The 119,878-nt window shown below is 47.3% G+C and overlaps 2 protein-coding genes and 1 long non-coding RNA gene across 7 annotated transcripts; all 3 read right to left on the reverse strand.

Annotated features, from left to right (window-relative positions):
• Positions 1-4,382: 4,382 nt before the first annotated feature.
• On the reverse strand, positions 4,383-30,265 carry Cttn (cortactin). Of its 5 annotated transcripts, XM_051193479.1 has the most exons (15): positions 30,172-30,265; positions 29,727-29,800; positions 27,800-27,929; positions 24,350-24,460; positions 23,054-23,108; positions 21,839-21,949; positions 19,119-19,229; positions 18,543-18,653; positions 16,313-16,368; positions 13,240-13,309; positions 10,496-10,644; positions 8,836-8,925; positions 7,590-7,767; positions 5,860-5,931; positions 4,384-5,002 (listed from the first exon to the last, which is right to left on the reverse strand). In XM_051193479.1, the coding sequence occupies exons 1-15, from the start codon at positions 30,256-30,258 to the stop codon at positions 4,866-4,868; spliced, it is 1,542 nt and encodes a 513-aa protein (XP_051049436.1). In that variant the 5' UTR covers positions 30,259-30,265; the 3' UTR covers positions 4,384-4,865. The 5 variants fall into 5 exon arrangements, with proteins under 5 accessions (XP_051049438.1, XP_051049439.1, XP_051049437.1 ...); XM_051193481.1 differs by lacking the exon at positions 21,839-21,949 and having other exon boundaries at positions 4,383-5,002; XM_051193482.1 differs by lacking the exon at positions 19,119-19,229 and having other exon boundaries at positions 4,383-5,002.
• Positions 30,266-32,032: 1,767 nt separating this feature from the next.
• LOC127228594 (uncharacterized) lies at positions 32,033-36,423 on the reverse strand. The gene is made up of 2 exons (XR_007835037.1): positions 36,324-36,423; positions 32,033-32,111 (listed from the first exon to the last, which is right to left on the reverse strand). It is a non-coding gene; the product is annotated as an uncharacterized LOC127228594 (long non-coding RNA).
• A 5,940-nt stretch (positions 36,424-42,363) lies between these two features.
• Positions 42,364-119,312, reverse strand: Ppfia1 (PTPRF interacting protein alpha 1). Its single transcript, XM_051193485.1, has 31 exons — positions 119,161-119,312; positions 117,891-118,154; positions 86,146-86,247; positions 85,789-85,953; positions 85,229-85,303; positions 84,805-84,906; positions 84,416-84,634; positions 82,852-82,998; positions 82,143-82,277; positions 80,813-80,896; positions 78,879-79,010; positions 75,708-75,770; positions 75,075-75,154; positions 72,599-72,734; positions 70,544-70,767; positions 69,299-69,530; positions 67,148-67,177; positions 64,499-64,650; positions 62,901-63,073; positions 62,289-62,382; positions 57,120-57,201; positions 56,830-57,030; positions 54,780-54,842; positions 54,291-54,317; positions 50,299-50,474; positions 50,083-50,180; positions 48,438-48,613; positions 47,588-47,656; positions 46,336-46,502; positions 44,494-44,560; positions 42,364-43,626 (listed from the first exon to the last, which is right to left on the reverse strand). The coding sequence occupies exons 2-30, from the start codon at positions 118,152-118,154 to the stop codon at positions 44,506-44,508; spliced, it is 3,723 nt and encodes a 1,240-aa protein (XP_051049442.1). The 5' UTR covers positions 119,161-119,312; the 3' UTR covers positions 42,364-43,626; positions 44,494-44,505.
• Between the last annotated feature and the right edge of the window lie 566 nt (positions 119,313-119,878).

The raw sequence follows: 119,878 nt of genomic DNA on the forward strand, positions 1-119,878 counted from the left end.
TCCACCCTGCCTGCACCTGTTGCAATGACCATGCTCACTGGGGTGTGGACGTGACCTGTGGGAGGCTAAGTCTGGGGCCCCAGACCCCAGTTCTTTCTCTTGCTCCCAATCGGGTCATAGAAGGCAGCTGGCATGGATCCTTGGAGCAGGGACTTGCAGCAGTCATCAGCATTGTTGTGTACGTGACTTCTTCCCGAATAAAATTATACTAATCTATATTTGAACCAGTCCCATGAATCTTGTGCCATAAACCAGTTATCTACTTCAGATGGATTCAGTTTGAGTACTTTTGTATTCATGTTCATGAGGGGAATTGGTCTGTAATTCTCTTTCTTAGTTGTGTCTTTGTGTGGTTTGGGTATCAGAGTAATTGTAGCCTCGTAAAAAGTTTGGCAGGTTCCTTCTGTTTCTATTATGTGGAACAATTTGAGGAGTATTGGTATTAGCTCTCCTTTGATGGGTATAGTAGTTTGGGCTGGCATCCGTGGTCTCTTAGTATCTGTATAACACCTGAACAGGACCTTCTCGCTTTGTTTCTACTGAGAAGTCAGGTGTAATTCCGATAGGTCTGCCTTTATGTTAGTTGGCCTTTTGCAGCTCTTAATATTCTTCTTTACTCTGTATGTTTAGTGTTTTGAGAATTATGTGGCAAGGGGTCTTTTTTTTTTTTTCTTGTCTATCTGGTGTTCTGTGGGCTTCTTGTACTTTCACAGCCATGTCCTTCTTTAGGTTGGGAAAATTTTCTTCTATGATTTTGTTGAATATATTTTCTGTGCCTTTGAGCTGTACATTTCCTTATAATTCTTAGGTTTGGTCTTGTCATGGTGTCCTAGATTTCCTAGATATTTTGTGTTAAGAATTTGTTGGATTTAACATTTTCTTTGACTGATGAATCTATTTCCTTTTCTCTTCCTTCTCTTGTATTCTATTGTTTATGCTTGCATCTGTTGATCCTAATTATTGACTACAGATTTTCCATTTCTAGAGTTCCCTCAGTTTTCTTTATTTCCTCTATTTCAATGCAAGTCTTGAACCATTTCCTTCACCTGTTTGATTGCTTTTTCTTGGTTTTCTTTAAGGGATTTGTTGATTTCTTCCAATTTTTTGTCTTTTCCTCCATTTCTTTAAGGGAATTTTTCATTTCCTCTTTAAGAGCCGAAATCATCTTCATAAAGCTATTTTTAAGGTAATTTTGTTCTGCTTCATCTGTAATTGGGATGTTCAGGTCTTGCTGTTGTGGAACCACTACTAGTTTCTGGTGGTGCCATATTGCTCTTTATGTTGCTGATGGTATTCTTGCACCGTTGTCTGCCCATTTCTTCCTCCAATTAGTATAGGCTCCGATGACCACTCCTTCAGGTGCAGACAGGGCAGAGCCTCCCATGACAGATCCTCCAGGTAGGGCTGAGGCTCTGGTGGTAGCTGATGTAGCAGGGTACTGAGTATAGAGAATGGCACTGGATGCTGGCTGGAGCACAGGTGCTCTTTACCAGAGCAACTTCTTACGATAGCTTCTGGGAGCTGCTACTGTCAATGCTTCCGGTTGCTCGTTCACCTCTGCCATTCCTGGGCTGGGATGCTTGCCTCTAACCAGAGCTTGTCTCTTAAAGAGACCTTTTGTGGCTGTGTAGAGCCAGGGTACTGCTTGCCACTGCTTGCCAAGTACACAGGGGTGATGCACTCTACCAGGTCCCCAGTGGGCAGGGTCAAGATGTGTCTGGATGCTAACATAGAGGGCTTGGGGAAAGAAAGGAAAAGTCAGCCAGCAGCGTGGTGAATGCAGCTCTAGCAGCTGTCAGTGGATGCAAAGCCAGAAATAAGCTACTATCTCGTGAATTTGTGCCCTAAGTTGAACACCAGGTGATGTGTTTAACTAATTATTCTTTACCAATAAAAAATCAGGAGTCAAATATTGGAGTAAGAACCTGAATGATCAGAAAAGCTGTGGACAAGGCACCAATCACCTCCTACCTCTTCCATTCCTTCCTCCAAAAGGGCTAAGATCTTCTCTCAGCCCTTACTATCCTGTCTCCTATCTGTCCACAGGCCTCCAAACCTCTATGGTTAATTTTTGTAAACAAGTGACTAGTTCTGTCCTGTGACTCAAAGCAAGCTTTGTTATCAGAATGAAATAAAAATATTACACAAGGCTGGCTGACCAATGAACCTTAGGGATCTTCAGACTCTACCTCCTCAGAGCTGGGATTACAAGGCAAGTCCTATTGCACCTGGCTTTTTAAAAAGATTTTGTTGTTGTTTTGCTTTACTCATATTTATGGAGCTGGGTGGTGGTGATGCATACCTTTAATCCTAGCACTCAGAAGGCAGAGGCAGGCCGATCTCTGCAGTCAAGGCCAGCCTGGTCTACAAAGCAAGTTCCAGGGCTACAAGGCCTGTCTGGAAAATAAATTATGTGTATGAATATAGGTTTGTGTGTGGGTATGCCCATGTGTGTGCAGATGCAGTTCAAAAACCAGATGCATAGGATCGACTGGATCTGAGGCAGGTAGCTATGTTTGGCCCAACATGGGTGAAGAGGAAGGAACTCATGAACTCTTAACCATTGAGATATCTCTCCAATTCTGCATGGACTTTTTTTTTTTTTTTTTTTTTTTTTTTTTTTTTTAATACTCTCTCACCATGTGTCCTGAACTCAGAGATCAACCTGCCTGGGATTAAAAGTAGCAGCACTACACCTTTCTGCACCTGGCTTTTTAAATTAAGTGCTAGTGTACTTGTGGAGCAGGATGCTTTCAGTGTGACAGGACATAGATTCACTGGAAATACAAGCTTCTGGCCATGCCTGTGGGAGATTATTTGATTATGTTAACTGACATGGGAAGACGTTTAACTGGGCAGGAGTGCCTTCTGGATGTGATGTGACCAACTGCCACCGGGTGTTGTGGGATAATCTTTTTATACACTGTAAAGATGTGCCTCAGCCTAAGGCCCCTTCTGATTGGTTTAATAAAAAGTTGAATAGCCAATAGCAAGACAGGAGGGGATAGGCAGGACTTCAGGAAGAGAGGAATTGGGAGGAGGAATCTAGGTGTGTGACTAGGAGACTAGGAGCAGCAGACTAGGAGCAAGTTGGACGCGCCATACTGAGGGACTGTGAAGAGCCACGTGGCAGAACAGAGATTAAAAATTACGGGTTAATTAAGTTATAAGAATTAATTAGAAGCAAGGCTAAGTTAAAGACCAAACTTTCATAATAAATATAAGTCTCTATGTGATTATTTGTGGGCCAACAGTCCCACAAAGCAAAGTCTGACTTCAGCCATGCCTTCTCTGCCACGATGGATTGTACCCTCAAACTGTGGCCAAAATAAGCCCTTGCTCCCTAAAGTTTCTTTTGTCACAGTAACAAAACCTAAGACATGGAGCAAGCACTTAGACAACTGGGCCATCTGCCTGCTCAGATCAGATCCTTGATGGAGAAACTGGTGGCCTGAGAGTCCACCTCAGCCGAAAGCAGCTGCCAAGGAATGTGGCCCTTTCAAGGCTCCAGGGCTGCCCAGCTGTCCTGGCAAGGGACAGCGCACCCTTGACAAAGGCTATCTGAGCTGGGCACCTGGGAACCCAGCCCCAATGCCACCTCAAACAGCAGAACTGAGACCAAGCACTACAGGAGACCACACAGCAAATGGATCAAAAAAAGTTTTATTCTGAGTCTTTTAATTTAAAAAAATCCATACCTAATGAGGTGTACTACAGAATTCCAGATGATAATTCATATAGAAAACCCAACCTAACAATAGAAAGGCAAGGATTCTGCAGGAAAGCACATGGAGATGGCCATCAATTCTCATGTGTCCCAAAAGTGGAGACTTGTCTACAAGGACATGCTATCCGCCTGAATGTGAACAACCAGCATGGCCCAGCCTCCTGTTGTCTCAGAGACTTGAAAGCATCTTAGGGACAGTTGTTCAAGGAGGCTGTGGCAGGCACCCAAGTGAGAGCCGCAGCTCCCTCACAGTCCTGTTTTCAGCCCCATCAATCAATCAATCAATCAACTGTAATTGAACATGATATTTGGCAAAAAGAACACCGCTCCCCCGCAGGGAGAGTGCTTCTGGAAGCTTGCAGGGGAAAGGTATCTATCTGCCTGGCCAGCCATGTGACTGGCCACACACAACACATTCCACCTTCCCACACTGCAGGCCAAGCCCAGGATAGCTGCCAGCATCTCACTAAGATATGCCTTGTGCTATGGGCCTTGAATGCAGACAGGAGAAGGTAACACTTCAAGGCAAGGCAGGAGATGAGGTTCAACCTGGGCCGAGGTATGGAGGAGGTAAAGAGGCGAGATGAGGAGGCAAGGGACCCTGGCTCACACTGTCAGTACTGACAAGAGAGGAGTTCCCAAGCAGTGTCAATGCTCCGGGACTCCCACCATCCCCGCTACCACCACCTCACTTTCCCTTGGTCCCCTTTCCTGTCTTCCAAACACTGGACCCCAGAGAGCATCCTCACCGGGCACCCACTCCAGGAGCAGTCTCCATCCTGGGGGACCCCAACAGCCATGGGGGGGTGGGGGCCACAAGGCCACATATACCACCAGCCTCAGGAGAAGCAGAGACCCTGAAGTGGCTACATACCACAGTCAACTTGGCAGAAAAGAAAACACCTGGGATGGCTCAAAGTAATCACCCCAAGTTCTCTGTGAACATGATTATCGGGTATTAGCAAATTCTGTGGCAAGACATGCCTGAAGCATCAGCAGAAGTATTAAATATAAAGGCAATATGTATATTCCCCTCCCCCACCTTCGGAAGAAAAAAACCCAGAAACCAACTCAAATGCTCGCAGATAGTCTGTAGTGTGAACCCTGTGCTGGTGCTGGTGGGCACTGGGTGGCTGCCCTACTGCCGCAGTTCCACGTAGTTGGCCGGGAAGAGCCCGTATCTGCCCTTGCACACCCCACGCCACCAGCCATCGTCAATCATTTCTATGTTGGTGATGATGTCATCAGGGTCAAAAGAGATCTCATCATCGCCAGCTAGGGAGAGAGAAGAGAGGGACTCAGAAGAGGTCACCTGACCAGGCAGAAGGACATTACAGCTGAGACCAAGATGCCCACCCATCAGGGGAAAGGGTGTAGAGAGGGCCTTATGGTTATACACATGACAAGGACAGCAAGGGAGAGGGATACTGGAGAACTGCCGAGGTTATGCACAAAAGTCTAGACTCTAGAGAGATGTGAGGTGATGGCCAAAGTTACAGAACCCATGTGTGTACAGGAAATGCATGCCAGGTCTCTGTTGTGAAAGATCTCAGCCTGGGGGCCTAAGGACTTGAGGGAAACCAGACATGTATCCCAAAAATCAACTAGGGCCTCTTCCTGTGTCCTATCAGCACACCCAATCCACCTGAGCTAATGGAACTAGGTCATGTGGGATGGGTGTGCTGGCATGACACAGGGAAGATCTCCTGACCATCAGAGCAAGGTAGTCCCTGGGCCATGTGTGTGGGGTATGTTCACATGGAACCCTCTCCCCAGCCATGACTAAGGTGGCTCTGCAGCCTCAGATCCCCAGGGTTCAGACGAAGACGAGAGACAAAGGAATGGGGCACAGACATGGGCATCCAGATAACTGTTCTAAAGTTACTTCCAGATGAACTACAGAAACTCAGCTCAGTAATGCGCACCTAATGTGTCAGCCACTGGGAAGACTGAGACAGGAAGACTGTTTAAGCCTGAGAGTTCAAGGTCAGACTGGGTAACACAAACCCTGATCAAAAGCAAATATAAAACAGCTTTGCATTCCTGCCCTGCATTGGTCTCAGGAAGGGAGTGGCGGGGAACTTGACCCAGGGCAGGAACATTTGTGCCCCAGCCCACATTTAGTGCCTCACCAGCTTGGTAGTCATATAGGGCGATGGCTGTAATGCCCAGGTCACTTTCATATCCATCGTAGGTGTCGTCTTCTGGAAGTAAAGCAGAGCTGCTGAGCAACCCGCCAACCACCCCAGACACACTTCCCAAGAACAGACGGAGAGCTTGCTAGAAAAGACCTCACAGCTGGGTTCCTACGTGGCAGGTGCTGGGATGGAGGAGTAAGATACCACCTAGAAACAAAAGGACTTGTCCTGGCTAGTTTATGCCAACTTGACACAGTTACAGTCATCTGAAAGAAGGGAACCTCCATTAAGAAAATGCCTCCATAAAATCTGACTGTAAGGCATTTTCTTAGTTAGGGACTGATGAGGGAGGGTCCAGCCCACTGTGGGTGGTTGTCCTGGGTTCTATAAGAAGGCAGACTGAGCTTGTTCCATGAGGAACAAGCCAGGAAGCAGCACTCCTCCAAGGCCTCTGCATCAGCTCCCACCTCCAGGTTGTAGCCCTGTTTGAGTTCCTGTCCTAGTTTCCTTCGGCAATGAACAGCGATGTGGAAGTGTAAGCTGAACAAATGGTTTCCCCCCAACTTGATTTGGTCACGGTGTTTCATCACAGCAGTAGAAACCCTAAGACAGGACTCTTGCTTTCAACAGCAAAGCTCAGACACTGAGCTCTGACACATACAGGGAAGCATGGCCACATGGATAAGTTAACAAGTACCAAGACCCTTTTCCAAACCTAGCAAGATGGCGGCTGCAATCCTAGCACCTGTGGGGCAGAGGCAGGAGGATCACCCCACATTCAAGGCCAGTTGGAGCTACAGTGAACTCTAGGCCAGCCAGGGCTACTGACTGAATGAGACTGTGGTGGTTGAGTAAGAATGGCCCCCACAGAATCGTATATTTGAATGCTTAGTCACCAGGGAGTGGCGCTATTTGAAAGGATTAGAAGGACTAGGAGGTGCGACCTTATTGGAGGAAGTGTGTCACTGGGGGTGGGCTTTGAGGTTTCAAAAGCCCAAGCCAGGCCCCAGTGTTGCACCCCTGACCCTCTGCCTGCAGATCAGGGCTCTCAACTACTTCTCCAGCACCGTGCCTGCCATGGTTCCTGCCATGGTAATGATGGAGTAAACTGCTGGGAACTGTAAGCAAGGCCCCAATTAAATATCTTCTTTTATAAAAACTGCTTTGGTCATAGTATCTCTTCCCAGCAAAAGAACACTAACTAAGACAGACACTGGAAAAAAAAATAAATAAATAAAAAGTCTGATGCCACTAAAGCAAGAGGCCAGAGTAATTGAGGCTTGGCACCAAAGGCTGCCCTGGGACAGTGAGGCTGACAGCAGCTAAGGCCCTGCCCCTGTCTAGTGTCTCACTGGAACTTCATTTTCAAAGTAAACGAGTCAGCCTCACTGTCAGCTGAAGCACTGGTTCACCTTCAAAGCATGGGGAGGTGGCTGGACAATAGGCAGAGCCCTCAAGGGGAGGACTCGTCAGGCCAGTAGATCCCTCCCCACTGCAGCCTTAACCATCCACACAGCACAGCAGGAACCTTCCCAGGACCACACGATAGGAGCACTGCCCTACTAGGGAACACTGTATCTAACCTTTCCCAATCCAGGGATGACACAGAACTCACATTCCTAGGCAATCAGCTAGCAAGCCAACCCTTTCTGAGGAGCGTAACAGAGGAAAGGACTTCTCAGGTACCCTCATCCCCTGGACATAGCTATGGTGGGGTCCAGTACCTGCTTGGTAGTGGCCAGGGACCTCTGTGGTCTCGTAGACAGGTTCCGAGGTGTAGGCTAAGTTTTGCTGACTGCTGTCCTCAGGGACACCTGCAGCCTCAGTGCTGTACACAGGCTCAGGCTCATTCCCGCCAACAGGACTTCGGTAGCTGGGCTCTGCCTTGAACGGCACTGCATCCTGAGGAGACAAGCAGACGTTTCTCATGCTGTCATCAGAGACAGAAGAGGTCCGCTCACAAGTGGCCTCCATAAGTTACACAAACTTTATACACAGGGAGTGGGGACAGGAAGCTTCCTGTGGAGGGTGACCATATAGGACAAGCTGCCACAGGCCAAGGAGATCACTCAGGTCTAAGACTGGTCCCATTTGGCAAGATGATGGTAGCCAGAGGAGACTAAAAGGCTAACAGCCAGTTCCTGGTATGGTGGCTCCACACTGAGCCCTGTCCCAACTTCTCATCACAGCATCTCAGGTACTTCCCTCAGTTCTGGTCCCAGCTGAGCTGCCAATCACAAGGCCTGTCCATGTCCAAGAACAGCACTGTCACCAGCCTCATCAAAGGACCAGTGCTTCAGCACCTGGCCCAGCAGGAGGGATGGCTATGTGGGAATGCCTCATGGCCACTCTGTCGGGTCACATCTACCAAGAAGTCTTGCATGGAAAGGCTGCCTGCCATGCAGGGCAAGTAACAATGGTGTCAAGGAGAGGGAATCCTGGTGGTAAAGAGGTCATGGCCCCCTAAGTCCCAGTCCCAGTTTGTGTCCAAGCTCTCCCAAAACTCATGAGCAATGTTACCTACATAATGGAAGGGCAGCATGTGAGGACTGATTGGACCCATGGGATGTGGCTGTGGGCAGGGGGGCTTACTTCAGTGAGGGAGCCCTGAGTCCAGGCAGAATGTGGGAGATGCTAGGCAGGGATGAGGCAAGGACTCCCCAGACTTTTGTGTGAGGAGGGCATAGGGACCAGAGAACAAGATGCTCCAAGGGCCAAGAGAATACTATCTCAGAGCCAAAGGATGGTAGGTTCCAGAGGGAGCATAGTTGGTGTGACAAACACACTAAGCATGTGACCTCTACTGACCTCCCAGAAGTTTCAGGGAGAGGAAGACCATGGTGCCATAGGCTGCCCAAAGGCGAAGACATCCAACCTGGGGGGGAACACTTTGTTCCAGGGAAACAGAAGGAGAGGGTGACACACGTCTGCAGGAGTCTAGGGCAGCCAACTGGTCAAGGGACTACCCACCTCGTAGATGGGGCTGGAGGGTGGTCTGTCCTCAGCTGGCTGAGGACTAGGAGATGCAGGGGGCGTTTGCGTCTTGGCTCTGGCTTGTTCCTAAGATAGAAGGACAGCAAATGCATGGTTACTCAGTCAGCCAGGAAGTCACATCTGACACTTTGTAAGGGGGTGGTGCCCAGGTGGGAAGCTTGGAGCCCACAGGGAGAGTAGAAAGCACTGATCACAGGGTCAGGTGGCTTTGAAATGAAAGCTATAGTCTGGCCTTCTCAGGAACTCTGGCCTCTGGCCCTCCTGTGTCATCACACTTAGATGTGCAGTGGACAGGGACACTGGACAGAAGTGTAATCGAGCAGCCACTCCATTTTGTCATCAGCTCATTTCCCAACTTGGGGCTCTGAGCCAATGCTACCAAGGGCCAAAAGTTTCAGGGACCTTTTAATGGGTAGGTATTTTCTGCACATGGAGCAGACATGACCCCAGGGGACTGATAGGTGGGCTCCTCTCCACAGACCATGTCCCAACAAGGCAAAATCCTGGTCCCAAGGACTGCAACAGAACACCAAGACAACAGGAACCATTCCAGGCTGTCAGCAGGCCCGTGTCACCTGGAAGTCCTGACAAGAGGGAGGTAAGAGAGAGAGATAGCTGGGAGTGGGGGCTAATGAGGAATGCAGGCGACAGGTGAGGGAGGTGGCCACGAGCCAAAGAGCCAAGAAGCCTAGAGATGTTCACCAGGATCTGGCCAAAGCCTCCAGGGCCACAGCTAGGCAACATCCCTCAGGATGCCTGGACTTGAGGGCTGTGGCATCAGGTATGGGGCATTCTAACCACTTGGAGAGCAAGCTCAGATGGCAGCATGGAAAATTTGCTGAAACCCACATGTCCCCACAGGAGATGTTTAGGGTTGCAGTCAGGCCCCAGAGACACGCCTGGAACTCACCCATCCACTCCACACCCTCTCACTCTACTGTCTAGGGGCACAATGGTCACACTGTGTGCTCTTGAGAGAAACACGTAAAGACTAACAGTCTCTGCATCCATGGAGCTGCCTACTCTGTACCCCCAGGGTAGCCATGGCAATCACCAAAGATGAACATCCCAGGCATTGGTGGTCCTGTGCACCTGAGGGCAAGAACCATCTGTGTGGCTCGAGCCTACAGCACAATCAGGAGGCCAGGCTGTTGAGTCAGTCCAATTGCAGCTGTGGGCTGTGGGGCTCTCCCAGCCCTCCCTACAACCAGCCAGGTGCCAAGAAGAGCCCTCACTGTCAACTGGTCTTGTCAACTCAAAACTGACAGAAGATGGTACGTCAGAGTCTCATCTCATGGGGAGAAGAAATGGGGTGGGTAGGACATAAAAAGACCACATGACAGAGGAATTAACACCAAGAGAATCTGAGACCAGACTCATAAAACACCTCCGTATGACTTGTTGACGATTCTATTTCCCAATCATTCTGGAGGGCCATAAGGGCTGAAGATGCCCAGGTAGTGGGTGATCAAGTTACTCTAGTTTGCTGTGTAAACGAGCCTTCCTACCAGCTCCTCCTGAATATAGCTGGGAGCAAAGAAACCCCTCTCAGTGGCAAGCGAGCATACCACAGAGGCTTCAGGAAGGAGCCCTTCCCCCATACCCACTTCCTCTACTCTTCAGTATCTTTACTTACTTCCAGCTTCCTTCGAGCCTCCTCCTGCTCCTGCTTCTCCTTGGCCATCCGCTGAGCTCTCTCTGCTTCTGCCTTCCGCCTGTCTTCCTGCTCTCTCTCCTTCGCCAGGTTTTCAAAGTTAGCTCGGATATCACTGGTTTTGCTGGTCACTAGAGGAGAGAGAGAGAGCACATCTGTCTCAGAACACCTCACCAGAACAAAAACCATACCAAGGTGACCTTGGAGAAAGATCCATGGAATACAGTCAACTCACCTTAGGCCAGCCACACACCAAGCCCAAGGGAGACTAATGGGATCAGAAGCTCTGGGTCTGGGTCACAGGTAAGCCAGATACGATCATAGTCAAGCACTACATGCTCAGGCTGAATGGAGCAATAGTTAAGCTCTCTGACCATGAAGGCTGGGCTGGGATGTAGCTCAGCAGGAGAAAAAGACCTAGAGTGCCCTAATGAGGGACTGTGGTGTGGCTCAGTGATAGAGCCGCTGCCTGGCATACATAAGGCCCTTGGTTCCATCCACAGCACCACAGAAAAGGGGGGGGATGGTTTTAGAACAGCAAAAGGGCATCCGTTTTCAATGCACATGGACCCTTGAATATACTTCCCCTCCACTGTGTGACGCAAATGGGGGGGGGGGCATCAGTCAGACATCTGTTTCAGAACAGACTTCCTGTACTACTGAGCTCACAAGTGAACAGGTTTGTTCACGGAACACCATTTTCCCCAGACACAACAAGAAGCAGCCACACAAGAGTGTCTGGCAGGCGTTTCCTCCAAAGTGAGCCTGCCCAGTAAAGAAAATGTAATAGCTGAGCCAAGTGTGGTGGTCACACCGGTCATCCTGGCACCACACAGCCTGAGGCAGGAGGACCAGATGTTCTAGGCGAGCCTGGGCTACATGACACTGTCTCAAAACAAAACAGAATAAAAAAAAAAAAAAAAAAAAAAAAAAAAAAAAAAAAAACAGGAGGGAAGAAAGATATTGCTGCTTGTCAATATGAAAGTGAAGTTTTCAAGCGAAACTCCTGGGTTGGCCAGGTCATAACACATGCCTGGGACCTCAGCACTTGGGAGACTGTGGCAGCAGGCTATGTTACATACAAAGCCATCCTTAGCACATCAGTGAGCTCAAGGCTGGCCTAGGAAATACTGTGGAACCCTGTCTACAAAGGCAAACAAATAAAAAGCAAACAAATCTGAGTTGTTGGACATTTGTAGCTGCTACCAAGGTGTGCTGGCTAGTTTTATATCAACCTGACCCAAACAGGAGTCATTGGAGAGGAGGGAGTCTCAATGAGAAAATGCCTTTATTAGGTCAAGCTGCATGCAAGCCTGTTGGGCATTTTCTTAATCAGTGATTGATGTAAGAGGGCTCAGTACATGGGTGATGCCAGCCCTGGGCTGGTGGTCCTGGTTCTATAAGAAAGCAGGCTGAGCAAGCCATGGAGACCAAACTAGTAAGCAGCACCCCTCCAGAGCCTCCTGCATCCAGGTTCCTGCCCTCCTTGAGTTCCTTCCTGTCCTGACTTCCTTCAATGATGGACAGTGATGTGGACACATAAGCCAAATAACACCCCCACAAGTTGCTTTTGGTCATGGAGTTTCATCACAGCAACAGAAACCCTAACTAATACGATGTGAATGACAACTGTCACTTAAAGGTTATAATGAGATGGGAGACAGGTATGACCTCCCAGATTGTTTGTAAGGGCTCTGCAGTCGGGTAACAGGCCTAATCTGGAGATCTGCTATCTGAAAATAACAAAGTACAAGTAATAGACCACAGGGTGAGCAAAACTCCGGAAATACTCAGAGACCACAGCCCAGGGGAATCCCCGGCCCTGGGGAAACCACAGCCCACTGTGTAGGGGCCTTGGGCTCCCACAGCTTCCCTGAGAGCATCCTCTTCCCCTGCCTAGAACAGTCATTCCTGTTCCCTTGTAAGGCCCCGGCAGGCAGGAGAAGCCCGTGGTCCTGTTACAATGCCACCCTATTTACCCAGTCTGACACTGGAGCTAACTTCCATGTCTCTATGTAAGTACCTCATAGTTTTGTTGTTTTAAAAACAATTCATTTACCCCTTCTCCCCACTTCTTATTTTGAGACAGGGTCTCACTGTATTGTCCAGGCTGGCCCAAGCCTCAATAGGTAACCCAAGCTGGTGTTGACCTTGTGACAAGCCAACTGCCTCAGTTTTCCAAGTGCTGAGATTCTAGACATATGCCACCATGCCTGGACCCTTCTAATCTGACATATAATAGATATCAATAAACACAAATGGTGCCTGCAGAGGTCTTTGCAAAAGGTCCCAATGGTATCAAAATGGCCCAAGAACTGAGCCGTGTGTCTGCCAGTGGTCATTCTACCTACTGATGTGAGCTGGGGATGTCTATCTTATATGCAAAGGGAACTCTCTGGACGTGTCGCATGCTCACGTACCCTGGAAGCACCTGAAAGGACATGTTTCTGAGCCACTGGCAAAGCTAGTGGGGGAGAGACTGAGACCCCTCTGCGTCTCTTCAAAAAACCATGACATTTTATGAGCCTCAGGCCACAGCGGGACCGTGAGAGAAGTGGGCTCCAGGGATGTACGTAGGCTGCTCCCAGAACCTGGTCACCAGCAGCAGCTCTCACTAACACCCCACACGGTGATGCTCCTCCCTCAGCCATGCCTAGGGGGCCATGGGGCGGGCACCAATAGTGTACCCCAGGCCCGCACGGTACTTTTGGACTGCCAGGACTCACCAGCCTCAATGGGGACAGTCTTCTGGTATGCAGAGGGCACCTGGGCCACATCTTCAAAGGTGGATGCATTCTGCAGAGACAGAGAGGAGTCAGGGGGTAGTGTCCTTGTTCCTTCCCAGCCAGGACAGCTGTCACTAGGGAATGTGAGGGGACTTTCCTAGCTTTCAAAACACCTCCACAAAACTGAGCTGTGGCCCCCATCCTGCACTCTACAGTCACCTGGGTGCGGCTCCCCTTCCACAGACTCACTGATTAACACGCAGGAACACGTTCCTGCACTTACAGCACAAAACACTGTGAGGCTCTGTAGGTCACAGGGTCACCTGGTCAGGCCCCCTCCTTGCCCCCTGACATCACACACCTCAGCCACATGTACAGTCTCCAGCATTACTCTGGCAGGGGTCACGGAAGCCAGTGGCTGACCTAGACACGGGCTGGCAGAGCACTGACAACAGTGACAGTCCCCAGCCATGTGGCTTCTAACAGATGTTCAGGGTTTAGAGCATTCACTGCCCCAACACCCTGCCTGATCTCCCTATGGAGCCATTCCCGGCTGAAAGCCATCGTCGGATCAGAGCTGTGCTCACCTTAGCACCATCGCCATCCCTCTCCCAAGTCCCAGACTCCCTGCTCCTAAGCCCAACCTCATCCTGCTCCTCCAGAACATCCTTCAGCTCACTGTCCAGGAGGCCCCCGTCTGGTCTGCAATCTCAGGATGCTCTGCCCTCACCTGGGGAAACCCGATCCATCTCTATATACCCATTCCTTTCAATCATTCACCAATGCCCCACCTTCCAAATCACAGCACCCCCTTTTTCCTAAGCATGCTGGGGTGACACCTAGGGCCTCTCCAACCTTAAGTCAGTCTCACCACTGAAGCATACCTAGCCCCTGCCTTGCGTCTTGACCCCAGCCTCCTATCTCTCCCATCCCCATTACGTGGGTCTCCCCCTCCTCAGATCCTATCCCATGTTGGCCCTCAATCCAACAGGAGCCCAGTGGAGCCCAACAGGGTGGCCACTCTTGCCCTTGGGTCACTCATAACTGCCCAAAGCCACAATGGAGGAATACTTTTCCTCTCTAGGAAGGGACAGGCTGGCATCAGGCTCACCACCTCATCTCAATTACTATGGGAATGAACTACTGTTGTTAGGCTAGCCTCATGGCACAGCCTGGGTCTTGATCCCACCCCACAGTCCCCTGGGCAGGAAGGACCCTGGGCTCTCTCAGGGCAACAGACAGAGAAAACGGCCATGTCTGGCTGGCAGGGGAAGAAGAGACTTCTAACCACATCATTTCCTGACTCCAATTGCACAATGTCAGCAGTCGCCATCTTTACCATCACCACCAACCACAGACACCACAACTTCCTCAATGCCAGCCTCTGAATAACTCACTCATTTCCTCAAGTCTTCTGCCACAGGGCCCTCAGCCACCACACACCTGGTCTCCTGCCACCCCATCTAGTCTCCCTGCTCAGTCTCTGCTGACTGGCAGGTAAAGCCGTGGGGGTGCCCCTCAGCACAGTGCAGGTCCCTCACACCCTCCCACTGGGACAGCCCTGCAGCACCCTGGCTGCCTAAAGCCTTATTAGCCTCATCTTCTCTACCCAAGTTCTCTGACTCTGCAAGGCTCCACCACTGCCTAGAGTCAGATCAACCCTCCTGCTCTGTCAAGTGCTACAGTTACAGGTGTATGCAACTGTGCCTGGACTCAGGTTCCTTCAGTAAAGGACATGCTGCATTTTCTATAGGCTTCCCAGGTCCCTTCCCTCAGCAGGAAATGATGCAGTTAGAACTGTCTCCTCTTACTCTTCCACATTTGCAATGACCTCATTCCTAAACCAGGCTCCTGATGGCACCCTCTGCATCATTGTCCCTGATCCCATTTTTGCAGACAAGCTTCAGTCCGTCCTCAGAACTTGGCCCACGGACCATTGAGAGTATTCACTGGGCAAAGGCGCTTGCCTCCAAGCCCAGTGACCTGAATTCAATCCCTGGGACCCACGTGGTAGAAACCAACTCATACAAGTTGTAATTTGACCGCCACATGTACTCTGTGGCACATATATGTGCATGTACATACATATAAACCTACATATAGACATGCATACACATCATTTTTACACTCAGTTCATCTGGCTTTCTCAGGGACATTTTGCCCAAGCAATTCCTGAGAAGCCCTGGCATCTTGGCAGAAGCCAAGACATGGCAGATGTCTCGGGTGATGCCAACCACAGTGAGCTGCAAGCCTAATGGAAGAACAAATCTGTGGAACAAACATCTGCATTTATGCAGATGAGAAGATGCAGCTACCTCAAGTAGAGGAAAGCAGTGCCTGCCAGGCCGTTTGAGAACCTGCAGAGCTGTCTAGCAGCCCCCAATGCTTTCCCCACGAGTAGCCAACACACCAGGAGAACAATTCTTTCGCTGTCTCACAGCTGACCCTGCAGGGCCCCCAAACTGATCAAAAGCAGCAACAGGCAGATGGGGGAATCTGGGGAGAAGAAACAAACTGTTTCCACAGGAACGTGCTTTAATTGTAAGAGATAAAGCGAGACAAAATGGGACCTAGCACCAGTACCCAACTATGGAAACTGAGGCAGAAGAATCACAGCCAGCCTGGGAAGCAGAACAAGACTCCATCTGAAGGAAAGAGTGAGAAAGAACAGACCAGAGACCTGTGTGTCCCACCTGTTGGCCATGTGCAACAAGACTAACGGTCTAGCTCCTGCTGTCTGTGATGATAGCCAGTGATTAGATGTGATCACTAAACACTTCCAAAGTGCCAGCCAAGATCTGGTTCTTACCTGGCCTACTGATAACAAAAGTTCAAACAGTCACATGTCCCTAAGACCCTCTCATCAGGTCCCTGGGTTGCATCCCACTACTCACTGTGATGCTGTGACCAGCACTTGACTTGCTTGCCTCAGCTCCAAATGTGAAACAGAATGGACCCACAGTGTGCTACATGAAGTATGCAAGGTTCCTAGGACCATGTTTCAGGACAGACCTCCAGTGCTGTGAGCCAAGGGTCCTTGGAAGAACACCCCACAATATTTCGCTGGTCTTACCTTGTCCATCCGGTCCTTCTGTACCCCATACTTCCCGCCGAATCCTTTGGCATAGTCTGAAAGGTGTTACAGGCAAGACTTCTGTAAGGCTGAGAATGGGCGAGCAATGGCAGGCACATGCATAGGGGTCCACAAAACAGCCCAGGGACACAAACCAGAGCAGAGGGATGTGAAAGCTGCCCGAGGACGGGCTCTCCTGGCAAAGCCAGCTGTCTAATCACAGTGCCCAGTGCAGGGAGGGAGCAGGTGAGGTGTGGGCATGCTTCCAGGAAGGGGGATAGGGAGGGGATGGGCAGCAGGCCAGTGGGAAGGAAGCCAGAGAGGAAGGGCACAGGACAGGCCTTTGCAGTGCACACTTCTATAGCACAGTCTTCACACCAGCCAGGGCCTTATTCTCATCTGCTTCCTGGGCGCCTGCTCTACTGGGGACTAAATAAGAGGCCCCACTGTAGTTTGTTCTCTTGCTTTTTAAAAGAAAAAAAAAAAAAAAAAAAAAAAACCTCCGTGTCGAAATGCCACCAGACAAATATGTCTGTCACTGCCACACACACGAACACATGAAAGTGACAGTCATGCAGCCTCGACACCACAGGAACCAATGGCCACCTCCACACAGTCTGCTAGGCCAGTACTAAGTACATCCACCCCAGGCCCTTTGGCATCTGTGAGCCTACACTCCACCCTGATTCAGGGCGTCACATGCCTCTGCCTGGACACCAGGTCTAATCTCTCAAGGAGAAAAAAGTTGCAATAGATACTGAGATTACCAGGGCATGCCTCTACCTGCCTGCATCAGCCATGCACACAGTGTGCACATACAGTGTGGCTCTGGGTGGAGACGCTACACACAGATGGTGTGGCCAACCCCCCCTCCAAAAAACAAAACAAAACAAAACAAAACAAAAAACCTCCAAACACAAAAAACAAAAAGAAAAACTCTACAAACAAAGACACAGAGACCACAAGAAACACACCTGTCTTTCCTATGACCCCAGTGTCTAGTTAACATCAGGTCTGGGAGAGCAAACCCACCTCCCTGTGGATCAGAGGCAATGAGGAGGGGCTCAGAGATTCATCGCTGGTGGTCAACAGCAATGAGGCCAGAGGTGTCCACTGCAGAAACTGTACTGACCTGGCCTGCAGAGTGCCTCCTAACGTGAACTCTAAAGGTCAGAGGGAGAAAGGAGGAAAGGGACAGAGCTCCAGGATGTCGCTCTAGTATTAAACTAGGTGGGGACATCTCTGGCAGCTGGAGGCGCTGCGGTGAACCCTGAAGTCTATGCTGCAAGTCGGCTGCACTGCAAGGCCTGGTGGGAGGAGGGAGGGGCAACTGTGCCTTGTTGGGACTCGTGCTTGGCCAATCTCTCCTTGTAATCAAACCCCACAGCGGAGGAGTCCTGCCTCTCGGACTGAACACCAAATTTGCCTCCGAACCCAGTCTTATAGTCTGGAGATCCACGCAAGACAGTGGGGAGCATGACCGGAAGAGGAAACAGCCAGATTAGAGTCACGTGAGCATGTGCAATGGTCAAATATATCACGTTCGGATAGCAAGAGTGCTGATCCAGGCCAGAGGGTCTAACGCTCACCAAAGGGTTAAGGAACAAACAGAGCTGGATGGTAAATAGTTTAGTTAAAGCTTCTCCACACTTTGAGGTTTGTCTGCAGGGTCCTTCCAGGCTACCCACAGGAAAGGGACAACAGAGGGGCTACCAGCCCCACTCCCTGTGCTGGAGGGACAGCTGGGGACAACTACAAGTGTTTTACCCCATTCAAACCAGCTTTTCCTGGGACAAAGTTCCCACTGTGACAAGAAAACACTCCCAGTTACAAAGGATTTGAGGGGGAGGCTCAGAGGTAGAGAGAGAATCTGTCCAGCATAGACCAGGCTGTAGGTTCCATCCCCAGCACCGCAGAAAGAAGTGTGCCCTCCACAAGCCACAGCCCACCTTAAAGAGGAGAACCCTGGGAACCCAGAGGGCCAAAGGGCCCTATGGGTGCTACAGGACCCAGGCTCCCAGCTGCCGCAGCACTGGCAAAGGGGGTGTAATGGGACCAAATCACTCTATCCCCTTGCCCCTGGCATTGGAGGAGACACAGAAAACTTCACACCATGAAAATGAAATTCAGACAGAAACACAGCTGACATGAGGCACACGACTGACTGAGGGATGGACACAAGTTTCCCAAAGGCCCTTGAGGGAAGCTGGGAGTAGGGTAGAGGAGGTACCTTTTTGGGACTCATGCAGCTGCAGCTTCTCCTGATGGTCCCAGCCAAGGGCACACTTGTCTTGTCTGTCTGTCTGCACACCAAATTTTCCTCCAAACCCTTTCACATAGTCTACATGCACAACAGAAAGCCATAACCTGGCATTACTGCGCAGCCCAGAACAGGGGGAGGAAGCAGGTTTCAGATGCAAGGAGGCACGCTTCACTGGACCCGAGCTTCCCCCAGGGAGCAGCTGGGATGAGAGCCCGGCTGACACCCATCAGAGGCCCTCCTCAAGATAACGGTGTCTTAGGAGTATGGTTAAACAGGCTAAGCCAACACATGCAGCCCTCAAGGCAACGAGGTCTCGTCACTCACAGACAGACGTGCGTGACAGGGACATTGCTACAAACAACACCAGGGCTTAGAGTCAAGGATGAGGCCAATGCCCGAGTTCTTATATAACTACAGGCTGGGACTAGCTATCTTAGGTTGACCATTTAAAAAACTGCAGGTGACAACAGTTTTTCTCTTCTGTCCTGGCCACACCTGTCACCCTGCAAGGGGCTGGCTAAAGGAAGAGAAGGTGGCAGGTACCTTTCTGGGATTCATGCTTCTCTGTTTTGCCTTGATACTCAAAGCCCACAGCACTTTTGTCCACCTTGTCCTTGTCGATTCCATATTTGCCACCAAAACCTTTGGAATAATCTGAAACAAGAACAGCACTGTACTTAAAAAAAATCAGCAATGGACATGGTCAGAAGGCTAAGGGGTGCCTGCTGCCAAGTTTGAAAGCCTGAGTTCAATTCCTGGGACCCACATGGTACAAGGAGACAACCAAGTCCTATAAGTGGTCCTCTGACCCACACACGTGAATATCCATACATATATACAAAATGAATAAATATAAAAATATTGAACCAGCAACAGAGTCAATGGGCATGTTATATGGTCTTTAAGAAGGTAAAGCATGAGCTTTCAAGACTGCTCAGCAGGTAAAGATACTTGCCACTAACTATGATGACCTGGGCTCAATCCCTGGAACCCTCATGATGAGAGGACAGAGCCCAAGTGTGTGGCTTATGCCTGTGTACTCAGGAGGTTGAGGAGGGAGGATTGCTGGGAATTTGAAGCCAACTTCCAATACACAGTGAGTTCAAAGCCAGCCAGGGGTATAAAGTGAGCCCTTGTCAGGAAATAAAAGAAAAAGAAACAAAAGAAACAAATAAAAAGAAAAACAGAAGGGACTGGAGAGATGGTTCAGCAGTTAAAAACACTGGATATTCTTGAAGAAGAGTTCAGTTCCCAGCACCTACATGGTGGCTCACAACCATCTGTAACTCCAGTTCCTGGGGATCTGATGTCCTCTTTTGGGATCTGAACGCACCTGTACTCCACATGTCATAAACACACATACCCATACACATGTAGAAAGAAAGAGGAAAGGAGGAAGGGAGGGGGGAATGGAGAGAAGGAGGGAGGAAGGAAGGAAGGGGAAGAAAGTCAGTCAGTCTTTGGGGCTGGCTCAGCAATTAAGAACACAGACTGTTCTTCCAAAGGATCTCAGTTTGATTCCCAGTACCCATGTGGTGGCTCAAACCCATCCATAACACTAGTTCCAGGGGATCCAACACCCTCTTCTGGCTTCCACGGGTACCAGACACACATGTGGTGATCATTAGACATATATGCAGGCAAAACACTCATATACATAAAAAAATATATATTTTCTAAAACCTTTAAAGAAAAAAAACAGAACACATGTAGAGAACATTCTAGAAATGCAAGCTCTACTCTAACAAGGTCACGTGACACGTCACTCTTACACTGTCATAACATGACTTACTACAGGTACTTAGACTCTTAATGAAAAGCCCTAGGCAACCTATGGGCCTATGTGCCACAGCCATGGAGAAGTACACTCATCAGCCTCTGCTTGGAGCCAGGACTGGATGGCCCAGAATGCTCAGCACACACCACCTGAGTTAAGTCTGGCCCCAGGGAAGACAAAAAGTCACAGCTGCGCAGTACCCCAGGCAAAAGCCTAAGGAAAGCAGCAGGCCCCAGGTGACTGGCCCTTCCCAAGGGGCAGGGCCAAGCCAGCATGACCAGAAGTTTTGGTGCCTCTGGGGTGGGAGTGGTGTGCGTGACCATGTGGAGATGTGGAGAACAGAAGACAATCTTGGGTCTTCACCTTCCACCTTGAGACAAGGTCTCTTTCCTGATTTTCTACTGAGTATGTCAGGCTTGCTGGCCCATGAGCGTCAAGATTCTCCTGCGTGTCTCCCATCTCCCAACAGATAAACAGGGAACACAGAAGAATTTTTCTATGTGCCAAGCCCAGTTTTCATATGAATTCTGGGAATCAAACTCAGGTCCTCACACTTGCACAGCAAGCACTTGTACCTGCTGAACTGAGTCCCAGAGCGTCTCCTGGGATTTCCTGTTGTTTTGTTTTGTTTGTTTTTAGAGAAACTCAAGGGCTTCTTCTCAACACAGGCTCTTAGTTTTCTTTTTTGTTTATTTGTTTTGTTTTTTAAGACAAGATTTCTCTGTGTACCCCTAGCTGTCTCTGTAGACTAGGCTGGCCTAGAATCAGAGACCCACCTGCCTCAAACTCCCGAGTGCCGAGATTAAAGGTGTGCACCACCACCAAGCGGTTGCTCTTGATTTTCAAATACTGGCAAACAGTAAAAAGAACTGACGCACGTGGGCACAAAAAACAAACAGCACAAGGAAGACAGGCTATGGCTGCAACCTCTATCAACATGTAAAAACACCTTTACCCTGCATGGAAGACTACAGCAGTGGCTCTCAACCTCGCTAACGCTGCAAGCTTTTAACACAATTTCTCATGTTGTGGTGGCCCCTGACCATAAAATTATTTCATTGCTACCTCATAACTATAGTTTTGCTAGCTATGAATTACAATATTTATGTACAGGATATCGGGCATATGACCCCTGTGCAAGGGCCATTTAACCCCCAAAAGGGTCAAGCCCCACAAGTTGAGAACCACTGTATTGGAGAGAAGTTGAGTGGTTAAGAGCACTGGCTGCTCTCCCAGAGGACCTTGTTTAGACTCCTAACACTCACAAGGCTGCACATAACCATCTATAGTTGTAGTTTCATGGGATCTGCACAAAGGGCATATACATACATAAAGGCAAAACACCCATCTACAGCCATACACGTCAAATAAAAATAAATACATTTGAGAAAAGAAATCAAAAGATGGAAAGATTAAAGGAACACAGGAACAAAAAATAAAAATAAGAGCACTCTTATCCATAAAGGAACGCAAGATCCAGCCGCACCTTTCTGGGATTCATGCTTCTCTGTCTTGCCCTGGTAGTCAAAGCCTACGGCACTCTTGTCCACACGGTCAGCTTGCACACCGTATTTGCCACCGAAGCCACTAGAGTAGTCTGAAGAGATAAGATGGCAGCCAGCAAGGTTAAGACTCCAGAGAGATGCGACGCCCATTTAAATGTAAGGGTTACATCCCATAGATGGCACTGGACACCCTCAAACTTTGTGCAGTGTCAGATCACTTCCCACCATTATGTGAAATTATTTTGAACTAATAGAAAGAACTGGCCATAGTAGTTTACACCAGGAATTGTCAGCCTGGGCTACAATGTGAGATCCTGTTTCAAGAACCAAAGTAAGGGGCCCCTGGGTAAGCCTGATGATGTCCTGAGTTCCCTCCCCAGGATTCACGTGTCAGAAGGGGATGATGGACCCCTGTGAGTTTGTCTCCCCTGCATTTCAGATACATACAAAGTAAATTAAAATGTATAAGTAAATAAGGGGAGGGAATATAAAGAAATGATGGTGTTCACTCTAGTCTTACTGGCCACACAGTCAGGCATGGTCTATACAGCTATGGCCTCAGTACTAGGGAACTGAAGCAGAATACTACCAGGAGGGAGAAGCCAACCTGGACTTCACGATGAGGCCTAGGCCAGCCTGGGCTACAGAATGAGCCTGTCTCAAAATTAAACAAGAAACAACAACAAAAATGACAATTCACAGTCAGGTGAAGTGCCAACACCTGCCATCCCAGTACTCATGAGGCTGAGGCAGGAGAATTACAGAGTTCAAAGCCAGGTTTCGATACCATGACATTATCTTAAAAGAAACAAAACCAAAAAACCAAAAAAAAAAAAACCAAAAAAACAAAAATCACTGGGTACTACAAGAAAAGAGGTTCTAGTTCATGTGATATCACGAAAACCAATCAAAACTCTCTTTTCCATGTTTTAGGGCACAGTTCTGAAATTACAGGCCCACATTTGCTGTTCACTCATCCACGGTGCCAGAGAGCTGGCACTGAGCTGTTCTGCTCAGGTAGAGAGAAGCAGCTTCCACTGGAGACAGTGGACATGTGACAGCAGATACAGGGCTCTGTGTGTGCCACCAACAGGGAGGCCACACACCTGTAACAGTCAAATGGCCCCAGAGCCCAGAACAGAGAGCGAGGCCTCCTTGCCTTCCCCGCCACCTGGCTGCTTCAGCACTCCCCTTACCTTTCTGGGAAGCGTGCTTCTCTGTCTTCCCCTGGTATTCGAAGCCTACAGCAGACTTTGGGACAAAAACATAAGGAAGAGACATTTGAAAATTGCCACCGAGATGACTCATCTGAACTCACAACACACAGAAAACAAAGATTTTGATAATGTTGGTTTTTGGGAAGGTGCGTGTACTCATGCATGTCCAAAGGCCACAGGAAGATGTCCAGTGTTCTGCTCTACCTTTGAAATAGGGTCTCTCACTGAACCCAGAGCTAGGCTGGTGGCCCACAAGCTCCAGCCATCCTCCTATCTCCTCCCAACTCCCTACCCCTAACACTGAGCCTGGCTTATGTGGATGCTGTGATCCAAACACAGGTCCTCATGCTTGCACAGTGACATCTAAACCATCTCCCCAGCCTCATGTGTTGAGTTTTTTGTTTATTAATATGGGGTCTCACTCTGGCCCAGGCTGTTTCTGAACTCATGGCAATTCTCCTGCCTTCAGCACTCAGGTGCTGGGAAATAAAGGTGTGAGCCAGGCTTGAACAATGTTAATTTTTGACTTTTGGTTTCCTAGGCAAAGTACAGATCCAATCATCACTGCCCAAGTCTGTGTGTGCCGATCCCCCTTCCATCCCCCGCAGGCTCCCAGCACCAGCTTGGCTGACTTATTCCAGGCACAGCATGCTGATCTGGAATTAATTCCCCTGCCACACAGGCTTTATTGAGAACATTAGCAAGATGGCAGGCCTGCATGGGACCTCACCTCATGGTGGCCTGTCCCCAACATGATCCGGAGCTGGGACTCTGCATCTCCCCCACTTCAGACAGACAGACAGACCTTGCTACTACACCACATAGCCAGGACACACACTGAAAGTGGTGTGCTTCCAACCCACTGCCAGCCCTAGGCTGGGAGAATCGGAACAGCCTCAGACTTATGACAAAGCCTCTGGACACTGAGACTCCAGCTTAGCAAACTCCTCTCTGAGGGAGGGCTCTGCCTATCAATCACATCCATCCAGGGGAGGCAATGACAAAGGTCCCTAGTGGCATAGTGTAATTGAGTCAGGGACTAGACAAGCATACCAAGGCCTGCCTTCCATGTCACTGCCTGTTCCCCATTGGACAGTCTGCACCCCTCACACAGGCCAGCATCAGAGAGGCTTGTGAGTTCTTATCTGGACACCCTTCCTGCAGTTCCACGGGGTCAGCGGGCACCTGTGAACTGCTGCACTGGCCCAAAAGGGCAGCCGCAACAGCAGCCTGTAGCTGTGGCAGGGGGCCTGCAGCCCTGGCCCTGTCACTCACCTGATCCACCCTGTCCATCTGGACACCAAACTTGCCTCCGAAGCCCCGGACTGAGTCTACTTGTGAGCAATGCTTGGAAAGTTTTGACTGGTACTCATGGCCAACGGCTGACTGGAACAAAGAACAAAGATGTGACATTATGCACCCAAGCCCAGTGTGGCACAGCAACCCTACTCCCCCACTTTGCTGACACCACTACTCTGGGCTAAAAGAAGGTTACCCCCATCAGTGAGGTGGACTTTTGCTCTCAGAGGCCCTGAGTCCCAGGATATAGCCCTGCACTGGCTGAGCCCTGGTGCAGTCTACTGTGCACCCAAACTTAAGAGATCCTCCAGACCAGCCCCTGACTGCAGACAGGACCTTCGGACAGGACCAGGTATGAACAAAGGACAGAGCCTGCAGCACACAACAGAAAGACCCATTTACATCAGTCACTCTCTGAGTGTGATGTTTTCACTTTGTGACTGTTTTGAGGCAGACACGCGTTCTTCAGTGACGATGCAGATGTACACTCCATACCTCCCAGACATGCAGGACACACAGCAGGAGACAAGTGCTGTCATCTCACGCCATCCCCCACCAAAGGATACAGGACCCCACAACAGGTAATGAAGGGGGCATCAACCCGAAGCCTGCTAGCAGACCCTCACCCCAGCCCCTTCCAAATACAGTGCTCTAATATCTGCGCTGTCACCAGCTGCCGGGGATGCCACCATCCAGCGCAGCATCCTGTGGTCTTTCCTCATGGTAGACAGTGCCTCTGTGCCTCTGAGCCTGTCTTCTTGGCCCTCCTAGCAATACAGAACCCCGACTCTGACCACCCTACAGGGAGAGTCAGCCCTGTGTACCACAGTCCTAACTTGGTTGGCTAACTGCTCAGCTTGGCCTTGCACTTGAGATATGTCCTGCATATCACTGACTTCAATGCCCCTCTTTACAAAGGTCACTGAGGTTGGTGATACACAGAACATAGTCTACAAAGAAAGCCTTGGATGAATGACTCTCTCTTTCCCAGGCTTAGCTGTGGTCAGCAGCCGATGGCAGACCACAAGCCAGTCTGTGAAACCCCGTGCGGTACGACGGCCGCCTGCAGCCTCCAGGCTCACACACAGAAACCGTCTTTAAAAGATCAAAAAGAGGCAGCCATGCCAAAGAGATTTCCCCGCAGAAAGAAGTTAAAGAGAAAAAGGGGCTGAAGTGACAGCTGGCCCTGGTTCCAGCCTGCTGACTGAATGCGTGCTCAGTGGCTTTTGGTCTCGTACTGGCAGAAGCACATCTGTTATTAACCTTGACATGCAGTATGCAGGGAAGGCAGGAAGCCCCCTTAGCTGGCCACAGTCACCTGATCCCTAAAGGAACCTAATGGCTCCAGGCCTGGCTCCTCACAGGTGCGTGCTGCCCTGGATGAACCTGGCTGAGGAAGTCTGTGGGCCTCATCTCTCCTTCCATTTCTGGAAAGGACAGGCTATGAAAGCTCAGCCATTCTTCTTCAGGTTCTTAACAATAAGTTACTCTCAAGGGTTCACATGAGCCAAGGGCTAACCTCTCCTCAATGCACAGAGCCTAGGGGCCCTAATAAGAGGGAACACCAGCACCCAGTGCTAATGTCACCAATGCTTGAGAGCTACTGGTCAGCATGCAGCCAAGAAAGTGAACTGAAGATTCTAGCAGTCTGGGGTCACCTGGGTACTGACAACAGTCAGCCACAGAAGTGTGGCAGTGCACACTTACAACATAGCATACTCAGCATAGAAGACCAGTTCAGACACAAGATGAGGGCAGTGAGTTCTAGGGGAAGCCCAGAAGGGTGTATATCCCTACAATGACAGCACAGAAGAGCAACGAGAAGCCATCGAGGGAAACAGAAGACAGGATGGGTAGGAACAAAGGATGAAGGAAGGACTAGGCTTGATGAAGCATAAGCCACAGGCTTGATGATGAGATTTGAGGCAAAGGAGGCCCAGAACTCACGCAGAGAAGCCAGAGAGCAACATTCCTGGCATTAAGCTCACCCTTGATAAACTAAGATTCTCCCCCAAACTATCACTCTAGGTCTCTTCGCTGTGGTTCTCTGCATCTGACTGAGCCTGAACAGCAGGATCTCCACGCTGCCCATGCCAGGACCAGCACATCCATCTCTGTGCCAGCAATGCAACAACACAGCCAAACAACCACATCTCCTTCCCACAGAAGGCATCTTGTCAGAATGTTGCTCCAGAATATTCCTGGCTGTGGAGGTTTGATAAGAATGGCCCCCATCCTTATATTTGAATGCTTAGGGAGTGGCACTGGGAGGTGTGGCCTTGTTAGAGAGGAAGTGTGTCACTGGGTGTGGGTCTTGAGGTCTCAAATGATCCTGCCAGGCCCAGTGTCACTCTCTCTGCCTACTGCCTATGAATTGGGACCTAGAAGTCTCAGCTACTCTCCAGCACCATATCTGCCTGAGTGTCATCAGGTTCCCCACCCTCACGATAATAGACTAAACCTCCCAACTGTCAGTCAGCCCCAATTAATGTTTTCCTTTATAAGAGTCGCCATGATGCCTCTTCACAACAATAAAACCCTAAGCCACTGGCCATGGTTGGGGTGCCCTCAGGCTGACCCGTCCACTCCTCTAGTGGACAGTGATGTCTCACTGAGATGTGGCCATGGCCTTATATGCCTAGAATAGTGGAATATAATCCTCACGTGAGGGAGTCACCCATCAGGACCGGCAGCCTCTCTTCCACATCTATCCAATGGCAGCACTATCTGCCCATCAGAACCACCCCACACTGCTCACTCAAGAGTGTAAAGGTCTGCATTCTTGGAGACATGCCCACATGATGCAGCCTTCTCTCTGGGAAAACCAGCCAGCCTAGAGTAAGCCCTAGAGCAGGCCCCACTCCCTCCTCTTGGGGCAAGAACCCAGCTACCACCCCAAACTGATGGCTTAGACAGCAGCTGCCCATGGTATCTGCTCATCAGTCAGAACCCATCAATGCCATTGCCAGGGGCTCAGCCAGAGCTTAGAGACAGTGTGTACATCCTCCCCAGCCTGGCTGTGGAGTGGTCCACAAATGCAGATAGACAAAAGCTAGGCGTCAGTGAACTCCACGGATGTGACGTGAGCAAAGGGCCTTCAGAGCTGACCCCACCCTGTGGACTGGCTCATCTCAACCACTAGCAGTGGTGACCATGACATGGGTGGGCTGGATGTTTCTGGGGTCTTTCCTGCTCACAAAGCTGGTCATGGCGCTGATCTACCCCAGAGAGCCCTCTACACATAGCCACTGGTAAGGGGCTCTGACAAATTGAAAAGGGGCTTCTAGAAACACAGAAGAGCTTCATGGCCTCAGAGCAGCTCTCACACTCAGCAACCCCACTCCGCACTGCGACTCAGAAAAGTGTGACTGCTACCCACGTCACATACCCATGCAGGCCATCAGCCCTGCCTGGGCAACCACTTACTTTGTCCATCCTATCCTGCTCCACACCAAACTTCCCGCCATAGCCATGGGAAGCCTTGGGTCCTGTTTCCAGCTCCTTCTCCTTAAGTGTCTGGTGCTCTTGAAAGACGTTCTCTCGCAGCTTGTGAATACTGGAAGGGGCGGAAGCAGGACTGCTGTCAGGGCACAGGCTTGCACCTTCCCCGCCAGCAGGACAAGCAAAAGGTAGTGATATCCTTTTGAGTCTGCAGGGTTTTCTCATTGGGCTGCTATCCTCTGTTCAACATGCCTACCTCCATGGCTCTGTCACAGCTTGCATGGCAGAGGAATGCAGATCTAAATCCACACAGGACCATGCAGCTGGCCCTAGAGACAGGGATGCTGAATCTGAGCTTTGAGCTCTAAAACTGCCACCCACAGAGTCCCTTCTCCAAACCCCAAGGTCATCAGAAGAAGCTGGCTATGCTGGCTAGCATTTTGGCAACTTGACACAAGTGCTTGAATCATCTCAGCAGAGGGAACCTCAACTGAGAAAATGCCCCCATCGGACTGACCTGTGTGGCATTTCCTTGATTGAGGACTGAGGTGGCAGGGCCCAGCCCACTGAGTGTAGTGCTACCCCTGAACCAGTCAGTGGTCCTGGGTGCTATAGGAAAGCAGCTAAGCAAGCCACGAGGAGCAAGTCAATAAGGAGCCTTTCTCCATGGCCTCTGCTTCAGTCCCTGACCTGAGTTCTCACAGTGACAAACTCAGGAGCTGTAAGGTGAAGTAAACCCTTTCCTCCCCAGGTTACATTTGATCATGGTGTTATCACAGCAGTGTATAACAAACTAAGACAAGCAACAATGGTAGAGCAGATCAGAAGGCAGTCAGGACCTGGCTGCCCGAAAGCAGCAGAGGCCTTGCTAACCAGCAGACACGAAGCCAAGCTCTGCACGTGAACAAGCCCAAGAGTATGGACAGAATACACACCAGGCCTGGACCTACCTGCCAACCCCCAATGAGCAGCAAGAGAGAAATACCACCAACAACCTGAGAAGGACCATGGGATGCCCACACAGCCACTCTTAATCCATCCAGAGAGCCTCACGGGTCTTCCCATCCACCCTCCCCATGTTCTAGAACCATGGGGATAGACTCTCACAGGTATGGTGGTCCAGATCCCTGCTCACCTCTCATATCCATCCCCTCTCCTAATGGACCACAGGCCCTTTGTACCTACCACCCGTGACAACTACTACACTATGGAAAATCTTTGGATGTGGGCTTCCCTACACTCAGATCCAGAAAGCCACTATGAGCCTCGGGGGTGAGACCAAGACAGGGAAACTCGGCAGCATTCTATCTCAAGGAGATAGATTAAAATGAACAAAAATCCTCCTACAAACCACTGCACAGACAGTCCTCTGCTGAGCACCTGACCCAATGCTCTGAGTCAAAATTGCAGTAGCCAAAATACCAAAGAGAATGTATTCTGAACCCTGTGGGGCCTAAAACAGCATTTGGTGTCTGCAGAGGGCCTGTCCACCCTTCCTGGCAAGGATGCAAGTTGCTGTAGGTTTGGGATCAGGCTCCATGGCAATGGACATTCCACACTCTTATCTCAGCCTCTTCAACACGTGGAGCTAGGCAAATTTCATAATACATGACAACTTGTAGACAATGATCCAAAAGAAGGAGATGGTTGGGGCCCAAGTTACTCAAAGCCATCTCCCGCCCTCCAAGGCTGCCATTTACACCAAACAGCTCCCTCTGTGTTCTGTGCTGGAAAACATGGTTTATACAAACTAGGCCTCACGTCCGTCATCTGTGCACACCTGAGAGCTGAGGCCCACAGACACACAAGCCCCTGTAGCGATCATCACTTGGAGCAGCAGGTCAAGGCCACTCTCATCTCCTCACCCTACAGAGCGGGCATGTGGAAGAGTGGGGGTGCCCCAGGTACTTACTTGATGTGTTCCTGGTGCCCCGATCCCTGCACGGTTTTGGCACCCCATCTTTGCTCCTTTTCACTCACATCATTCTGCAAAGAGAAGTAACTAGCACATCCCATGCCCTAACTAACACACCCTGTATCCTAACTAGTATAACCCCACCCTGGGAAGAAGTACACCCCATGCCCTAACTTTAGCATATCCCATATTCTAACGAGTATATCCCCACCCTGGAGAAGTAGCACATCCCATGCCCTAACTAGTATGCCTTGAGACCTAATACACCCAGCACCCTAGTTCATTTATCCTGTGCCCTAATTAGCATGTCCCATACCCTAACCAGTACACCAAGGCCTAACTTGTAAACCCTCACCCTGGAGGAAATTAACCAGCTTAGTGTGGGGCCAGGCTGGGAACCTCAGAGGCAAATACCCAGGAAGGCAGAGCTGGCGACTCCTACCACAAAATCGGGGTCAGTCTCCCAGTCGTCGGCACCCCCATCATCCTGGGTGATAGACACAGCATGGCCTGCGGAAGCTTTCCACATCTGAAAGAGCAGCAAATAGTCACCTGAGAGGGTGACCCAGGACCCCAGAGAAGCCTTGACCTTCAGGTCACCTCCCCCAGAGGGCAGTCACTGAACTCAAGGACACCTGAAGGAATCAAAGCGTTGTATTAAGAGCCCTCAGGGTGGGGGGCTGGGTAGACAGTTCCATCCAATGCTTCCATTGGCATCCATATTAAAAAAAAAAATCTGGCTGTGATGGGGTAACCCCGTGCTGGGGAGATGGAAACAGGAGGGCCCATGGGGCTCACTACTTACTGAGTAGGCTAGTCTACTTACTGAGTTCCAGACCAATAAGAACCCTGACTCAAAAAAAAGAACAAGTTTGGGAATGGAGAGCACTTGTTCTTCCTGAAATCAAGGTTCAGTCCCAGCACCCACATGGCAGCTCCCAACTGTCTGTACTTCCAGCCCCAGGGGATCTGACTCCTTTTATCTGTCCTTACAGGCAATGCACACATGTGGCATTGCGTACACACACAACACACACACACACAGGCAAAATACCTAAAATAAACAGATGAAAGAGGAGTATGATGGCTCACACCTATAATCTGAGCACTAGATAGGCTGGGGCAGAAGGGTTGCTATAAATTTAAAGCCAGACCAGGATGGGCCACTGAGTGAGGCCCTATTTCAAATCAACAAAGTGGAGTGTACACATTCTCCATCAATGAGGACCTCACCATGATCAGCCTTCAGGGTGGCTACAATTCAGAGGCAGCATCACCAGAGACCACGCAACTCTGGTAGGCCCTAAGTGTCACTTGTGGCAAATGTCATGCAGTATTTATTTTATCACAATTTAAACTTCAAGCAATTCCTGGAACTATGATGGCTGTCTTAATCTAGACAGACAATCCAATAACTGCCTCCAGCAGCTTAGCAGAGGGCAGATTTGCCATCTACTGGGAAGCACATCTTCCTCACAGCAGAGGTTGTTAGTAGAACATCAAACCCTGTGGGCAAGAATGTTCCAAACATGACCTACTTTTGACAATTTTTTTTCATTTTCCATCTTTTTTTTGTGAGTACATATATCTGCATGTGTGCAGTCACACACATGTTTACCCATGTGTGTCCTTCATCACTCTGTCACCTTATTCACTGAGTCAGGGGCTCTCACCAATAAGGCTCATCTCAGCAGCCGGTTTGCTCTGGGGATCTCCTACCTCTGCCTTCCTGTACTTACACAGGGTTCTAGGGAGCCTCGCATTTGTGTGGTGAATGCTTTAACCACTGAGCCACCTTCCTGGCCTTGATAGGATCTTAAAGAACATCAAGAGCCATGATACAGCACATGTGGTTCTCTCCCTCTCCCTATAGGTCCCAAGGGTTGTATTTAAGCTATCAGGCTTGGCAGCAAGTGCTTACCCACTGAGCCAATTCGCAGGCCCTCCCCCTCATTTTTGGGACAGTGTCTCTTCAGTGAACCCAGAGCTAGCCAACTAGCTAGGCTAACTGGCCAGCAAACTCCAGGGATCTGCCTGTTGTTTCCCCCAGCCCTTTGCAGATGTGTGCCCTGTGCCCGGCTTTTACTTGGGTGCTGGGGATTCAAGCTCACATCCTTACGCTTGCATGGCAAGCATGTTACCCACTGAGCCACCTTTCCAGTCCCTGGCATGAGATTTCTTTGAAAAGGTTTTGTCTCCCCAGGAACTCCCATCCCAAGTCTCTTTCTGCATGGCCAGGAAGAAAGCCCTATCCACACCTGACCCAAGAGAAAGCACACTGGAGCCTTCACAAGACACAAACCTTTTTGCTGGGAGAGGCAGCTCACAGTCTATCTGAATCCAAGGAGAAATGTGTGGGCATCTGCGATGATCAGTGAACACCTGTGAAGAGAAGACTGCGGTTCAGAATGTCTGTCTGTGCCAGACTCTTCAGGCAATACCCTCCTGCGAGACACTTTTAGAGAACCTTGGAGTCCCCAGCACAGGGTGCACATGGCATCAGCAGACAGGAAGACTGGCCTCTCAGTAATCAGAGGTCTCAGGCCACAGGAACCAGAGGACACAGCAGATTTAAAGACTTAATGTCCCCGCATCCAACCGGAGACTGCAGCCTCTGTGGCCAGCATGAGCCCTGCTCCATGTAAAGCTGAGATGTTTCATTTCTTGTCCACTCTAACTTATGAAGGTAGAAGGCAATGAAACTCTGTCACTGTTTACAAACAGTAACAGATGCCCGGCATGGCAGCACATGCCTGTGACCCCCACCTATGGCAGAAAGCCAGTCTAAACCACAGGAGAGCTTGTTTCAAAAAGCCAAAACAAAGGAGCACAGATGTGATCCCTGGGCTACATGAGACCCTAACACACACACACACACACACACACACACACACACACACACACACACACAGTCATGGCTCAGCAGATAAAACTGCTTGCTGCACAGGCCTGATGACTTGAGTTTGAGCCCAGAACCAATGTGCAAAGCCAGGTACGCAGTCAGTGAGAGGCAATACCGAGGTAGAGCCCACTCACTCACTCACTCACTCACTCACTCACTCACTCACACTCAACAGTCTGCCACCAAGCTATGTCCCCAGCCACACAGTCAGTGTTCTCAATTTCATTGCCATTAAAAACAACTGATTGAAAAATAAACTTGTACGATTTTTGGATCTAAGTAAGGCCTCTGTGCCCCACCTCAAACACATGAAACCACTGAAATGAAGGTGACCATTCTGACGGGGACTTGCTGACAACTTCTCAGGTGTTCCAACAAGAACACAAGGAAGACATAACAATAAAACACATACACTGGGTAGAACCCTGTGCGTCTGTATGTGTGTGGAGAAAGACGTGCCATGGCATGCTTATGAAAGGAAGATAACCTGAATCTCTCCTGGATCCCAGGGATTGAACTCAGATTGTCAGGCTCAGTGGCAAGCGCTGTTTACCCACTGAGCCTTCTTTAAAAAAAAAAAAAAAAAAACAAACACAAGAGTTTATATGGAAGCATACAACTTGGACCCAGCACTCAGGGAGCTGAGGCAGAAAAATGGAGAGTTTGAGGTTAACCAGGCTACAGAATGAGACCGGCCAAGAAACAAACAAGAGACAAGATGACCCATGGAAGAAGAAAGTGATTTTCAAACAATGGTATATATATATATATATATATATATATATATATATATATATATGTATACACACACACACACACACATATAACATATATATATTAGTAAAGGGTGTATATATCCTTTACTAATCAATAGGGGAAAAAAAGCAGCTGACCTGTTTAACAACAAAGACACAAGGCTTGGTTGCGGGGGTGGAGATGACACTTAAACCCAGAAGTTCAACAGAAAGACCTCATTTCAAAACAATGAACCAAGGAAGAGAAAGGCAGGGATGGAATACGAGCTTTGTGTGTTCAAGGCCCTGTACTTGATCCCAGAAATGGGGTGAGGGGAGAAGGGCTGGAAGAGAGTAAAGCGGGGGCTGGGAGGAGGGCTAGGGGTAGGAAGTACGGCTAAGGTATCCAGTTTCTTTCTTTTCTAAAAGACAGACTGGAGCAGCCCAGCATGGTAGTGTGTCCCACGGCCCATAATCCCAACACTCAAGAGGCAGAGGCAGGAGGATGGCTGCAAGTCTAAGGCCAGGATGATCTATATAGTGAGTTCCAGGCTAGTCAAAGTTATAAAGATCTGTCTCAAAAATATCCAAACTACCACCAAAAAGAGAGTGGGAGGGAGGGGCAGATGGAGGCAGGTATGGACAGACAGACAGACTCTAGCTTTTTCTGTTTGTTGCCCAGGCTGGCCAGAACTCCTTGGGCTCAAGGCCCTTCTGTCCCAGCATCCCCAGCCACTGGAACCACAGGCATGCCCATTCTCTGTATCTCTCTGAGAAGACCAGAATTGTTTGTGGTGATGGATGCACAACTCTGAATATACCAATAACCACTGAACCCTTTAAATGGGTGACCACATGTGGGGTAAACTACAGTTCAAAAAAGCAGACACACACACGCACACACACACACACACACACACACACACACACACACACACACAAAAGCTCAAACAAAAGACAAACTCACTGCAAACGCCAAGCACAGCTCGACCAGAGAGGACCCAGTCACAGGATGAAGGGATCCACCATCCTGAGCCCCTGAACCTCATGATACCTACAGCACGGCAAAGCAAAGGTAACAGGAAGGTAGCCAGGGCCAGGAGTAGTTGTGGAGAAGTGACCACCCATCACCAATGCCTACCAAGGCCTGCAAAGGCAGTGCACACAGAGAGAGTGCACTGCCACACCCAGGACAAAGAAAGGGGACACAAGGAGGTAAGGGCCTGATGATGCTGAGTTACACCAAGTGCTTTCCCAACTAACAGGCCAAAGATCTGAAGGGCCATTAACAGTCCCTGGAATTTACAAGGTGTTAGAGGTACCACTTCACAATGCCTCAATTAAAGGTCAGCTCTAGGGCTGGGGCTGGAGCTGGGTAGAGAAGTTGTCTCCCAAGGCCAGGGTTCAATGCCAACAGAGCGGAAGCGTCAGGGAAAAGGCTCTATGGGGGAAGGTGCTCTAGTGGAGGGTCCATTTCTAGTCCCTGGGGAGCTAACACTAGAATCAGTTCTTCAACCCCAGCTCTGTATTCTCCTATGTCTGAAGCTGCTTCCCCCTCCTTCAAATTTCTGCTGAAAACCTTCTCAGCCAAATAAAGGAGCAGTGTTGACTCAGGGCCTGAACTGGTGACTCACTCTAGGCAAGCCACGGGTCCTAAGGCGGGTGCTCAGATCCACAGTGGCCAGGCCCCCGGTGGACAGGAAGGCTGTTTGCACTGACGGTGGGGCCTACTGGATGGTGAGGACCTGCTGGACCCAGCTACTAACAAGGCCTAGGGCAGCCAGGTCAAACAACTAGGAAGGGCTGAAGCCTCACTTCACTGGGTACAAAATGGAATTCCTTCTCTCTGGCTGGAGGACCCCACCCCTCACACAGACCAAGAGAAACCAGAACAGACCAGGCCCAAGCACCTCTGCAGTAACTGGGCACACACCAAGGAGGAGGGGCAGCTGGATTCCAGGCTCCCTAACTCCAGGATGCAAGCTAGAAGCTTGGATTTCCACTGATCCCATTGCAAACTTCTCTCAAGTGTCCAGGCCAGTTCCCTGAAACTGGCCTCACAGCCCAGTCCAGAGGGCTGGACCCCAATCCTCCTAGGTTCTGAAACACTAGCTGCCCAGCCTGCCAACTTCCTATAAGTACTCATAATTTCACTGGGTTCTGGTATTCCAGGATCCTTGGGCCCAACAACTTCCCCCAGGCCCTCACCATTCCACTAGATTCTAGAACCAAAATCTCCCCACCCCCACCAGCTTCTTGCCCTCAGGTCCATTCCTTCCTTAGGTCCTGGTTGGTACTCTGACTACCTCAGACCCCTTGCCCTGGAAACCCACCCCTTCCTTTATGCCCAGGAATCCTAGAGCCAGCGTCCTGGCCCCGCCCCCTCAGAGCCCAGACCGATCAGCACCCTGGCTACTCCATGGACGGCCGGACAGCCCAGCACCGGAGTCCGAAACCCGCGATCCCCACCCCATACCTGGGGCCCCGATGCCCCCCATCCAGACCCTACAACCCGGGACTTCTAGCTTCCAATCCTGGCCCTGCACCCCGACCCCCAGATGCCAGCACCGCACCCCAGCCCCCGATTCTGGCTCCACGCCGGGACACCCTGATCTTGGTTTTGAACCCCAATCCTCGATCCTAGCTCTGCACCCCGGAGCCCCGAACCCCAATCCCATCCCCGAAACCAAAGCCACAGCGCGAACCCCTCGTCCTGGCCCTGAAACCTGGCTTCCAGATCCCAGCCCTACACCTTGAGGCCCCGATCACTGGATCCTGGCCCTGCAGCCCTGGGCCCCAGTCCCTGCCCCACACCCCGATTACCCCGGGTTCCCGGCCCCGACCCCAGTCCTGGCCCCACACCCCGACAACCTGTCCAGACCCTGCACCCTGACAACCCATCCCAACCCCCTTTCGCCCCTTCAGCTGCTCTCTCTAGGACGCCCATCCCCCGCTCACCGCGCCAGCCAGGTCCGCCAGGATCCCGCCGCGCCCCACCGCTCCCAGCGCCCGCTCACTTCCGGTTCCGCGGGGGCGGGGCTGCATCCGGGGCCACGAGAGACCCCGCCCCGTCCCAGGCAGGCCCCGCCCCATGTTGCTATCCTTGTTCCCAGATCCTGCAGGCAGGCCTCAGAGAGGCGCATGGGGCTCCAGTCAGCTGCTGGGAGCTGACTTAGAAACACCTGCCATCCCCTGTCCAACACATTCATCCTCCATCCACCTCTCAGCCATGCATCCATCCATCCACCACCGTGCAGTTCTCCAACCATGCACGCATCTGCACAGCATCATCCACTCACCTGTCAAACACCTACCATCCACCAATCTGTCCTTCTGCCCATCTACCCATCTAACCACTCCACTCATCTACCATCCATCTGTTAATCCATCCTTCCATCTATTCACACCTTAGTTAGGGTTCCTATTGATGTGACTTAGAAAAGCAAAAATAAACAAATAAAATACAAGAGAAACTTGGAGAGGAAGAAGGCTTATTTAACTCAAACTATAGTCCTTCACTGAGGGAAGTCAGGGCAGGAACTCAGGCAGGGCAGGAACTAAAGCAGGCTTCTTACTGGCCTGCTTAGTCTGCTTTCATATGCATCCCAGGACCACCTGCTCAGGAGTGGCACCCCCATACAGTGGGCTGGGTGCTTCCACATCAATCACTAACCAACATGCCCCCACAGACTTGCCGACAGTCAATCTGATAGAAGTGATTCATCAACCGAGGTTCCCTCTTCCCAGGTGACTTTAGTTTGTGTCAAGTGGACAAAAACAACCAGCATGCCACCTATACACCCACCTGTCAACCATCCATCTACCTGCCTGTCCATCCACTCATCCATCTGTCCTAATTGGCATTAACTGTCAACTTGACATATCATAGAATCACCTTTTTAAAAAGTCTCAAATGAGTACTTGTCTTACTCATGTTCTTCTGTTGACATGATTGCCTTAATTGACACAGGAGGGCTAGCCCACTGTGGCTGGCTCTGTCCCTAGGCAGGTGCTCCTGGGCTGTATAACAAAACTAGCTAATAAGGCTGGGCTGCTGGATCTCTATCATTTAGAGGCTAGTGTGATACAGGAACTGATTCCCCCCCATCCTCTCTCTCCCTCTCCCATCCTCTCTCCTTCAGAAGGAAGAGGAGTGAGGAGGTTAGGGATGTAATTCAGTGGTAGAGTGTATATACAAAGACCTGGTACCAACACTGGCACTACAAGGGAGAAAAAAAAAGCTAATCCGTCAAATTTGAGGGTACACCAGGGAGGAAAAAGAGATGTCAGGTGTCAGAGAATCCATTTGCATAGGTGTGCATACAGAGGTCAAAGGACAACTTCTGGCATTTTCCTCAGGATAGTCACCCACTGTTTTTGAGACAGGGTCTCTCCCTGGCCTTCAGATTGCCCATTAAGCTAAGTGAGCTGGCCAGCAAGCCCCAGGAATCCTTCTGCCTCTGTCTGGTGCTGGAATTATAGGTGTACACCACTACACCCACAATTTTCACCTTGGTCCTGAGGATCACACTCAGGTTCTTATGCCTGCATAGCAAACACTGACCAAAACAACTCCCCAGCATCTGGTATTTGGTTTTAAAATAAAAGCATGATCTCATACATTTTGTTAAATAAAAACTACAGGGCAGCATTTATACTAAATACCTGAACTGTGCCCAACAGGTGGGGCTAAAACTTAAACTAGACTCTCTCAAGCTAAGTTTCATGTTCCCAAGCTGAAAAACCAAGCTTTGTGGTGGGTGCCCGAATGCCTGTGTTGGGGTAGCTGAGACAGGAAGATGGCTTGAGCTTGGGCACCATGATGAGAACCCACTTCAAAACCAGATACTTATTCTCTTTTCTAAAAAGAAATAAATATAAAAGTAACAGCCAAATATAGGTCACTTCCAAGTCCTGTAAAGAACCCCTCTTGCTTTCATCGTCACAAAGGAGCAGCTCAGACTCAGGTGTGCAGCTCAGTTAGATGGTTCAGTGAGCAAAGGTGCCTGAAAATGCCCAGGAGGACTCACATGCTAGTAAAATAAGTGGTTTGAAGTGTGTCCTGGTTTCTTCTCTGACTGGGGTGCAGCACCTCAAAACTACCACCAAACAGGCAAACAACAGCCTTTTCCTACTCTGCCCCAAAGAACTTTCCTCGTGACAGAGTGAAGTGTCCCTGTGTTCTAGACTCACAAAACAAAGCCAATTAAGATTTGTCAGCTAGTTCTTAAATTGCCCCTTTTTATAATTCCTAAAAGCCTGAGGTCAAAAGAACTAGTGAAGTGTCTTCTGGACTTGACAGAATTGCTGTACTTACAAGGTCACAACAGCTGTGGTTGCCTGAACAAGTTAAGCCAGTCAGCATTCCAGAATGGAGTAGGGACAGGCTCCCATCATCAAATAAGGAGCTATCAGCAGTCCATGGCTGCTAGAGGCAGGAGACTTTTCTTTGTCAGTGTGGTACCTGGTAGGTCAAAGAAGACCACACCCATCAGTCCACCCAACCAGCCATGCATCCACCTATGCGGCCAACAGTTCATCTCTTTACCTCTCCGGTGTTGGGATTCCCAGTATGCACCACCATTCAGCTTGTGTGAGTGCTGGGGATTGAACTCCAGCCTTCCAGCATGCCCTGTAATCACCACTGGCAGAGGATCTCCCAGCCACATTGACCTTACTTGACTCAATAATGAATAGTAAGAATTTCAACTTTTCAAAGGAGAAGTGGAAGCAATGCAGATTTGCAGGTCTGCATCTGTCTGCCTTTGGGGCACAGCCCCAGCGAAACCAGATTCCAGGAAGGAATCAGGAGTTCTGGAATGCAGGAGAACAAGGAAAGGCAGTGCACAGAAGTTTCTGAGCCTCTGAAGGAGTCAGCACTGAAGATACCTGGCCTTTAGTCTAGTGCCACTGATGTCAGCGCCTGGACCAATTGTCCTCTGAAGGTGTTAAACCAGGCTTGGCGGAGCAGGTCTGTGACTCTAGCCTTAGAGGCAGGAAGATGACAGTTCTAGGCTAGTGGGCAAAATAGCCAGTCCTGATTCAAAAAACCAAAACACGGGCTTGTGGTAATTAATATTTTGTTTGTGATCTAACAAATAAAGCTTGCCTGAAGATCAGAGTGCAGAACTAGCCACACTAGTTAGCCATAGATGCCAGGCAGTGGTGGCACACACCTTTAATCCCAGCACACAGGAGGCAGAGGCAAGTGGATCTCTGTGTCAAGGCCACCCTGGGCTACATGAGATTGATCCAATCTAAAAAAAAAGAAACAGCCAGGCAGGGGTAGCTCACACCTTTAATACCAGTACTAGGGAGGTGGAGACAGGAGTGATATGGGTGGGCAGAGAGGAATATGAGGCAGGAACAGAAGCTCATGGCATTCAGTCTGAAGATTCCTAGGGACAAGACTGCCCCTTTGGTCTGAGGACTCAGTAGAAGTAAAGAGTCTCTCTAGTGAGCTGGGCAGTGATGGTACACTCCTTTAATCCCAGCAATTGGAGGCAGAGGCAGGAGGATCTGTGAGTTTGAAGCCAGCCTGGTCTACAGAGTGAGTACCAGGACAGGTCCCAAAGCTACAGAGAAACCCTGTCTCAAACAAACAAACAAACAAACAAGGAAAACCCTTGCTGGAGAGATGGCTCAGTGATTAAGAATATTAACTAGTCTTCCAAAGGTCCTGAGTTCAATTCCCAGAAACCACAAAGATGGCTCACACCATCTATAATGTGATCTGGTGCTCTTATGGTCTGCAGGGACACATGCAAATAGAACACTGTATACCTAAATTCTGGGCCAGTTGGGTTTACATAGATGTCTCAAAAACAAACAAAACAAAAATATTGTGGAATACTATTTTAAGATGTGTTATATCTATTTATGCTATGGAATATTTAATGATGCAAAGATGTGTTGCATTCCTTTCTAAGAATTTATTTTTATTTTTTGTGCACTGATGCTCTGCCTGCATGTATGTCTGTGTGAGAAGTCAGATCCCCTGGAATTGGTTACAGCAAATACTTTTAAGCCCAGCACTCAGGAGGCAGAGGCAGAGGCAGAAAGATCTGAGTTTGAGGCCAGCCTGGTCTAAAGAATGAGTACTAGGAGAGCCAGAGAGTATAGAGAGACATTCTCAAAAAAAAAAAAAAAAAAAAAAAAACTGGGGCGGGGATCCAAACCCACAATTAACTTGAAAGTATATGCTGGGAAACAGGCTAAGAAAGCTGTGGGTAGTTTCACCCCAGCATTGCCTGTATTTTTTGTTTACTCCTGTATGTTTGGATGTGGTGCATGTGTGCTGGTGCCCTCAGAGGCCAGTTGAGGGTGTCGGATCCCTCAAGCTGGAGTTACAGATGGTTGTAAGCTTTCTGACATGGGTGCTGGGAACCAAATTTGGGTCCTGTTCACCACTAAGCCTGCTCTCCAGCCCCTAGAAAAGATATTTTCTATCTTTGTGTGGTCTTTTTCTGTTCTCTATGGCATATGCCAGACCTCCTGGGCTCTTAAGATTGCAGGGAGCCCTGTGTCCCATCAATGTATACTAACGTATCTGGCTAGGTCCATACTTTTGCCCACTGAATCTCCTCAGTTCTATTTATTTAATTTTTGAGGCAGTTTCTATTGTGGCTCAGGCTAGCCATAAGCCTGCAATTCCTCTCAGCTTCCCTGGTCCTGGGATTACAGGTGGCTCAAAAGGTGGTTCAGTAATGGAAGGGGTCACAGGTGTGGCACCATCAGAATTAGACCAGGGATGCTTGCTGTCCCCATTCTCAACAAGAGTGATACAGAGCAAGGCAGCACCAAGCAGTGTTCTTGGAAAGGAAATTGCTATGATGGCTAGTTTTATTTCTCAAACATTTCTTAACTATCACTGCCAATAAAACCAAGGAGCCCAGAAACCTTTTTTAAAGCGAGAATGTTTTGCCTGCATGCAAGTCTGTGTATTATTTTATGTATCTTGCTGGAGGGGGAGGCATCAGAATCCCTGGAACTAGAGTTGGATGGTTGTGGGCTACCATGTGGGTGCTGGATATTGAACCCAGGTCCTCTGGAAGAGAAGTAAATGCTCAATTGCTGAGGTACCTCTCCAGATGGTGTTACCTGGGGGTTCTGAAGCGGTTATAAAGCTTTGAGATACCCAAGCCCCAGGAAATCTACCGGTCTCCATCTCCCTAGTGCTGGGATTACACACAAACACACCACCACGGTCTGCTTTTTATGTGGAGTCTGGGAACCTAAAGTCAGGTCCATGTGCTAGCAAGGCAAGCACTTTATCCACTATGCCATCTCCCTGGCCCCTACAGTCGCCTCTACTAATAAGGTTTTGTAAGCCCGTGGCACAGGTCAGCAGAAGGTTGTAAACACAAGTGCAGCTGTGCTGGGGAGTGGCAGGAAGATCCTAATCTACACTGTGTAGACAAGCCCCAGGAAGGAAGTTTGTCTTGAAGGGACACAACTTTCAGAAGAAAAAAAAATCAGGTGGGCAACGGCCGTAGAATGAGGTGAATCTGGTGGGGAATGGCTCTGAGGCTGCCTGGTGTGGCCACCGTGAGGCTAGCCCCTCATTACTGCCACCCCTTCTTCTCAGGTATCCACTTCTAGCCCTAAGCACCTTGCAGGGATGGGCAGCTCTAACTGCCTAAAGCCTCTGGGCCTGTCCTTTCCCTCTCTCCCTTTGTCCCTTGGGCCGAAGCTATCAGTCAAGTCTCCTCAGCCAGAAGGGACAAATCCCCACTGACAACACAGAGGGGCAGGAGGACAGAGCCATATCAGAAAGGTAGCAGAGCTGAGGGCTAGTGGAGGAGCAGCCCACAATGGCATGTTTGTGCCTTGGCTACCAAATGGGGCCCTAGACGGAGGGCCCCTCCAGTCTTAGATGGCTTAAGGGACCCCTCTCCTGCCTCACTCTGAAGCCTCCACCCCTGTCCTGGGGTTCCCCAGACCATTCCAGCCCTGTGCCATCTCCCATTCTCCATCTTCAGAAGAGCATAAGGCAGTCGACGCTTGCTCACCGCATTAACTGGCAGTGGAAAATGCTGGGGACTTTATTGAAAAAAGCAATAAATAACACTGTGATAAAAACAGTTCAGAAGGTGACTGCACAGACTTTGTTATGTAATCGGAAGGATCACAACGATTAACAGAAAAACAGAACAACCAATTGTCCGGATGAATTAAAAGCAGAAAGCAAATATAAAAGCCTCTCCCACATCAGCTACACAATAAATATGCACATGTCTGCCTGTGCCCTGTGGCTTAACTCACCAGAGTCAGTCAGGAGGCTGACAAGACAGCTATGAGTGTACACCTAGGTCCACTCTTAAGACATTTACAAATAAATGTAAAAAGACAGTTTACACAAGAAAAATAAGGCCTTTATTGGAGTTGCAGGCTGCCCACTCTGCTGAGGTGTCTTGCTTTCACCTGCTCTGCCCCAGTCAGAAAATGAGCACCTGCCCGGTGATTGGTCCTTGAAGAGTGGAGGAAGGCAGCTGCAAGGCTTTATCAGCTGCTCAGTCCGCTGGTGATGAGCCACCCTGCCCCTGTAGAGTGTTGCTCCCAGCTCAAGGCCCTGCTCAGCCTCTGAAGATAACCAACCCATGTCCAGAGCAGGGCCAGGGATATGGCCAGGGGTAAGGGCTGTTCACAGAGTCCTGACCGTCTGTCCCAAGCCTAATGGAAGCTGAGATTTCATGTTGAAAAAGTACAGTTAAGGTCAGTCATTAAAACACGACAGAAAGACATCTGGAAATAAAGTCCGCTTGTTTCATAGTGATTGTTGCAGAGCTGGGTAGAAGAGAACACACATGGCTTGTATCATAATGACTTTACAAACGTAGCAAAATCCTTTCCTCTGTCGGGTTCATCATTAAAAAAATTAAACAGGAATAATTACAGTGAATGCATAATTTACAAAAGCCCTATATTTGCTCAGATTTACACATAAGCATTACAGTACATTCATTTAAAAGACTAAAATTAGGTATAAGAACATGAATTGACTCAAAAGGATATTTATAGCCTGGATATACATGAAAGAGTAAGTAACTATATAAATGAAGTGTAAGTTTACATAAATATAAGAAACAGTCAATTCTAAAATATTTCCTCTATGGTATTTGTGATTTTTCCCCCCACAAGTTTAAAAACTCTGTAATAAAATATCTTGGGTCCATATAGCAAGTGTTGCCAGATGGGGCTCCACTGAGCTCTGCACCGTCTCTGCCGTGGCGTCGTCATCTGTAGAAGTAGTGCGGGTAAACTGGAAGCAAGCACAGATACTTCCTCTCAGCACACAAAGCCCACACAGGGCCACCCCATAGACACCTGTCACTTATGCTCAGTCCCCAAGCATAAGTTTCATGATACTAACTAAAAACAGAAGCCAACGACAACCGCAAAACTAGTCTCAGATCCCAGTAGGATACCATTCCTGAAAAGAGGGGGCTCAGGAGCAGAGAGAAATGAGGGAGACCTGGGCCTAGGAGGTGCCCACCCTTAAGAGTGGCTCTGGAACACTGAACACAGGTGGCCACCACTACAGCTGAGCTCAGCGATGCCACTGTGTGGCTCAACAGCAGCTCTCTAGACCAAGCCACAGCATCACGCCATCAGCCACCTGATGACTAAACAGCACAGTAGATGCCACACATGGCGTGCTACATTTGAGCAGCTGAAAGAGTCACATCAGTGTAGAGGACTGTTCTCTCCCCTACCCGCTCCATGACTTCAGCTGACACCTAGCTAGAGAGATAGTTCAACAGTTAAGAAACTGACTGCTCCTGCAGAGGAACTGAGTTCTGTTCCCAACACCCACATCAAGCTGCTCACAACTGTCTCTAAATCCAGCTCTAGGGGATCTGATATCCTCTTTTGGACTCTAATGGCACCTGTAGCATTCACACATGCATAGACAGGGAGGGAGGGAGGGAGGGAGGGAGGGTCTCACTTTCTGTGGCCACTGTTTACCACAGCACCTGTGTAGTGCCAAGTGCCAGGAGCTGTATTCTTTCAGTTCCCAAACAACTGAGGTTGGCTCTCACGGTCCAAAGCTGCCAAAGCCAGGTGGACATGAAGTGTCCCTCCTGCGCTGAACTGGGGACATCTGGGAGCAGTGACTTCTACTCACCAGCAGGAGGCTCTAGCAGGAGTAAGTCCTGACTGTGGCAGAGTCCAGCCTCTGTGCTCCGGACACACTCCCTGTTTCCATAGCCATGGGAAGAAGCGTGCAAACACAGCATGCAGTTAGTGTTAAACATCACACGAGGGGACAAAAAGACATTCCACATCTGACAAGACTTCCCAAATGATAGATAGGAGGATAGTCTGCTGTGGGGAAGGGTCAGTCAAGAACACCAAGGTGGTGGTCCAGAGGCTCCCCTCTGAGGGCCCAGGAACTGGCAGCTAACTCAGAAACAGCAATGGGCAAGCAACACAAACACAACATCAGTTGTCCATGTACATGAGTGACAACTATGAAAGAGACTGCCATATTTCTTGAGACTATACCACAGATCTTCTGCCAAAATACCACACCTCCAAGAACCCAGAGGTGAACTCAGTCCCAAGAAACTCCTAAGGCAAAGGGCTCATGGAAAGAGAAGGGTGACCAAGACAGTGGCTTCTCTTAGGAAAAGAATGCCCAGACTAAGTTTCCATCAGAAACCATAGAAACTGAGCTGCTAGTTGTTATTTAACAAATAGCCAGCATGGCTTAAGGTGGGCTGTGCACAGAGTGGAGGCTAAGTGCTCAGAGCCGCACCCTCGGAGCCACCGGGATGCTTGCCATGTGCCCTGCATCTATCTCACCTCTCCTCCCTCAGCAGACCTCAGCACAGCTGGTGGCCAGTAGATGCCTTCTCACACGTGAGAGGAGAGAAAACCAGGTCCACACCCTAGACTGCTACACCTCTATCCAGGCTGCTTTTTCTCTAAGCTCCCATTCTTCAAGCATTAGTGCTTGACCAAGAAGTACGGTTTAGAACAAGGACAACCTGTATGTGCTCATTTAGCCGGAGCTAGGCTGGCACACTGGCTCTTATGAAGTTGCGGTGAGTAGAAAAGACTGGACCTTCCCCTGTAAGCACAATACTGAACCATGGCCAAACCAGCCAGAGTTTTCTACCTTGTGTACTTTCCAGGAGTCCAGCTCAGTGAAGCTTTGCTCATCCCTGTCTCTGGTTTGTGCAATGAGGACAAGAATTCCAGCAGACCAGCAGCTAACCCACCACCTGCATCAGCAGAGGTTCAGCCCCGCCTGACAGGGCTCAGGTTTGGCTGCTTCAACTATGTAATTATTGATTACCAAAACTTCCTCAGGAACACATGGCACAGCCTGAGGACTTGCTCAAGGTCATGTGCCCTCTAGCAGCAAAGTCCTAGGCAGAAGCTTTGGGTCCACTCTGTCAGCTGTGTCTGCCATTTCTGACTGGAACATTTAAAGTACATCTACCTAGTTCTAGACCTTTTTCCCTGTCCTATAACAGGGGCATATGTGGCTAACAAATAGCAGAAAGAGATGGAAACTGCACTATTTACAATTTTACTTGGGACAGATGTTGTGGCTTATGTCTCTAATTCCAGCATTCAAGAAGCTGAGGCAGACCGCTTACTGTGAATCTGAAGATGGCCTATGCTACTGCAGTAAGACCCTGTCTCAGGAGCAGGCTCTGTGGTCAGGGCTTTGGCACTGTGACACACAGCAAGTGCACCTGTGCTGCCTGGTGAGTCTGATCTCACAGTATGGGCTCTACCCTGTCCCCAAAACAGACAGTAGTAAGCCTTATGGAAAACAGTTAAAGATTCAATCAAATGAGGATTTTCTTAGTTCCTATTACTTTGGTTAATCTTGAGCAACCAACATCAGGGTTAACCGAACAATAAATACACCTGAGCATGCAGCCTCACTCCAATATCCCAGGTGCAGACAGTGCTCAGACTCCCTACACATGGTCGTTGTAGGGCCCACCACATACCATCCATTTGAACCTTCTTTGGCTGCATAGAGGGAGATGACATAGAGGTGACCCGGAAGTTGGCAGGCAATGTCTCTGCAGAGCCAGAGGCCAGGCCTCGGATGTCCTTTGGTCTGAACTTCTTCCTCCATGAAGGTGCTCTCCTGAAGCTTTTGTCATCGTCCTGGCAAACCAAGGAGACAAGTGCCAACTGACAGTAAAAGTGGCACCCAGCCAGGTCTGTGCTCTTCAGATGTTGTTGTACTCTGGCTTGTGTGAGGCTAACCTTCCTGTGACAGCACAACTGCCTGCCTAGTCCATATCTACAGCAGAAAAGGACTGTAGAGACACTCCTCTGGCCACAGTTGGAGAACTGATGCCAGTCCTGGGCTGTGGCCCTTCTTGTGCCTCACATGTCATTCAAAAACCACCTCACAAGTAGGATGTCCAGACTAGGACCCAGTCAACAAGCCCTCTTCAGAGACAGCTTCTGTTCTCTTTATCAAACTAGAATTCTGTTCAAGGCCCAACGACAACAATCCTTACATGTGATTCGTGAGTTTTGAAAGGGAAGAAATAACAGTTTTGAACAACATAATTCTCAGATACATCTTTCCCCAAGACACAGAGACTCTAGGCTGGGACAGAACGACCAATGCTTCCCAGAACACAAGATACAGACACTGCTTCTGGGCTTCATCCAGTTTTATGACTTGACAACCATTTGTGAGATATCAAAACCAACAGTAAGCTGCCTAGGCATATTCGGTACACTTGGCAAAGGCATGATGCTGCAAGTTCAAGGCTACCTTGAGCTACACAGTAAGAGCCTTTCTTAAAACAAACAAAACCCTCTAAGTTTTAATAAAACCATTCTTGCTGGATGGTGATGATGTACATCTTTAATCCCAACACTCAGGAGGCAGAGGTAGGTGAATCCCTATGAATCTGAGTGCAGCAAAGGCTACCCAGAAAAAAAAACTATCTTGAGAAACGGATCCATTCTTTTCTGGGATGAGCATGCCCAATGGTAGACAGTGTCAATGTAGTCAACATGCTTATGCTTAGCTCTCTTAACACTAGCATGCGCACGCGCGCATGCGTGTGTGTGTGTGCGCGCACACACACACTCCTTAAGTAGCTTTTCCACATGGTTCTAATTATGTATGATGGAACAGGGCCCACTGAACACAAATGTGGGCCAGGCTGGGTTGGTGGTAGATTTCCAGCCCAAACTAAATGGAGAACAAGAATAGGCTGATTACTCACCTCATCAAACCTCCGATCAGTCCCTGTAACCAAAAGGTTGTTGAACTCTCTTTCCAAGACAGCTCGAGCCTGCAACAGTGAAAGAGCCAACAAAGGCTTCATTAATCACTAGGAAGGACAGTGGCATAGTCCACTGCTGGGGACACCCTGTCCCACAATTGCATCTAATGGGTGGACTTGAGGGGAAAGCCATAGTAAGTGCTATGCAGATGGCTAGGAGTGTGGGCTGTAGTTGGTGTTCTGTAGAGGAATGGAAATTCCACATTTTCAAATATGCCCAGGAAGCTAAGAGAATTACATAAAACAATTACCACAGAAGCAAAATTAATAAAACTTAAAGTGGCATGCTTAAAAATAAAAACATGAGCCAGGAAGTGGTGGTGCACACCTTTGATCCCAGCACTTGGGAAGCAGAGGCAGGTGGATCTCTTTGAGTTCGAGGATAGTGTGGTCTACAGAATGAGTTCCAGGACAGCCAAGAATGTTACACAGACAAACCATCTCAAAAAAACAAACAAACAACAACAACAATAACAAAAACCCCAACAACCCCCAAAAGTATTAAAAAGTAAGCACATGTATGACCCTCACTCTTAAAAATATACACTGGAACAGAGGTTCTCCTTATTTTATTCTAAGTCCCTCAGGCTTGAAACACAGAACACAAAGATGAGAGTATAAGGCTAAGCCTCTATTGACTTTGGACATTCTCTCATTAACAAACTATAAAGCGCCTTCACTATCCATCCAATGTTAAGCTTTCCCTGAACTCAAGGGGACAAGTGAGCATGTGTAATCACAACTTCTGGAACACTGTGACAGGGTACAGGCCTGACAGCTCTGTGGTCACCTGTGTATTCTGCGTTGGAATCTGTAACAACAGTGCCAGGGCGCTGAAATCAAAAGTCTCATCCAAGGCTAGAAGCGCTCCGTGAACACCACTCTCTATTAGATTGTTGGCATACTCTTTAAGGCCAATCGACAGGATCCAGCGAATCACCCGGTCATTGCTCCAAACAAGTACATCTGCAAGAGAATAAAGTGTATGATAGCCTCAGAAATGCTCTGCTCACAACACCCTGCAGCACTGGAGAAAGGCTCTTGCTACAAATCCTGACCTTGTGCTCCTGAAACAGATCCAAGACCCAGGGGCCAGCATCACAGATAGCACAGCCCTCACATAGGAATCCTATCCACACCACTCTAAGAACTCACCAGAACTGTACCAGGGAATCCAGGAGAAAGACAGACAGAACTCACTGCACTTCCAGGAACAGAATAGAATGACAGTCTACAAACTCAAGGATCAAAGGAGATTCTACCTATCACAGACAGAGCCATCTCCATAGAGATGTTAGACATCCCCACCTCTCTCCTCCACAAGGAACGTACAATGACCTAGGGAACTGGGGCAGTGCTGAGGAGGCTCCCACCACCCATCCAGCCTTAGTCTTCTAGGGTGTATTCTGTGTAGATACATATCTTGCATTCAAACTTTTGTTCAGGTTAAACATTTTTTCATTTAATTCATGATGTGTCTTAGGGTTACTATTGTTGTGATGAAACACCATGACCATAGCAACTTAGTGAGGACAGGGTTTATTTGGTTTATGCTTCCACATCACTGTTCATCACTGAAGGAAGTCAGGACAGGAACTCAAGCAGGGCAGGAACCCGGAGGCAGGAGCTGATGCAGAGGCCATGGAGGAGTGATGCTTACTGGCTTGCTTGCCTATAAAACCCTGTACTACCATAATGGGTTGGGCCCTCCCACATCAATCCTAATTGAGAAAATGCCCTTCAGGCTTAATTACAGCTAGATCTTATGAAACATTTTTCTCAATTGAGGCTCCCTCTTCTCCAATGACTCTAGATTGTATCAAGTTAACATAAAATGCTAGCCAGCACATGACACAAATATCTTCAATGTCTTTCCCATTTTATTTAAGATACATTATTAAGAGACATGGTCTCACTATGGAGCTTTAACTGGCCTTGAACTAACATGGTCCTTATGCTTTAGCTTCCTGAATGTGTGTGTGTGGGGGGGGGGGGGTCACAAACATGTATCACCAAGCCCTGTACTCAAAAACAGATGAACTGAAAGACATTCTCCAAGGGCTGACTGAGGGCAGCCTTGGGGCCTCCTGCCTTTCCTCTGGGATTAAGACCCTTGACTACTCCACAGCCCTGCATTTCAGACTTATCCCAGTGAGTATGCATCAGACTCAGCTCTGTTCTGTATTTTTAAGTGTCAACACAGGACACCATATGACCAAAGGACATCTCTTAATGTCATAGAAAAAACACCAGCACTGCAGATTGTGTATAGGCAAACTCTTGATCATTCCTTTTCCTCCATTCTCATGTTAGGTCCAGTGCCTTCCCTAAAGCCTTCCAAAAATGCTCTTGATGCTGCCTAACAGATGCTCTACCCATTGGGGCTGGAATACTGGCTGCAGAAGCTAGCACCACTGCCCAGGCAGGGAGCTCACCTCTTGTCTCATTCTGACTCTCTTCTCTTTTTCTTTCCAGTTCTTTTCGGTCATAATTCAACCTTCTCAGGCACATAATTCCACACTGGAAACTGTTTCTGTTTACAGAGACAAAAAAAAAAAAAAAAAAAAAAAAAAAAAAAAAAAGAGTTTATGTGGAGCCAACAACAGGGCAAGCCTTGGAGCACAGAGAGGGTGTAGCAAGTGCCCACTCACCTGTGGAAGCTGTCGACCATCTTCAGTTGCCCTCGTAGGTCTTTCTTGGTCAGGTGGTCCAGCATCCGGGCATCTACAAGGCACTCCATGAAGTAGCTGCGGTACTGCGGCAGGCCCAGGCTGGGCAGCCACTCGTTGCCAATCCACTCGTGGTTCATGTCCCCATATGCTAGCGTCTGCTTTTATAAGTGGGTCATGTTAGTTATGGACTTTGCATCTATGAAGACTGAACTAATGACAATACAATACTAGTCTTGGTAATGTCTAGGTGATTGATCTCCAATCCCCATCGTTTAAACTTTAGTGAGACTGCATACAAAAGGAGTCATTAGAAATCTATGACTCACTGCTGAGTTAACCTATCTAACAACCCACAAGGAAATCACAGCTAACTGTAGAGCCTCTTCTGAAACAGCTGTTAACGCAGCAATGAAGAATGACCACGACTCATGAACAAGTTTGAAGAATGGGTTCAATGGGTTTTGATTCATTAAAATTCTTCCTGGTTGTTCTGACTTTGGTTTTTAACACTTTTTTTCTTAATTGAAATCTTTATGTTAAAAAAAAAAAATCAGCAAAAGTTGATTAGAGAAAAAATTTTTTAAAGAGACAAATGGGATTAAATGAAGAAAAAGAAATATACAATTATAAAGAAGACTTAAACAATCCTTCCAAACAAAAACAGAAAGGGGGTAATGTGTTTAAAAAAAAAAAAAAAACTACAGGAAAAGCAGCTTTTCCTTGAAAAGACTCAGCACAGTGAAGACTAAAGCAGCAGAATCAATCAACTTGACCTACTTATGTTTTCTAGAATTCTCCACCTGATACTAGAACACTTCCCTTCTTTTCCTTGAGAGGGCACTACCATACTCCAAAGACAAGATGCAGAGCCTCACACTCCATCCCACCAGCCCATGTGGTCCTAGGAAGCCACCATCCTGAAGCATGGAACATGGATCAACTTTCTAGGCTGAAGTGATCCTCCTGCTCAGCCTCCTAAGTAGTGAGCAGCAGATACACAGCCCCAAAACCTCCTTCAGAATGTGCTTGGCTTGATGTGGTACTGAGACTGAACCTGGCCTCATACACACTAAGCACAGCTCCACCACGGAGCAACACCCCAGCTCAAGGTGCTTAGAAGTTAAGTCACACAGTATTTTCTACCCCAGAAAAAAAAATGAATTAGAATCTGTAATTCCAGTACTTACAAGGCAGGAGGACTGTTACAAGTTGGAGGTCAGCCTGAGCTATAAGGAAAGACCCAGTTGTAAGGATAAGCAGAAAGAAGGGGGAGAAAGAGGAGAACCAGCAATTAGCCAAGTATGGGGACATACTCCCATAGCTCCACCAACTCAACAGACCAAGATGAGATGAAGTTTGTTTCAAGTTGAAAATTAGATGATAGCCTTAGCAACACAGCAAGATTTTGTCTCAATGGGATATTTAATAATGGCTAAAACATTCAAATATCCTCCAAATATTTGTAAATTAACATAGTTTCAAAACAACAGTGCAAGAGTTTGTAATGCCAGCAAGCCATCAACACATACTAAAGTAAGACCTGACATGGAAAGGTTTATTGTCATAGGAACATAGACTGGAACAACATTTGGGGAAAAGAATGGAGAAAAGAATAGACCTAGAAACACCATGTGAAAGGCGTCCTGCTTCAGTATGGAGCATTCAACACTCTGGGAATGGAGTGAATCTGCCTGCATACAGTACAGAGCATCTAAGAAGGGGAAGAATGAATGCTTGTCCACGAGAAGTGCAGAAACCTCTAGACTAACTTCCAGCATTGGGCTACCAGCACAATGCAAGAAGATACACAAAGCTTTTGAGCAGGGAAGGAAGACAGTCGGGCCTTTCATTCACAGAGGATAGGACCAACTGAAACAGAGCAGTTACTCAACAGCCCCTGGGCTAAGACACAGGTTGTGCTGGACATCAAGAACAGGGACCCATTCCTACAGATTAACCACCATCTGGAAACATCATTTCTGGGCTGGAGGGATGGCTCAGCAATTAAGAGCATTGGCTCCTCTACCAGAGGTCCTGAGTTCAATTCCCAGCAACCACACAGTGGTTCACAACTACCTATATGATGCCCTCTTCTGGCATAAAGTTGCACATGCAGATAGAACACTTATACACATAAAACATGCAAATCTTAAAAAAAAAGAAAAACATTTCTAACGTCATTAAACCCCATAAAAATGCTGGCTAAACAGTTCTGTGTCATGGAAATGAACACACTGCAGGCACAGAGATCAGGGGAATGAAGACAGCTCCCTACACCTGTTCACCTGCTCCAGCCAAAAGATGAATCAAACCCAATAAGGACACTGATGCTCTATTAGAAGAATCATTCTGCTACTGTCCTTAAATACTCTGGGCCATCACAAGATCTCACTGTCTACCAGCATAGGGACCCTTAGCTATTTTCTGGCCTGCTGGCTCTGCCTTCTTTCACAGGCATAATGAAGAAGAGCCTATAAAGAAAGGGCCCAATGAGGCAGCATCATCCCATCTCTGAGTGCTTCCCATGCAAGCCTATCACTCCTTTGTGGTGGCAGCTGCAGTGAGGGCTCAGTCCAGGGAGCCCTCCTCTTCTCCTCTTTCTCCCAGGATGCTGCTAGAACCTAGGAAAGGGAGCACACAGACAGGTGGTCTTGGAGAAAAGAAAACCCTGAACAATGGTAACACAACCTAGACTAGAGCACAGTGAAACTGGGGCTACAAAGAAGCAGGGCCGTAGCCACACTGCTGGCTGGTGGTTCTACAGTGTCCATGGGGCTGACTGTCTTATGTTGGGGCAGGCTGATATCTCTGCCCTGACAGCTCAGCTTGGAAAAGGATTGTGAGGGAGTGATGTGAGCTCCCTTATCACACCCCACTGCAAAGCATGCTGTTCACAGGAGACTGTTTACACAAAGAACTGGAATCACTCTGCCTGGAGATATGAGATGGACTGCAATCATCAGAGATTTCCCTGTTGACCACATTGACTGCCCATCCTGTAAAGGTGCTGCTAGCCAGAATTAATAATGAATGAGTTGATTGCCAAGGTGAATCAGAGCCCACAGCAAGACCAGACCAGAACCCATGTTCTTTCTCCTGCACCACTGGAGACACTCTAATATAGTGGGAGGCCGCTGCCTTATGGCTGGGAAAACGAAGAACAGCACTGAATGCTGCTAGGACCCAAGGAAGGAACAATGGTCATTCACCAAACTGCCTGAATGTAGAGATAGCAAAGCACTCAGAAAGAGCTCCTGGGGTGATGAAGAACTGGGGGAGTGAGAATGTGAACACAGGGAGAAGGCTCAGCGAGTAAAGGCACTTGCCACCAAGCCTGAAAACAGAGTTTCATCTTTGGAACATACACTGGGGAAGGAGAAAAGTGACTTCCCCAAGTTGTTCTCTGACCTCTCTATGACATATGCACACAGACACACAGATAAACACAAATAAATAAATGTAATAAAAAACTTTAGCAAGAAAATGAAATACCCATGACACAAGGAACCTCACCCCTGAGAATCCTCCTAAGAAGATCTTTAAATGCACTCAGAATTAGGGCAGCACTCAGTAAGATACCAACACAGAGACACGGGTAAAGGCATCATCATGCCTTTCAAGTTTGCAAATTATTTCACAATTTTCCAACCAGTTTTATGTTGAAACTAAAGTCACTCCAGCAGAGAGTTATGTGCACAACCTTCTAAGGTGTGGACCCTAGTGTGAGGGACCCCACATAATAGAGTCTTTGCTCATGAAGAGCCACTGCCAGGGCTCCTGTGAGAATATTCAAAGTTGTCCATGAGGCGCTGACAAGCCTCCTCTGGGCTTCTTTCTCTAAAGCTTTCAAATCATTAACCACACAGAGCAGACTGAGATGCTATGACATCCAGAAAGACAAGTCACACGCTTCCCCACCCCAGATACTTTCTGTTGCCACACAGTGAAGGTAGGTAGAGAAATATGCCAACCTGAGCCCAGCTTCCCTCCTCGTCTTCCTGATGTTAAATGGTTAGGAATGCAAAAGAAAAAAAACTGTTAGTGTTTGTAAGCTATGGTAAGGCAAGCAAACAAACAAAGACAGCTAGGGTCACAGCAGCATGCAGTCTGTGCAGAACCAGCAGCCTGGGGGTTTCATGCAAGGAACACACCCCTTCCATGCTAGCATATCAGTAAGAGGGAAAAGCTGGGTTCCACTGTCATAGTGGGATACTACACTGAGCTCTTTTCACAGGGTGAATCAGTTCTATCTAAATGAGCATGTCTGCAACCTTAAGATTCTGGGGGAAGGGGGATATAAAATAAAAACAAACTCTAGTTTGCACACTTAGCTGATAACCTAAGGGGACACATCTCTTGAAACAACTGAACATTAACACTTTCATTCCCAACAGAAAGGCCAAAGCCCAAGCTGGTCTGACACAGTATGTGCCCTGCAAATGCAGGCTGCAGTGACTAACCGTTTGTGGCGTGACTGTGAGCGTTTCCATTTCTTCATGTGTCAACCAGACATTTCCTGTGGTCTAAGGTACCCAGTGCACCAGCCACATCCCAGGCCAGGAAAGCATGACAAAGAGGAGAGGGCACACACATAAACTTCAGGCATAGGAGCCTGAGGCAAAGGCCACTCTTCACAGAAAATGACAAAAAGCCACAGCAGCCCAGCCCTCCTGCCAGCAACTGGTCAACAAAGAAGAACTCACAGCTACCAGAGCTGGCCTGCTGTGCCCATCCCTGAGGTATATTAATAAAGAAAGCCCACCTTAAGACTTACAGAAACATCTGCTCTCTCAGTCCTCCACACTTACTATCCTAAAACAGTCTCATTGGACTGGGCATGGGGCTGAGTGGCAGAGCTACCTAGTAGGTGCAAGGCCCTGGATTTGATCTCTACCACTTCCAAAAAGCCTCTTCCACAAGCAGCATCTCTTCCACTGGCAGGTACACCAGGTGACCAGGCCAGACAGGCCAAAATTAACCACACTGTGTCCCCACTGTACCCCTGTCATAGCCACATACAAGACCAAAATCCATATGTTTGTTGATGTAAGCTCAAGGGAGAAATCTACTCCTATGCCTGACAGTGTAGAGGGAACAAGTCCAAGCTAGCTGAAATGGTGGGAGCTCCCTGTCAGAACACAGCTGAAGAAGACTTTGGAGGGGCCACAATGAATATGCCTTTCTGACATGAACCCCCCTCCCCCAGGGAACAGAAGGGAATGTGGCAATAAAAGCCATTCTCTGGGGGAAAAGCCTCTGAGCCACTATAGCTGAAGCCCAGTGTTCACTCCACAGAGAATAGAAAAATCCCAACACTTTAACTTTGAGCCCCGGCTCAGCCTTAGGCTACTGTAGAAAGTGCTTCAAAGAGTTTCTCCAGAGTCACCCAAGCTAAGTCCAGAGTAAGCCATGTTGGCTTTCCTCTTTGGTTTTTGCATGGAAAAGAAGAAAGTGAATTCTCTAGTGACCAGGATGCTGGGGGACAGCAGCTATTCTTCTAGTGCCAGCATTTGTATTCAGCAGGTGCCCCCAAGGTGCTCTACAGGGCTACAACTCCACAGAAAATGTAAGTAGCTCACTCCTCATATATTGACTCCAAGTCCATGCCAGGGCAGAGTTCACGAGGAGGAGGAGAGGGGCTGGATTTTAATTCAGCTGCACAAGTCTGCTATTTTCCTTTGTTCTACTTTCCCACACACCTGTGCCACAACAAAAGGCAGGGAGGGAGCTGCCCTTCCTGTCCACATCCTACCTAGAGGCAGTGCTGCAGATGAAGAGGATACAATCCCAGCTCTGTGACAGGCTAGCCACAGGCCCAGGCCAACAGCTGCCCCTGGGGAATCAGAGACCCTTAATCCCTACAGTTGCACTGTGGGGAGAAAAAAAAAAAATCATAGGCATTGGACTGTGTGACCTGCTCAGCAAGTAGCACATCTGTGTGTGAATGCAAACACCAACTCTGTGTGGTCAGGGGTCATCAGACATGAAAGTCAAAAGGCAGGAAGTGCTACTATAGAGTGGCAACTTCCTAAACTCCTGCCCAGAAGTCCTCAGGATGATGGGTACAATAATGCAAGTAAGGTTTGTAAGAATCAATTTCCACCTTTAAATCTCTTCTTTTTGAAGTGTTTCTAGTCAAGCTTTCATTTTTAACTTGAGTGGGGTCTCAATATATTGTCCCTGTGGGATTCAGAGCTCTGATCTTCAGACTCCCATGTAGCTGAGATCACAGTGGGTCTCACACTCAGCTTCAGATAAGCTTTCATGAAAGCCTTTGTCCAGTGCTGAGGATGAGCCCAGGACCTTTCACATGCTAGGCAAGTATTCTAGCCCCAAAGTCTTGCTGTTCTTGGAGCATCTAATTCACATAAGCAATAGTTTTAAGGCATCTGCAGCCATGTTTTAAATGAGAATTGCTGGGCGTTGCAAAGACCCAAGAAAGCAGGTTGACTGGTCCAGCCTATCAGGAGACAGTTCTTCCTCCCAGAGCATAGGAGCATGTGGACTTACCGTCCTGGATGTGGGCGGGGCAGAAGGGCTGGTCAGTGACATGATCTCCTGGATGGCCAGCCGCAGCTTTAGCCTGTGCAGGGGGTTGCTAATGCCAATCTCTCGCTGGATCTCGGTGTCTGACAGAGCTGACATGATGGCACCACTCTTGACGTTTGCTCGGCAAGCAGCCACATACCAGGCAGGCATCCCAACCCAGAGCTAGACATGGGAATGAGAAGGCCAGAACATCAGGCAAATGTGAGAAGCCTTAGTGACTTCCCATAATGCAGCATGTGTAGAGGACGTACCTCCAGCCATACCACCACTGTGGGCCCGTCCCACTGTGCAAATGGTAAACCTTGCCTGCGGGCCTCCTCCAACAGCTCATGCCTATGAGGGAAAATATAATCAAAATAACCAGTTAAGTAGGCATCACTGACAGGTTTCCAAAGCACAGCAGATGCTCACCATTTCCCTTGAGCTTCAAGATGCTGGCACCATCTACAGCACACTAGCTGAGCCCTGACTCCCACAGAATCCCACCTCTTCTGAAAGACTGACCAGCAGCTTGAGGAGCATCCAGCAGTCCTCATAACTAAGTTCATATGGTTCACCCTTTATACACTGTCCAGAAAGAGAGCACATGCAGGTTGGCAGATGGACACCTAAGTCATTAAACATATAAGGACTGTGCAAAAAAATCAGATGGAGTAGTACACAACTTTAATCCCAGCACTTGGAAGGCAGAGGCAGGTGAATCTCTGTGAATTCAAGGCTAGCCTGGCCTACACAATGAGTTCTCAGACATCCTGAGCTACATACTGAGATCCTATCTCAAAAAACAGCAACAGAACAACAAAAAACAAAACACAATGGTTCAAAGCCATGGTGAAACAGTGCACTGGGCAAACTGCACTACAGTACACACCAGGCATGGGTTCTATCCCCACACACAGGTCCTTTCTTGCAAATTACATTTCTCCATGTTTGCACGTGTTGCAGGCAGAGATTCTGGAATCTTTTATTTCTAAAGTGACATCCAGCTCTGTAATACCAAAACCAAACCCCCAAATCCTAGCTCTACAATAACTGCCCAGAGCAGGGCATTCCCTCCAGTCACAATGTTACAGATAGCTTCAAGCTTGACTTCTTCAATCATTCTTGGCTGCTACAGTCAATGGCTGCCTTCCATCACTGGCTAGCAGCAAATTCCCCAGAGCAGCAGCACTATTTGGTGTCTTAGGCAGAGTCAAAATAGCACTACTCATAAACTAGAAAAGAGAGAGACAAGTGTGCTCATGTGGAGCTAAGGTAGTGAGGGTCTGCAGGATGGGTACCAGCCCTGGCTAGAGGAGGGGAGCTGATGTCTTAGGGCACCAACTAGTGACTGGAGGACTTTCTGCTTCCTCCAGACAAACTCTCCTCAAATACAGTTGGTATGACTTACCAACAAAGGCAAAGAAGCCACAGGAAGCAGCTCGGTCACTCCTTGAGACCAAATAAAGATGGAAACTCAGAGGACACAGGGCAGTGCCCATCCTAGGTATGTAGCCTAGCCATCAAGGTTTCTAAGCTAAGATCACACTGAGTGGACTAAGTCCTCTAACTGGGCAGTCTTCTAAGATGTCTGTTATCCAGTAGTAATAGATCATTCACAAAACAGACAGCTAAGCAAGCACACTGCAGCCCTCAGTGGCTACCTGGAGTCTGCTGCACACTCCTAGCACTGGAAACAGCCTTTGCTGGCTCTTAGAGCCCAGGCTACTTGCTGCAGCAGGAACAGTATAGAGGTAGGACATGAATTAGGAACCTGTGAAGAGGACATCGAGGACAATCAGTTATAGGAAGCAGGACCTGGAAAGGTGGCTTTCCTCTGCCTCCTTGAGCCTTCCCTATTGGGCATTTTGTAACTTTATAGCCCAAACACAGCGATGACAAGGCTGGCACAGTTTTCTCGAGGAGGCACATCTCTCACCAATCATGTGTCATGGGATGAAATATCATTGACTACAGATACCCAAGGTTAGCTGGCTCAAACCTGAGACGTCTTACGACAGCAATACTAACTACTTCCCTTCTCTTCACTTCACTTCGCCTGGGAATGGGGCTGACCCCTTGATCTTCACAATATTCTCCCAATTCAGTCAGTTTTTCCATGTGGAACTTTTGTATACTCACCTAACTACCAATAGTCCCTTTCTAGCTAGAGAGCCACTTAGCCTTTCCACTCCATACAACTGTCAAAATAAATGTGGTAAAAGCATTGTGACCACTCACGCTCATTGTTTCAATACTTGGGAGGCTGAGGCAGGAGTGCCATGAGGTAGAAGCCAGCCTGAACTATATAACAAGAGCCAGTCACACAAAGCACATTTAACCCTCACCAACATTTACTTTCCTACTAATCAATTTTCCAGGTAATAAAAACTCTTTTAGCCACTGGACCCAAAGTATCCAAAGTGACCAAATTAACAAAAACCTTTTAAAAAAATCTTTTTGGATGTATGTGTATGTATAGCATACATACTCACTTTGTAGACCAGGCTGGCCTCAGATTTGCCTGCTCTGCCTCCCAAGTGCTGGGATTAAAGGTGTGCAAACCCACTGCTCGGCTTCCACCTTACTTTTTTGAGACAGCTCTCTTACTAAACCTGAAGCTCACTGATTAGCTAGACTGTCTGGTCACTGAGCTCCAGGGACTCCCCTGTCTCTGAGCCCCCAGCACTGAGCTACAAGTGCAGACCACCCACACCCAGGTTTGACATGAGTGCTAGAGATCCAAACTCAAGACTTTGTGCTTACATGGCAGCACTTTACTGACTATACCACCTCCACAGCCCAAGGAAATGTCTTCTAAAAGGCCCACGTTCTGTACCTCAGGCCTAAGCCCAAGAGTATCTGACCGTTCAGAAGCATGACAGTGACACGCTGCTGACCTGGGACCACAAGTACTGCTTTTAGTCTCCTTCAATTGCATAATCCCGGACATGGCACCAGGGCAGTAGAGCATCTGCTACATCTTCTCTTCCTGGGCTGTTAGATGTCTCATCTCAGTGCGAATCTGTAATCCTCCTCTCTGCCTCCCTAACACTGGGATTGTGGGCATGAGCCATCATGCCCAGCTCCCAAGGCTAATGTGTAAATGGCTGCTCTAACACAAACTCATGCAGCAGAAGTGTTCCTTTACAATCAGAACTGGAGGGCTGAAGGGTATGGTTCTGCTGCACAGTGGTGGCAGCACATTCAGAGAACTCTGGCCTTCATCCTCAGCACCTCAAAGGCAAAGCAAGGAAATGATAACAGGAAACTGGTAGTTTTAGAAATACACTCGTCTATGAGGAATAGTCCATGTATAAAAGACAGGCCCCATGATTAGATGGAACTGTGATCACCTACCTCATGACACCAACAAGCACAGTAGCTCTTTAAACCCCACACCCAACTGTGTTTTCATTATGTCAGTACCGTCCCACTGAGGTCCTGAATGAAGGCCAAAGGGCCTTTCTTCTCTGACATAAGCCATGGCAAGTGTCTACATCAAGTGAACAAGCTAGGAGTCTTAAGCACATAGGTGATACCACTCTGACAGGGAAAGGACCGATCCTGTTTTGCAAAGATCCTCTCAAAAGCATGGCATTGAGGGTAAGCCTGATGTCCTTAGAAGCATCCTATAGCATGGTTCTCCATGCAGTCCAATTCCCTGCCTGTGAGCACATCCAGCCAAAACATGGCTGTCCTGGAACTAGCTTTGTAGACCAGACTGGCCTTGAACTCAGAGATCAGCCTGCACCGACCCCCTCCTTCAGTGCTGGGATTAAAGGTGTGCACCACCACTGCCTGAAGAAGCTGTATTTTAATATCAACTTTCACACGGCCAAATGGCAAATCCCAAGGTATCTCAAAATATTTTTACTCAGTTCAAAGATAGCAATATTCCAAATCAAGTCTGGATATTAAGAGGCTTCTACAAATTTTCATTTGCTGAGTCCTGTAGGTAAGGGAGTCTACAGCACTGCTAATGGAGCCTGGTACTGACCAGTTATCAGATAACACATGAGGAAGAGATTATGACTGGCAGCCCCATATTAAGGCCAGCACCATTCTGGGTGTGGTACACTGTCTTCAGAGCACTTGGGAACCTTTGCAGGACCATCCGATCCATCTTGACTCAAGGCCTACTTCCCCTTGTAAGTTCAGCTCTCATGTCTGGTCTAAACCCTTTGCCTGTTCTTTGATGCATTGTCTCATCCTGTCTGCTTGTCTCCCTCATTGGATCTAGACGCAGCTAAGCTTCTAGACATTGTTCTATGCAGAGTAAACCCACATACACATCACTGCTCTGGGCCCTGATTGATAGCCATCCCAAAGAATACTACTTATTTTCAGGACAGAGATTTTCTTTACTGACTTTTTATCCTCTTTGCAAAGCCAGAGCCTCAGCATGCTATGCATTTCTTTTACCCAGAGCCACACTTCCAGTCTTCCAAGACTTAGTGCAAAACTGAAATTTAACAGGTTACAAATTCTTAAATCTATCTGTGATAAGACAGTCTACCAAGAGAAAACACTGTAGCAATTACTTCCAGAGGGTCATTCACATGGACCCAAACAGTCACTGTGGCTGTCTATAAAGCTCAGTTGTTAGGACTATCTGCAGGATTTAGAGCTACTTATATGAAACAGAGTCTCATGTATCTCAGCCTGGCCCTAAACTTACTATGTAGCAGATGATGACCTTGAACCTCTCATCCTCCTGCCCCGTGTCATTATGCCAAGTTTATACAGTGCTGGTGAGGGGCCATGGCCTTATGCATTCTAGGCTAGCACTCTGTAAGCTGAGCCATATCCTAGCCCTGTTATCACTCTTCAAGATAGCCACCATCCCATTTAATACTCAAAAAAAGTCATTCAGGGTGAGTTGCTGTGACTCTCATCTTACAGATGAGGAAAATAAACACAAGGGGCTACATGACTCCCCAGATTCCAAAGATGAGTTCTGTAGCACACCACCTAAGCAAGACACTTTCCACAGGGCAGGAATCCAGGAAAACACCTTCCATGTGTCATAAATGCTCCCTCCTTTAGGAAGTGTGGGTTAAAAAAAAAAGGCTGTAGTTACACATGTGTGTGCTGGAGGGGTATGCATGTGTACCTGTTCACATATGTGGGTACATTCCAGATACATGCAGAGGCCAGAGGAAGATACCTCAACACCAGGCATCTTCTCTATTGATTTCTACACTACTTTCTGAGGCAGGGTCTCTCACTGAACCTGGAGCTTATTCATTTTGGCTAGACTGACTGGCTAGCAAGCTCAAGGGTTCTTCCTGTCTCCACTCCCCCTCCCCTCAGCATGGAGTTACTTTTCCAAAAGCCTGTGCATACACACAGCTGTGCACAGAATTTGATACCAGCTGAAACCTCAACATCATTTACCCTAAGAACTGCCTCCGATGGACACACAATGAGAAGCTTACTTTTTCTGAAGTTTACGATTTTTTTCAGCTTGTCCTCCTAGTTTGCTGAGTCCCAAGGCATCTTGAGATGAATTTTCTGTCTCTGAAACACCAACTACAAGGAAGCACAGACCCCAGACTTAAGTGAATCAACATGGCAGAGCAAAGTTCAAGTCTGTTCTCTACAGGTAGTAGCTCACATTAAAAGTTCTTTCTGACCAAACAGCCTAGAAAATTGCTTAAAACAAGACACTGGGTATATCTGAACTACTAGCCATTGCTCTTTGGGCCGTATCTGTACCACCTCCCAGGGCCCTGACTCACTAGAGCAGCATGGTGGCATGTGGAGAATGGACAGACACAGCTGGCACCCAAGAACACCCCACACCTTTGTTAAGATGCTTACTGCAGGGGCTGGAGAGATGCTCAGTGGTTAAGAGCACTGGCTGCTCTGCCAGAGGTCCTAGGCACAATTCTTAGCACCCACATGACATCTTACAACTGTCTGTAACTCCAGTTCTAGAGGATCCAACACCATCACACAGACATACATGCAGGTAAACCACCAAGGCACATGAAATAAAAATTGAAAAATTGAAAAAAAAAAAATATGCTTACTGCAAACCTACCAACCTTGTCCTGGTGACTCCTTGCCCAGAGGTCCAGGCCGGCCCTTTTCCTTCTTGCCAAACAAGCGGCCAATGGAGGACTTGATGCCTTTCTTCTTTGGGGCTTTGTGGAGGGAGTCCTGGCTACTATTACTGCTGCTAGGATTACTCACTGGACCATCCTGGGAGCCTGTGGAGCTTCAAGGGGGAAAAAAATGGACTTTTATCAGAGCTGTATCACCACATGGGAGTCCATGCACAGGCACTATAATACTTTGCTGGGTTGTTTTTGAGACAGGCTCTCAATCTAGCCTAGGCAAATCTAGAGTTAATGACAACCCTGCCTCAGCCTTGAAAACACTAGGCCTATAAAGAAAGACATGAGTCACCACACCCAAGCCAGGCACTCTACATTTTTGACAACTGCTATTCATCGTTCCTATGATCCACCAAGTTTCTCCCAGTATGCTGTTCAGTGACAAAGGCTGCCAAAGATGCTCAGAAGGAAGCCTGGTTCTGAAAGTCCAGCTTCTCTAGAACTTGAAGTTCCTCTTTGAAGCCTGGACACCAACTTGCTGGCAAGAGAAGCCTGCTTGCAGGCCAGGGAGTGAGGTAGCAGCAGAAAGGAGATGACCATGGGGACCAGAGAAATTAACTCCTGGTCAAGTACAATGCTTACTATCTGCAGAGCTGGGTGAGGACTACTATTCAAGCACCCTTCCCCACATGCTCAGGACAGCACAGAAACTCCTCTGCCAATGGTCATGACTATCACAGCAACCAAACAGGCTCTTGGTTTCCTGACAGGAAGCATTAAAAACACAAACTGCCCAGCAACTTGGAGACCCAAGAAGGAAAGAGAATATGAGAAGCCAGGCTGTTAGTGAAAGGCCTCTGGCCAGCTCAGGTGTGGTGAGTATGACTCTGGCAGGCCTTGCCCTTCTCTACTATTCCCTCTGCCTTGCTAAAACCATTAGATTACATTCTCAAAGTCCTTCTTGCTCCTGAGATTGACTACCAAAGTTAACCTCAATATTATCAAAGTATTAAAGTCAATACTAACAAAGTATTAAAGTCCAGCTATCAAAACCCCTCTTTGGTTCACCTAATTAACATGCCCAATTAAAATAAACACCTTATCCTAACATGAGGTTTCCCCTTTGTACCTTTATAAACTACCATTTTCCTGTGCATCACAGTTCTTTGCCTGCACTCTGGGACAAAAAGCCCTGGCCCCCCTTTCCCTTGTTTTCTTCTTTCCCTTCTTCCGTGTCCTCTGTCTCCTGTCCATCCGGAGCAAATAAATGTCCTTTAGGCAGAGAACTTGGTCTCGGGGGTCCTGAGTTGATACTTATCCTTTCAGTCAATGGAGTAGTACCATCCAGAACCACACATGTGCCTATGTATGAACAAGGCTGTGAGGTCCTAGAACACCATTCTTGACAATGTTACCCAAACAGGACCTTCTGCTGGAAACTACCTGAGGCAATGTCAGTTAACTTCAACTGAATAACCTGAAACTCTTTAAAATCTGTCTTCTTTTCTAAGTTATGACTAATATTCTTAAACCCCAGACAAACACAGCTCCACAAAGGGGCTGCTGTCCTCAGCCCTGTTCCTTACTTCCTCAGGTCCCTGATGTCCTCATGGCTGACCGTGTGCAGTGCCCCCTTGTGCAGCCTGTCTAAGCGCAGGGGCCTCGGGGAGGAGGGGGGAGAGGTTTCACATTTTATTGTCGTCTTGTCGTCTCGTACCTCTTCTCTGGAAGCTGGCAACTGAGGGCAAGATAAGAGGAAGAACAGTGAACAATGTACTTAAAGACCTATTAGCCATTCTCTGCTAGCACAAAAAGACACATTTTTGTTTGTTTGTTTTTGGGGTTTTGTTCTGAGATGGGATCTTGTGAGTGCACTACCTCTGCCTCCCTAGTACTAGGGTTACAGGTGGCTCCACTGTGCCTTGTTAAAAGGCTGCTTTTTAGTTCACACCATCTTGAGGACTGCTGTTCAGAAGGGAACCAAACAGCATAGAGCAATGTGATTCACATCCCATTTCCCTGGGAAAAGTATGAAGCAGGCAAGCACAGAACACTGACAACTCTTCCCTGAAGTCTAGGCAGCCAAAACCTGATCCATGCATCCTCACCAACACAATAGGGTAATGAGCTCTCACTGACCAGGATCCTCGGGCCACTCTGATGGAACACTGGGGAGGCAGTCTTCCCTAGCAATAGTCAGCACGTTCCTGTCTGGGGGTTGGGAACTCACAAAACAGCTAGAGACCATGAGCCACAGCAATGTGCATGGCTGCATTTCTGGGTGTTTGGACTGCAGGCTATACGTGGAGACATGAGTACAGTTTAAGAATAATGCTGTGTATGTCATTAAGATGGGCATGAGTATATACTAAAGGACATGGGGCGGAGGGTCCACAGCAGTAAACAGCTTCACTACATTTGGGTTCTATGGAGACACCTGTACTGTCTGATTCTAAATCAAGTTAGATAGATTTCATGAAGCACGGCAAGCATCTGCATGCACAAGACTGGCAGCTGGAATGGCACTGAGGAGCACTGGTCCCACTATATATAGCTCCATCCGCTCAGGACCAAGCTGAGCTGAGGCAGCTCTGGACATTCACTAGCCAGCAGCAGATACACTCTGCACCTATCTCCCTGTATAAGATGATCTCAAACCAGCAGCGGGCATGATGTACCTACACCAGGCTCTGAAGGGCACACACACAGCATGCAGGAGGTTAAGGTTCCATCACCTCCTCCCCAAAGCCACCATGGCTAGAAACTTTGGAAGCAATGTTGACACTTTAAAAATGGAGCCATTATTTAAACACAACCAAAGAAGTGAGCTCAGGAGCAATTCACATGCTGGGGATACTATTATACTTTTAGCAGAGCCTCACCCACGACAGCTCCCAAACTGGTCCCCAAATCCTGACAGAGATCCCAGGTGGTCCCTCTGTGCTCCTTCAAGAAGGGATGGCATTAGGACCCCTACTAAATTTAGACTCTTCAATGTTGCCAAGTAGAGAAGTCACCTTAGCTTGCCAATGGTACTAAAAGTGGGGCAGGGTACACCACAGTGCAGTATCCAGCCCATGTCTGGCTCTGTAGACTAGGTCACCATACTGGAATAGAGTGTGGTTCACATACTGCTTCCTCACTGACACAAGCCAGTGGAGCTGAACAGAACAGTGTGCAGGGCTACTGAGGACTTGAATCACTGAGGCAAGCCCACTGTTGCCAACTTGAATAGCACTATTCATCTGGTTAGGTGTTGAGGGGTAAGTCCTACTTTGTATCCCAGTCTGTCCTGGAACTCGTGGCCTTCCTGTTGTGCATGGCATGAGCACTGTTTGAGCAGCACAGGTATGTCACTCTTTTTGTTAACTTAGAGAAGGCAACAAACCATAGTACCAACATGGCAACAATCAGTGGCAGGTGAGGATGGAAGCCATGACTGCTCCAGTGCAGCCAGCTAGGAAGGTTATTGACAGGGAAGGGCTTCTGGGCTGGAGCATGGAAGAGGTAGTGTGTCTAGGTCAACCACCAAGCAGCTACTGCCAGCTCTTCCCAACTCTGGCCAGCATGCTGCACTTGCACCAAATTCTAGATACTGCCAGGGAATCAGGTCAGCTGGCAAAAGGCCCAGGGGCAAAGTGAGTACCAGCTCAGCTTTTGAAGAAAGACAGGCCTGAACACACACCTGTAACCCCACACCATGAGACAGAAGTTTCAGCTTCCACACTGACAAACGGAGTGACCTATATCCCACACGGATGCATGCAAGAGTTTAAGACAAAGTTTCCAGTGCTTGGGAGGCTGAGGCAAGAGGACTGCTATGAGTTCGAGGCTGATCTAGGCCATCCAGTGAGTTCCAGGACAGTCTGGGCTATAGAGAAAGACCATGTCTCAAAGAAACGAAATTGTTAAAAATAAACAAAAAGACAATGCCTTGGCCACACAGTAGGCCCATGGTGAGCATGGGCATGAGCTCACTATGTGCCAGCCCCAGTCTTCCCCAGCAGCTCTGCTTCAGGAACTCTTGTTCTCAATTCTGAACAACAGAAAAGCATGCAATAATTAGACACAGATGCTTCTGCCCCAGTATTTCAGGGCCAGGCTTCCCACGACCATCAACATGACATGCAGGGACAAACTAAACACTGCTGGGAAATGTCAGTTACTTCTCTTCACATTACAGTAGTGTGTCACTCATGGAGATACAGAGTGTATAAGGTCAACATGGGATTTACCTGTCTCCGGTGCTTTCTTAAGTCACTAGGCTGACAGATGCGTGTAAAGAAAGGAGAGAGAGAGCAGGTTTACTGTACATGTCGGAGGGGTAAAAGACTCGAGGACTAGTGAGACAATTGCCAAACAGGGCCAGAAGGACACACACAGGTTGAGCACTGAGAGGAAACATCACTGGAAATAAACATTCTCAAGACAGTTAAAAAGTATGCAGATTTCCCAGAAGGCAACACTAATTATTACTTGGCTAAGATTGGGTTTCAACAATGTATTAAAACCCAGCATTCCTTGTAAGCAAGGACTCTAATGACCCTCACTCGAAATCAGACTCTCTGTTGCTAGCTGCAAACACACTGGAATTTAATAAATTCCATCAGGAGCTGTTACATTATCTATTATAAAGTCAAACAAACCTGCTTTGAGCTAATCACCTACTGGTCATTAACTCAAAATCCTACCTAGAATTTGATTTACAACTTTTCAAAAATAAGTTGATTGTTTAAAGCAGTAAAGCAACTCCCCCTGCCCCTGTGAAAATCTTCAAGTAAAGCTTGTGGGGTACCAGGGAGAGCCTCTCAGCCTTACAGTATGCACAACATTAAATGTAAGAATTTATCAAAGACAGCAAGTCTGTCAGCAGGTAGCTGAAAGCTGTGTGACACCAGAACCAGAAGGGGCTGTGTCTGGGCTTCTATCAGTACCACACAATGTAGGTCACCTGGACATACAGGACACTCCCTTGTAGAATCACAGCCTACATATCCTTTCCTACCCTGTGTCCATGTGTAGAATACACAAATAATAGAGAATGCATTCTTAACATGAAAAGAGCAACAATTGCATCCTTTGTTTGTTTGTGTTTGTTTTGAGACAGGATATCTCTATATAACCTTGGCTGTCCTGGAACTCAATCTATAGATTGAGTGGGCCTTGAATTCACAGAGATTCGCCTGTCTCTACCTCTCAAGTGCTGGGATTAAAGGTGTGCACCACCACTGCCTGGCCAACAATGATGCACTCCTCCAGCATACTGCAGATGTACACTTGGATGCCTGATCACCTACAGAAGCTGAGGGGCTGTCACAGCATAGGGTGGGCAGACAGACAGGGATCTGGGGTCAGGATCAGATGGAAGCACACTGATAGAGAGCAGGAAGACAGTCTTAAGCTGGAAAAAAAAAAAAAAGATCATACAGCTATTCCTACAAAGTGTTCGGAAGAAGCATGAAACCACAGACCACTCCATGAAAGTTAAGATCTTACCCACTACACTAATGACACATATTACATAATGCATCAAAATACAGGAGACTATACTATTAAACTGCTCATTAAAATGATTCCACTGAATTAGTTACATGCCCACTGCTAGTGTCAAGGGAAATTGCAAATGAAAGCAGCAGCAAAAAGGTGCAGCATGGCAGGGTAGCTAGGATAGAGACTGAGTCCAAGTTTATTATGTGGGCTCTTAGGATCATGCACATGCTAAACCCTCAACAGTCACTGGGAATTCTGAGATCCACACATCTGGGTCACAGAATTTCTGAGACAAAAGTGCTCCCAAGCTAAGCAGTCAAGACACTTATCTCCTTCGGCTCCATAGTCTACAGGTCTCCTGAGTGGCCCTTGTGCCTCAGAGCTTAGAGATACCCCTGATGTGAAGGGCTAAGGGACTCCCTTCATACATTTAAAAAAAAAAATGTTTGAAGATGGAAGCCAAACCAGGCACAGGCTAAGCATGCTCATCCCACAACTGTCCTCACCCCAGGCTCCCTGCATGTCTTCCCACATGCTACAACACCTCTCCAGTTTTTTCTGCTCAAATAGGAAACATAGCCCCTTCTGGCTTGCACCAGACCCCTGCCTAGCACCCCATAACTAAGTGTAACATGCTGGTCTGGTCATCTAAGTATTATAATAAATTTGCATTGATGACTACCTAATTACTAGTTTTAAAAAAAAAATAGGGTTTCACTATATAGCCCTGGCTAATCCAATTCACTATGTAGACCAGGCTGGACTTAAACTCACAGAAATCACCTGCCTCTGTCTCCACCCCTTCAGCTTTTAGAATCTGGAACCTCTTGGAGGAAAATGTGACTTCCATGTGTAACCCTTCCCCAGCACACTGAAGTAGAAAAGGTACCACTTACCAGAGTCATGACACCTAGCCTGTCCACCTCCCGGGCTGGACTGTGAGGGACCCTTCTCGGCGTGGACCGACCACTGCCTGGAGGAGAAGAGCCAGCGAGCGAGGAAGCAGGGTATGGGGGGATGGAGCTCATTGATCTAAAACGACCAAGATTGTCCAAGCTTCCACTGCCCACTCTGCTCTCAATTTCCTCTGCACGCTGCTCTGTATTCTCCTTCTCTTCTTGTATGAGCCTAAAATCCAAATAAGAGCAGTTGGTCTTATTTCATCAGGAAGCCCTGTGTGTGCAAGCAGAACAAGCCAAGTCTGGCTGAGGGCAAGGGGTCTTATATGTGAGCCTAGCAGCTGGAAGCTACAGTGAGGGGAAAGTGCCTTCAAGACCAATGTGGGCTACAGCAGAATGCTGGTAATGTTAGCACTATCAGACTGTCTCCCTCCACTGACAGCTAGAATGTTCCTGTTCTCATTCTTAACACAGATGAAGGTATGCTAAGCACTGGATGACAAAAGGAAAAGAAACCCACTGCTTCTTGTCCACAGCATGATCAAGTCACCACCTCAACTTACACAACAGCACCTTGCATGTCTTGTGTCTGGCATTCCAGGAACAGCTCTGGGTAGCAGGGGAGTGATTTGGGCCCTGCTTCTCTATTTATGAAGGGATGGAAGAGTTTCACCTCCCCTAGTATAGTGCAGAGAGGTGGCCAGGCTGTCAGAGGTAAAGACTATCTCAGAAGCCCAAGTGCTCTGCTGTGGGGGGCTGTAAAGGGGATGTTGATCTCAGCTATACCATGTTTTCCCATGGAAGTGAACTCCTGTAAGACTCATCTCTTGAGTTTTCAAGTGTACAATGCACTAGGTCTCATTATATAACACCTTCTCGCATGTATAGCATCTACCCTAGTCACCTCCCTGTCTCGTTCCTTCCACTCTTACACCTCCACAATATCCACTCCAGTCTCCTCATCTCCTTCTACTTTCTTCCTTTTCCTCTCATTTTGAAGCAGATTCCATGTAACCCAGACTGGCCTCAAATACTTGATTATAGTCTAGTCTGGCTATGAACTCCTCCTCCTGCCTCCACCTTACAAAAGCTGGGATGACAGATGCATGCCATTGCCTCCTGGTCCCTACTATCCTTGGGTCTCTTATGTAATAATAATAAAAAAATAATAAATATTGCGCGCGCACACACACAACATACATACATACATACATACATACATACATACATACATACATATACCTGATCTCTTTGTTGATGGCATCCAGCTGCTCCTGAAGCATCATGGCCAGTGTCTGTGCATCAGCCTGTCCACTGGGCGATAGCAGATCAACTGAGCTGAGCAGAGTGTCTCTGTCATCTTCGCCATCTGACACATCCACATCACTCTCAAATGCCTGTGCCACATTTGCCAGGACACTGGCTTGTTGAGCCCGTTCCCAATCTTGTTCATTGAGGGTCTGCACCTACCAACAAGAACACTATGTCTCAGCAGACAAGAATAACACCAAGCACTCTAAGGGCAGGAAAGGCTGCTATCAGAAATATGAACAGTCTTACTGCAGGTCAAGGCTTTAGGAAGATGCTCATGCGCCTGAGCTGCTGCTAAACAAGAGGCACCTGACAGACAGAGAGGTTGGGCCCTGTAAAACACACCTATAATGGAAGCACCTGAAAGGTAGCTATAGAGATCGGTCTAGATTTGGGGGCCAGTCTGGGCAGATGTCTCAAGGTGAGAGAGCAAGCACACATATTGTGATAAAAAAAAAATGTCTGGGACATTAGTGGAAATTAAAAAAGAAGCCTAGTGGCACATAAAGGGGCATGTCCATCTACCATGGAATGATGCACTGGGTGTGAGTTTCCCAAGCCTGATATAGATAAGCACCAAGAAAAGCCAGAGGAGGAAAGCAAAGCAGGCATGTGAACACAGCCAGTGGCCACTGGTGGAGTTTCCAGGGGTAAAGGGCTATACAGAGAAGATAAAGAGAAGTGTTGTGATCACTGCCCATAGCAGCCAGTGTTAAATCCTGCTGGTAGGTTAATAAAAATCTTCATTACCCCTCCCCTTTCAGCTGCTACCCTCCCTCCCTCTCTGTAGATAGAAGGCCAGGGCTCATGCCCTCCTCACCTTTCCTGCAGGGGCACTATACCCGCTGTGGCTTCCTCCCAGACTTCCTACCAGTGGCACCCTCTTTCAGCTGGTTCATCTCCTCAGATAAGAACAGCACCTCCATCTCTCGTCTTAAAACCACAGATAAAACCCACAACCTCCTGCCACCCCACTTCCTTGCCTATCAGCAAAAACTCTCCAGCAACTGCCATCTGTTTCTGCCCTTCCTCCCACTCACAAGGGCTCACTCAAAGTAGGCAGAGCACCTCACTCAAAGTGAGCAGAGCTGGTCAGCCACCAAAGGTTCAGGCTTGGTGGCTGTCCCCAGGTCCCAACCCTCCTGGCTTATCATTATCCTAGCCTGTAACACTCACAGTAACAGCTGGCTACTCTAGAGTCAGGTGTCCAAGTTTCCTATTGCTTCTTATCCTTGGCATACTGCAGTGATTTGAAAATATACTCCTCTCTCCAAATGGAAGACAATTCTATGGTCCCATATGGAAACAGACCACAATGACTCACAGGAATGGAGGGAATTTGGCTGATAAAAAGGCATGTGGCTTCCCAGACCATGTAGTTAAGGACCTGGGCTTTCCTCCTGGCTTTCTTCAAATGTGAGGTCTGAAGAGAGCCAGCAGCATACTACAAGGACCTCAGGGAGTTCATACAGGTCAGTCAGCAAGGGTTTGAAGGCTCTGGCCCATACTGCCAAGCCTTCCCCATCTACATGCACCCAAGACCCTGAGTCATGCTGCTCCTAAATCCCAGGGCCCATGAACTGAACTGCACATAGCCATGCCATGAGCACAGAACTTCACGGTACCGACTACAGAGCTAGCTAGGTACAGAATACTGCTCACTGCTTGCAACTTCAAACTACTCTTGAATTCATGGCAATCCTCCTGCTTCAGTGTCTTGGAAACTAGGATTACAGGTGTGTGCTGTGCCAATACACATGGCATCCTTTACATTGTTTACTATTTCAAGTACATACCAATTAGCATTAACTTAAAGGATATCTTATTAAAAATTCTGTTCTTAAAGAAAGAACTAAAACCAAAAAGCAAGCATACCCTAAAAGCAAGCTCTTAGCCAGAAAAGCCAAGGAAAGGAACATGGGGGAAGAAGGAGACCGAGAGTCTGTCCAAGAGGAACAGGTGACGTTCCGCAAGCGGAGGCCTTGCCTTGGAGGGCTCGTCCCGCAGCGCCGCCAGCCGGCCCTTCTGGGGGCGCCGCAACACTGCACTGGTGCTGTAAGCATCCACATGCCCGTCTGCCACAGGGAACCTGAAGTCCGGGACGCTGCCCAAATGGGGTCGGCTGAAACACGGGAAAAGGTGGGTATCAAAAGGAAGGTAAAGTATCAAGTTGGAAAGGTCTTCGAGGAGGATCCCCTTGAACCTGCCCAAGAGCTCTCAGCTACCCAGCCCTGGCCAGAAAAACCCACTTAACTACTACAATGGGATGAGGGGAGGTTTAGACACCTGAGGCCCATCTGAGAGGCTCTTTCCAGGTCAAGGGCACACCCAGGTACCACCTGTTGCCATCAACCTGCTCTGTGGCCAAGTTCAAGCTAATGATAACAGCACTTCTGGAAGAAACTAGAAGCTAGGGATTAATATAGCTTAACACAGATAGTCACAGAGCTTCATACCCTCAGCTGAAGAAATCTCTAGAAAAGGGGACAAGGTTGAGCAACCAAGGAGGATCTGACCACTGCCAGTTTCTACAGCCAAGGTGTAGAGAGGAAGCAGAGCAGCAGGAGCTCAACCTCAGCATTCAATGCTCCCCTCCTCCAAGTGCTACCCCTAAAACTTCCTGGGAAAGTAGGTATTCGCCCTCACTCCAGAACTCCATCAGAGGCCAAAGACAAAGATCTATGCACAGGAGTCCCAGGGGAACGCCTGCACACAGGACCAGTGGGACTTGCCAACTCATCCCCTTTGGCATCACTGACCCCTCATCTTCTCCATGTTTCAAAGACATGAGATTGATGACTTCCTTTCTAATGCCACTTCCCTACCTCTGATTCCTCAGGAATCTGGCACCTCAGCATGATTCCAGTCAGAATTCCAAGCTAAGGAGCTGAGTATAGCACTGTGTTAACTGCAGGAAGCTCTGGGATCTGAGAGCTTTCAACCCTCCTACTCTTCATGTTGTTTTCTAGCTTTACCTCCCTGAGTCCACTCCTCACCTCTCTCCACTCAGTGGGACAAATCACAGCAATATGACTGACCTCACTGTCAAGTCCTGTGAAACTAGCCAGTGAACCCACCAGCTGCTCTGTGCCTGAATTCTTTCTACCCAGGGAAGGGACTCACCCTTGCAAACAAGCCAGCTCCTCTCTGTTGTACCCTATGTCTCAAGGGCATGGGGAAAGACAGCAGAGTTCCCAGAGCCATAATCCCCACCTGTCACCTGAACTGCTACCCAAACATGGGCACACTTCCCCCTTCCACACCTTTCCTTCCTTTATAAAACTTCCTGTTGAACAAAGTCACACATTAGCCAGCTGTGATGGCACATGCTTGAATCCTGGCACTTGGGAAAGATGAGAGGATCAAGAATTTGAGGCCCATCTGGGTTACAAAAGAAAGATGACTCAGCAGTTAAGAGCAAGTACTGCTCTTCCAGAAAACCTGAGTTCAATCCCCAGCACCCATATCAGGTGCTCAGAACTGCCTGAAACTCTAGCTCCAGGAGATCCAGTGCCGCCTTCCGGCTTCTGTGGGTACTTACTGCACTGCACACACGGACATACTCACTCACACACAAAATACACACACATGATTTACACTAAAATACACTTGTCAGAGAGAGAGAGAGAGAGAGAGAGAGAGAGAGAGCGCAAGTCTCTTAGAGTACTGCTTACTAGCTCCCAACAACAGGTCTGCTGTTGCCACAGTGATGGTACCTGCCTCACTCCGTCACTTTGGCCATGACTGCTCTGTCCCCATGGCCCTTTCTGTCTCTTCCAGTGCAGTGACTACCTCACCCTCTGGATTTGCAATGAGGGTTCCTGGTTCTGTAGGGGCACCTTTCCTGGTATGAAGTAGGCCAGGTTAAGAAAGGCTGCAGGAGGCCTAGCTTATACAGCACCCCAAACTGAGTGCAGAGGCATCAGTACAGGTCCCACACTGTCTCCTTGCCTGTTCCAAGAAGTCTGTTTGCTACCCAATAGTGTCTACCTCAGTAGGTGACTACCTCAGTAACTTCTACTGAAGATCAACTCTCATAAGAAAAAACAAAACAAAACAAAAAACAAAACCCAGAAAAGTAAGACCCAACAAGAACTGCTTCTACAAGAAAAGTTAAGAGTGCTTTAGGGCTGTGCACTAAGTGCTGTGATCCTCTCAGGAGCTGAGTCACCCTATAGCAGCAACGAAAAGTCCTTTCACAACATAATTCCAAAATGCAGCACTGAACTCACAAGCAACAGATTCTGAATAGCTAGCTGCCATGTGACTACTCTGTGAGGCCTGTCCTTCCACTCTAATCATGTTCATTAGCTTGTCCCCTCCACTGGGCACCTCAGTCAGCATATCCAAATACCAAGGAACTTCTTCCCATCTTCTAGAGCTCCATTGTGCTGCCCAGAGGCAGCAACAAGCCCTTGTGCACACACAGGACTCAAAACTTGCCCATCTGTAACCACCATACCCGTGATGAAGTGAAGGGCCTCTCAGTCTCATCTGGTCCAGCTCAGCCCTCAGGGCTTCAATATTCAGGACAAGTTGGTCCTAGAAAACAGTAAATAGCTTCTATGACTGTTCTCTCATAAGGACTGAGCACCTGTAAGGTGCATTTCAATTCTGAGACTACTTCCTAAGTCCTAGAGCAAGCAGGACTCAAGCCTCCAAATCCATGGATGCCCTAATGAATGAAAAGCAGTATTCTTGGTTATAGGAGAATTAAAAAAAAAAAAAAAAAAAAAAAAAAAAAAGGACAAATGCTGTAGTGTAAAATGCACTGACTGTATAAAGGGCCCACCCAGTCTTATTGTCTCCCATTCCCACCTACCCAACAGATCCCTGCTGGCCATGCCTTTTACTAGCTGGCCATACTATAATGTTAGTCTCAAACCGACCCCCCCAACCCCCACCCAAGGACCCAGGGTTGTGACCATGTGCACAAAGTATTCAACATGCCCGCCAAGGGGCTGTAAACTATGAGGACTAAGAGAGCCACCAGAAGGGTTTTTCTCAATTCCTTTCAAACATCTGTGGTCACTGTCACTGCAATAATTCAAATCAGCTCCTCTGGTAATTCTCATTGAGCAGGAGAGTAAAGTACCTTATCATGCTGTGTCTCTTCCAGTTGCTTCTTTGCATTTTCAACTTCCCGTAGGAGAGAATTCTGAAAAAGAGACTGTCCTTGAGGGCTGATTCTTTAAAATGGCCCATTAAATATATCAGCTGCACTTGCTTAAGCCAGAGAACAGTCCTGAAAGAAGGACCTGACCATGGGAGGCACCAACAGCAGGGTCATAGCCCAGTCAACTAACACTAACCATGAGTGAAGTCAGATGCTGGCGTGCCTGACCCTGTATACAATCTATCTATTCACTAACAAATCTTAAATTAGGCCTGCCACATTTATGGTACAACAGCTTTTGCTGATGCTGTTTATTTTGTTTTTAGATCCCCCACCCACCCAACTCCACCCCACCCCAACCTCCAACCCGGCTCCCCAGCAGAGAGTCTTTCTTATTCTGTAGACCAGACTAGCCTGAAACTTGCAGCAAATCTTCCTGCCTCAGCATCTGGGATAACAAGTATGAGACATCACACTTGACTTTCAAATTTGATTTCATAATCTCTTACAAGTGGTCTATAGTGACTTTTGGAAGTAGACAGGTTTGGGGTTTGTTTGTTTATTTTTGAGATGGGGTTCCTCTGTAGCTTTGGAGGCTGTCCTAGAACTCACTCAGTAGACCACAATGGCCCTGAACTCACAGAGATCTGCCTGCCTCTGCCTCTGCCTTCTGCCTTCCAAGTGCTGGGATTATAAGCATGCACTACTACTGCCTGGCTTAAGATTCTAAAATCTTCATTTTATGAAGTTACTAACTTATCACAAACTGCTAAAGGATAATTAAGACATGCAAATTAATCACCTTATAAATGATCAAGGTTTTTAATTTGCTCAAAACTAAGTTTGTAGTTATGCTAAGCACAAATTTAATTCACTTACAGGGACAAGCTTTGGCCTTCTATGTATGTTTTTAAGGTTAAGCCTTCCAACACATCCTTCCTCCATGGAACTATTTTGCTTGTTCAGACTGCTGACAATTTTGTTTCATGTACAGTGTCAACTAAATAGGTACTTTCAGGCTTGCATGGAAAAATCCAATTATTTTCTACTTGAGAAATTTTCTATGATTATCTTAAGTACTTCTAAATATCCTGTTACCCAGTAGGAAAGTCTTCTTAAACTCATAATTAAAATTGTCCTTAAAATTTAAAGATACCAAATTTTAGATTAAAATCCTAATGACTATTGTTAATTAAATGGATTCTGTTTGCTGTTTAGTTTTACATTTTCCTTTGGTCTGATAAAAGATCAGACTCTGACAAAAAGAAAATAGTTAAAAGAGGCTCAAGAGAGCATATCCTCTATTAAAGGCATTGGTTTATACAGCATCAAGACAAATTGTATAAATTATTCCAAGCTTGTAATGCAAAACTAATAATAAATGAATATCAGCTGATATCTGAAAATACAGGTGTCTGTGTCTTGAACATTCGTTGCTAACAGGTATGTAAAGATCTGTACTCATTCACAATGCCTCTCCCTAAAAAGTCAGCTGAAGAGCACAGTCGCAGGCATGATACAGAACCCTAAAATCTCCAACAAAATACCATTGTATATCTAAAATTTAACTCTATCAAATAGCTCTTTACACATTCCTTTCTGAGGACCCATTACAAGTGAAAGACTGATAATGCCCCTGTTTATGTACACAATAAAATAAAATAAATAGTGTGGTAGTTAATGAAATATCTGATTTGAAACAAGCTGTATATAATACTATGGGAGGCCAGTTAGAAATGTGGAGGGAACAAATAAAATGTGATTGGAATGTTACATTCTATTGTGTTACACCTTTAAAGTTCCATAACAGCAAGCATAAGACTGGTGTGGTGATTTGAATGTAACTGGCTACATAAGCTCATAGAAGTGGCACTACTGGGGAATGTGGCCTTGTTGAAGTAAGTGTGTCACTGTGGGGGTAAGGCTTTGCTTCAGCTTAGCTCAGTGTCATAGTCCATTTGCTGCTGCCTTCTGATCAAGATGTGGCCAGCACTATGTCTGCTGCACACTGCCATGTTCCCCACCATAACAATAATGGATTGAACCTCTGAAACTTTGAGCAAGCCATCACAATTAAATGTTTTCTTTATAAGAGTTGTTGTGGTCAGACAGGTGTTGGTGGCACAGGCCTTTAATCCCAGCACTTGGGAGGCAAAGGCAGGCCAATCTCTGTGAGTTCAAGGCCAGCCTGATCTACAAAGCTAGTTCCAGACAGGCTCCAAAGCAATACAGAGAAGCCCTGTCTCGAAATGCGCCCCCCGGCCCCCCCAAAAAAGAGTTGTTGTGGTCATGGTGTCTCATCACAGCAATAAAAACCCTAAGGCAATTGGGAAAAGGGTAAGATGCATTTGATGGGTCGCTCTAATTCTTCTCAAATGATTTAGAATTTATAGTAAAAAATTTAAGGAAACTTTCTCAAAAAGGTTACCCTATGTAGCTCTTGTAGACAGACCAGGCTGGTCTCAAACTAATGGAGATCCGCCTGCCTCTGCTTACCAAGTGCTGGAATTAAAGGTAAGCACCATCACCACCTGGCTATTATCCTTGTTCTTACAGTAATAACTTTATTGGCTTTAAAATGTATTTTAGCTTATTTGCATAAGATTGTGAAACAACACTTTAAGGCAACTTTAAGGCAACATAATCTTCAATGGGATTTTATAAGAAAGCAGGCTCAGCAAACCATGGGGAGCAAGCTAGTTAACAGCACCCCTTCATGGCCTCTGCATCAGCTCCTACCTCCAGTTCCTGCCCTGCTAGAGTTCCTGTCCTGACTTCTTCAATGATGAACAGTGATGTGGAAGCATAAGCTAAATTAAATAAACTCTTTCCTCTCCAAGTTGCATTGGTGATGGTGTTTCATCACAGCAATAGTAACCTTGACTAAGACATTCATTATGTAGTCCAGGCTGGTCCCAAACTCAAGATTCTTGCCTCAGCCTGGGTGTAGGGATCAGGGTGTATACCCCATCAGACATATATGTAAGTAAAACAGCAGTACACATAAGGAGAGGATGGACACACAAACAGCACTCATATGAGGAGAAACACAGCCAGTCTCTAGCTAGCAGGTGACAGAGAACAGGTAATATCTTTCCCTGTCTTCAGGAGAACGTGTCCCCTGCCATTTTCCCAGGAAGCACTGCCCACCTTGTCCTCCAGCGCTGCCATCCTCTCCTTCAGATGCAGCTGCAGCCTCTCATTGGACTCCGAGAGCAGCTTGTCCACAGTGTCAGACAGACGCTTATTATGTTCCTCATTCATCTTTTCTCTCTGCCTTGCCTAAAACAGGAGAGGAAAGCTTCCAACTTCAGGCTCATGTCCGGTCCTTCAGAAGCATCAGGACCAATGGTCACCAGAGGCTGTGACCTAGAGGCACCTAGAGGCTGTGACCTTCAGAAGCGCCAGGATCAATGGTCACCAGGGGATTCCTTTCATCCACAGGGGACTTTGAGGTGCTGACTACCTCTGGGACATGAGAAACTCAGGACAATCTTGGTGAGGCTGTGAACTAGAAGAGGCTGCTGCTTTTGCTAAATCAATACCTATGAACGTCTCAAGAATGTCATCATTCTCTAGCTCTCAACTGCAGATAGTAGAGTTCAGAAGAGGACTCTGAGAGGTCAGAAGAAATTTGAGGGGATCAGTATATTTGCATATTGGCCCAGGAATTTCTCTGAGTGTGAATAAAAGCTTGAGTCTGGCTTCAAGGGAAAAGACTTAAATGTACAAAGTAAAAGCTGAGCAAGCATAAACACAGGTTGTCTCTATCTATACTCAAAACTACAAATGACAACGTAGTAAATTTCCAATGTGCTTACTCAGCCAGCACTCAGGAGGCTGAGAGGCAGGTGGATCTCTGTGTACTTGAGACCAGCCTGGTCTACAAAGCAAGTTCCAGGACAGGCTCTAAAGCTACACAGGGAAACCCTGGCTTGGGGGGGGGGGAGTGCTAACTCAAGACTAGAGCTATGTCTACTTGGCATACACCCAAGCCTACTTCACTCAAGTCCCAGCACCCAGACAGGACTGAATCCCCAAGGAAGGGCTGCATCAGACCTAGCAACCCTGCATGGGGAAAGCATGGGTGGTAGAACCTCCTAAGATCCTCAGATTTGTGTCTAATAGAAATAGCTGCCATACATGGGAAGCCCTGCTGGGCAGACACCTGACAGCCCTTCTCTGAAGAGTATGCCTGTTTCTGGCCATACCTGAACACTCTCAAAGCCAAACAGCTGGAAGTTCAAGCGCAAATGTGACTGTCTAGTCAGGGCTCAGGGACACTGTATACAAACCTCACAGGTTCTGTGACAATATGCCTAAGCCCATGTTGCCTAAGACCTTAACAGGAGCTTAAAATCATCATTTCCCAGGAGTTCTCTTAGTGCCCTGCAGCTTTGAATTGATGGGAAACACTGGCTGCTGTGCTGTGCAAAGTTTCCACAGTCCAGCACCCATGCTTCTTCCCTCCATAGCAGGCCTGTTGCAGATGGGGCCCAGGATTGCTTCGTGCCCTGTGTCTTGATGCCTCTGCCTGCCTCTCCCAGGACAAGCTCTATGACCCAGCTGAAACAACACTCTCCAAGCTGCTAACACAGGTGAGCACTGGTACCTCCCGCTCTGACACCATCACATCCTGAGTGACAATTCAGGACCTGAGGTCAGGGTCAGTGCTCTGGCCTGAACATGGGCCTCATGCTAAGCAGGGCCAGTAACCTAAGGTAACAGGCCTTGAATTTTAGTTTCAGGTTCTAGGGAAGTGTTTCTCAACTTGTGGGTCATGGCCCCTTTCACAGGGGTTTCCTACAACCATCCTGCATAGCAGATATTTACATTATAATTCATAACAGAGGTGAAATTACAGTTATGAAGAAGCCTGACTGTGCCTGAAGTGCCATGACACCTCTGCTGCCATCAATGCTGATACAATGCCAGTAAGTAACAAACACACTGGTGCAGTCCAAAAAGACCAGAGCACAGGTCCACAGGACAAGAACCGGATGAAAGGAGGAATTGTGGCAGAGAAATCCAAGGCCGCAGTGGCCTGTGTCCCACCTCAAAACCAGGCTCAGCCCCATCCATACCCGCTGCAGCTCCTGATTCTTCTCCTCCAGCTGTGCCTCCATCTGCCGCAGCCTCTCTTCAATGTTGCCATGTCTCTCCTCAGCCTGCCAGCAAACATGACAAAAGCTGATCCTCTGCTCATTTCATTTACACTGGCTATACACTATTGTAGCAGCAGCAAGCACCACATGCTGTATGGACCATGTCTACCCTGACAATGGGACAACAGCTCCTCATCTCCATTAGCATCTCCTCCATGGCTTCAATGTGTATACTATAAGGTGACTAATCCTCTTATGTTGACCTGAAGCGTGGCGGTGCTATTGACTGCCTTTCTGTGTTCCCCCACACTGGTCTGCCTTGGACAACCCATCCACTGAGTGCCTCTGGTGGTCAGTATGGGGAGCAGGAAGCAGCAAGCACGAGCATAGGGCACAGTTCTACCTTCCTAAGCTTGGAAGAAAGCTCCAACAGTTTAGCTTCCTTAGCAGCAGAACTCCCAGAAGACAAAGGACCAGACTACAAAGCGACAGGACAGGAAGGACAGCAGGGAGAAAAGAAACCAAGACTTTAGGAAGGTGACCAGGGAAGGCAGGTGCAAGGTTCTGTTAGAGCTGACAAGGACTCCAATGTCCAGACCTAGGTGCAGGAGTGGGCACAGAGCCCACTCTAGGTTTCCCTCACCCAGGGGATGATGTCTCCATCTGTATCCTCTCCCTTCCCTCCCTATCAACAAAGTCCAAGCCTGGAAAACAGGACTCATGACAGGAATACAGCCTCTGTTCACGCTGCTATGCCTCACAAACAGGGCACCCACCCATCACTCTCAAAGCTCCTGATTCCTATCTACCACGCTGTGGATGGTGAGGACCCAGAGAGCAGACACCTTAACAACAGTAATGGAAAACAAGAGCATTCTACTAAAAACATTATTTTAAGCTCTGTGCTATGACCCTAAAGTCCCAGCTATTCTGCTACCTGAGACAGGAGGGCCACTAGAGGCAGGAGTTTAGATGGCCAGCCTGGGCTAGATGGTGAGATTTTATTTCAATGAGTAAAATAAACATTTTAAAGTAATCTCAAAAGAATGAAATTACTCAAAGACTATGTGAGTATCTTGAAAGACAAATATTGGTGAGAGAAATAACCGAAGCAGCTGTGACTCTAGGACCCTGACACCAAGGACAGCAGCTTTTACGTGGCAGGTTTGGCAACTGATGGGGAATAAGGGTCTTGAGCTACACAGAAACAGCGCTCCCATCATACAATGGCACGGACACTTCAGAGATGCAAGATGAATGACTGAAACATTGAGGCCTAGCCATATGGCACTACCAGGCCCAGACGCACCTTGGAGAGTGCAGCCACCCTCTGGGCCAGCTCAGCCTCCACCTCTGGCAGCGTCTCCGCTTTGCGAAGGGTCTGCTGCAGCTTCTGCTCTGCCAATTCCAAACGCTCTTGCAACTGGCGGTTCTTGTCCTCTGTCTAGAAAGGGCACAACACCAAAAGTTAAGGCTTCAGCACCTGACAAAGTATCTACTGGCTTCAAAGCATTTATCTGTTCTTTAAAAACAATAAAAACAAACAAAAAACACAGAGGCAGATGGATATCTGTGAGTTCAAGGCCAGTCTGGTCTATAGAGTTCCAGGACAGCCAGGACTACACAAAGAAACCATGACTCGAAAAACCAACCAACCAACCAATCAACCAACCAACCAAACAAACAAACAAACAAACCCCCCAAAAAATTAAGGTGGAGAGAAATAGAGAAAAAGACCCTGACTTTGACCTCTGGTCTCCACAAGCACATACCTATAAATACAGGTGTACATACACATGCATGCACATACACAAACATGCACAGGACAGATGCACGCTCACACCAAAAAGAGAAAAGAAGGAATCAGAAGAATCAAGAGTCTATAAACTTGTAAGAAATAATTCACAAGAAAAACAACATTTGGACTTGATTTCCAACATGCACCTTATAGGTAAAAGGTCTTCAACTTCACAGCCAGAATTAACTACAGTTTGAAAGGGGCCCATAGAGCCCAGTACCTGCCGGTGCATGGAATCTTTATTTGCAATTTCATTTTCAAGTTTGTCATTGAGGTCATGCACAGATGTGGCTTCACGCTGTGCTGCGAGGTAGCGTTTCTCAAGAGTGGTGATTCTCTCCTCCATATCCTCTTTCTGGGCCATCGCCTGTGTTGCAGAGTTCAGAGGGAAATGGAGTGATAAATGCAGAACTCATCAGAACATTCAGGAGACAAAAAGATTAAACATATCTCAAGCATGAAACTGATGTTCCCTCAAAGTAAAGTGTAGGTTTTTTTCAAATTGAATAAGATGGACATTCTTTAAGCATATTCACCCACATGATCAGCAACTTTACCTCGTCAATCTGCTCATGTCACCAAGTGTGTATTTGACTACATACTATTAATAAAACACCCATATGACAGTTCGTGCATCCAAGAATCAGAAGGCACCTGTGGTGAAGGTGTAGCCTGTATCTGCCCACTAACACCCAGGTTCCTATTGCACTGGGGACAGAATTGCTTCATTTTCTCAGGTGAGAGCTGGTGAAACTTGCAAAGCTCAAATATGTTGACAATGAAACAAAAGTCAACAGCAAAGCTATAAAAACCCCAAACATCTCCAAAGACCAGGACCAGAACTTTTGTCATGTGTATCTGTCTTCCATCCCCAAAATTTGGGGTTTAGCTCTTTCCCTATTTCCTAAGTGACTGATGGCAATCTTTAATATATTTTTTGAAGAAGCAAGTCTTAAAAGAATATCACAGGGCAGTGGTGGCATCTGCCTTCGATCCCAACATTCAGGAAGCAGAGGCAGAAAGATCACTGTGAGTTCTAGGTCAACCTGGTCTACAGAGCGAGTTCTAGGATAGACTCCAAAGTTATACAGAGAAACACTGCCTCAAAAAGACAAAACAAACAAACAAATAAATAATAAAAAAATTTTAAAAAATCTTAATTTTCTGCCATATATGATTCCCTGTGGCCCAAGAAAAACACAACCTAGTAGGTTCTATAATGCTGACAGTGTTTTCTTTGGTATGAATTCTTACAACAAATCACATTAATCTCCAAACTAAAGTGCCCTGGTCTCACACATGCTAAAAGGTCAGAACCTCAAGGGGTAACAAAAGACAGGTTCAGATGGGACAGAAAGAGCTTTACAAGACAGCACACAGCTCTTCTTTTGTTTCTAATGATTAATGAGGGCCCTATAAACAGTTGCCAAGGAAAATTGGTTGTGAGGTACATATATAAAAACATATTTCCATAAAGATCCTGATGACCAGAGTGTAGCAACCTCAGTACTCAACACCATCTAAAATGACAGAGGACGGCTGGCACATTCCCTCTCACCCTTACATAAGCACAACTGACACCATGTTTGTGGGTCTGTGGGCAAGTCAGAAGGAACAGAACACAAAGGAAAAGCACACTATTGGGAGCCAGCAGCCATGGAGGCATGTGATCCCCACGTGAGGGCAGTGCAGGAGGGAAGGGCATATGATGTGTATCCCAGAGGTCCCTGTAAGCAAGAGGGAAAGACAAAGGGAACAGAGAGCCAAGTGCACCCCACACTCACTTCACGGACTTCTCGCTGCAGTTTTGTATTCATCTCCTCAGACTTAATGAGGTCTTTTCTAGCTGTGTCCAAATCCTCCTCCAGCTCCGCTGCGTGACTGGACAGGGAGGCCAGGCGCTCCTTCATCTGGCTCTGCTCTCTCGCCTGCCTGTCTATGACTTCCTGCAGCTCCAGCACTTTGGCAAGATCCTCGTGGCCCAAGGAGCCGTCAGAAGACCTCTGAAAAGCACAGTCTTATGGCACCCTGTTTGGCACACCTCCAGGAAACCAAGGACCTTCAGAGGAACCTGCATGCTCCTCAGAGGATACAGACTTCGACATTGTTCCCCAACAGCTCCATGTGGTAAAACAAAACCAGAGACCCCACAGAAAAAAAGCCAATCACTTGCCTTGCCGTTAGTGCTTGGTGTATTTTCCTGTTCATGGTTTCCATCGAGCATTCCATCTGTTAGTGCTTTCTTCTGATTATTCTGTTCTTTTAGAATCATTAGCTAAAACAGAAAATTGAACACACTGGCAGGAGATCTTTATGTAAGAGAAATAAGCAAAGGTGGCCAGTGGCTTTGGGGAACAAGTGGCTGTAACTGCTGTGCAGCCAAAGACTCTGGCAGAGCTCTAGAAACCATCTGTCATCTATGGACAGAAAGAAACTTGGAAGAGGCTAAGACTGAGTCCAGGGACCCCAGCAGGTAGATCTGCACTAGGAAAAGAAGTAACTTCTGGGGTCTATTTATTACTGTCTCACTCTTCTAACTTAAGCAACAATAAACAAACCCCTTCTGTTCCAATCCCATGACAATACCCCAAGCTCACCTCTTTGTGGGTGGCACCCAGCTCCTCCTCTAACAAGCTGCACCTCTCCAGAGCTACCCGTAGTCGTTCTCGTACCTGCAAGTGAAGTGAAGGGGTGAGTATGCACTTGGACTCCTGCTGCATGCCCAATGCAACACAGCATTAGTGGAATACAACATACTGGCTTTCTACTGCCACCAAGAACATCCAGAGGCTCTGTTTTGAGCAAGGCTGAATGAAACTTGTGAACTCCTTCCAGCTGCCTCAGTCTCCTAAGAGCAGGGACAACAGGTGTGTGTTTTAAAATTTGGCAAAAAAAAAAAAAAAAAAAAAAAAAAAATGTTCCTAAATAAATCAACCACTAAGTTATTATTATTTGCTTTTTTGGTGGGGAGGGGAAGGTTGAGATAGAATCTTGCAATTTTTAAGATATTCAAGTCAAGGATGCTTATTAGCCACATAGGCCAGTGCCTTCTAACAGAGAAAAGCGTTTCACAGGAACTCCGGAAATTATAAAACAGTGACCACAGTGTCTAGGAAGCTCTCCTAACGGCACACAGCTGTCAGTTTGGTGACAATACCTTCTCATCCAAGGCCTTGTGATGTTCAAATAGTGACTTCAGTGCTTTTAGCACCTCCACCTCACTGGACACGCCTGCAGGCGACTGTGCCTGCCTCTTCACCACTGTCATCCGCAGAGAGCGCTCATGCCTGGAGACAAGACACTCCAGGTGCTCCAATAGCAGCTGCAACAGAGTGCGCAGACAATAAAGTGCTTGCCTCACAGGTAAACACTCCACCCCACAGCAAGGGAAGATTGCTTCAACTCAGCACAAGCAGAGCAGCCCCATAGGCTGAATTAAAATCTGCTAAGGTCCCATGGTGCCTAACAGGCTGATGGCCCACTCTGCAGAGTGGGAAAGGTATAAACGACTGACCCTGGTGTTGTTCCTCTCTGCCTTCAGCTCAGCGATTTCCTCCTCCCTCTCCAGAAGCTGCTCCCTACACACGTTGAGTTCCTTTGTGAGTGCAGCAAACTCCTAGAGGGCAACAAACACAGAAAGACTGAATGAACTCATGAGCAAACAGAAAAAGAGAAAAGACCCCAAGAGTCTCCACTGTCCCCACCCACTAGAATACACAGGAAGAGGTCTCTGATCCTTCAAGGAAAGGGGGACTGACTGGCCTATCTCCAGGCTTCCTTAATAACCCAGACCCTCACCGAGTCCTCCAGCCTTTCCACCCCTCTGTGTTCCAGCCATGGCCAGTGGGCATGGTGCAATCCAAGCCCATCTCCTCAGCAAACTCAAAAGATCAGGAACAGAGCAGGTAATGACAACCTTTAGTAACTGAAGATATGTGGGTTAGACCACTAGAGACAGAAAAGAAAAAGACCTAGAAGGCTACAGTTTGGCCTGACCTCTGTGGGTCACTTCTTGGGGAGTCTTTTTAGGCAGAAAGTGAGCTCAAAGTCAAATCTTAAAAATGTATTGTCCACAAGGCCAAACTTTTTACAAAGAGGTAAGGAGAGCTTCCAGAGAGCTGACCATCCTCAGTGCTGCCCCAGGGCATTCCTCACATTATCTACTGACTGTTCAGGACACCAGGGACAAGTTGAGTATAAGCCCACATGAGTATAAGTCCACATGCACTCTTGATAGCTTCTGTGTGAAGCCAATTCCTTTGAAATAATTACTCTAAAGTAATGCACCTGCTATTTCTCTGGGCTTTTTAAAGGAACAGGGAGACATAATGGTCTACTGATACAGAACAAAACAGATATTCAAAGTGTAAAGAGTGGTTGTTGGGCAATTTTACTTTTAAAAGCAGGTCACGTGAGCTGGGCAGTGGTGGTGCATGCCTTTAATTCCAGCACTCAGGCAGAGGCAGGCAGGCAGGCAATCTGGTCTTCATGAGTTCTAGGAGCCAGTGCTACACAGAAAAACCCTGTCTTGGGGTCGGGTCATGTGCTCAATTCGCATCTACATCAGACCTTTGTCACATAGTGCCAACTGACTACCAGTCACCTATTCTGGATTATCAGGCTGGCCCAGAAACACTTGCCTGTGCCCCAAGGCATTAGCCAAGCACAGGCTGTGGGTGAAGACAGTCAACAGTTGAAGCATTATCTCTAGGGGAGCAGCTAGAGGGAGACAGAGGAGATGGTTGAGGAAGTATCATAGTCAATGAGGAGTGATTTGGCCCTGTCCTGGGTGTGTGTGTGTGTGTGTGTGTGTGTGTGTGTGTGTGTGTGTGTGTGTGTGTGTGTGTGTGTGTTTGCTGTCACCGCCACCCCCCAACCCTCACGTCCCCACTCCACCCCCCCACCCCCGCCTGCACACCCATGCACCCTGTGGCTGTGGGAAGCAAGTAATCATTTTAACTGTCTGACTCTTAGGGAAAAAAAAAAAAAAACTAAGCCATTCTCCTGCAAGAACAGTAGCCTGGTAACCCAGGCAGCAGGAGCTTGGCCAGGGAGACCAAGAACACCAAGACTAAGCACAGGCTCACATGGCAATAGCGCATACTGCAGCCCTCAGAATTTTAAAAGAAGCCCTGAAGCTGGTTCTGAAGAGCACTGAGAAGGTGGAGAGGGGACACAGTGGACCCTGGTGCTGTAGGTTAAGAGGCAGAGGTTCTGGCCAATGGATGGCTGGAGACGCTACAGAGTGGAGTGACAGTGCAGAGCATGCTCTGAAGGGAGAGGAATGGATATGTCATATTTAAAATATGCAGTCAGCAGTGTCAGAGAGGGGCTGCAATTCCCAGTCAGGGCTCCCGCTGTGTTCAGGAGCAGGATATCAGTACAAGGACAGGAGCTAAGTCCTGGCCAGCCTGAAATGTAGGAGCACCAACAAAAGACTTGGATGTCAGTGAGGTAGAAGCAAAATCAGCTAAGACACTGGTGTTGGCTGATCAAGTAGGCTGACCCATCATGGCAGTGGGTGGAGAGGCAGAGGTCAATGGTGACAACAGTAGTTCTGTGCCATGATAACGAAACTAAAAGAAACAGTACAACAGTGAAGTTAGACCCAGAAGCAAATCAAGGACAAATAGCACAGACGCCACACCACATACAGAAGATCAGCCTTCTAGAAGATGGGACTCTTACATGCAGATGGCAAGAATCTTAGACGTCATACAGACAACCAAGAGGCTGAGGGGAGAAACAAACCCAGAGCAAAACCAGAGTAAGAATAAAAGAGAAGGTGGGCACAGATCCAGATTGGGGAAGCAGGCTGCTGGAACTCCTTTGGGAATAAAGACAGCTTGAGTTTGGGATGGTACAAGATGGCCCCCAGAAGGGACAATACTTTCAGCACACAGTAGCAATGAAGGCAAGAGAAGGATGGACATAGCAGGAAGGATTAATGGGATTTAAGACTGGAGAGAGAAGACAACTGTCAGCATCATATTGTGTAAGGTTCAAATTCAACAAATACCACATTTCATCAGGTGCAGCAAAAGGACATGGAGGCAGAACTGCACAAGGTGCGGGCCTCTTGCTGCCTGGGATGAGGGAAGATGACCTGCAGATGCCTTCATTCCTTTTCAAGCCTATACATCCTGTATCATCAACTGGCATTGCTCCATCTCTCGGCAGCACATCTTTTCTTTTCTTTTCTTCCTTTCTTTTTTTCAAGGCAAGGTCTCGCTAGGTAGCCCAGTCTGACTTAAACTTATCTTGTGACTCTTCTACTATAGCCTCCCAAGTGTCTGGCTTGGGCCTTCATCTTTCTCAAATGTTTGCTACAGACTTGCCCCAAGCTGCTTTCACTCTTCTATTTGCTTTTAAATTGGACCTTCTCTTTCCCTCCCTCTCTGTCTCTCTGTCTCTCCCTCCCCCTCTCTATTTCCCCTCTCAATATAACATTCTTGGCTATCGTGAAACTAGTTCTATAGACCAAAAACTTCAACTCAGGGATCCACCTGCCTCTGCCTCCTGAGTGATGAGATTAAAGGTGGTGTTGCCATCATACCTGGCTCCATATGTCTTCTTAACACAAAAGGAATATACTTACTTCTGTTATTCTAGTTACATGTGCACATTTACCATAAACTCAACAGTCCAGGCCTATGGTGGCACACTGTTTCAACTTCAGAGATGAACAAACTTACAAAACTTGACATATTTTACTCAAAGGAAAAAAAAATTTCCTCTTTGTTCAAAAGGATCCAACAACTAGAAATGTTATCAAAGCAAATTTAATTTAGGAGTTTAGATAAACATTAGGCAGGAAATTCCAAAGTTGCAGACTCCAAAACCACATCCCTGCTTGTATCTCTGCTGCACAAAAATCGGTAAGACCCTCAGCCATGTGCAGTGGGGGGGATCTACATATCACTAGTACACAGGGTCCAACTCTCCACATACCCCTTTTCTCTTAAAACAAAATTAACTTCAACCAGGTGCAGTGATATGCTCCTGTCAACCCAGCATTTAGGAAATAGAAAAGGAAGATCAGGAGTTCAAGACCATCATCAGGAAAATAGTGAGTTTGAGGCCAACCTGGGCTACATGAGATGTTGTCTTCAAGTAACAACAACAACAGGGAATTAAAACCAATATTGTTGGGCTAGGGCAATGGCTTAATTTGTAGGGTGTTTGCTGCACAAGCATGAGGACCTGCACTTGATCCTTAGAACCCATGTTAAAAAAAGAAGAGGTTGACTGGAGTGGCCTGTGTTTCTAATTCTAAGCCCAGTGCTAGGAGGGCAAAGGCAAAAGGATCCCAGGGGCTCATTTATCAGCTAGCCTAGCATCACTGGCCAGCCCAAACCAAGAAAGACAAGACAAGGTGGATGACGCTTGCAGTTGTATATGGCCTTTACACAGACTTGCCCACACATACATACAAGCAAACAGAGAATGACCATGACCTGGTTGTTAAGATCACTTGCTGTTCTTAAAGAAGACACAAGTTCACTTCCCAGCATCTATACGGCAGCTCACAAAAACAAGTGATTAATCCTTTTTTAAAATACTGCAACCCAAATATGCTACTTATATTTTTAAAGGATTTATTAATTTCTGTATATAAGCATTTTGCCTGCATATCTGTGTGCCACTAATGTGTTCAATGTCTGTGGAGGCCAGTAGAGGGCATCAGATCTCCTGGAACTGGAGTTTCAAACAGTTGTCAGGTGCCATGTAGATTTTAGCACTGAACCTGAGTCCTCTTTAAGAGCAACAAGTATTCTTAACTGCTGAACCACCTCTCTAGCCCCAGGTTATGACCAACAAAAAAGAACAGCAGGCACCCAGGCCATGTGCAGGTAGAAACGGTGTGTTCTTCAGCATTCAAGGTGCCATGCATGCACAGTGGTTCTGCAAACCCAGGATATTTACTGCTACTGCCATATTTAACAGACATCATGGCCATTGAGAGTTTGGATCATTCATTTAAAACCTAAGTCTGGGCATAGAAGAGAACGCTCAGCAATTAAGAGCACTTATTTGACAGCTGACAACTATCCATAATTCTATCTGATTTACAACCTCTTGGTACTTGACCGGAGCCACATAGCCACAGAAGCAACAGCTTGTTTATAGCTGGGCATCAGTAGCAGGTTAACGCACACACATTGGGTATAACTGTGTATTGCTGTGATCCCAGCACTTAGGAAGCAGAGGCAGCTTGAAAACAACCTGGGCTATGGAGAGAACCTGTCTCAAAAGACATTAACAATTCTGTCACAAGTTCTAGCATGTCTAATTCTTTTCCCATTTTTCTATTTGAAACAATCATGCAAAGTCCACACCTAACCTTAACATCTCACTAGGAAGACCTGTTTTGGTGAAAGCAAATACACACTATTCTCCCTCTGTATTCAGACCAATTACAGAAAAATACACTGAAATATCCTGTAGCCAGTGAAGGTGCTAAAATAAAAGCAAATATTTTATCTCCACATAGCATGGTATGGATTATTGACCATTAAAACGAGAAAAAAGGGCCAGCAAGATGGCTCATGGGTAAAAGCACTTGCTGCACAAGCCCAACACAATCAGAACACACTGTGGAAAGATAAAATTGACTCCTGAAAGTTGTCCTCTGACTCCCACACATGTGCCATAGGATATACATGCACATTCATTCACATACACATGTGCATAAACACATAAAAATGTATAAATAAAATGTTTGTTTGGTTTTTTCCCTAAAGAGAAAGAAAGGAAGTCTTGTCCCCTTTGTGAACACAGTGGAAGCTCAATGGCATGGCAGCAGGGACTGACCACTTGGAGGAACAACTTGCTCAGAGATGGCCTGCTAGCCCTACTTTTGTCCTCACCATCTGTGCAACCTGGCTTCAGCCCCACTTCCTCTCCAGAAGAGTTCTGGCCAATACAGCCTCCACTGAGAGTATGAGCCAGCTTCCATCCCCACCTGACCCAGCCTGCTAGAGAGCAAGAGCAGCCAGGAGCCATCCAGGGACCCCATTTCCTGCTTTGTCACTTTAGAACACAGGTAACCCTAGGGTCACCTGCCTGTCCCACCTCCAGCCCTGTGCCCACTCATCTCTATTGAGTATCTCACAAGGTTCCATACATTCTCACACTGGGTTCATCACTTCTTCCTGCCCTGCTGCCATCTCCTTCTAAGCCCAATGCAGTAATACATCCTTGGACAGCATATCAGCCTCCTTCCACTCCCTACATCACCTGCCACTGGGGACTCCTATGACTGACTGTGTCTCCTACACACATCTTCTGGAACCATCTACTTCCCGGAGCCTAGCTCATCCATTAGGCCACCATGTCTGTCTGGTCCAATATGAACCTGCCTACTTCCCTAGGTCTCCCTTCTTCTTTCAAATCTGTTTTATTTCTGAAAGAAACAAAAACCTGAGACTCCTTTGCTTAGATTCTTTCAAAGAAGGCCCTGTAGCACAGGGTCAATGCCAAAGCTCCTTTAGTACTAGTGAAAAGCAGTGACACCTCAACGCCACCAAACATGTAACCCAAGCATTTGCACAGGTCTCTCACTAACCCTCACTGCCAGGTAGCATGAGCTTCCAAGTGGAAAACAGCAGTGACTCCAGCAGTAACCACTGCCTCACAGCCCTCATGCTGCCACAGCGAAGGCCACATTCCTTTGCTGTCTCTGCCCCTCTTCTGAACATCACCTCATGTTGTCCTCTGCCTCAGATTCATGGATCTACCCACTCTCATAGCAGCTGCTGCCACCCTGCAGTTCAAAGTTTTGGCACTTAGTACAGAGGCCATTCTCAACATCCCCTGTTAAGCACTAGCAAAGCCAGCCTGCCAGCCCATAGTCTGTGTACCTTTCTGCTAGTCTAACTGTTTCAGCAGGCAGAAGCCCAGGTACATAGCACAAAACCTACCATCAGGTATGCCAAACCAGTGTGCAATGCCCAAGTGATGGCAATGGCACAAAAGATACCACCCTCAAAGGAGATGGCTGTCTGGTAGAAATATGACACCATTTGGATGGGTTCTGGTTTCAGCAGTCCAGACCAACCCCAGGTTTTCAGGTGACAGGACACAGCCTACACAGGAGAGATGCTCTGTTTAGAAAAGCTACCTACAAACTCCTAGGCCTCCCCCTCCCGAGTCAACACTTCTGAAGGTTACACCTGGCTTGTTTTGAAAGCTTCCTCAGGTAGCTCACTACCCTTCCATTTTGGAAACAGGCCTTTCTGATCTTGAGTGTGTCACACAAGTTCCTCCTTCAGGCATACGTACCTATAGAGTGCATGTAAAGATTCCTCATTCTACCCAGGGCCCAAGACTACACAATCCCATGAGAATGACCCACACGGGCCACTTGACTGCCAGACAGTGACACTACTAGTCCATTAGCTTAGCAGGAGGCCTTTTGTGGAATATTACTTTAACTATGTAAAGATATGTTACATTTATTTATGTTGCAGAATATTACTTTACTATATAAAGGTTACACATTTGGTTATTTTGTTTAACTATGTAAAGATGTGTTGCTTTTGTTTATGCTGCATTTGTTTAACTATGTAAAAATGTGTTGCTGTTTCACCTTGCCTGCTAAGGCACCTGAATGGCTAATAGCTAGGCAGTAGAGGGATAGGAAGGGCTGGTGGGCAGAGAGAATAAGTAAGAGGAGGAATCTAGGCTTGGGGGCAGGGAGAAAGAGAGAAGGGGGAGAAAGAGAAGGAGACAACTGGGGTCACCCAGCCAGATACAGAAGTGGGGACACACAGAATGAAAGGTTTAAAAAAAAAAAAAAGCTCAGAGACAAAACATAGATGAAGGGGAACAGGTTAATTTAAGTTATAAGAACTAGTGGGACAAGCATAAGACTGAGCATCCATAACTAATAAGTTTCTACATCACAATTTGAGGGCTGGCAGCCAAAGAAAGCCTGCTACAGAGGTCTATCAACCATCTGTGTGGCACTGTACTCCTAGAGGGACCCAGATAATTGCTAGAGATACACTAACTGACTTTGTCATTCATGGAGATGAAGTCACTGAATTCATCATTCTTTATGGCAGCAGCATTTTCTCCAAACAAGAGTCTTCTGACACATGTGGCACCAGGTGCCATAACTCTGGGAACCACCTTGGATCTCTAGCCTGCACTTGCCATAGTTGATCTGTGCTAAAAAGAGTCTTCAAGAATAGCCTGGATTTAGGGTGCCACAGCTCAAAAACTGTTCTCAAGGTCTGGCACCCCTCAGAACCCAATGATCTCATCTTCTCCTCTCAACTTGCACTAGATGCTGGCTCATCATCAGCCACAGGTCTGGGTTGTCTTTTGGGGCTGGCTCTGTCCTGGCTGCATGCTGAGGAGTCTGGCAGGACCTAAACTGACCCATCAAACCCTGAATATGAGGGGCTAGAGAGATGGCTCAGCAGTTAAGAACACTGGTTGCTCTTAATGAGGCCCCAAGGGTCAATTCTCAGCACCCACCCACATAGTGACTTACAGCAATCCTTAGAAACTCTCAGTTCCAAAGGATCTGTCACTCACTCCTGGCCACTGAAGGCACCAAGCATGCACATAGTGCACTTTCATACACACAAGCAAGCATTCATACACATATAATAAAAATAAATATTAAAACAAAGAAACCTGAATGTGGACTCACAGCACAGTACACACAAAAGACAAAACAAAACAGCCAGGTAGATCCAGTTGATTTCTAAGAGGAACAGAAGGGCCAGGAAGCAGTTTCAAACACAGGGCTCAGGAGGCTGAACACACTTTTTCCTCAACTTCTAGATCAGCAGCCAAGGAGAATGTGCTCTGGACTCCTAACCCAAAACAGCTCTGTGCGAGGACAGCCCTGAAACATCTAGTAAGGCTCTGGCCCACCTATAGCTAACCAACAGTCTGGGCTCAGCAGCTGGGACACTTCCTCACTCCTGACAAGTGGCCATTTGTGATGAGCCAACATCTTTTGTTGTTGTTGTTCCGAGAGCACTGTGGTTAACGAGGAGCTGGAGTAACTGTTGTGTGCCAGCATGTGGAATCTGTCTCATAGTGCAGGCATGCTCAGCTAATTCTCATGCATTCTACAGCAGAGCTAGGGCACTGCACTGGTTTTTAAATGTCACACATATAGTTCAGCCTTTCTGATGATGCTTTTCTGTAACAACAAAAATCATACTGTACACATTACTGAAGTAATAATACTCACCATACCGTGACACACAACTAGAAATGGTTCAGTCAGAGGGTATGTGCGCTATCAATGACATGGCCACCAATCACAGAGCACTGAATATGCATCAGATCAGCTTTCTGCCTGTCATTCTCCAATGCTGTTAAAACTCACAGCAAAAGGCTTGTTATGTTTTGACAAAAAAGTTAAAGGCCACATATAGTCATAAATGTTTGTGTATGAGTAAGCAAGAGTTTCCTACACTGGTCCAGCTTCAAGGCTGATGATCTAGTCCCACAGCCCAGCACCCAGGCAGCTCCTTACCCTCTTTTCCCACCTTTCCTTTTGTGTGTGTTTTGGTTTCTGAAATAAAGGGTTCACATAGCCCAGGCTGGTTTCAAACTCATTTTGTAGTAGAGAATGACTTTGAATTCTTGACCTTTCTACCTCCACCTGAGTACTGGGATTATAAGCCTCAACCATCCTGTCTGACTGTGAGCTACATTTACTTCTAAACACATGAGCACACATGTGCGCACACACGCGCGCGCGCACACACACACACACACACACACACAGAGTGCTTAGTTCCTTTGAATGTCAACATAAGTTCTCTCCATTTGCAATGCCTACCTGCCTTTTAGTAGGAACAGAATGAAATATTATCTACTATAAAACAGCAAACAACCATAAGCCTAAAGTGAGTTATACTTGATATCAAAGCTGAATCTTCTCAGTCATCATGCCCAGCACAGCCAGTGCTCACTGCAGGAGACTGAGAAGCTGCTCCTCCTCTGGTCACCTCATTGCAGACCACAGACTGAAAAGCCAGCACTGGCTCCCACCTTTTGGGCTGATTGAGGAGTCAGAAGTGACAGAGTGTATTCTAACTGCAAGCTAAGTTTCTATGCAGGACACATTTATCTCCTGTCTCCAGCACTTCCACATCCATTTAAATCTCTCAACCTTTAGGTGAGCCATCTGGGAACCCTGTGACATTCTATCTTGCAAAGGAACTGTCTGCTGTGCCTATGTGACACTAAGCCAGTCCCAGGGCATGTGCCTCCCAAAACTGCTGCCATATCCTAATGCAGTGGCTATGCCTTGTGATGCTGGCGGCAATGGTACCCTAAGCACAAAAAAGCATGTGGGTGTGGGAAGCACCAGTGTCTGTAGCTCTGTGGGTCTGACAGGCTGATGCCAACCTGAGGGCAGGGCTCTCTGGTAAAATGACATAATGCTGGCCTCACTGGCCAGTGAAGACAGGAAAACCCAAGGAATTCCTCCTCTTCACACACACATACTTCCCACAGCAGGCAGGGGAGTATTCACACACAGTGCATTTCTCCAACACACACTGGCTGAGTTCCCAATTCCATTTGACTCCATATGGTCTACCCAGAGACAACATCAGATTCCACAGGTGGACTCTACCCCAGAAGACTGCACATCCTAGCCCCCTGAAGGTGGCATTATACTCCAGTTTGTGACCTTATGTTGAGGGTTCCTGCAGGCCCCTCCTTAGGTCTGGGTCACTTGCTGGAGTAGCCCAAAGAACTCAAGTGGAGTGCTAGCTTACACCTGCCCACTACTATATTACAAAGGCCATGATGAAGGGTAACTACAGCTACCAGACCAGAGTGCCTGAAGAACAAGGCATGTGGGAGAAGGTGCCTCCATGTCCCCTTCAGGCCCACTGTCCTCTGACACCTCCTATGCCATCAAGATACTTGAACCCTGTCTTTTACTTTTTTATTTGTTTTGTTTTTCTACATAGGGTTTCTCTGTATAGCTCTAGCTGTCCTGGAACTCCATTTGTAGACCAGGCTGGCCTTAAATTTAGAGATCTGCCTGCCTCTGCCTCCTAAGTGCTGGGATTAAAGGTGAGTGCCACCACACCCAGCCCCTCTTTTTTACTTTTTATTGAGGCTTAAAGGTCCAAGCAGGCTAATGCCATCACAGCCTCTAGAGGTTAGGGAAGGGGTAGGATTGAGAGATTCCCAAACCCTTGGGGCTATCTTGAACTTCCTGGTGTCCAGTCCCAACCTAACACAATATGGGCACCTAGAATCACTTGTGTCCCACAAAGGATGTTCCTGCTGCTCTAGAGAATCCAAGGAATGAAAAGGTATGGGCCAGGGCAAAGACAAAAAACACATAACAGTCTCACATTTGTCACCAACTGAGAACCAGTTCTTATTTACAGGTTAGTAAGTCTCAGGAAACATCCAGATACTGAACACTGTGCATGAGTGGCAGGCACACACAAGAGGCTCTGAAGTCAAATTTGACATCCTGCACTGAGCAACTACACTGTTACAGGAGTCACTTTGGATGCCTTCCTGCCAGGCTCACTTAAAAGTAGCACCCTGACGACATAAATCTCCAGATACTACATTATGTGTGTGTGTGGGGGGGGGGGTCTAAAGCTGCTAAGAAGTCCCAAAAGGATACAGGACATGATGATCAACATTGTAACATATGCTAAAGACACTGATTGCACATCTCAGCCTCAGCTGCTGGCAGGCACCAGCATAGGATCAACCTTTCTGCTCTTATCAGGCATGCACTGGATGGATATACTGGATCAGCAAAGGTGTTTCAGAACGAATGGAAGGTCTAAGTAAGAAACCAGAAATGAAAGGTGTCTTGCTAGAGTTCTCCTGGCACTGAAGAATATGTGTACCTCAGTATGGCCAGCTGCATTACAGCATTTCCTGGCCTTCTGCTGATGGCCCAGGAAACACAAATGTTCCAGTGTTCATGTTCACAAGCTCAGGCAGCACAAAATAGTATAACTGAACTTGAAAGGCCCTGGATACTTGTTCATGAAGTTTCCCTAACAAAAGTGACTGCCCACCGGAAAAGACATAAAAAGACATAAGTGATCGGTGAGAAAGATAAGAAAGACCTATTGTCAAGCCAGGAAGAGTCTGGACACGCCCCATCTCCCAGCCCCACACAGGCATCGCTTTGCATGTGCAAACTGCCTATCACAACACTCCCACACAAGTTCTCAGAGGGCCCACTAGAGCCCTGGAAGCAACCAGCCTTTTAAGAGCTCCCAACCCTCCCCACCTCTGTTGTTTTTCCCTCAGCCCTCCTCCCCTCATACAGCTTCCCTGTACCCACTTCCAGGGAATCACAGTTCCCACTCCACCCCTGCCCACAACCTCCTGTGCACTGACTTCTGCAGTGTCTTGTCTGTGAGACACTTGTAGCTACCAAACCAATATCAACATCCATCCCCAAAAAGGCTTCTGTAAGCCCTGGCTAAGCACCTACTGAAGTCTAAGTGTCCATGTACGGGGCTAATCATCCATTTCACCCCTGACATCAGATGCTGCTGTGACAAGCTCATCCTGAACCACTACAGTGGGGTCTGAGCACTGGTTCTGTAAGTCAGCTTGACAAGCATGCTAGAGCACACCATTTTACCCCATAATTTAACAAGCAGCACCATGAAAGGAATGGGGGCACAAAACTAATCAAAGACAACTGACTTAAGATTTTTTTCTATTTTGTGGTACCATTAACTGGACAACAGAACACAAACTCAATAATGAGAAGCTGACTAGGGCTCATTTGGGAGAGTGTGCCTAGCATGCCCTGGCTCCATCCCCAGTTCTACAGAAACCAGGCATGGTGGCAGCAATGGGGAAGCAGAAGGAAGAGGATTTTGAGTTCAAGGTTTGCGGCTAGCCTGGGCTTCATGAGACCCTGTTTCAAAAGAGGCAGGGATTCAGGGAGAAAGGAAGGAAAGAAAGTTTTGTGTCTACTGATTTGAGACAGAGTCTTACTATGTAGCTTACATTGCTCCCGAACACACTGATCCTCCCTCTGCAGGCTCATGAGTGCTGCAGGAGGCAGGACTCAGAAGGACCTAGTCAGGAGCACTGTTCAAAATTTACTAAACAACAACAACAACAACAACAACAACAACAAAGACAAAATACTAAGCTAAGTGCCCAAAAGATAAAAATTACAATAAATCTACATTCAATGGTTTTAGGGTTTAGTTTTTTTTTTTGGTGTGTGTGTGTGTGCACAAGTGATCTGTCTGCAAATGTTACGTTATCATATGTGTGCAGTGCCAGTGAAGGCCAGAAGAGAGCATCAGATCCCTGGGTTGTGAGCTAACATGAGGGTGCTGGGAACCGAACCCAGCTCCTCTAGAAGAGCAAACGGCCAATGCTCTTAACCTCCGGAGCATCTATCTCTCCATCCCCTAATGTTTTTGTTTTGAAATATTTTGACAGATTGTATGACATTTATTTTCTGTAACCAAACCAGGCACCTCATTTCATAAATGAGAAGACAGAGTCCAGCAGCTCTGAGAGGTACAAAAGTCACAAGTCATCAGTGTCTGCTGCTGCCTTCAGGAAGATTCTACTATGACCAAAGCCAGCATTAACTGAGTGTCCAAGAGGTGTTGTGTAAGTGTTTTGCATTAGTTCTCAAGAAATCTGCCACTGTCAGCACCCAAGTATAGAGATGACAGAAGTCTTAGCAATGAACTGTCCTGAACAAGGTTAGAAAGCAGGCTGAGGATCCAAGACTTCAAACTGCATGGACTGGGGTGAGGCATAAGGGCAGGAAGATAACAGAAAGAAGGGCTGTTTTCCTTGGCAACCAGTGACTTCATCATCAAACAGAGAATGATGCTGGCCACCCATCGGGCATCCTTTTGCCCTGTAAGGCTGGTTGGTCTCAATATACACTTGATCCTAATACTTCATTTCTGCTTTTCCTGAAGCTCAATTCTTCTTAAAAACCAGAGTAAAGAAGCTGGGCATGGTGATACACAGCTGTAATCCAAGCATGCAGAAATCTGAGACAGGTTTGCTCATCTCAGCATGAGTTAGCAAACAAATCCCCGTGTCATTAGTCAAAGGAGGAGTAAAGACAAGTGGCAGAGAAAGCATAAGCAGCACAGGTATCAGCTCCAGCATCTCTTCTAGGCAGCAAGAACACACACAGTCTAGGTCTTGGCCTCCTACCCACAGAGGGCAAGGTGGGGGTTGGGGTGGGTACTGTGGAAGAGAGGCTTTCTATAGGCTGCAGGCAAAGGTGCAGGCAAGCAGCTAGGGTACAGTTAGTGAGGAAGAGCATGCAGGGATGAGAACAGAAATAGAGTTGGGAAAGCCAGACTGAGCAAAATTTGATTTGTCTTTCATGCCTCCTGGGCAATGAGTAGAGGTCAGATGGTGGCCAATGATGAAAGGGCCTAGAGTACGGGAAGGGGGGAAAGGGATGAGCAGAGAAAAATAACAATGAGGAGACTCTGGAGGAGGCTAGGAGGCCAAATAGCTTAGCCTTTCAGTCCTAGTTTTGCAGTACTGAAGTGCAGCTCAAGTGTGCTGGTCAAGCTCTGCCTCTGAATGCACCCTATGTCATGACCCAGAACTTCCCAAGAGCAGCTGTTGCTTCTTTGAATTCTATTTGTTGCTTCTTTGAATTCTATTTTGTAATGTGGATGGTGTGTGAGTGTGGATGTTCCTATGTATGAGTACACAGGGAGATGTGCACATATGTGTGTGTACAACGTGGAGGGGAAGGGTCAACCTCTGGTGTTATTCCTCAGCAACTGCTGCCCATCTTGGTTTTTTGAGATACTATCTCTCCCTGACCTGAAAATCTAGGTTAGGCTGGTTAGCTAGCAAGACCCAGGATTTCACCTATCTCTACCTCCTTGGAGATGGAATTTAATCACACCCAATTTCTGTTTCTGTTTTTACTATCACTAATTCCATAAGTGTTTTGGTCTGCATGTATATCTATGAGGAGTCCCTGGCATTGGAATTACATATTCTTGTGAGCTGCCAAGTGGGTGCTCGGAACTAAACCTGGATTCTCTAGAAGAGTTCTCTCTCTAGTTCAACATTCAGCTTTTTTATATGGGTCCTGGGAACTGAACTCAGGTCATCCTCATAATTTCAAGGCAAACATTTTACCAGCTGAGTTATTTCCCCAACATATCCCTCAATTCTTTCAAAAGAGTTTTTCCTTAAGTGGAGAAAACCCCAGAGCCTGCCATGCCAAGGAGTAAAGCAGGGAGCCATGGATGAAGACACCAGCTCCTCTGCTCCTGTCTATCTTACTTTGAGGCTGTCCCTAACTAGAGGCCTATCTAGAGCCCACATGTTTTTTGTTTTGTTTTGTTTTGTTTGAGATAGGGTTTCTCTGTAACAGCCCTGGCTGTCCTGGAACTCACCCTGTAGATCAGGCTGACCTCTAACTCAAGAAATCCGCCTGCTTCTGCTTCCCAAGTTCTGGGATTAAAAGCAAACACCACCACCACCCAGCGAGCCCACATCTTTAAATGAACAGCAGTGGTAAAACTGATGGTTGTGAGAAGAACAATTCTAAACACTTGTCCTCAAAAAGCTGACAGTCTTTAGCTCAGTGTTCTGTGTCATCACCCCTTATGCAGTAGATTGAAACATTTACAGCCAGTCTCTGGGGTTATCTCACAACTAAGGACTATGCCAGTGTCTCAAAGTATAGAAAAGTATGGCCTCTACATGACGAGAGCAAGCTGCCTACTCATACCCCAGAGGCTCTGCCCTGCAGCAGCAGTGTCCAGACCAGGGTCATTAACTTTTCTGATGTCTACTGCTCAGGCAGAGCACATACATGTTAAGATAAACATCTCCTGCCAGCACCTGGCTCTTCCCAGATGGCCCTGAGCAGAGGAACTGCTTTATTCACTGCCCAACTTTTTTTGAACAAGTATTTATGATTTGTACACACACACACACACACACACACACACAAATTTTCTCTCCAGTCTAATGCCTCTATTCTAGTCACCACCAGTGTGGCCACACAGAAGCCCAAGCTGTCTGTGAGAAAAGACATGACAGAACTCTGGGGAAGATGGCAATGCACTAGGGATAGCGACCCTTGGCAAGTTTCCTGACAATCCCCAGTTAGGAGATGGGGTTCACCACTGTGTGAAGTATGCTGATCCACTCTCCATAGATTTGCAGGCCTGTCATAGTTCAGCCAGGCTGCTGCTGTGTGCTGTGTTTTGGCGTGTGACACCTAGGCATCACTTCTTTTCCTTCCTTCCTTCTTACCTTCCTTCCTTTCTTTTTGTTGTTGGGTTTTTTGTTTTTTTTTTTTTTTTTTTCTTCAAGACAGGGGTTTCTCTGTGTAGCTTTGGAGCCTGTCCTGGAACTTGCTTTGTAGACCAGGTTGGCCTCAAACTCACAGAGATCTGCCTGCCTTTGCCTCCCAAGTGCTGGGATTAAAGGCCTGTGCTACTGCCTGGCCCTGAGTCCCATTTCTATATATGGTCCACCTCCAAGGAGCAGCATATGGCCCTGAAGAACAGCTACTACTCCAATCATATGTTGTCCCAACTTCTGCAGCACAGGTTGGTCACCACCACTGCTGAAGGAAGGCTCCTACAGAGGTAGCTACTGAACTCAGGCAACACAGGGCTCAGTTTTCAGACCAGCACCTTCTCCAAGCCCTTCACAAGAGCTACAGGGCCACATGGCTCACAGCCTTCCTTCATAAACACTGGTCATCTTCAAGGGCCTTCAGGTAACTGCTTTCTGCACACTCTCCACAGGCTATCTGTAAAAGAGCCTTGCTGGCCTCCACATTTTAGACACTACCCCTGAGAACTTAAGCCTCTCTACACCACCTCTAGCAGCACCCACAATATGGGCATGCCAAATGAGGGGTTAGAGCTGCAGATGTTCAACACTCCATAGTGTTCAACTGTTTTCCCTCTCCACTTCCCTCACTGGTCAATGTGAACTTCTGGAATCTCAATGAAACACCTTCTTCTCTGTGGCCCACCTTAGTGACCCCAAAGAACAGGGCTGCTCACGGCCACCATCTGTGGACTGGTTATAAACACCAAACTCTGTGTTGGGCATGTCACAATGCTGTCCCCACAACCTAAGGAAAAGCTCACAGCAAAGAGCACAAACAGAGCAACATTCCAGACCCACACACTTGCAAAGCCTCAAAACACACAATCCTCCATAAGACACAGAACCAACACAATCAGAAGACTCACCAACTTCCTGTCTCAAAGTTCCTTTCCTACAGGGATGCAACCCTGTTGTACCTACTGGAGGAAAGTCCTCAATACCATAAAAGGGTGTCTGCAGGTGTCCCTCCCACCTGGCCTGACCAACCTTCACCTCACTCACCTTCAATCACTTGCCATTCATGGTGGATTCTGGAATACAGTCCTCACCTCTAATTCAGTGAAGGATTATGCAACACAGAGCAGAGTGCTTAGACCATCCAGCTCTCAGGCTTCCACAGGTGCTCCTAGGACCACCCTCACAGCACACCTCACCTGAGAATGGTGTCAGTCTTCTCTGCAAAGACCCTAGAAAGATATGCCTCTCACTTTGATCTGCAGGATTATAACCTCCTATGCTGCAGAGAAAGAACCATAGGCCCAAGAGGTTACAAGACACAGCAGAGCCAAAGCCATCCCTCTACTGAGGGGCCATGTGCTTCCCGCTCTGCCAGACTGTATAGCACATACTCAGTGAAAGGAGAGATGAGGGAGAAGTATGCTCAGCATGACACACTAACCATGGCAGGCTGACATGACATTCTCAAACTTTCTCTGTTGTTCCAGCAAAATGTGTCACAGTTGCAGTCAATGCATTCAGTTACCAGGAACAAAGAGCTGACTGATATGAAACAAGATGGCAGTTAGAAAGCAGAGGCACTGGCTGAAAAGAAGAGTAGGAGAGTGCGAAATGGCAATGGAGTAAATATGATCAAAATGCACTATACTCATTCATAAACTTATCAGAGACCCATTATTATGTAAATAATTCTATATTATACTATATGTATACAGCATATACATAATATGGGCTAATTTTAAAATTGGCCATGGGCAGGCAGGGTAGCTCAGCAGCTATAGAAAGGCACTTGCCAACAAGCCTAGAACCTACATGGTAGAAGGAAAGAATTGACTCCAGCAAGCTGTCCTCTGACCTACACACACACACACACCACACACACACACACACACACACACACACACACACACACACACACACACACAATATACTGTCTGTAACTCTAGTTCTGGGGGAGCGGACACCTTTTTCTAACCTCCACAGGTAATGTATACATGGTATACATTTATACATGTAGGCAAAACACACACATAAAAATAAATACATTTTTAAAACTAGTGACACACACTTCACATATGACATACTTGAGTCCCTTTGTCCTGTGCTGGGAAAAACATGAAGAGAAACAACAGGATGCCAAATGTCTCAGGTAAACTGAGCATAGGAGCTGCAGACAAGAGGAGACATCTAAGAACAGGATTTTCAAGATTCTGGGCATAAGAGAAACCAACTTCAGACATCAGGAAATCAGCTCATTAGCTCGTGACACTTGTGTGCCGTGCGCCCTCTATGTGCTGTATGCCCATGTGTCCTGCACTATGCTCAGCAGGAGGCACTGCACTACTCAGTGCCTGGCTCCACCTCAGGTTATGGCCCAGTGGGAATGTAGAACAGTTATATGGAAATGACAGAAGGACAGCTGGAGATCTTCTGCCACAGAGGCAGCACTGCAATCCAGGACAATAGGCTGGTGACATCTGAGGGTACTGCTATGCACCCAATCTTATCCCAGTCAGAGAACTTTGGAGCCAGGCTGCCTGCTGGGTTCATATGCATGTCATCCCTCAGCACCCGCAGAACCCTAAGCTGGTGACCAGGCCTCACTGAGCAGTGTCCTCATCTGTGATATTGTGCTATCAGCCTGTTAGAGCCCCATTATGAGCATCAGAGGCTAAGTGGACTTAGAGGCAATGGCTGTCAACCAACATGTCCCCATTTTTCCAGTACTCACATACCCAGTACAAGGTGTGTTGAATTCACAACAGACGAGCAACAAGTGCTTGCTAGGTGGAAACCAGAAACCATTATCCATGATATACTGATAAGAGAACCCAGAGCTCAGAAATGAATGACCCAATATAGGAGACAAGGAGGCAGACATCCTGTCTGAGAACACAATTGATCTCACCACCTGCCCTCCATGACCTGAGTATCACAAGGGAAAAGAGAAGGGTGGGATGTATGTTAGAGATGGTCAGAAATGACAGACATGGCAAAGAATACTTTTAAACTATGCACGGCAATTACTCTCCACTCATCATTAAAAGGAATGTGCACTTAAGCATTTATATAAAACTCCTTTAAATAACCCAAGCAACGATACCCAGCTTCCTCAGTCTCTCTGGATGTGAGCTTAGAGGCTTAGGGGCAGAGCTGTAGAACAGCCAAGTAAAACTCCACACAGAATGCCTTTAGGCCTCTCCAGCAACTGGACCTCCAGTTGAGTCACCAAACTTAGCATTTTAACATGCATAAAAGAAGTGTTGCACCAGACTCCTCAAATTGACAGTCCAATCCATTCAGCACTGCAGAACTTCCTCTGTCACCATTTGACCTACTGCATCTAAGAGGAGAGAAAGGAAAGCTTGGGAGTTCCAGAGACAGACTGCTCAGGAATACTGACTCCTGGCAAACAAAATTTTCAGTTTCCCTATGCGTGACTGGACTGCAGCATGCCACCACCACCACTTGAAAGCAATGTCTACATAGCCCTGGCACTGGTTTAAGCAGCACAGACCAGTGGGTGATCAGCCCATCTGCAAAGCAGAAAAATATGAGAATGCAGGATATGCTTCAAGCGCCCAAATTTATTTTTAGAGCAAAATGAAATTTCCTCCTCAGAATAAGAATGAGACTCTGTGAAGAAAAAAAAAAAAAAAAGGATAAACTCTACAGGGATGGCCCCTGCCAAGAGCAGCCTGCCAGCTCCAGCCAAACCCTTGCTTTTAGTCACAGTGAAAAACAAAAACAAAAACAAAAAAAAAAAAAAAACAAAAAGCACAAAGTGGAAACATTTTGTCCACATCTCTGAAGCTGGAACCTCAATAGGACCCATTACCACTAACTGCTCAGGATCTAGCACCACCTACCCATAGCCACCTGTCCAGGAACAGTGAGACAAGGCTGCTCAGTGGGCATTGCTGGACATGTACCACCTTGTGCCCCTGTGAAGACTGTGATTGTCAACTCAATGGGATTTGGTCAGCTGGCAGACACATCTCTAAGAGGTTTAACTAAGGAGGAAGACTTGTCCTGAATGTGTCCTCCATGCAGTGACCTGTGGTCCTATACTGAATTAAAATGTAAAAAAGCAGGAAGCCAGCTGAATTCATCATCTCCTGCTTTGTGCTTACAGTTGTAATGTGTCCAGCAGCCTCAGTCCTCATCATGACCCTTTCTACCTTTAAGGACTGAACCTTCTCAAAAGCATTCCTTTCCTTCAGTTGCTTCTGGTCAGGTACCTGCTCACAGGAACCAGGGAAGTAACTAGTAAAGGAAATCAGTACAACAAGGAGTCTGTTGCTGCTAGACCTGACCATGTGGTTCTTAGGCCTTTTGAACTGATGTGTGAGACATGGGAAAGAACCAGAAGCTTGAAGCTGGAGAAGCCCTGGGATGAGTAAGTAGAGCTTAAGGGACAACTTTGACAGGAGGTTGAAAGATTAGAATGCCAAAAGAAACACAGAAGAGGCCTGGCTTGTGAGGGTTCAGAGAAGAATAAGGAAATTCCAAGACAGCATGACGTATGCTGTGAAACGACCGATGTTCGCTGTACTTACTCAGCTATGCAGTGACAGACAACAGAAAAATTTGAAAAAAGGCAGCACTGAGCTTATGACAAGGCAGGTGCAGAGAAAACAACTGTCATCTTTAGAGATTAGCACCACTGAAGAGGAACTCACGCTCTACACTGGGACAACAGCAAATGTGTCCTGAGAGCAAGGCTTACTCATCAAAGGCTCCAGCTTGTGAAAAGATTCACATGAAAGAACTTGTGCGGAGAAAGCAAATGAAGGGGTTCCTTGCTCAAAAACAAGCCCAAAGAAGTGATTTTGTAGGTTCAGGTACCAATTGCACAGAGGTCAGTACAGCTATGATGGGAGGAGCCAGGTCATGTCTAGATCTGGCAGCACAACTTGGCACCACCATCCATATGGTTTTGCAAACACATAAAAAAGCATGACTAAGAGAGGTCATGGAGGCAGTGTTGGCTAGTTTTTGTCAATTTGACACAAGCTAGAGTCATGGGGGGGGGCGGTGCTCAGTTGAGAAAATGCTTCCATAAGATCAGGCAAACCTGTAGGGTATTTTCTTTTCTTCCTTTCTTTATTTATTTTGTTTTTGATTTTTCGAGACAGGGTTTCTCTGTGTAACAGTTCTGGCTGTTCTGGAACTCACTGTAGATCAGGCTGGCCTAGAACTCACACAAAGATCCAACTGCCTCTGCCTCCTAAATGCTGGGATTAAAGGCTTGCACCAAAACTGAGGGTATTTTCTTAATTAGTGATTGATGTGGGAAGGTCTAACCCATTGTTGGTGGTGCCACCCCTGGGCTGGTGGTCCTGGAAACAATAAGAAATCAGAATGAGAGCCAGGTAGGTGGTGGGAGGCAGAGACAGGCAGATCTCTATGAGTTTGAGGCCAGTGTAGCCTACTGAGTGAGTTCCAGGACAGCCAGGACTGTTATACAAACAAACCCTGTCTCAAAAAGACAAAAAAACAAAACAAACCCTGTCTCAAAACAAAACAAAAACAGTATTGGGGGGGAGCAGGTTTTTAAAAAAAAAAGCTATTATGTTTTAATTGTACATTCTTAAGATACATTTATTCTCAATTCTCCCAAAATTGGTAAGAAATCCTCAGTTATCCAGGTATAGTGGTGTACACCTATAACCACAGTACTCAGGAGGCTCAAGCTGGAAGACTAACTACAGAGTTCATAGGCTGAATTATCTCAAGAAAAGAAACAAAAAACAAACTTCATTCAAAGGGTTACTAAATTATTTTTATTAATGAAACTATTTAATTTATGTGTACATAGTTGTTTGTTTCACTTTTAAACAGGTCTCATTAGCCCAAGTTGTCTATGTAGCCAAGGTGACTGAACTTTGGATCATTCCACTTCCACCTCTCAAATACTGGAATTACAAACATCTGCCACTATATCCAGCTTTTTACCCCCTAGATTCAAAGAGACAACCTCCAGATAGTAACTTCTTAGTATTATTTCCCACTAAAGGGAACCAGGGCTCTAAAAGAAAGATTTGCTACCAAGCAGGAAAGTACTAAGTAAGCCTGGGACATATTCTATGCCAGCAAACAATTAAACACTCCAAGCTAATGGTGTCTTGGCAGGACACAGGAGTCAATCTGAAGATTTTGAGCAAGTATGAGCCCAGCCTGGGCTACATGAGACCAAAAGGAGCTGTCAACTTAGCAGAGGCCAGAATGAGGCATTTCTGTTGCTAGTTTTGTATGGAGAGGGAAGCTAGGACCTCACACATGCTAGGAAACCCCTCTAACACTGAGCTGTGTTCCAACCAGAACATCAATATTTTGGACAATCTTTGGAGGCAGCCAAAAATCAGCTCTCCAAAATCTGTTCCCCATTGTCTGAGCAGAGCTAGCAGGCAGAGGCCAGGGCAGGAAAGGCCTGGGTGTGAGGGGAACACCCCACAAGAAGCTGCCAGACAATAAGATCTGCAGGGCAGACATGATACACAGCTGGGAGTCCACAGAAGCAGGGAGCCCTTGCAAGTGGCCAGTCCAGGTAGAGCCTGAAAGGTGGCATGTAGCTCTGAGATTCAGCTTTAGATTGGGGACAAAGGAGATCTGAGGGACTGAAATTTTAAAAGATCATGACATGGGTTGGGGCTGTGGCTTACTTGGTAGAATGCTTACATGCACAAAACCTGAGTGGTGGCAAATGCCTATAGTCCCAGAAGTTACTCTGGTCTGACTTTAAGGGGGGGGGGAGGACATGAATTGGCAGAGAGCTATAGCTATAGAAAGCAGCTAGCTGAGTCTAATGGCAAGAGAAGGGTCCAGATCACACCTGTGCGTATCTTGAAGACAAGCACCTGGCTCGGGAGAGCAGCAGGAAGAAGCCACTGAAGAGAAGCAGCATAGCCATCTCTGAAGTGTCTGAACTTCACAGTAGGCAGTAAGCAGCTCCATTCACAGGAACAGATGGGCATGATTTGGAAGTTCAAGAAACCTGGGACTAAGGCTGTGGCTGGGTGGTGGAGCCCTTGCCACTTGCCTGAAACAGATACAACAAAAGAAAAAAACACAAGCCTAAAATCCACCCAAATAGGCATGTCACTAAAGCCACAAATGACAAGATAAGAGTGAAGAGCCAGAAAGCCACCTTCCACACTCTGCCCCTCAAATGATGGATAAGCATGGCAGTATTCCCCAGAAACTTCAGCCCTGCATCAAACCTGCTCAAACAGGAACTATGTGAGTTTTTCTTGCCCCACTTCACACAGCTAAAGCCATGTGAGCAATGTGGCACTCACTGCAAACTGAACACTCAATATTCAACAGGGCTGGGGTAGACACATAAGCTGTATGTGACAGGGAAATGCTGTGTATGTGCACCCTGCCCAAGTGGATTCCGCCCTGGTAGAGGAAGCAGGGGTGTATATCTGCTGCAGCAGGAGGACTGCTGTCTAACCAGTGGCTCCCATAGACATTCATTCCTCCTACACCTTACCCACCTATGAGCTCAGCGCCTTGACAGGTGTCAGCTCCTGCACAGGTGGGACATTACCTCAGCTCCAGGTGAAGCTGACTCCCCCAATTGTTTCTCACTGCACCTGGGGCTAAAGTGGCTCAGCATCAAGCTTTGGCAGCACTGCAGCCAACTCACAACTCAGCCAGGTTTCAGGGAGGCTCCTGGGCCTCCATAGCCAGGACCATCAGAGCAAGCCATGTTTGAAGACAGGTAAGTCTTGGGGAGCTCCACTGTGGGAGATTTCAGAGCATCCTTGTTCCTTGCTACAAACCACCCCTCCCTATGGCTGGCCTATCTACTCCCCTATCAATCTATAGGGAACCCATCGAGGGCTGTGCTGTTGGCTGCTGCTTATCTAACTGTTCTACTTTCCATCATTCTAGCCTGAGACAAAACACCTGCTGAACAGGCTTGGCCCTTTTCAGCCCTACATCACTCTACACTGTCAACAGTTTACACAAGTTTACACTGTCCTGTCCACAGAGCTGTGACTTTAAGGCTGTTTTACTTACAGTGAGTGCTCTCAGCTCTATCAGACTCCTGCCTCAATCACGATCAGACTTCAAAAGAGATAGGTAAAACCAGAACCCCACCTGAACTCACCACTTCATCTCCCCACCTGACGCTTTCTAAATAAGACAGCTTTTAAAAATCTCATTGCTACTCTCAAAAGGAATATAAAGACCACTGCACCTGGGTATAAGGATAAAAGCTGTGGGTGTGAGCCTCTAATGCCAGCACTCAGACTGAGGGCAGCCTGCGTTATATGGAAGGTCCTGCCTCAAAAACCAACGCATGCTGACTCCCTGAATAAAAGAGTTTAGACAGTTCCTGGGTTTTCCTAAACATCATGAGACATAGAACCAGTTATAGAACCTGGAACTGCATGTAACGTCACTGACCTAGAGTTGATACATACTTCCTGGTCACATGGAGTGGAACATACTAGAATTCACAACATGGATTATCTAAAGAACAAAACGGGGCTGGAGAGCTGGTTTATCGATTAAGATCACATGAACTACTGGATTCTGTTCACATCACCCACATGGTATGTCACAACTATCGATGACTCTAGTTCCAGAGGATATAACACTCTCTCGGGCACTGCACACACATGATGCATAAACACAAATGCAGACATAACAGTCGTACACATTTTTTTAAAAACCTTAAAACTATGCAAGAGATTTTTCAACTCAGCATATAAAACTTTTGAGTTTTTGTGGGAAAGTAAAAATGAAAAAATACAACTGAACCTTTAAAATTGGAATAAACCTAAATGCGGTACTCTCTTTTTATAACAACTAACTCATAAGATGAGCATCACACAGCCTCTTACTGCTTCACTGTCACCTTTGCCAATGCCAGACCTGCCAATGCAGCTCCCCTGGCCTGGCATGGGGGGCAGACATGACACCATGCACAGGAGCTGACAGAGCAGCTGAGGCCAGGCAGGATCCTGCACCTTGAGATTCTGATTAGAAAGTTAATAAGCAGTGCCCAGGCCTGCTAGGATATCAGATAATGATGGACATGCTCACCATGACTCTGCTGTAGGTAGCAAGAGTGTACCATCTGCTCCCCTGTTCCCCATTAAGGCATGGGCAGTCTCAGAGAAAAGCTAAGCAAGTCTGACAGGCCCTTACTTATGTAGCTGCATTACCAAAGCTACAACCCTGACCCCTCAAAATTATACTAGGCAACAGGGAAAAAAAAAAAATCACTAGAGAAACAGATCACTTAAAAAGATCACAGATGTAAGGGCCAAGGACATGCTCAGTTGCTACAGTGCTACTACACAAGTACAAGGACCTGATTCAATCCCCAACACACGGACACTAAAACTGGAAATTATATATGGTAGCTAAAACAGCAGATTCAACATAGTGGGAGATGAGAGAGCATGTAGGAAGTAAAGACAGTAAGCAATATCCAGACAGGATGGAGAAAATGTAAAGAATAAAGAAAAGGGTGTAAGACAGGTGGGGAGAGAGAAAAGCCCTTGGGCATTTACAGAGAGTTAGTGCAGCCCTTTGGGGTGGCTAAAGATTAGGAAAGCAATGGAGCTGATGGGCAAAAGGCTTCCTAAACCCACTAAAGACTCCAGCTACCCAACACAAAGAAAACAGTAATTCTGCTGATGCCAAAGGAAGGCTAAAACTTGAAAGAGTCACCAGAAAGGCTACAGAGGTGGCTCAGTTGGTACAGTGACTGCCTTGCAAGAATGAAGACCCGAGTTACAGCCCCAAAACCAAGCTAAAAAAAGCCAGGCATGGTGATGTGGGCTGTGGAGGGGAATGCTGGGGATTTTGGGGTAGGTGGATCTCTGGAGCTCCATAGGCAGCCAGATGGATGAGCTCCAGGTCAGTAACACACTCTGGCTCAAAAACAAGGTGGATATAGCCGACATTGTTCTCGGATCTGTACATGCAAACAGATAGAAGCATGAGTGTGCATAGAAACATACATACATACATACATACATATATACATACATACTCGTGTGTGGGGGGGTTACAGATTAATTTCTTAAAAAAAAAAAAAAGATAACCCTTGACAGAAACGTGGGAAAGCAAGGGATAAAGAGCAACAAAATGCATAGCTGTGACTGGATGTGGCACATGCATGTAATTCCAGCACTTGGCAGCCTGATACATTGCAAGATACTATCTAAAAAGGGAGTGGGGACGGAAGGTCAGGACGGGTATACCTGTAATCCCCACCCCTAGGAAGTTAATTGAAAGGAAAGAGGAGGATCCTGGGTTCATGGTCAGCCCGAGCTGCACAGTAAGGCCTTGTTTCTCCTTTATCATCAAAGATGGCAAATGTGGGTCCCAAAGCCTCAAGGTGCAAAAGCTAAGCCTAAACACATACACCAGAACAATCTGATTTCTACCACAAAACTGACTTGGAAGTTTTTCCTTCTTACTGGGAAAATCCTGCACTGTGTGATACTCCCAATGAACTCTTCTAACACAAGGTAGAAACCATCACCTTTATAGGAAGTTTTCCACGAGGCAGAACACCATGAAACACTGCCCACTTTGTTCATGACAACAATCCAGCTGCTACACCAAAACCTACAGGGGTGCAAGAGGTTGACCCCACTGATCTACTTCCCTACAGCTCAGTCTACTTCCAGGGGCACAAGAAGGTCAGTCTCCTTCAAGAATACAATCCTAAAAGTACAATACCAACAAAATTCAGTTAGGAATTGTCCCTAGGATTCCAAAATTTTAAAAGTTAGCCACTAAACAGAAAACTCACACAACTCCCACAAAAGATGGAAAACAAAATAAGAAATCCAGTAAACACATTTTGTTGTTTGTTTCATTTTGTCTTGTTTTTTTAAGGTCAGGTCCAGACTAAACCTGGAATCCACTATGTAGTTCATGATGGCCTTACACTTGGTAGTAGTCTTCCTGACTTTGCCTCCCCAAGACTGAGATCCCCAAGACTGAGGTTAAAGGCACAAGTCACTATGCAGGAATAACATGTAGGAGTTTTTCTCAGAATCATTAAATCATGAGTTTGAGTCCATATGGACACTTACACCAAGAACCTGTCCCAACGAACAAGCAAGGAAAAACAAACCACCCCCCCAAAAAAAAATTTTAAGAAACTAATAAAGAATTACCACATTTAATAGAGACTGTTTACCAAAGCCCTTCAGTGACTACTGCACTTGTAGGTTGAAAAGTGCATGAGCGCTGAGCCCTTCCAGGAATAAGACAAGGAGGTCCACTATTACCATGGCAGTTAAATCCTGTGCTAGAGAGCTCAGCAGGTACAACTCCACCAAAAAAAAAAAAAAAACCAAGGCAGAAAATAAACAAATGAAATGGAGAGTATAGTTGCAACTCCTAAATCCCAGCTCTTAGGAGGCTGGAACAGGAAAACTACAAGTTTTTTTTTTAAAAAAAGGAAAAAAGCAAAAGCCAGTTCTAATTAGAGACTAGAGAAATGGTTCAGCATTTAAAGAGCACTTGTCTACTCTTCCATAGGGCCCAGGTTCAATCCCCAGCACCCACATAGTGCCTCACAACTGTTTACAACTCAAATCCCAGGGAACCTAACATCTTTTCTGGCCTCCAGGGGCACTGCACACAAGTAGTGCATAGACATCCATGCAGACAAAACCATACATATAAGAATAAAAAAAAAATGTTCAAGACAACTTTTTATTAAGCCAGTTCTATCTCAATACACTAGCAATAAATAATTACAAAGCTGTTATAAGTCTGTAGATTAGACAAACAATGCTGAAAAAAATAAAACACCTGCCCCACAGTGGCCTGTAGATTAGACATGTTTAAAGTTAAAAACCCAGTGCATCTTGTGTAGTCTGTCAAGTGGATTGAATGAGTGTGGCTGTGTGCCTTTGTGCACATGCAGCACAGAGGTCAGATGATAGCTTTCAGGAATTGCTTCTCTTCTTTCACCATGGGTTCCAAAACCAGGCTATCAGGCTCATGGGGCAAGGGCTTTAACCCACGAGCTACTCTCTGGCCCAAGCAGATTTTATGAACTGGATTAAGAAAATCTTAAAGAAAAAGGTAAAGAAATTAAAATACCAAATCTCAAGACATTTGTAGTCACCTAGACACTGTGATATTTCTGTAAAAATGGCAGAGATAGAGCAGAAGAACCATCCATCCTCTCTATCACTCTATCAATAAGACACACCCCAGCCCAAGACTAGCAGATTTCCTAATCAGGACATAGTATGTATTACTTTGGGGGTTTTTGTTTTGTTTTGAGAGACTATGTAGGCCTGCCTAACCTGGAACTCACTTCATAGGCTAGACTGGCCTCAAACTCACAGAGATCCACCTGCCTGTTTCCTGGGTGCTGGGATTAAAGGTGTCACTATCAGCCTGGCCTACATGGAATATTATCTTTTTTAATTACTTATTCTTATGGATATGGATATTTTGCCTGCATGTATGTCTATGGGCCACCTGTGTTCCTGATGTCCCGGAAGGCCAAAGGAGAGCATCAGATCTCCTGAAACTGAAGTTACAGAAAATAATGAGCGTCTATGTGGGTTCTGGGAATTGAACCCAGGTCCTCTGGAACAGCAGCTAGTGCTCTTAACTAATGAGCCATCTCCCCAGCCCCTACATTAAATATTCTTTGGCTGGAAAGATGGCTCAGCCGTTAAAGAATAGACTCACAATCAAAAATAAATATTCTTGGGGGAAGGGGAGTCAACCAAATGAACTAAATTAAAATTTAAAACTTTTCCTCATAAAAAGATACAACTGAGCTGGATATGTTAGATACCTGAAATTCCAGCACCTGAGAGGCTGAGGCAGTATTATCAAAGGTGTAGGCTAGCCTGGGCTACATGGCAGGATCTGTATATATGAATGTATGTCAACATCTTGTGTGCTAACACAAGAGTATAAAAACAAACTTCCAGGCTCAGTGGGTAAAGCACATAAGTACCCAAGTAAAAGGCAGGTGTAGCAGCCATGCCTGTAGGGTAGATAAGGACTGGAAAGTAGCTAAACTTATGGGTAAGAGTACATGTTGCTCTTGCAGAGGACCAGTTTCAGTTCCAACATCCACATGGCAGTTCACAACTGTCTGTAACTCCAGCTCCAGAGAATCCAATTCTCATACATACACTGAAGCACACATACATACACACAAGACAAAATAACTATTAAAAAACTAGTAAGCCTGGCGTCGGTGGTGCACGCCTTTAATCCCAGCACTTGGGAGGAAGAGGCAGAGGCAGGTGGATCTCTGTGAGTTTGAGGCCAGCATGGTCTACAGAGCTAGTTCTAGGACAGGCTTCAAAGCAGTACAAAGAAACCTTGTCTCAAAAAACAAAACAAAACAAAAAAAAACGACAACAACAACAACAAAACTAAAAATAAATAAATAAATAACTAGTAAGGTTGAGAGCAGTTAAGGAAGACACCCAACATCAAACTTTGGCTTTTGCACATCTGTGCAGAGTATATGAGCACCTGCATACAAACATGCACATATAGGAACAAACACCAACCTGTATACATTCACAAAAATTTTTATTTAAAAAGATGTTCTAGCCAAGCATGGTTGTGCATGTCCTTAATCCCAGCACTTAGGAGGCAGAGGCAGGCCAATTTCTATGAGTTTGGGGCCAGCCTGACTTACACAGTGAGTTCCAGGATAGCCAGGGCTATGTAGAAAGATCCTGCCTGCCCCTCCAAAAAATAAAAACAAAACAAAAAACCTTCTTCTATACATCTATGCACTCAGAATGTATAAAGAACTTCAAGTTAGAAACAGACAATCCAATCAACAAACAAAAAAGGTCGCTACGCTGCAGGTGGCTGCAGTCAGGAAGCTATCTCTCCACGTGGAGCTTTGCAGCACCTAACAACGGTCTCTCATACTGCTGGTAGCCGTGTGGTTGTACCAACTGTCACCGCAGTCCCTTTTGGCAGTAACTCCTAAGGCTGTGGTCACTACAATTCCACTCTTTAGAACACTCCAGCAGAAATGCACACATCCAGTTCTGCACCTCCCCAAACACAAAGGCAGCCTGGGAAGTTTAAGACCCAAACAGCCTCAGGGGTCCTGACTGCAACAAGAACAAGTAGGGCCCATCTACACAGCACACTTTGGCAAAAGCAAAGATGGGTCTCACAGAGTCCGGGCAAGAGTCAAAACAAAACATATATATTTCCTAAAGAAAGTCAAGCATAGGCAAAGAAACCAATAGTGAAGAACTGGGCCACATTAGAATGGGAGACAGTCACTGACTGCAGGCAGTGGGAAGGGGTTTTCATAGGATATACGGTCCTGTCCATCTCTTGATCCAAGCAGAGCTCCACAAGCATAACTGAATAGCTGGCAGAGACACATACTTGTGGCCTGTGGGTCCTCATGCATGCTCAGTGTAAGGACACTGACTGGACACATATGACCATCTGGTCACATTTTTAGCCACCAGTGGACCCTGATTCCAGGAAGGGAATGGTCTGGAATAAGTTACTCTATGACACTAGACTCAGGTCAGCTCTGACATAACTATGGATACTGGCACATTCTAATTCAATGAGACACTGCAGAGCAGCAGCCAGCACGACCTGGCTTCCTAGCAGGTTCAACACTTGCTGCCTAAAACCCACTGCCCACAAGACCAGTCAGTTGTGTCCCCAGTGCTTGTTTTTCCCAAAAACCTAAGTGCTGGCCAAACACTGCTGCAACTAACACAATTGCAAAGCAGAGCAACTGGAACTCACAGCATCTTGAAAACCTCTTCAGCATATGACAACAAAATCTGACCTAATTAACCTAATTCCTAAGACTCTAGAAAGAAATGATTCTCTATCCCTCAAACAAGAACTCTCAGCACACAACACTAATACCAAATTGTTTCAAAAAAGGACATTCAAACATTCAGTCCAATCTTAGAGCAATGACTACAGCCAAGAGATGCATCAAGGCAGTGATTATTCACTTGCTAACTCATCTCTGCAGCCATGAGAGCATAAGTGCAGCTTCCTTGAGCACCATGAAGATACCTATCATGAATGAACAAAGTGGGCTCATCAGCACAAAGCTAGGCAGCCCCTGCTCCATGTGCCTTTCACCTTGGGCTTTGCTGGCTATCCCCCTTTCTCCTTCTACCACCGACTCCAGAAGAGAAGGCTCTAGCACACCAGTCCAGATGTGATACTAAAGACACACAAGGTGTTTCAAGCTCTGAAAGTCTCATCTAACCAGGAAGAGGAGCCTTGGGATTCAACTTTCAATCTTTTCTCCCCTGAAACAAAGTTTCATTACAGTGTCACAGAAAGCCTGTGAAGACTTTATCAATGGAATCAGTCCTATTTATCCACAAGATTTCCTCAGGAGATTAAAAATCCACAAGACATGAACCAGGGGAAAGACATAAAATCCCTGAGATCCACTCCTCACAGGTCCACAGCAGGCAAGGACAAATCTAAGACAGAATGGGAGACTCAACACAGCTCAATTGCTTCATAGCCCCCGTCAAAAACATTGAAGCACAGTCAGGTGCTGGTGTACATCCCTTTAATCCCAGCACTGGGGAGGCAGAGAGACAGATCTCTGAGTTCAAGGTCAGCCTGGTCTACAGAGTGAGTTCCAGGACAGCGGAAGATACACAGAGAAGCCCTGTCTCAAACAAACAAACAAACAAACAAACAAAACAGCAACAACAAAAACCCAAATGTAGGCAGTTACTCAAAGAGGCACAACAGTGTAGCAGTGTGGTCACATGGCTTTGGGTTGCCCATTTACTCCCAAGCTGAATTCCTGGCAATTTTACCATGCTCAGAGAAAACACCAGAAACATTTCCCAAGTGGTTACACAAAACAGTCAGCAAGCTAACACATTAACAAGATCACCCCACAGACATTTAGTGGCAGACACCTTGGTTTCAGTTTGGCTGGCATACCTGTGGGAGCGCAGTGTTGAGCTGCCTCTGCAAGGAATCTCTTTCATGACCAACCTCGTGCAATTTCCCCTGGGTTAACGCCAGTGTTTCTTGCGTCTCTCTCAGAGTGTCCAGGAGGCGGTCTCGTTCTTCCAGCATGGAGACCATTAGCTGCTCAAAATGTGAATCCGCATCTGGCTGTGAAGGGGAGCCTGACCCATGGCTCCCGCCTCCTCCTGGGGGGCCTTCCGCTTCGCTAATGGTTGGCATCACCTCGCACATCATCTTGAAACAGGAAAGATACAGACAACAGTCAGTAGGTGTAGAACACAAGCCTGCAGCTTTCTGAGCACCACCTGTGGCTGATGAACAGAAGGCTGACAAGTCCCACACTGTCAGAGCTGCTCCATACTGGATGCACATCGGACCAACAGGAAGATCAGACTGGGGGATGGATGCCACAGTCCCAGAAGCAAAGGGAGCTGGAATGCTCACCTCTCCCACCCAGGGCAAATAGTGGAGTTTGTTGAAAATCAGCACTATCAGCAGCTGAAGACAGTGGCCTTCTGTTAACTTATTTTGTTCTTCCCCAGGAAGAGAGATTCAAAACATAGAAGAGATTCAACCACAGAAGACGACTGAGAACTGACAAGCACCAGCGCTATGGACCAAAGCATCTTCCAGGAATGTGTACAGTCAGCTCCTGGGAAGGACCGCCGGGCTCCCTGACTTATGGGGCTGGAAATTTGGTGACCAGCGGAAAAAAGCAACTGGATTGGCTCTTTAACGCCTGGACAGAGGTGTTTTTGCAAAGGCCTGCTGCTGTGCAACGGTTGGTCAGCCAAGCTAACTTACATAAGTTTACAGTCAAAGAGGGGGCAAAAAAAAAAAAAAAAAAAGAGTTTCCACACTGAGAATCTAGGAAGTCGGGACAGCAAGGCTAGGTAATAAAGAAGGAGAAGGGAAAAGCGAGATGGCACTAGAGATTGCCAGAGCACAGGGCGGAGAAAGGAGGAGATGGCCTGCAGGTGCACCTGACCAAGCCGGGATGATCGTGCCGACCAGGACCCCGCTGGCCCCGCCTGGCTCAATTGACCCCAGTCTCACTGCTCCCAACCCCGCTGATCCTGGCCAATTTAAGCTGACTCAGAACTGTTATCAACCCGGCTTAGCTGACCCCGGCTCCGCTAAACTAATCCCAATCTTGCTGACCCCCTCCCGCTGACCCCGCCGACCCGGCCCTGCCGACCCCGGCCCGCCACCCTGCGCGGCCCGCTCCGCCAGCCCTCACCTTGGCCGGCGGGCGCGGCTCCGGGGCTACGCGGCAGCCTTCGGGCGGCGGCCGGCTGCGAGCCGACCCACGCAGCCCCGCAGCTGCGTCCTCGCCCGGGCCCCGGACCCGCCGCCCTGCTCGTCACGAAGGCCGGCCCGCCGCCGCGGGACACTGGCGAGCGCAGAGGACCGGGCCCGGCGCGTCGCCGGCGTCAACGTGCCCGACGTCCGGCGCGTCAGCGCGAGCGTCAGCACCGCCCCCTGAGGGAGAGGTCGGCCACGGGGCTATGCGCATGCGCCAGCTCTGAGGTAGTGGGCGGGCGACCTTTCCCGAACGTCAATTGGTTATTTCTCTCTTTAGCCGCGCCCTTCACTCCTCCCCGGAGCCAGGCCAAGCCCCGCCCAGGCAGCGCCGGTGAAATCACAGGTAAAGAACTCTGGCAGGTGGGCGCAGTTTTCAGTCCTGCTTTTTTCACCGGTTGCTGTCAATCCAGCGCGTGTTGACGTCACCCGAACGCCCACTCTCAGACCCAAGACTTCTGCTGACTCTTCGGAGTGTCCCCCCCCCCCCCGGGCTACCTGCAGAACTGAAAAGTGCTGACAGAGACCAGGCAAGATGCCTACCTCGCGCCTGTGGACTTCGCCTTCAGAAGTCTGAGGCAGGAGAATTGCCTCGAGTTGGAGGCCCTGTCTCTAAAATACAAAGGCGACTGCCATCAGCCCTGACGACCGGGTTC

Source organism: Phodopus roborovskii, unplaced genomic scaffold (genome assembly GCF_943737965.1).
Source record: "Phodopus roborovskii unplaced genomic scaffold, PHOROB, whole genome shotgun sequence".
Taxonomy (NCBI): domain Eukaryota; kingdom Metazoa; phylum Chordata; class Mammalia; order Rodentia; family Cricetidae; genus Phodopus; species Phodopus roborovskii.

Coding starts and splice junctions, on each gene's coding strand:
- Cttn (XM_051193479.1), bottom strand. CDS start 30,258: ATGTGGAAAGCTTCCGCAGGCCATGCTGTGTCTATCACCCAGGATGAT. Junction 27,930..29,726: donor GGGCACCAGGAACACATCAA/GTAAGTACCTGG, acceptor CGCCCCTTCCAG/TATTCACAAGCTGCGAGAGA. Junction 8,926..10,495: donor AGGCTCGAAGGAAGCTGGAA/GTAAGTAAAGAT, acceptor CTTCTATCTTAG/GAACAAGCCAGAGCCAAGAC.
- Ppfia1 (XM_051193485.1), bottom strand. CDS start 118,154: ATGATGTGCGAGGTGATGCCAACCATTAGCGAAGCGGAAGGCCCCCCA. Junction 63,074..64,498: donor GACATCAGGGACCTGAGGAA/GTAAGGAACAGG, acceptor TCCCCCTTGAAG/CTCCACAGGCTCCCAGGATG. Junction 50,475..54,290: donor AGGAGGGAAGCTGGGCTCAG/GTTGGCATATTT, acceptor TTATAAAAGCAG/ACGCTAGCATATGGGGACAT.